This window comes from Chanodichthys erythropterus, chromosome 1, assembly GCF_024489055.1.
Source record: "Chanodichthys erythropterus isolate Z2021 chromosome 1, ASM2448905v1, whole genome shotgun sequence".
NCBI lineage: Eukaryota > Metazoa > Chordata > Actinopteri > Cypriniformes > Xenocyprididae > Chanodichthys > Chanodichthys erythropterus.
Window position 1 is genome coordinate 9363377 of NC_090221.1, and position 109924 is coordinate 9473300.

General features: G+C 37.0%; 9 protein-coding genes and 1 long non-coding RNA gene across 25 annotated transcripts; 3 read left to right on the plus strand and 7 right to left on the minus strand.

Annotated features, from left to right (window-relative positions):
- Positions 1–2906: 2906 nt before the first annotated feature.
- Positions 2907–27551, minus strand: sox3 (SRY-box transcription factor 3). Of its 6 annotated transcripts, none has more exons than XM_067387022.1 (9): positions 27443–27551; positions 24406–24468; positions 23030–23074; positions 22525–22692; positions 20016–20181; positions 12018–12070; positions 11699–11900; positions 10403–10533; positions 2907–4390 (listed from the first exon to the last, which is right to left on the minus strand). In XM_067387022.1, the coding sequence occupies exons 4-9, from the start codon at positions 22681–22683 to the stop codon at positions 3536–3538; spliced, it is 1566 nt and encodes a 521-aa protein (XP_067243123.1). In that variant the 5' UTR covers positions 22684–22692; positions 23030–23074; positions 24406–24468; positions 27443–27551; the 3' UTR covers positions 2907–3535. The 6 variants fall into 6 exon arrangements, with proteins under 6 accessions (XP_067243123.1, XP_067243122.1, XP_067243125.1 ...); XM_067387021.1 differs by having other exon boundaries at positions 23030–23078; XM_067387024.1 differs by lacking the exon at positions 24406–24468 and having other exon boundaries at positions 23030–23078; positions 27443–27523.
- p2ry4 (pyrimidinergic receptor P2Y4) lies at positions 23715–27580 on the minus strand. 3 transcript variants are annotated; one of them, XM_067387061.1, is made up of 2 exons: positions 27443–27580; positions 23715–26983 (listed from the first exon to the last, which is right to left on the minus strand). In XM_067387061.1, exon 2 carries the CDS (start codon positions 26976–26978, stop codon positions 25884–25886), a length of 1095 nt encoding a protein of 364 aa, XP_067243162.1. In that variant the 5' UTR covers positions 26979–26983; positions 27443–27580; the 3' UTR covers positions 23715–25883. The 3 variants fall into 3 exon arrangements, with proteins under 3 accessions (XP_067243162.1, XP_067243171.1, XP_067243180.1); XM_067387070.1 differs by having other exon boundaries at positions 23715–26980; positions 27443–27577; XM_067387079.1 differs by lacking the exon at positions 27443–27580 and adding an exon at positions 27172–27436 and having other exon boundaries at positions 23715–26980.
- A 2624-nt stretch (positions 27581–30204) lies between these two features.
- inppl1b (inositol polyphosphate phosphatase-like 1b) lies at positions 30205–53379 on the minus strand. 3 transcript variants are annotated; one of them, XM_067387003.1, is made up of 27 exons: positions 52090–53379; positions 49283–49346; positions 47891–48029; positions 46691–46829; positions 46411–46551; positions 46207–46294; positions 42132–42221; positions 41891–42013; positions 41684–41798; positions 41502–41602; positions 41326–41428; positions 41040–41236; positions 40012–40129; positions 39758–39854; positions 38055–38193; positions 37723–37822; positions 37498–37586; positions 37219–37300; positions 34299–34385; positions 33514–33621; positions 33267–33355; positions 33057–33144; positions 32721–32876; positions 32367–32448; positions 31468–32266; positions 31236–31351; positions 30205–31114 (listed from the first exon to the last, which is right to left on the minus strand). In XM_067387003.1, the coding sequence occupies exons 1-27, from the start codon at positions 52224–52226 to the stop codon at positions 31021–31023; spliced, it is 3681 nt and encodes a 1226-aa protein (XP_067243104.1). In that variant the 5' UTR covers positions 52227–53379; the 3' UTR covers positions 30205–31020. The 3 variants fall into 3 exon arrangements, with proteins under 3 accessions (XP_067243104.1, XP_067243096.1, XP_067243089.1); XM_067386995.1 differs by having other exon boundaries at positions 49283–49366; XM_067386988.1 differs by having other exon boundaries at positions 33036–33144; positions 49283–49366.
- A 7823-nt stretch (positions 53380–61202) lies between these two features.
- On the plus strand, positions 61203–70247 carry arr3b (arrestin 3b, retinal (X-arrestin)). Its single transcript, XM_067387051.1, has 16 exons — positions 61203–61626; positions 61812–62001; positions 63039–63072; positions 65055–65085; positions 65197–65257; positions 65389–65433; positions 65513–65706; positions 65792–65851; positions 65937–66013; positions 66101–66236; positions 66341–66425; positions 68171–68243; positions 68409–68546; positions 68684–68788; positions 69330–69379; positions 69789–70247. Exons 3-16 carry the CDS (start codon positions 63065–63067, stop codon positions 69824–69826), a joined length of 1101 nt encoding a protein of 366 aa, XP_067243152.1. The 5' UTR covers positions 61203–61626; positions 61812–62001; positions 63039–63064; the 3' UTR covers positions 69827–70247.
- Positions 70248–71299: 1052 nt separating this feature from the next.
- Positions 71300–77774, plus strand: nkrf (NFKB repressing factor). Of its 3 annotated transcripts, none has more exons than XM_067387130.1 (3): positions 71300–71440; positions 72487–72611; positions 74539–77769. In XM_067387130.1, exons 2-3 carry the CDS (start codon positions 72503–72505, stop codon positions 76746–76748), a joined length of 2319 nt encoding a protein of 772 aa, XP_067243231.1. In that variant the 5' UTR covers positions 71300–71440; positions 72487–72502; the 3' UTR covers positions 76749–77769. The 3 variants fall into 3 exon arrangements, with proteins under 3 accessions (XP_067243231.1, XP_067243222.1, XP_067243237.1); XM_067387121.1 differs by lacking the exon at positions 71300–71440 and adding an exon at positions 71450–72283 and having other exon boundaries at positions 74539–77772; XM_067387136.1 differs by lacking the exons at positions 71300–71440; positions 72487–72611 and adding an exon at positions 73655–73947 and having other exon boundaries at positions 74539–77774.
- A 239-nt stretch (positions 77775–78013) lies between these two features.
- ube2a (ubiquitin-conjugating enzyme E2A (RAD6 homolog)) lies at positions 78014–82242 on the minus strand. Of its 2 annotated transcripts, none has more exons than XM_067387150.1 (6): positions 82043–82242; positions 81750–81830; positions 81309–81334; positions 80816–80905; positions 79134–79222; positions 78014–78988 (listed from the first exon to the last, which is right to left on the minus strand). In XM_067387150.1, exons 1-6 carry the CDS (start codon positions 82084–82086, stop codon positions 78860–78862), a joined length of 459 nt encoding a protein of 152 aa, XP_067243251.1. In that variant the 5' UTR covers positions 82087–82242; the 3' UTR covers positions 78014–78859. The 2 variants fall into 2 exon arrangements, with proteins under 2 accessions (XP_067243251.1, XP_067243259.1); XM_067387158.1 differs by having other exon boundaries at positions 80816–80908; positions 81282–81334.
- Positions 82243–82428: 186 nt separating this feature from the next.
- si:rp71-46j2.7 (uncharacterized) lies at positions 82429–91472 on the minus strand. 3 transcript variants are annotated; one of them, XM_067387108.1, is made up of 16 exons: positions 91204–91472; positions 90482–90596; positions 90027–90240; positions 89600–89742; positions 87936–88092; positions 87772–87827; positions 87486–87670; positions 87287–87394; positions 87059–87199; positions 86809–86916; positions 86540–86698; positions 85266–85851; positions 85110–85173; positions 84394–84569; positions 84207–84295; positions 82429–84099 (listed from the first exon to the last, which is right to left on the minus strand). In XM_067387108.1, the coding sequence occupies exons 1-16, from the start codon at positions 91378–91380 to the stop codon at positions 84007–84009; spliced, it is 2571 nt and encodes an 856-aa protein (XP_067243209.1). In that variant the 5' UTR covers positions 91381–91472; the 3' UTR covers positions 82429–84006. The 3 variants fall into 3 exon arrangements, with proteins under 3 accessions (XP_067243209.1, XP_067243200.1, XP_067243191.1); XM_067387099.1 differs by having other exon boundaries at positions 82429–84295; positions 87074–87199; XM_067387090.1 differs by having other exon boundaries at positions 82429–84295.
- Positions 85709–89285, plus strand: LOC137020996 (uncharacterized). The gene is made up of 3 exons (XR_010895267.1): positions 85709–85952; positions 86560–86729; positions 87961–89285. It is a non-coding gene; the product is annotated as an uncharacterized lncRNA (long non-coding RNA).
- Positions 91473–96176: 4704 nt separating the features above from the next.
- Positions 96177–98616, minus strand: slc25a5 (solute carrier family 25 member 5). The gene is made up of 4 exons (XM_067387196.1): positions 98406–98616; positions 96942–97428; positions 96721–96861; positions 96177–96634 (listed from the first exon to the last, which is right to left on the minus strand). The coding sequence occupies exons 1-4, from the start codon at positions 98514–98516 to the stop codon at positions 96477–96479; spliced, it is 897 nt and encodes a 298-aa protein (XP_067243297.1). The 5' UTR covers positions 98517–98616; the 3' UTR covers positions 96177–96476.
- A 648-nt stretch (positions 98617–99264) lies between these two features.
- On the minus strand, positions 99265–104842 carry slc25a43 (solute carrier family 25 member 43). 2 transcript variants are annotated; one of them, XM_067387175.1, is made up of 5 exons: positions 104413–104842; positions 101871–102112; positions 101539–101711; positions 100496–100657; positions 99265–100235 (listed from the first exon to the last, which is right to left on the minus strand). In XM_067387175.1, the coding sequence occupies exons 1-5, from the start codon at positions 104682–104684 to the stop codon at positions 100020–100022; spliced, it is 1065 nt and encodes a 354-aa protein (XP_067243276.1). In that variant the 5' UTR covers positions 104685–104842; the 3' UTR covers positions 99265–100019. The 2 variants fall into 2 exon arrangements, with proteins under 2 accessions (XP_067243276.1, XP_067243284.1); XM_067387183.1 differs by having other exon boundaries at positions 100523–100657; positions 104413–104840.
- Positions 104843–109924: the final 5082 nt, after the last annotated feature.

The window sequence follows — 109924 nt, forward strand, 5'->3', positions numbered from 1 at the left end:
CTTTATTTTTCAAACACACCCATTTCTTCAACTGACGTATGCTACTGTAATCGGTGTATGTTTGTGAACAGCAATACTTGAGGAAAAACACCTAGAGATTTGGAATGAGGAGTTCCCAATCAGAGTTGCTGAGCAGGTTCAGTGAATGAAATTGATACAGGTTCATACTGCCACTTTTTTATTCTTAGATGGGCACATGCATTCAAGTATGTCAGGAATAATCATAACAATCAGTAAAATAGGATGGTATGAATAATATATATTTATATATATATATAAAAATCACCCACATGCAGAAAGAAAGTGAGAAAGCTCTCTGTCTTTAATGCTATCCAACGCTACACAGCGAATCCAGCATGCATGATTGAAGTAGGGTGCAATTATGTTGGTTTGGGAGAAGGGTTAAACAAACAGCTCCAGTGAGGTCATAAGCAGATGGAAGTGAGGATATGCCTGCACTTGCTGAGTGGGCACAGTGCTCCACATGACTGAGCGAGCAAGAGAGACAGAAAGAGAGAGAGAGAGGGCCCCACTCTTTGCTGGAAGGGACTTAATGCATTATGCTATCAGTACAGCTTCACTACTAGTTTACTTGATAAATTCCTTCCGTTTAACTGGCAATTGGATTTATCAAGTTAAAAAATATTGTGATCATGAATGTCAAAAAAAAAATATCCCCAGCATACTATTCATATCAGACATATCCAACAAATTCACCACTGCTTCTGGCACAGTTTCTTTAATTTAAAAAAATATCTACTTTTTTTTTTTTTTTTAAGAATTAGGAAGTGTGATTAGCTGATACGCAGTCTCAGGCACACTAGAATGACTTAAGACCCTGCCGCTGATTTCAGGGAGGTCTGTTTAATCTGTTGGCATCCATAGAGGTGCACAGGGCTAATCCAAGCACAGCAATGAGGCATGGATCAAACCTGTCAGTGAATGTGGGAAAGACAGCAGCCAGTGCATGCACTCAATGGCTCAGGGGAATAAATGCCTTGAGATTCCATGCAACTCATCCCCTGCTGTAAAAGCAGTCAGGTGCACACTTTCGAAGTGTGACAGCGTCATTCAAAAATATCGTTTCAAATGAGAAATCTCATTAGTGCAAAAAATATTATTGAAGTGATAACGTATATGATAAAGTATTCCCTATACACTCTTAAAATAAAGGTTCTTTATTGGCATCTAAGTTTCCATGAAGAACCTTTAACATCTATGGAACCTTTTCCTTTCCCAAAGGGTTCTTTATAGCGAAAGCGGGTTCTTTATATTTATACTGAAACTGTTCATTGAAAGGTTCTTTGGGGAAACAAAAATGGCATTGCTGTGAAAACCCTCTTTGGGAACCTTTATTTTTAAGAGTGAAAACATAATCTCTTGCTTGAGCATTTAAGTGAAAATGTAAATATAGCTGAGATTAAATTAAAGAGGTTTTAAATCCTTATACAGATTGTATTTATAATGCAATACTTACTGGGAGTTTTTAATGTGGAGTTCTATAAGGTTATTCAAAATGCAAATCAGTGCCTTGGTTTGGATTCAGAAAATAACGTTCTTTCAGAATGGATAATTATTGAATGTGGATGAACAAGTGATATTTAAAAAACAAGTTAAATCAAGCATTCAGAATCCTCAGATGGAAAATCCACATAGATTCTGAACACCCACTTTTTTAGCTTGATGTTATAGGAAAACTTTAGGAACTTTTTATTCTGTAGTTCCAACCGTATTGGATGATCTACAAAAATACATTTGTATTTTAATCTTCTATAGCCAACATGTATCTTTATTAGAAGAGAGTTTTTGTTGAACCAAAGATATAGTAAAGAGCCATTGAAGAATCTTTATTTTTAAGAGTGCATGTTACACAGTACATATAGGATACTATACATATTATTTATTGATGACTCAGTAGTGGTAATTACACCCTAAATTACAAAACGGCCTTGTATGTTCCTCCTTTCCTTGGTTAACTACAGCAAGAAAGATGTGGTAAAAAAACGGTCCCTTGACAAACAGACCAAAAGACAATATGGTGTGATATTCAAATCACAAAATAAGATGCTCAAATATTTAACCTCTGTCTGACCCTTCAAAAATTCGGTCACACTTGGTAACTCAAAGTTAAATAGCAAAGAAATTATCCCTGCATTAATCTCTTATTATGAACATAATTATCAGGATTTATCGGCTGTTTCATCGTCTGGTTTTGACAAATTCAAGGGATTAAAGATATTTATAGCTAACCATAATTATACTAGTAATTTTGAGGAACTGTGTGTACCTAGACGACTCAACAAGTGAATGTGCAGGAGGGAATTACACACTTTGGAAATTATATGCCTGACGGTTCACGTGAGGTAAAAAATAAGTTTGTCCCTTTTAAGCGTTTTTCATTTTGTTTATTTTTGTGTGTTCTTGCAAAGGAGAAATGTCTCATAAATAAAGTGTATCTTATGGAAATAACGAAAATAATTTCAATTTGATGGTTAGTAGTAGGCTATTTTCAGGACTAAGGCTATAATATACACCAGTTGATACTTTGGGGGGGAAATCCATAAGCATGAATTAGGCTAGTTTTAATTTATAGAATGATATTTATAGGAATCATTTACAGACCAACTGTATTTCTTAGCATTCGAAAGGCATAAAATAGTATATTCGCGTGTTGACATCTGTTTGGCAGCGAGCGTGTCTGAATTCGCATATCATTGAACCGATCGCCTCAGATTACCACATTTGGGTTTAAACGAATTTGACAAACTCTGTCACTCGTTTCCCGGTAGTCATACGATTCGAATAACCAAATTATAAGACTAAAGTAAAAAAAAAAAATTGATATGTAGTCATAAACCTTTTTTTGTAAAACAAATTTATTCATTTAGGAATAGGATGGTCTTCAGTAGAAACGTCAGTTTAAATAAAACTCTCCGTCCCACATAATGGATTAACCTGATACTGCCATAACATCACAGAAAGGAAGATTCACAAAACAAAAGTGGAACATTTCAACAAGACGTACAATGGTTCACAAGCTTTAAAAAAACAACTCACTATAAATAAAACAAACTTTGCGCTTGCGACCAGCACAGTCTTTCATTTCAATAAAACCTAGTTCAAATGAACAACAAAAAGACTACACAGATTTGGACAAAATCGACATTCTAAAAATAAGTGTAAACATTAATGAGTGAACATACTCTCTCCCTCCATTTGTTCTTTCCTTTTTTGTTGTTTTTGAAATACAGCCTCTTCACGAAGCCACGTGCCAAACTCTGACGGCAAATAAGTCAGAAGTCCAATATTCTTCTACAGACTTTGATTGCTTTACAGCTTATGATAAAAGCTCCTCTGCAATGCAATTTATTCTGAAGTCCCCGATATGTCGCCATAAAATGCTTTAAAACGGACAACTCATTGAGATTAAAAATAGTTTCTTTTTTAAAAACGAAATTGAACTTCGATTCTTTTTGCAAATCAAAATGTTCAAGTATCCGAAGTACTTAGTCTTTTTTTTTTTTTTAGGAGTCTTTCAAATGTGGGTTAGGGGTAGCGTTCCGTTCACGCCAGTCCCTGCGCTTTGATAGTGCGGATGAACGCTGTGTAACCGACTGGTCTGTAGACTGGAGTGGTCGGCGCTGTCTCCTCCGGGCGGCAGGTACATGCTTATCATATCCCTCAGGTCTCCCAAACAAGCACGCTGAGAGTGAGAGGTTATGGCTGGAGGAGGAGAGCTGGGTTCCGTCTTGCACACTGAAGCCATGGAGCCCAGACCCATTGCACTGGAAGTTTGCTGCGTGTATGCTGGTGACATGCTGTACGTGGACGCCGCGTTCATGTAGGTCTGGGCCGTGGACATCATCGGGTACTGAAGTCCCGCCATGTCGTACCGGTGCATCTGCTGAATCTGGGGGCTGTTCATGCTGGGATGCTGAGAGTAGGCCAGCTGGTCCTGCATGAGGGAGTACGCGCTGTTCGTCCAGCCGTTCATGTGCGTGTAGTCCATCCGCTGGCCCACCGAGACGGCATTGTTGACAGAGTTGGCACCGGGCGCCAAGAGTCCTCCGGGCAAGGAATACTTGTCTTTCTTCAGCAGGGTCTTGGTCTTCCTGCGGGGACGGTATTTGTAATCCGGGTGCTCCTTCATGTGCATGGCTCGTAACCGCTTGGCCTCGTCAATGAAGGGTCTCTTCTCGGCGTCAGTCAAAAGTTTCCAGTCAGCACCGAGGCGCTTGCTGATCTCAGAGTTGTGCATTTTAGGATTCTCTTGTGCCATCTTCCTCCGCTGACCGCGAGACCACACCATGAAAGCATTCATAGGCCGCTTCACCCGGTCCTGGTCGTTGGCACTGTTGTTTTTGCCGCCCGCCGCCGAGCCCGTGTTGGACTGCGGAAGGGGGCTTTTAATCTCGGTTTCCATCATGTTATACATTCAAACTACTTAAAAGTGGTGCCTTAAAAGCACTCGAAAAACAAGGCTGAAATTTAAAGAGACTCACAAAATAAAGTAGTCGGTAGTCAGTCAAAAGTTCAGAGAGCTAAAACTCTGGTCACGTCAAAAGCACCGAACTCTTTCAAATGTCTCTCCACACCAGTCTCGTGTGTGTGTCTCTCTGCTCCGCCACGGAACTCTGAAAAGTTGTGCGCTAAGCTCAGCTGTTAATAGAGGCTCGGCCATGTGATTTGGATTGACAGCATAACAATGAGCTCAGCGCCGACCAATCAGAGAGCGCATCACTCTCCGCCATCCAAGCAGCGAGCTGCCCGGGCACCACCGTGTTTCGGGATGCACTTAAGGTGGGATAAAATACATCACTGGCATCTTTGCACTTTGACAATTGAAATCACTTTGCAAATATTGTTTTAAAGCGCTTGTTATCCGCTGGAAAATGTAGTAGACAGTGTGAATTTCACACTTTCCCGGGGGAAAAAAAAGAAATGTTCGACGTTCAAATAAATGAATAAATAAAAAATAGCACGTTTAATTTATTAAATAAAAATAAAGGCAAGAATCGGGTTTGATTACTACTTAAGGGAATCAACCTGTAACATGTAAACTTTGCCTCTTACAATGGCACGACGAAGGCACTATAATAATTATTAATTAAATAATAAGAAACAAATCATTTAATTCAAAGTTTGGTTTATTTATTTTTTAGAGTGTAATGCAAGCTTGTTTTCTTTTGCCCTGCCTACTTCACCTCTAACAGAATTCTAATTAGACTGAGGGAATTAAAATTGCCATTGATTAAAAAGTTCGATTTTAACACCAAGCAAATTACGTAACTATCTAAATATTATAATAATAAATTACTGAAGTAGCCTATTTACATTATTTGTCTCTCAATTTATTCTAACTTTCATTTGACATCTCAGTAGTATAGTCTACTAGCCTATTATTTACAGGTTGAGCTGAAAATAACACCAACATTCAACAAAATAGTTTGTTTAAAAAAAAAAACGCGTCGCAGTTTTTGTCAAGTGTCTAAGACTAACAAAATTAATACAGTAACGCCCCCCTGTGGATCAATTTTGTATTGTTCTGAAGAAATAATTATTGATGTGACTATTTAGACTACACACGACTTTTTAGAACAGCCACGCCAATTTGGAGTGTATGTTAATTAGGGCTATATATTTTGTACATTACCAATTATTGCTTACTGCAATCATTCCGGGTTTTATTTGTTAGGCTGTGTGATTTACAAATGACTCGAGTAAGAGGAGAGTAAGAGGAGAGGTTTTCAGTCTCCCGGGGAGAAATTAAACCTTCGAAGGGGCCAGTAGCTTATTAGCACACCGTCCATCGACATTTAACACATTCATCGCCATTGAGACTGAACGATTACAGCACTGAATATTCATAATGGGCTTTTGACACCTCACACTAACGACTCAACCATTTAGTGAAAAGTTTCACCGTGTGTGACCGATTTGGACATGTACACCAACACGTACGTCTCGGTTATTTACTTTCCAAACTGCTCTTAACAAGTAGGCTAAAAGTGGTGTTCCTCAATGCTGTTATTCAGGCCCGATGTTAAGGATTCATGATATTGCCTATAGAGCAATTTGAAAGAGCAATCAGGTTATATTTTAGCATTGTGCCTAATTTAAATAGAAATGTAAAATTTCTAAACCAGTAAAATATTTTCAAGTTAATTTGTCACGTCAAATAAAACACTAATCGTAGTCTATATTTGTGATTAGAAGGCTATGGGGAAAAAATAAAAAAAATTCACTGACAAACTGGGGAAAACAGTGGATCATTTTTCAATCGCTTTCAGTTTCATTAGAGAGATACTAAAGTAAATGTGTCATTTGGAACATCATTAGTCACTTTACATTAATATGAATAGCAGTGCACCAGCCGTTATGACAAAAGTTCTAATTAGAGACTTATTTCACGAAACCGGTGATATATCCGAGTGGTTTCAGGAACATATCCTCTTGTAATCTGCTTATGGAAATGTCGCCTATAGGAGACAGTGGGAAAAGGAAAACTCCCAGTTACCCGGAGCTCGGTAATGATGGCTTCTGTTCTCCAAATTTCCTAATTAACGTGAGCTAAGGCCGAGGACCACCAGGAAAGCCTCCCAGTGTTCAACATCATTGAGCTCCGAGGAACAAGGCTTCCGAAAATCACTCACGTGTATGATGGCCGAGCAGGGAAATGTCCATTAGTGTAGTAGGCAATTCAAAAAAGGCAATTCATACTAAAACTGACACTGTGCTGCAGTTAAATAAAGTCCATTATATGTCAATTAACACTAAAAAAATCCAAACATCTACAATTATTATTCAAAGCAAAAGATGGAAAATTGTCAGTTCATTACTGCTTTATATGTCACATGTTAGATCTGTGAGATTTAAGGACGTTTCAACAACTTGTTCTATCGCGATAAATCCAACAATACCATAATAAATCACCACAGGACTTCTATTCTATATCACCGTGTAAAGTCTTTTTTCAAACCCGTGGATTCACTTGTTAATTAGCTCAACTTTAACAATTAAAGTGGAAGCAAATTACAGCAAAGTACAAGCAGAGCCTCAAAAAGACATTGTTTTTTTTTTTTTTTTTTTTTTTTTTTGGGAGTCTAATAAGGTTATGTTGGACAAAATAAGTGGACTTAAAACAATCCAATAAGCCTGAGCGCGACACACCCACTTTAAGATACAATAGCTCGAGCCACAATACTGAATAATTAAATGATTTTTACGGGTTGAAAAAAGAATGTTTACCATTTAGGTATAAGAATATTTTCAGCATACTATTTTTGCTTTAGAATAGGTTATAATATATAAGATATAAGGCTATATAAATTATTTTTAGAAATATTATTTTAAGAAAAAAAAAGTTTAATTTGTATAATAGTATATTCTGTCTTACAACAAGTGAAGAGCGCATTAACTGTAATACGTTAACTAGCCAAAACGATAGTACTAATATATATATTTAAAAGAAGTCTTTGTGTAATTTTTTAGATCACATATCTCCGAACCATTAAGCATTGCTCCGGAGTCCATTTAAACGTCATAACCGTATGAATTAATAACTTTTTGTTTCAACTCACTGGCTACGAATAAGGCCAGAGTTACCATGGTTAACAGAATGATTTTTCAAATGCAGGCACAATAAAGACCGTCTCATTGGGATTTGCATGATTTTTGAACCGAATATGCAAATGAAGATGCAATTTCAGCACGGTCTGTTATTCCTATTGTATTTCGTTGAATGGTTGCGTCCCCTCTGGTTCTGACACTGGTAAAATAATATTCACTGGTCAATTAAAGAAAAGAGGCTTGGATCTGACCTTCTTTCAGATGTCACTGAACTATTGGAATGATAACATGTTTTATACTTGAAACATATGAGTCCGGTCATTAAAATTAATGTGGTCATGGCTGTGAAATTTAATTATGTAGTAATAATAATAATAATAAAAACAGCGACATTTTTGTTTCTTACCTTATTTTACTTCAATCTATTACAAGCATTTTGAGTCACCAACACATAAAAACAAATCAATTTTACGCGATGCTTGTCGATGTTAAATTATACCTTTTTAACAGGGTATTTTAATCGAAATATAAGTTTTAATTCTCAACAATTTTGCAATCGAAACAAATAATGTATAAACAGCCTTATTTAATAGATATTTACAAATATGGTTTAGATTCCAGATAAATACAAGTCTTTCTTCCTCACACATTGTCTGTCCTCAGCAAGTTTGTAAAGCGCGTTAAGTACTGTTGTTCTGTCACTTGCAGAGGACAATTACCGACTATCGAATGAACAACATGTGGGACTCAAAGCCATTAACGCCTCAGCAAAATTTAGACATCACAATCAATCCAATTTTCCTCAGTTTCAAAAGAAAAGAAAATATATATTTTCATTTTTCTATTTCTCGATGAGTAAATATGCTATTAATTTCATTTAAATTCCCAATTATTTGACAGATTTTATACTGAAAATAAAAACTTCCTCAATGATATTCCATATATCCGTTTCTTTGAGTTTCTTCACCATTAAAGGCAAGTCAGATTCAGTTACCTGCAGGGAAATGTACAGGTTAACCACAGGTAATGCACTAGAGCACATTGATGTCCACATCCTGTTGTTTTACTGATTTGTCTTGGTCTCATACAGTCTGAGAAAAGATAAGCATTAAGCACAGTCACCTGAAAAAGAAGAAATTACATGTCCATCACACTCTAGATATAAAAAGCATGCATCAGTGTTGCAAAAGACATTGTACCATTTATTATACTGCAGTCCTTTTTGTCAGCAAACTGAAAACTTGACGCCTAATTTTGTTTATGTACACTTTTTGCAGTTTGAATGTCAGAAGCAATAAGGCATGACCACCTAATGTTTTTTTTTTTCAACTATCCTTTTTAAATTGTAAGTTACTTATGCATTTACAAAGAATATGATCATTTTCACAGTAAAGCACACACTATATATGAGAAGTACATTGTAACAGAAGAATCAAGGCATGTTTGAGAAGCTCTTTAGCCCATGCAGTCAGTGATAAATAGGATTTCGGATCTAATGCAGCATGAAGCTAATGTGCACACATCATCTGCTGGGACGTGCAGCACATGGTGTGAATACACAGTCCCTATTTGCTCCTCAATGACAACATTTTTCTACAATATCTTTAACTTTCAGGAGGAAAATTTTTAGCGAAACATTAATAAAACCCCATTTAGTACATGATGCGTTAAATGAAAATAGTTTTAACTACATTTATTCTGACCCAGTGAAAGCTAATTTCAATTAAAGCGCTGATTTAATTTAGCAGAAAATTACTATAAATATAGTTTTGATTAAATCACTGAGCAAATTCTAATAGCACAAGCAATTGTCTTTGAGTTTAGAGGTGTTATTAGATTTGGCTAAATGTATCTGTGAAGGAATTTCTCAGTGTGTTAAAGCAGTCACATCAGCTGCACATCAGCACTGTGATAATGTTTATAACGTTCTCTAGTTTAAGTGCCTGTCAGAAAAAAGAAAAAAAAAAAAACGATTAGGGTGTCATGTGAGCCTAGAGCTGTTTAATTATTTTAAAACAAGAAAATAAATTCAAATAATTACATTTCATTTTCAGGAACCATATATAAAAGCATTTAGTTAACTCCATGTTCTGTCAGTCAGACTTGCAGAAATGGACAAGAATTGCCATCACTGAAATGCCATCATTGGCTGCAAGGCTAATTACAAACCTCATTATTTCCCATGTATCTTTTGAATCATTTCCATGTACTACAGTTTCTCCAAAACAATAGAAACTTTCTCTTTTTTTGTTTAGCACAGAATGCTGAGTTGTCTGATTTTGCTTTGCACCAAATGTGGCAAGCAGATGGCTTTTGTTTTAAACATAATTAAGATCCCACTAATCTGGTGCCTTTTAAAAATGAAACAGTCGCTTCGTCAGGCCTTCATTAGTTAAGATAATATTGTGGAAATGCACAATTAATTTGCAGGCTATATCTTTAATTAATTAAATACACCCAATTTTGTAATATGATTAATGCTACAAAGTTGTTATCTCCAAATTATTCTAAAATTAATACGTAATGATAATATTTTATGCATTATTAGCAAGAACTGAGGTTTTGGCTGTGGCAAAATCCTGAAGAACTAATTACGCAGGGTAATTTATTAAATCTCGAGGAAAGAAACAAACAAGTATAAATTGATATATTAATCATGGGCTTCATTACGTTAATCTGCGAGTGATTTGAGGTGAAAATGACGAATCTCTGTTGAGCGCCAAGCACTCGATAATGGAGATACTGGCTATAAATTTACTCTACATAAAGGCCTCATTAAAAGAAGCATAATTTAATTAAGAGTTAGCCATCGCCCTCCAAATGCATTAATTACCTTGGGTATGATGAGATGAGTTTTGGGATTACTGATGATTTCATTACGGCCAGTGTTGCTGCTAACTGTGGCAGGGACCTGCTGTTGTTGACAGGATAATGGATTGGGTGCCTGGGGATGAATCTGTTCACCTTGGCAGAGAGAGAGACAGAGGAGACACAGAGGACTACACCGGACCCTCAAAAAGTAGGTGGACACTACATAATATTTACAATTACTAAAAAAAATAATATCATAGGTCTAGTCCACTAACATTTTTAGACTTATTAGACTCTGCTTTGACCTGGCAGGGAGGAAAGTCCATGATGGACCAAGTTATTTTGCAATCTGACCAGTATATGACTTAAAATGACCCATTTAAAGGTCATTCAAGAGCAAATGAGCATTACTTCCTTTCTCTATTTTTATCATGTATACTCGTTTGCCACTAATATGGCAGTCTGCCATAATGCACACAAACACACTCTTTCTTCCGCTCTCTCGCTACTGCTGGGGTGAGAAGGGCGCAGTAGAGCTGACAGCTCAAAGCCCTGGAAACTGACATGTCAATGGCAGATACAAGCTGTTGCGGTTGCACCGGCGGGGACACGTCGCAGACGCTAACTGCTTCCTCTTGGCGACAGCCTGACAAAGACATTCGGCTACCTTTCAGAGCTACGCACATCATGTATAAATCACATGTGGCACAGAGAGAGCACTGCTCCATATCTTTAGTGGCTTGTGTCATTGTTTTGTCAATAAAATAAAAAATTAAAAAAAATATTTTTTTCTGACAACAAATTGAGCCCGTAATCTCAACAGGTCCATTATGATACATTTAACGTATTCAAATTGAAATAAAAAATGAATAACTTGTTGGAATCTAAGTTTTAGAATCTTGCTGAATATTAGAATGTTTGAAGTCTTTAATCTGAACACTCATTACTGATGATTAAACAGGCCAATGTTTATGAATATTCTTTAGGGTGTACTATCATCCAATGATTTATTCATGATGCAGAACTGATGCAGAATGAGAATGACCGCTTTAACAAAAAACGACTTAACAGAATGACAGCCTATGACTTAATTTGACACAACAGTAAGTCTCACAGACCAGTTAAAGGTTTTTGTTTTAATAAAAAATAAATAAATAGAATCAAATCATTTTACTCTGTGTAGCCTCTGGAATGAACTGAAATGCTAGCTAACAAAATCTAACACAAACCCCCCACCCCCCTTTCCCCTGAACAAGCCCCCCCCTCTCCTCCAAATGTACTCCAGCCCACAGCTGCAGTTTTCCAGAAAGACACTCACCGTTGCACAGTCGTTCTTCTAAATCCTTCTCTCTGCATTTAAGGTCCTGCATACTGTTTAGCTGGAGAGAGCCGGTTAAGACTCTCAAACCATGCCGCTTTGAGCTGAGACGAGAGAGAGAAGGGTATGCAGTCTTCCATTCCGCAGCAGCGCTGAGCCAAGCCCTCCCTGCACTGGGAGCCATCGCATTCAGCCAAGATTGCTTCATACAAAAGTTGACAATGCCCCAGTGAAAGCCATTGTTGATATTCAACATTTTTTAAATAGCTGAGCAGAATGGACAACATGGCAGACCACAAAACTTGGTAGGGAAACTGACCTGGAGCTCCTGAAAAGCACCACAGCATATGACAGAGAAACGACTGAGAGAGTCTGAAATAAAACAAAACAAAACAGAATGTTAGTGCTCAGGGTTACTGCAAGACTGGGGGCTTGTTAAAAGGGTAAAACTAAGTTTTAATCTAAGAAATAATTGAATGATTAATCTATTATCAAAAAAAAGTTAGCTGCAGCCATAACATAACATAACATAACATAACATAACATAACATAACATAACATAACATAACGCAACATAACATAACGCAACATAACATAACGCAACATAACATAACGCAACATAACATAACGCAACATAACATAACATAACATAACGCAATATGACATAACGTGACATAACATAACATAACATAACGCAACATAACATAACATAACATAACGCAACATAACATAACGCAACATAACATAACGCAACATAACATAACGCAACATAACATAACGTGACATAACATAACATAACATAACGCAACATGACATAACATAACGCAACATGACAACATAATGCAACATAACATAACATAACATAACAAAACATAACATAACAACATAACATAACATAACGCAACATAACATAACGCAACATGACATAACATAACGTGACATAACATAACGTGACAAAACATAACGTGACATAACATAACATAACATAACATAACATAACATAACATAACATAACATAACATAACATAACATAACATAACATAACATAACGTGACAAAACATAACGTGACATAACATAACATAACATAATATAACATAACATAACATAACAACGCAACATAACATGACATAACGCAACATAACATGACATAACGCAACATAACATAACATAACAACATAACGCAACATAACATGACATAACGCAAAATAACATGACATAACGCAACATAACATAACATAACGTGACATAATATAACGTGACATAACATAACATAACATAACGTGACATAACATAACGTGACATAACATAACATAACATAACGCAACATAACATAACGCAACATAACATAACGCAACATAACATAACGCAACATAACATAACGCAACATAACGCAACGTAACAACATAACATAACATAACATAACGCAACATAACATACGCAACATAACATAACGCAACATAAAATAACGCAACATAACATAACATAACATAACGCAATAAGACATAACGTGACATAACATAACGCAACATAACATAACATAACGCAACATAACATAACGCAACATAACATAACAACGCAACATAACATGAAATAACGCAACATAACATAACGCAACATAACATAACATAACAACATAACGCAACATAACATGACATAACGCAAAATAACATGACATAACGCAACATAACATAACATAACGTGACATAATATAACGTGACATAACATAACATAACGTGACATAACATAACATAACATAACATAACATAACGCAACATAACATAACGCAACATAACATAACGCAACATAACATAACGCAACATAACGCAACGTAACAACATAACATAACATAACATAACACAACATAACATACGCAACATAACATAACGCAACATAACATAACGCAACATAACATAACATAACGCAATAAGACATAACGTGACATAACATAACGCAACATAACATACGCAACATAACATAACGCAATAAGACATAACATAACATAACATAACACAACATAACATACGCAACATAACATAACGCAACATAACATAACGCAACATAACATAACATAACGCAATAAGACATAACGCAACATAACATAACGCAACATAACATAACGCAACATAACGCAACGTAACAACATAACATAACATAACATAACGCAACATAACATACGCAACATAACATAACGCAACATAACATAACGCAACATAACATAACATAACGCAATAAGACATAACGTGACATAACATAACGCAACATAACATAACATAACGCAACATAACATAACGCAACATAGCATAACGCAACATAACATAACGCAACATAACATAACATAACATAACAACATAGCGCAACATAACGCAATATGACATAACATAACGCAACATAACAACATAACGCAACAACATAACGTGACATAACATAACGCAACATAACATAACGCAACATAACATAACAACATAACATAACGCAACATAACGCAATATGACATAACATAACATAACATAACGCAACATAACATAACGTGATATAACAACATAACATAACATAACATAACATAACATAACAACGCAACATAACATGACATAACGCAACATAACATAACGCAACATAACATAACATAACAACATAACGCAACATAACATGACATAACGCAAAATAACATGACATAACGCAACATAACATAACATAACGTGACATAATATAACGTGACATAACATAACATAACGTGACATAACATAACATAACATAACATAACATAACGCAACATAACATAACGCAACATAACATAACGCAACATAACATAACGCAACATAACATAACGCAACATAACGCAACGTAACAACATAACATAACATAACATAACACAACATAACATACGCAACATAACATAACGCAACATAACATAACGCAACATAACATAACATAACGCAATAAGACATAACGTGACATAACATAACGCAACGCAACATAACATAACATAACGCAACATAACATAACGCAACATAACATAACGCAACATAACATAACAACATAACATAACATAGCGCAACATAACGCAATATGACATAACATAACGCAACATAACAACATAACGCAACAACATAACGTGACATAACATAACATAACGTGACATAACATAACGCAACATAACATAACGCAACATAACATAACATAACATAACGCAACATAACGCAATATGACATAACATAACATAACATAACGCAACATAACATAACGTGACATAACAACATAACATAACATAACGCAACATAACATAACATAACGCAACATAACATAACGCAACATAACATAACGCAACATAACATAACGCAACATAACATAACATAAACATAACATCATAAAACACAACATAACATGGAAGGTGAATAATACCAATTTAAAGCAATGGAAACATGTTCCCAACTTGCCATATAAATGATGACCTTTCTGTACTCATCCATTACAGCCTTTAATTGTTGTTCTGATTGTCTTGATGGCTCCTGACAGTAAATGGTGTTTTATTTCCATCTTTGTCAAAATGACAGACACAGATTAATAAAGACATTTAGCAAAGCCCTCGCGACCCATCTGTCAATATGCAACCTGGGGCAAAAGAAGGCTTACATAAACACAGAGGGAATTCTTGTAGCTTAATTTGACTTCATAATTATGTCTATGTGAGGTATTCCTGATGTATTTATGTTCTCTATGCAAAGAGGCATCATTCATTTCATTAGGAAAAGATAAGAAACCACTACTACTGTGACCGCACCCTTAGCCCCATCTAAGGGCCATCATCACATTCACACCCTACTGACCACAGGCGGCTGTTAAGCACATCATTACCATACATGCCACAGGGGGCAGTTTTGTTTCACTAAGATTACATTATTACCCAATATAAAAATAGGGAATTCAACTGCTGCCACTTACATTACATATTTGTTTTCAAGTAATTATGCTATAATCAAGTAACTTCATTTGGGCCACTGTGAGGTGTGCTCCGCATTCAGTCTGTGTGATTTCCAAGGGTTTAAAGTATGGGATTAGTCACCTGGAAAACTGGCCATCTGAGCGGGAGGAGGCCACTAGAATTGCATAATTATATTGATCGGGGACAAATTACAGCCTTGACAGCAGAGGCCGGCCCAGTCTGATCTTACAGGTGTGTAGGGGAAGAGAGAGCAAGCTGCAGGGAGAAAGAGAGATCTTCCTGGAAATCTACGTCAGTGGCACTCATCTCAAACCATTAACTGCCATCAAAGAGCTAATTTTACTCTGCACATTACACCCAATCCTACTCGTCCAACCCCCTCCATGCTGAGCTGGATGGAGAAGCCTGGTGGGAAAACGACATTCAATCTGCCGGCCGTCCCATTCAGGCCAAATTGTCAAATGATGGCTTTCCACCTCTAAAGTTTCAGGAAGTGAAAGGTAGCACCGGCCCTGGGCTGAGACAAGGACTGAAAGCAGTTGAAGGAGGAACAGGGAAAGAGAATAAAATCCACCAAAATCATCCCCATGCAGCATCCCTACTCTGTGCACTACATATCAAATATACATATCAAATATCATGAATTGTTAATTCATAATAAATATAATTTTTATATTAATTCAAAAATATATATTTTTTATAAATATAATTTTGCAACCTAAATTATCCTTGCATTGTAATAAAAATGGCTCAAATTAGCTGATACTTTAAGATATTTATTGACCTGGACACAGTTACAGGATCTGCAGGGGTCATCATTTGATATTTCCTGTATTTCAATGTTTTCTTTTCCTGTATGTTGGTTGGACCACATGACTTTGATTTTGTGGAAAAAGGGTTTTCAAATATTAAATATATTAAATTAGTATTGTTAAAAAACAAAAGATCATGGCAAAATAGATCTTTAAGAATCAACTGGATTGTATTATATATATATATATATATATATATATATATATATATATATATATATATATATATATATATATATATATATATATATATATATATATATATATATATATTATATAAACATTTTGTTTTGTTTTCTGACAGTTGATACTCTGACATTTAAAAAAAAAATACAGAAATTAAAATCATAGAACAAGTGTGTTAAATTGTATATAAACTGCATTTTTATACAAAAAGCAGTCGTTGACCCAATTACATTCATTGCATTTCCAAGTTTTAGAACAAGAAGCAAATGATGATAAATCCAGACAGGCCATTTAAAGAAAAGGCAAGCATTTTACACAACAGACCATGTGCAACCAAACTGCTGAAATATGGCACAGAGCAGAAATGTGCATACAAACTCAAACGCACATGTACAAAACAAAAGCGAACTCTTTATGGCAAAGGCATACAGCGAATATGCAGAAATATTGTACTCAACATAACCCCCCTTCCCACCCCACACCCGGAAAGAGGGGCGCTCTCTGTGCTAATTAAGTGCTAATGGTTGTGGCCCTGCAGAGAATACTAATTAGGATTTCTATTCTCCTTTTGGGTGAGCATGTACTTCAACACTGCCTAATGAGGGGAGGCAGGTATGTGTGTGCTGTGTGCTGGGTTAATGGGGGGTCCACTCTCAGGTCTCAGGGCTGTGGGTTGAAGAGGGAGGCGTTTCCTGTGCCTTGGCCTCTCTGACATAGAACCACACACACACAATGAGGACTAAAGTCCAGTGAAAGGAAGAAACTCCATCAAGATTCCTGGTATATTTACAATACAAAATATTCTCCAATTTGCTTTGCGCTCTCTTTATCCCTGACTTCATCTATCCCTTTAAAATTCATACATTCAAATATTACCATCACATCTTAAAGGGTTAGTTCACCCAAAAATGTTTTAAATTACTCAACCTTATATCGTTCTACACCTGTAAGACCTTCGTTTGTCTTCGGAACACAAATTAAGATATCTTTGATAAAATCTGATGGCTCAGTGAGGCCTCTATTGCCAGCAAGATAATTAACACTTTCAATGCCCAGAAAGCTACTAAAGACGTATTTAAAACAGTTCATGTGAATATAGTGGTTCAACCTTAATGTTATGAAGTGACAAAAATACTTTTTGTGCACCATAAAAAGCTAAATAACCACTTTATTCAACAATATCTAGTGATGGGCGATTTCAAAACACTGCTTCATGAAGCTTTACGAATCTTTGTGCTCCGATCAGCAGTTCGGAGCACGTATCAAACTGCCAAAGTCACGTGATTTCACTAAACGAGGCTTCGTTACATCATAAACGTTTCTAAATTTTCATGTGACTTTGGCAGTTTAATACATGCTCCGACCCACTGATTCAAAACAAAAGATTCGTAAAGCTTCATAAAGCAGTGTTTTGAAATCGCTCATCACTAGATATTGTTGAATAAAGTTGATATTTTGTTTTCTTGGCACAAAAAGTATTCTCTTCGCTTCATAAAATTAAGATTGAACCACTGTTGTCACATGAACTGTTTAAATATGTCTTTCTGGGCATTGAAAATATTATTTATCTTGCTGCCAATGCAGGCCTCACTGAGTCATCAGGTTTTATCAAAAATATCTTAATTTGTGTTCTGAAGATGAGGGTGAGTAATTAATGACAGAATTTTTTAAAGGATAGTTACCCAAAAATTTAAAAATGTAATCATCCAAAATGATTATTTTCTTTATTCTGTGGAGCACAAACAAAGAGGTTTTGTAGAATTTTTTTAACTGTTTTAGTCCACGCGATTGAAGTTAGAGGGGACCAAAATGACACTAGACCCTACTGACTTTCGTTGTATAGGGTGACATTTTAGGGCAAATGATGCCTTCAAAGCTGACCTGAACACTACTAAAAGAACAACTAATCTCATTTCCAATGACAGGGGGATTAATAAAAAAACATTAAACTGATGATTTGTCTTCCTCTAGTCAGCAGTGACAGGAAATGTTGCAAAGGAAATGTAAAAAGTTCAGAGAGTTTTGCTCTTTGAAGTCACTTTTTTGAGATTTACATATTCTGAAGAATACTTGTCAGTAGGCATAAGTTAAATGAGGGAAGCAATATATTTTAAAATCTCAATACATTTTAACAAGGTACAGTTCCACACTCTGCTCCTCTTGTGTGAAAGAATTAATGAATGTAAGCAATTCAATGACAACTTAACTCACTTCTCAAGGCATTCAGACTGAATAACTTGAGTCCTCAGAGAGCCATGAAAGCTGTCACTTAAAAACTGCTTGCCGCTGAGAAACGATTCCAGTCAGCCAAAACTTCCTGTTTATTTACAGCCAATGACTAGATAAAAAAATAAATAAACATGCATTGTGCTGTGCAGAGAGACTGCGGAGAATCTGATGGCAGCGTAGCGTAATTGGGAATATGAGAGGATGTGCATGCGCGTAAACACGCAGATCGGGGGTGGTACTGGAATTACCTGAGAGAGATAATGGCAATGCATTAGATTAACTCTCCTTCCTTAAATGCGACACATTTAAGTAATCTTGTCCCCCGAAAACATGTCAATGCCTGAAAGGCTGCCTCAGCGCTATCAGGACCCTCTGGTCCCCCACACTGATGCAGCTGGCAAAACGCTACCGTCGACTGTCAAAACGCAGTGCGAGATCTAGTTATAATATAATTGAATTTTCATATCAGAGGAGACCAGAGTTCTTGCAGACAATAGGAGTGCTGAGTCCTCTCTGATATTGGCACAGACCCTTTGCCACGCGCATGAAATCAGTATGTTAATGTTCCCCGGGTTTTCTTTTTTTAAGGGCACTTGTGCCTCCGCAATGTACTACCGATGTGGTTTCAAAAAATTGCAACTATTGATAAGTAGGGAGCTAGAAACCCTTAGACCACCCCCTCCTGTTACCTTTCCCCATCCAAGCAAGCAAGCAAGCAAGCGCCCAGACAGCATAGCATCCCCCATCCCACACCCCTTTATTAAAATTGTAATTTATTTTTCTAAATCAGAATGACAGCTTGCTTTCTTTTCTCTGCAGCAGGCGGTGAATCAAGCCGCTTTAATTACTTTCGTAACTTCGCTGACCCCAGGACTGCGCGCCTTGTGCCGAGAAAATGGGCCGGCAACAAAGCTCTCCCGCCGCCGCGGCTACCTCCGTTCATTTAAAATGCAGGAATTTATCAAGCTCAGGATTTTCTATGATTTTGTTAACATTTCACCTCCAATCTTTTCCACATTCTCATTTGACCCTCTCGGACCACGTCAGACCGCCTGCCGCTAACAGCAAAAGCTCGGCACGTACAGAAGTGAAGTTCATTCAAGGAGAGCGAGCGCACTTGCTTTGCTGGCTGCTCTGATGTATACTTACGTGCGTGTATGTCAATTAAGAGACGTTTATCACTGTCCTCAGTAGTTTGTCGTGGCCCGGGTGGTTGCCCTCCCAGCAGAAGAACAGATCTGGGCTGCTCAGCAGGAATCAACAATGCACTTGATCTCTCAGCAGCTTCTCTTAACCAACAGAGGTCAGGGTCAACCTTCAGATGAGAAAGGATTCATTGAACTACACTTCAATGCACAAGTCACATCATAGTTTAAAAGTGTTGGCTGTTCCCGTTTACTCAGGAGTTTTTTTCTTGTTTAAAAGTTTCTCGACGTAAGCACGCTGCACCTCCACCTCCACACAAAACACAGACACACACAAGCCAGATATCTGCTCTCCCAAAACTTTCTCTGCACTAACCCTCCTGAGCTGTTTGTCTTATTAAAGGCTTTAATATGGTGTAATCCCTGCTATCACCCTCACCTCCTGACTGGCACCCCTCTGTTCCAGCCTGCCCGGCGACTGAGAAACAAGGCTAACCCGGTGGGCACGGCCGTGGGCTGACGGTCTAATAATTGAATGAATGATTATCTGTCTCATTAATAGACAATGATACAGAGTGTGCTGCCATATATCTGGAATATTAATGAGAAGCTGCAGGGGGCTTGATAAGAAGGAAATAGTGTGGCTGCTGTAATGGGGTTTAAAACAATTTGCCTAGGTTGGGGTGGCCCAGCTGATTTGGGCTGTGTTAATCCCCGGTAACCCTTACACATAGCTCCCAGCTCTATACGTGTGATCATCAGACACATGCAGCCGGGCCTCCAGCACAGCCGTAAGCTTTCAGGATCCCTGCTACACCCAGGCCGGAGCAGATTGATCAGTAACCCTCTGGATGAATAAGGTCTTGAATTTTATTAGCCATTTATCCCTCATTACAGAGTAGGCAAAGTTCTTTTTTCACAAATACTTCCAAGATTTTATACTGTTAAAATCTTATAGATTTGTTATAATGTAAAATTGAGGCACATTTAAATGTATTCATATATCAGACACTTTTAAATTAACAAATGTAAATATTTTAACAAGTATTTAATAATTTGTATATTCTAAAAATCTTTTATTTATGGAATCTTATACGGGTCAATGACGTGACGAGTAATTTTTTTGTCCAAAAGGCCTTAATAAGAATTAAAAACAAATATATGACATCCAAATTATGTAAGGTAGTACAACTAGATCTCTTTTATTGAATCCAAACGGTTTTAATTATATTTTGCTACATATAAAGGTCATTTAAAGATTTTGAAGTGTCAAAAGGTCATTCGGTTTAACCTTCAAAGGCCAATACAGTCATTTCATTTGTGATTAAAATATCTTAAAATGTAATAAATGTATTTATTTTTTATTCTGGCATGATTTTTTAACATCATATATTAACATAGTGCAAAATTATATGAAAATTATGCGTAGAAGTCGTTGCTTTGTTATGAGAAAGTATGTCTGGAAAAATGTATTTCATTGATGTCATTCAGAATAACCAATATAAAAGGACCATTCTGGATCAAGTCATGCGGTCAATATCATGTGATGCAAAGGACCACATGGCCATGAAGCAAAGTTACTAACTCTCTCTTAAGTATTTGAAAAATTCATGTTTTCACTTGCTCATACGCATGTCCCGAAACATCAGGTCATTTGGTACAACCACTGTAAAATGTGGCAAATGTTGTAATATTTTAAAAACTTGTACTAAAAATAAAATGTTTGATTGTCCTTTTGCTAGCTAGCACGATAACTAGCTAGCTAGATAGATATATTAGCATGTTAGCATTGTTTAAAAACATCGTCATTCGGTATAACCAAAAGTGTCATTCGCTAAAACTGAAATTTTGGTTAAACCGAATGACTTTTTTGTTGACAAATTTTGTCCATCTTGTAAAACATGACAAAAGCAGTGTTAATTGATTATAAAAACCACATAATCTCATTGTTAACACTTAATAAAACTTCAAAATTAATTATATCTCAATTAGTTTTCTTTTACACTTTTAAAAACCTTATTCGTCAATGACCCATATAGTATTATTAATATTATTTAGTAATAATATAGTAATATTATATAGTAGTATATATAGCCTATATATGTTATTGCTGATGGCTTTACATTTTGTGTGATATCTGAACTCACGACAGCAAGAATCTACTATATTTTTGAAAGCATAAAAACATGAAGAGGAAGAGATAATGTGAAATTCACATTTGTTTCACATTATATGGATGTTTGGCTTTAGCCTTGAACGATTGTTTAAATAACTACACAATTGCTCTAATAGATTTTCCCCCGTTTTGTCTCTAATATCAATTTAGTAATAGGATTAAGAAAAGTTTCTTGTGAAAAATTTAATGTGGCCAAAATCTGAATAGAGGCAAATTAAACATTTATACTGAAGGTCTGCTCAAACACCCATGTGAATCAATATCTACCACCTACTACATTGGAAAGCAATATTTCCCTTTTTAGCATGCAATAATTGTGTTTAGGCCAGTGAAGTACCTTATTATAGGTTTGTCGGGGAGAGAAAGCCCTGTTCCCATGGTGACTATGAAAGCCATTTGCCTCCTTTTCAGCTGGGTAATGAACTTCTTTCCTCTTTATGTCACTCTTCCTCTTCACTCTCAGCATCTCAGTCCTTGTCCACGTCCTTGAAATCATTCGTTTATTCTCGAATGTGACAAACAACAGAGCAGAGAGACCATGAAAGTAAAGTCATCATGCATCCCAGGTTGAACAGTTTGCTTACAAAAAGTATGGCTCAGTTTGAAGAAACAGAACATATGACTGGAAAGTACAACCTTAACTACCTTTTTATAACAGAGCTTTAATGCTAACATGAACATTTTTTTTTTTACATTATTTGTCACGTTTTTTGTTGTTGACTGCATTTATACATTTTATGTGGCTTTATATACAATAAGGAAACAAATGTGGGAATGTAACAATGAATAGCAATGAACTCACACAATCATTTAAAAACATGTGTATTTTGTTGTCACCATACCTTTCAGATAGACATGATTGGCTGCCTAAGGATCATAGGTCATCTCTTCCTAAAAGAAACACAAACATGAACTGCAAGCCACATGGTTTACAAGAATACAGAAAAAAAGTTAATCTCACTTGTAACAGAAAATGTATATATATATATATATATTTTTTTTTTATTGTTGTTTCATAGATTAATATGAACATCTGCCTTGTTAGAAGCATGTTTTGAAAAATGATAATGAGACCAAAGAAATCCATTCTCTTTGAAAAAAGTGTAAGATCTCTTTTACCTCAGTCAACAGCACAAATAAGACACATAAAGGTTACTTATTGCTAAAACTGATGGGGGGGAAAAAAACATGCTTCTCTGGCAGTTAATTTTTTTTTATTGCTCAATGTCTTTTATGAGTATTGTATTGCAGTGCTCCCAACCCCTGTCCTTGGGCTTTGCATAAGAATGAAAGGATGAAAACAGTTACAGAGAGGGGAGGAAAGATTAGGACTATTAGAGAGAAATTAATACTAGCCTTAGATCATTCATCCTCTTTAACAAGAACATATAACTATAGGACACTTTAGAGATTTTAGAGATATTTACTGCAAAGAAGCAGGATTACCACTTCAAAAACAAAACTTGCAATTGGCAACACTCAAACACTTGTCTGTTTGCATTTAATTGTTTTATTCACAGTGATTTACAATAGTTTTGAATTTTTGCCCCATTTTAAACAGAAACCCATAAGACCCCACACCCATCACCATTTCTTATTTATATACATGCATTGTGTACATGGACCTTGGCATATTTGATTTAATTTATTTCTGAATATTCAGAGTGTAAGAAAAAAGGGGGGCATGAACTCTCCATCTCCTCTGCATATTAAACTATTCATGACTTCAACAACCCACACAACAAAAGCAGCAGCTAACAGGTGTACTTATCAGTCAAAATCATTGGAGTGCTAAAGGATATTAAAGGGTTAGTTCACCCAAAAATGAAAATAATGTCATTTATTACTCAATGACATTATTATATTTTGAACTCGGCCCATATAGATATTGTTGAAAAGTCTTTATTTTGTTTTTTGGCACACAAAAAATATTCTTGTCGTTTTATAATATTAAGATAGAACCACTGAACTCACATGAACTGTTTCAAATATGTTTTTACCTTTATGGACCTTGAGAGTTTGAATGGCTTTGCTTTCAATAGAGGGCTCACTGATCTTAATTTGTGTTCGGAAGATTAACAAAGGTCTTACGGGTGTAGAACGACATGACGGTGAGTAAGAAATGACATTATTTTCATTTTTGGGTGAACTAACCCTTTAAGCACATGCGCGCACTCGTTAGAAACATTTGAAAACAGCTCTGGGGACCTCTACTGACCAAAAGAAAAAATGACTCATTTCCCTGAGAGCCCCAAGAGCGTCCCTCCTCCTCCTTCACAATCTTCACACAAGGAAAAAAAAAGACACATATTATTAAATAATAATGACAATATCGAAAATAAAATAGAAGGCTTTTTAATTGTTTCTAAGCATGACATATTTTCTGTCTACTGGACAATAACATTTTTAAAATAGAAAAAACTGCAATTATAACTTTTTCTTTGTGTCCTAAAATGACACACACAATCTTCTACTGTACAGTATATATGGTTGGATATAAATACACAAGAAATTTGCATTTCAATACACTATTCAAAAAAAGTTGTAAATGGTCCATTAATAAATTAAAGTGGGAACTGTTTTACAGTATAAAAAAAAGTAAACAGAAGTCAACATAAATGATTAGCTTTACAACACATTTTTAGCATGTTCTAAATAAAAGTATAATGTAAACAAGGTTTTTTTGCAAAACAAATAGTCTTTTTTGTATCAGAGAGAGGCATATAAAAAGGGAATATGCAAAGAAAACTCAGTCACTTCAATGTAAATACAAAACACATTATGTAAATACATTTTGAAATTAAACAAATACCATGATCATTTAAATGTCACAAAATACTTACAAGGATAAACATGAAATAATCAAATGCACAAAAGGTTATATCTGGAGAGAAAAAAAAAACAAAAAACTATAGACTACGCCAAAACGAATCTGATTTCCTCCATCTTTTTTCTTCATTCAGTTCTGCTTTGCAATTACTCTCAAATACACACAAACACATGTACAGCAACACAGCTGTAGATCTTCTCCACCAAAGGACAAAAACAGATGTACGAGGAATGAAGCAAGCCAAGGGGGGATATCTGAAGCTCAACTTTCAGCCTCCCCCACAACCATTCACCTTTTCACTAAAAGTATCTCAAAAAGTTTCTCAGTTTAATTCAAATAAATGACATTTTAACAGCACCTTCGTTTCCTACTGTAAGACCTTCAGATATAACAGAACACACAAAAGGCTTTGTGCTGGCATTTCTGTAGTAACAGTCAAAGGCCAGAGTCCATCTCTGGGATATAGAGTGGGTTTTGTTTTCAATGTTGACAGAACCCCAACGCTGCCAAGTTCTGTCCTTGAACAACAGCGAGAAACTTCAACATTACAACCATAGGAGTGATTTGCCATCAGTGCTTTTATAATACCAGCTGAAGTTTCTCTGAACTACATTACCAGCAATCATACTGAATTTGGAACACACTAAGAGGTCACAAAGAAAGCAAACCACATCCTTTCTCCTTTCTTTTTTTTACTTTTATCTACGCTGTAGTGTTGACAGCGAGACTGTTCTGAATTCTTCAGGATGTGTGTCTTTATAAGACATGGATTTTGACGGAGAGTCCTTAGTATTTCTAATAAAATTTGAGGCAGTATTCCAGAACCGTTTTTTAAACGATTACCCAAAACGTCCTGGTATGTGGGTCTAGAGTCTCGACTCATTGCCAACTTGGGCATCCAGGTTCTTAAAGGCCAGTCCGATGTTGTTTTCATGCACATACGCTGTAGAACGAGTGTTCGGAGTCTGTCTAGTGAAAACTCTGATAAGTTTAGAGCGGTAATGATCCCCTGCCAGGAAGTAGAGGATGGGGTCCAAACAGCTGTTCATGCTGGCAAGTGGACGAGTGATTTTGTAAGCAAAGTTGACAATATTAAGGGACTTGCAATCTGCGTCTAGAATACGGTAGGCATAGTAGAGGGAACGAGTGATGTGGAAGGGTACGAAGCAGATTGCAAACACAACCAGCACCACTATGATAAGTTTAATAGACTTCCTCCGGGATGAGCCCCGTTGACTTTGGGACAGGCCCTTTCGGGGTTGGCAAAGGGCCCGTGCCATTAGACAGTAGCAAACCATGATGACCAGAAATGGCAGAATAAACAGCACCACCATTACCACAGAGTTGTAGGTAACATAGTTGTGAAATTCATCTGGGCGGCTGGTGTCGTGACACAAAGTGTCATTGCCCCTCTGAGAAGTGTTGACGAAAATCAGCTTGGGCACCAAGCAGGCTATCACTGCCGTCCAGACAAAACCACAGACCATGTGGGCATGGCGTGGCTTCACCAAAGTCAGAGTACGAATGGGATGACAGATGCCAAGGTAGCGGTGCACACTGATGCAAGTGAGAAAAAGGATGCTGCAGTACAAGTTGGCATAGAAAAGAAACCGCACAATCTTACAGAGGAAAACGCCAAAAGGCCAATGGCTGCGGTTTGCATAGTAGTATATGAGCATAGGCAAGGAGAGCACGTAGAGTGTGTCTGACAGGGCGAGATGGAACATATACACTGTACTGGGTTTCCAGGGCCTCATCTTAGTGATGAACATCCACATTGCCACAGAGTTCAGTATCAGTCCCAGGAAACACACCAGTGAGTATGATACAGGTAGCAGAATATACTTGAAATCCTCATCGAACTGACAGGTGAAATTCACTTCCTTCGAAGACCTCGGTATCAGTGTGGTGGAAGGAAGGGACAAATTCCCTGAGACAATTTTCCTTGAGAATGAATTCATTTCTGCTAAAATAAAAAATAAATATACATTTAGAGCAGTTTTAGAAACTTAGAAGGTCTTATAAGTAAAACACGTGGCAAAACAGATTTCATTCAATGTAAAGAAATGTAAAACATCGTCACAACACAAGTTATAAAGTCAAAATAAACTACTGGAATGTGTCTCCAAAGAACTTTGGTAATTTTTAACTCACCTTCACAAGTTCAGGTCTAAAACAAAAGTCATACAGCAAAACCAACCCATCATATAGAGTTCAGCACCGAAATAATATCTTGCGAAACTATTTCCAGTCTCAGACATATTATACAGTTAATAATAAAATAGCAAAACGAAAAAAAAAGAACCTTTCGCACACAGTTCTGTACACATGCAGAGTAACGTTACATGGTATTTTAGAAATACAGAGAGAGAGAGAGAGAGAGAAAGGGGAGCACGCGGGACTGTTTCCACGCGCTAAAACTTACCGTTCACTCAGCTGAATGAGGTGACCACGTCCCTTCACACATCAAAACATGAACGTAGATGGTTAAATACCATGAAGCCTGTTTACGTATCCAGATTTATCGGATTGGGAGTGCTCGAGTTGAAATGGTCCCCCTGGAGTAGGTGAGCGCGTGAGCTGAGGGGCGGGGAATCGGTGCCAAATTGAGTTTCTTCCTGCAGCGCCTCGAAACGAATCCCCCAACGTGTAATGTTGACAGGTATTGCTTAATATCTCATCACTTTTCTTAAATACCACGAGAAACCTGCTATGGTATTAAAAGAAGTTGGTTTTATAAATCCTAGATATTTTTTAATTTCTAAGTGTAATTTGTTTCCAATGTGAATCGCTTTAAAATCCCAAAGTGAAAAAAGTACACTTCTATAATGTACTTAAAGTGCTCTATTTTCATGCACTAATTTTGTACTTAATATACTAAAAATTCTTCTTAAGTACTTCTTAAGATAGAAGAACATCTAAGTGTACTCAACTGTGCTAAATATGAACTAAAATGTGCTTTTAATATACTATCTCTGTATATGAAAAATGTATTTAGATATCACTTACAGTATTTGAACTCATAGCACATTTTAGTTCATATTTCATGGTGTCTCAAAATAGCACAGTTGAGTACACTTAGATGTTCTTAAGATGATCTTAAGAAGTACTAAAGAAGAATTTTTAGTATATTAAGTACAAAATTAGTGCATGAAAATAGAGCACTTTAAGTACATTATAAAAATGTAATTTGTTTCACCTGGGATCACCTCATTATCATCACGTGCTTATCAGTTTCTGCCATCTTTGCCCATCAAACTGACAGTAATTTAAAGTCGAAGCTCATCTTACTTGCCCTTTAAACATCATATGTTGGCTCTCGTAAATGATACTGCCAAGTTTTTATGATAAAATCCTTGAAGGTAAATTATAGGACACTAACTCCAACGCAAACATGGCGCTGTTTTCTTTCAACTCCTGTTTTTCAACTCCAGACATTTGACGCTCTTAATCTTTTAATTTCAGAATATCTTAGAACATTTTTGTTGGTTTTTATGATACTTTATTATTTCACTTCCAGCAAGCACCATGTGACATTGTTGGTTAAAACATGAGGAATTGTGTGTACGCAAGGGCGTAGATTTGGTTTCAACTTTGTGGGGGTTGAACGTTGGTATGGTTGTATTGTATTGGGGGGGTTGTAACTGATGGATTTGAATATTACCTCCCCCCCACAAACTACGCCCCTGTCTGTGTGTACATCCCACATTTTCAAAAAAATTACAGTATTGTCAGTGTCCAGTAACAGAGAAGAATTTCAGGTGTTTCCCAAGAGTTGTAGGAGAGTTTATGCATATTTGTTTAGTAGACTAAAGTTAATATTTAGTAAAAAGTTAAAACGTATTCGCATTTAACCAATGAGTGGTTGGAAGTGCACTCAGAGAGGAGATTTTATCAGACGTTAATGCTCATTTGCTGGAACTGATTCTTTAGCAACATAAAAACTACACAGATATGATGGTAAATACTAAATAATATGATCTGTTTTTAGTTAGGGCAGACCATCATGAACATGGAAGATCAAGTGTCTGGAAAGCTAAATTAACAGGGCAAAAGGTCACTGCAAGACAGTCCTTTATCTGCTAGTGATCTGTTTGAGTGCCATGCCTCTGAGTTAAAGTTCACATTGAATATTCACACAATGGCTTTATGATGTTGACTGCAGTAATAAACTGCGAAGTTTGTGGTTAAATAATCTGTGAAATAGTTTTCAAATCCATTTGACATAGATTTAGTAGGCTATTATATATTGCTGGCATTAAGGATAATAAAATCATATTAAATACAATACAGGTATACAATTTACGTTGTGTATCCTGAAATAACAAAATATATATGAGCTGTGTAAAAACTGGGGAGATTAGTTTGCGGTTTTGGTACGGTAAGACCCACTTCCTTTGCAGTGCTGACCTGATGGTTAGTCCGAGAGGGAGTTACAGGAAAGTGCATAAATAGTACAGGAATTTGAGTGGGACAATGACTCAGTAATGTGATGTAAACCGTAGGTCACCAGAAATACATCTCAGATTCACTCTTCATCTCTGGCCTACATAATAATCTAATGACTGACAGATGAAGTCAGGAAAGCTAATGCAGAATACACACCTTCTCTCAACTCACGACAAAGCAGATAGTTAGAAAGAGCCAAGATCAGTCACAAACTACTGGAGGGACAATTTTTTGAGAGAGCGGAAAGAAAGTTGTGTATTTGTGATAAGCTAAGATGTAATAACCAGACTCACTGAGATGCATTATCCGGCGGATGTGAACTCATGCTGAACTTTCTCCAACTCCTTCTCTCTGTCTGTCTATCTATCCATCTGCAGTTATGTAAGACATGTCTCTGGACCTTTTTAGGACATGTTGATGTCATTACAAACTCTCCAAACTCATTGTTTTTGTCTGAGAGGCAACTCTATCCCAAAGCATAGTCCCTAAAGATCCTGTTTCTGTACATACAACCTTCTGTACCATATTTGTTTAAGTTTAAAGATGATCAAATATTGGCACTGAATAGTAATATTTGACTTAGATTAAAAAACACCCTTTAATCACTCTTTTTCTGTGACCTTATAAAACCATCACTATTATCCAAAGATAATACATAAGTTATCAAATTACAAAGTGGGAGGTGGGAGTATTCACGTAACGTTGACATCATAAATTAGAGCGTAGCTAGTTGGCCTTAAAAGTTTTATCATTTGATAAGAATAAAAAGCAAATAAAATGACATTTACACACAAAAATTTACAGTCTGTATTAAATCTCTGTGAAAAATCAGGTTACACCTTCAATGTTCAGGAAAAATGTGAACAGATATTGTTACCTGATTTTGCAGGTAATATTTACAGTTGATCCAGCCATGAAAGACTACTCTGGAAATCATTATATTTGTTCAAGTAAGCATTAAACCTACAGTACATGAGCTTATCTCCTTAAGTAAAGGGGAGAACAGCAATTAAATCCCTGGGGTAAACAGTAAAATAGGTATTCCTCTTAAAAGGACCAGCTGACTCCTTTAGCAAACAATTGGTTTATGTTCTTTTAAAAGGTAGTATATACAGTAGCTTGGGGTCTCTTATGAATAAATACAGTAATTAGGCTCAAAACAGGGATAACGACAAGCTGTAATACATTCACCAGACAAGGTATTGAACCACAACGTAACATTTCTTAGATAAGACATGGATGAATTTGCTATTATATACACAGTATCTACGGATGAGCATCAATATGCTCAATATAGAATAAACAATAAAAGAGTCTGTGTTTTTGTGATAGATATGATTTGTTTGGATTGTTAGATGCATGTATGTGTTTATTCCGCAGGACCACAGGGACAGAATGAACACTTACGGGTAGTGTGATGAGCATTATTATGAATGGAATTTAAACTTTTGAAATTGCAAAGGAGAGTAAAAAAATATGTATTAAGAATGCAAATATTGAACTTGTCATGAGTCTCCTGATATGACACCTGATAGTCTCTCAGGCTCTTTATGTTCAGTCCCAGATCTTGGGAAGGTTCTCCAAGATTCTTCGCCGATGAGATGGGTTAGACACACCCGCTGCACACAGCTCCTCATCAGTAATACCACTGCAGGAGAAAAGAACACACTTTTGGAAACTTTTGTTCAATAAGCAGTGTTGCTGCTTAGAGTCGTTAAATAAAGCACATGGCAGTGAAGATTTTAGATTTCTCGCCACATATGCCTCACCTGAAGTAATCAAGATCATCCCAGCCACTGCGGCTGAGGTCTAGCGTGTAACGCTGCAAACCCAGAGTGCTGAGCAGTTCCCACACTGTTTCTGGGGCTCCATGTAAGACAGACACCTGCAGACACACATTACCTTTGTATTTATCAAGTTAACCCATAAGCTAATCCTAAAGTCCATGTTTACATAGTTCACTGAAAAACATAATCCATAACAGAAAAATACCTGGCTCACCTCTTTCTCCCAGCTGTAGTTTCTTTCATTAGCTAAACCATAGTCATACCCATGATGCCTTTGCTGAGAAGACATTTCATGGAATTGGTACTTTCTGTCTACTGGCTGAAAATCCACCTCACTTAGTGATTTAGCAATTTGGAGAGCTGTAAGTGAGTTGTCTCCTGAAGCTGTAGTTGGCTGCTCAATCCAGGGTACTGAGGATTCGTGGATGGGAACCCTTGTGGATACATAGGGGTATAGCTTTGGTCCATTTTGCATTGGCCGGCCTTGATGCTGTCTGTGATAGTCCTTTCTGACTTTGTCTTTGAGTGGCGTCTGTATGTCCCGAGAAAAAACAGAATGGTTCATGTAGGAGTTTGTGAGTTTTTTGACTGATAATACTGAACCCTGTGTCATATTGTTCTTTTGGGGCTGTAACTGTAAAGATGGATTTGACGAAGGAGTGTGTCTCTGATTTGGGGGTGTATTAGGAACATCTGGACCTGGGAAAAGCTGATAAGAGGATGCGGTCAACGACAGTTCATTTTGAGTATCACAAGATGGCTTATAGGCTGCTAAGGAGCCAGGAATCTCAATCTCTGTGAAGTCGGATCTCCGAGCGGACCTTTTGCCATAGCTGTGACCTCCAGTCACTCTAGGGAGCTGTATCACAGCATCTTTGGCCCGTACTAATTGTGATTCTTTGCTGGATGAGGGAATTTCTTCGACTCTCTGCAACACAGGCAGCCCTTCAAAGATGAAGTACGCAGGATTGGTGTAGCTGTTTGGAGCTGCCGTATACGAGGCTGGTGGTGCTCTACAGTGGGAAGATGAAGTGCAAGTCATCCAACAGAATATGCTAGTGGAACATAAGGAGATCTGACAAGTGTGTCAAAATTGGCTAATTTTTAACTCACTGGGTGGGGAACGCACAGGAAGAAGGGCGAGACAAATGGTCCTTCGTCATTTCCTTCTCATCCTTTTCATTACAGAGCCACTCTGTAATGTGCAGAAGATATGGTGCATGGCAAACTGTTTAAATTTTGTAGGGTATTTAGTGTGCATCAAGTTAAGAGTCATATTTCAGTGAAGGTCATGATGCATCTGGACAAGATCAGGCAGCAAGTAGCCAAAAGAGGAAGCCATGGTAGATAAAAAAAGTAAAAACAGATCCAAAGCAGAGGAGGAACTAAAGCAGGAAGAAATTTAAGGGGGAAAAATGCAGGGCATATTTGAAAAAATTATATTTTAATGCCACGTGGATAACCCACCATAGACCCTTTCCCGGATCCTTCTGCGGTCTGGTGGTACATAGACCCTGATTCGTCCACGAATAGAGCCCATCTCCTCTCCTCTGTGAGTCAAGCATGTCTCAAATGGATCCGATGATTTCCCTGTTACGGAGTGAAGAGGCACACAGCACTCCCCTGTAATGGCATAACTCCCATTACATATACAATCAATATGACCACAATGATTCAGCAGAATTAAGGAGTTCAACAAAGTGCTCTTAATTCACCAAAAATAAGAGTATGTGTTATGTAGTTGGCTATGAAGTAATGGCTTCCAAAAACCAAACCACTGACATGATGAACTTGGCCATTTACCATATGACTCAATGCCATCACATGACTTCACAGACAGCAGCAAGTGCTGATCCCGGAGATGCTCTAGATCCGAGAAAACTGGGTGGAACTGAAAAACAGGAGGGGCAAATGAGATATTTGATTTGGTGTACCAACCAAAATTGTCAAATCATTATGAAACTAAGCACAGCTTCAAATGATCATACTGAGCCTAATGATCTGTATCACAACCTTGGGAAACTGTTTTGAAGACCAGCCAAGTTTGAGAAACCCTGGCACCTCACAGCACTGTGAGTCATTCTCGGCAGAACGGCGAAGCTCTAAACAGAAGGAGGAGCATAAAGTCACAAAAAAAAAAAAAAAAAGAAATGTCACAATTATCTCATGATCTCCTGATATTTCAAAAGGAAACAGACTAGTAACAAAGCATTGCATGATTGCTAGCCTGATTGATTATTGCACAAAAGATACCTTATACCTTCAAGACAGCGGGAGTGGAACTCGATGAAAAACTTGGCCTTGCTAGCCGTTTTCACTATGGCCTCAATCGTCTCTAGCTCAATGCTGGCTCTCTCTGAACCCGAGTCTACATCAACAGAGATGGAAAAAAAGGACTGTGACATGGTTATGACACTAAGTGAAACAGTAAACAAATAGTCAATTTTAAAAATCATTTATTCACCGTCTTCTGTTCCAAATGCCATAAGAATTTTGTTAATCTCCGAAACAAATACAAATACAATGCAACCAAATACAAATTCTCAGCTGCAGCGTGTTGAGCTCTCTTGGCCACAGTAATAAAGAGATTGTAAAAGAACCAATTTCATTAAGGATTTCATTTAATAAACCCTGATGAAAGCATATACATTGAACACATCAAATATGGTAAATGCATGATGTGTGAGAACAACTGAGATTTGTTTTGAGCTCTCAGGTTTTATTAAAATATTTTTATTTGTATTTCTAAGATGGTTTGGAATGGCATAAGGGTGAGTAACCAATGACAGAAGTTTGCGTTTTGGGTCCACTAACCATTGTTTTCTAAAAGCTGAAATAGTTTTAGGGCTTTCACATATTGCTGCTGTTAAAATGAACCAGCCTTGAAACCACCCGTGGAAAAAATGTGTTCAGTGGTAAAGGGAAATGGTAGTTCCTTAATGAAATGCATGTTCAGCAACCCTTAATATAACTTCTTTAAGTTATGAAATGACCTAAAGGTCAAAAACTTAATTCTCAGAGAGACAAGCTGAAAAGACTTCATACCTGTTCTTGTAAACTGTGATATTACACCAACTTCAAAAGTTGCAAAAACAGGAGAGTGATCACTAGTGAAGATGTCGTCTGTGCAACCTGATGATCAGAAACAAACAATCAATTTTAAATATTTGTTTTATTACTATACGCATTTTGTTGTCAGTTATGCGGGTAAACACTAGGCCTGATTTTCACTCGCCAGCAGTTTTGTGGAAATCTCAACAAATGCCTGATTGTCACATGAGTGACAATCGCTTAGTGTGTATTATCAAAGACGCGATCTGAGAAAAGTGCCATTCCTTTGTCGATGCCTATGAGATATTTAGAATGCTGGACCTGCCTGCGACTCAAGAGTCCTGCAGTGTGAAATGTATTTTGACTGGAAATTACATCAGTGAGAACCTATAGTCAATCCAAGAGCAAGATACAAGGCAAGTAAAGTTCAGGAAAGAGTTGCTTTAGACTTGACTGACAGACTTCAGCATTCTGACACCACAAGCTTCATGCTTTATAACCTTATGTCCGTTTTTTTGTTGCAATCATTCTGCTTATTGTACATAAAATACAAGTAGGTATATATCAGTAGTCCCATATTTATAATTGTGACCTCTTCTTACAATGTCAAACCATTGAAACAGATGTTTACATCTACCAATGTCAAAGAGAGAGAGAGAGAGGCCTATAAATATAATTACTATAGTAATTGTTCTGTTGGAACTGCTCTGTAGAGATAGATGCCCCTTTTTTACATTTGAGCCACTGCCCCAGAGGAAGTCTCTGCACGACTCTGTATACCAGTGGCCTGTTGCACAAAGGCAGTTTCAGTTTCTACACTGGTAAGTTTAGATTAGTTTGAGCAAACTTTGTTTTTTCTGGAGTAGGTTTATTCTAGTTTAGAACTTGATCAATCAGGTGTGAGTAGTGACCTGTATCTTATGCAATAAAGCCACTCCCCCTGCATCTCTCGTTCCAAATTAAATCAGTTTACAGTGAAAACATTTTAGAGACAAAATTGCTCATCTTTTGCTGTTAATTATTTATTATATTTAAATTAAGTAAATTATAATTATGTATAATTCATATGACATTCATAATTCGTAATTAAACAAACCTGAACCAGTTAATCAATGTGTTGAGACAAGTTGGAGCTAAACTCTGCAGGACAGTGGCCCTCCAGGGTAGCATTTCCCAAAAGCTTCGTAAGCCTAAGTTGATCGTAGCTCCATTCAACTACGATCAACTTAAGATTACAATGCTTTTGGGAAACGCAGCCCAGGACAGAGTTTGGACACCCCTGCTGTATACACTGGATTAATATTGAGTTTCTGCCGATACATAGTCCTGATCTGATACTCTTCTTTGTGCTTGGTGCACTTTTGGTGCCTTAAGTATGCTAAATTAAAGTTATTAAAATCAATCCAATGTAATTAATAACTTTAATGTATTTTGCACCAAGCACTAGGAAAATACATGTATTAATTAGACCAATCTTTTTACCTTTTTATGTATCTTTAAAAAATTAGGACCAGTCAACTTTTCTAGTCTAGATACTACTTTATGCAATCGGCCACAGGACTCGGTTTTGGCAGATACTCAATATTAAATGACTCCGATAGGATAGGTGGCAAAAAAACAAACAAGGGTTCGGACCAGGCAATCGAACCAAGTGTAAAAGCACCCTTAGTCAAAGGCCCTGTTTACACCTGATATTAAAATGCATTTTGGTTTCTTGGAACACTAAATACAGGTGTAAATGGGGTCTAAAACATTTTGAGCTTGTCCACTTTCGACCACTTCCAGAGGTAGTCGAAAACGCATTCGACCAGATTACTTTCGTAGTGTAAACGCGAATGCATTCAAATGCATTCAAACAGCCACAAAAGATGCCTACTTTTCACTTACTGTTTAATGTGTAAACATTATGGGAAGCACGCTAGTCAGACTTTGTCATCTGAAGACCAAAGTTTGGTTAGAAGATGAAAAATGAACCAAAATGTTACCATTCCTGATTTCTACCATGCAGTCACTGTGTTCAGCATTGCCTTGTGGCTATCAGAGCAGAAACAAAAGTTGCTGCTCTCTGTGTTTTTCTGTCATCTGCGGTCGTGTTCATATGTAAGTTGCATGACCATATTTCATCCATTAGACAGAAAGATCTGAAAAAACCCATACATTTACACCCATAGACCCTCACCTAGAAGAAATCAGGATAGAAGTGGTTGAAAGTGGACAAAAGAGACGGATTAAAATACCAGTTGTAAACGGAAATGTGTCTCCCTCGTCTACTTGTGATGCAATCGACCAAAATGCATCTTAATACCAGGTGTAAACAGGGCCTAAGATTTTAATGGACATGCCACAAAGTCCTACCTATCGGTTCTATTCATCCAACTATCAATTGGTGTGGATATTTATGTAATGTGGAGATTTTTTATATAATGAGACGGCAAGCATACAAACCATCCTCTGAATTGTACATCAAATTCCCATCACATTGAATGCTGCCATTCAAATAGATAATTAAAACACGAATGTAAGGAAGTTATAAAATACTAAGCATTTGGAGTATGTTGGAGGCATTTGCTGAGGAGACTGAATTCACATGTTTAGAGCAGACAGACAGACAGGATATGACTCTGATTGTGGACCACAGACCAACAATCATACCCAGAGTAAACCTTTGCAGTGCAGTGTAGCTACACACATCTCATTCCAACATGCTACAAAAATAGCAGTCCAATGTTTTTTTTCTTTGCTCAAGCTAAAGTGCAAACCAACAAAGGAGTTTGTCTAGCCACTTTGAGTATTAATAAGACATTGTAATGCACTAAACAATTGCAAACATTATGGCTGCTACATTGTTCCTGTTTTTATTTGATTTGCAAAGTGCTTATGAGAATAAGAAGTGAAAGAAATACAAAAAATATACCATATGAGGTACAGGTAATGTGAGACTCTGGGTAGGACTTCCACAGAACTCTGTCACACCATGAGGGCCCATTGACTTGCACCTAAAGAAAGTTTATATAGTTTTAAATAAAGAAAGGTTTGAAATTGTAATCTTCTATGTTGTCACACATGATAATACCAATCATAACACCTGTTTTGATTCATAGGCTAAAATAGAAAGTAGATTATATAGTCCTTAATAGAAAGTCATTTCAGTAACAATAAAAGCTGACAGAATAAATGAAATAGAAAGTCTTACCCCACTGGACTTGTATTTCTGCCATAGATAACAGTCTCTAGAACCACGTTCATATCGATAGGTGGGTGGAAACAAAATCTTCTCCTCCTCTTAACAGAGAGAGCAAGAACAAAATAAAATGTCTGTTAACGCTTTTTTTGGCTCACATGTTGCTGCATAGCCTCATCTATTGATTTCATGTGTGTATGGTGTCTGTGGGTGTGGAAGAGCAGCCACTGTTCTTACTAAAGTTAAAAAAGGCCTTTCTTCTGTGCCGCTCTCTGGTCAATTGGTCTGCACACATCAGCTCCTCGAATTCTCGCTTTGAAACATGCTTCAATATGTCCTGCAAAAGAAAGGCCTCAGTCAGGGACAGCTGACCTTCAATGTATGATATAAGTGAGCACAAGGATTTACAGAACAACTAAAATGATTCAATGTGCTTAATGGGGTCTCCTTGGAGCAATGTTTAAATGGCTATAGATCACAGTTAATAAAAAGCAGTGAGCAGGAACAAGTAAAACTGGAGTGACTAATAATATCTACACAGAATTAAACTATAATATAAGCTGTGTAACCAGTGCATCCAGGTCCAGGCGGTAGTTCAGGTCTCCACACCAAAAGAGATGATTGAAACGAAGGCTAATGTCAAAAGTGCTGAGCTGCTTTTCTCCAAGAGACAAAAGTCTGAGGATGTCTTGGAAGTTGTGGTTCCTCCTAAGAAAAGAAAGAGGAACAATGCAAAACAGACACTCTCACTTACACTATCGTTCAAAAGCTTGGTGCCAGTAAGGTTTTTGAAAGAAGTCTCTTATGCTTACCAAGGCTAAATTCATTTGATCAAAATGACTATAAAAGAGTAATATTGTTAAAAAGAAAAACTCTACAGTATCAGATGATCCTTCAGAAATTGTTCTAATGTGCTAATTTTGCACTGCCAAACATTTCTTCCTATTATTATCAATGTTTAAAACAGTTTTTTGTGGAAACAGTGATACATTTTTTAGGATTCTTTGATGAACAGAAAGTTCAAAAGAACAGCGTTTATTTGAAATGGAAATCTTTAGTAACAGTGTAAGTCTTTACTGTCACTTAATGCGTCCTTGATGAATAAAAGTATTCTTTTCTTTCAAAAAAATCTTACCCCAAACTTTTGAACGGTAGGTTATAAGATGTGTCACTCGTATTGTTTTGAATGGGAGAAAGTGTAACGCGCAATATGGCGGAATAAGTCCCGCCTTCTAAATAAGAGCCAATCACCGACTGGTAAAGTCATCGCGTCACTTCAGCGGCCGTTAGAATAACCGGTTTCTATAGAAACAGTCAGACGCGCGCCTTCAAAGAGAGACGCGCATTTAGGTCTGAGCATTCGCATTAGCTTGATCCAGCCCGATAAATAGTTTTTTTTGTCATGATTCGAGCGTTTAGAAACTAAATTTATGAGCCGGTTGTTGTTAGATTTCATTGGCGATTTCAAATATCAAATTTAATCGTAAGGTTGGCGAACAGTTTTGGAGAATTTGATGTTTCCCCATTCAAAGAGATAGGGCATGATGCCCAGGATGCCCGAGAGGTGTTTCAAAGATGGCAGCCGAGTGAAATGACTTGTCTTAAAGGGACTTTGGTTACAGTAGATTATAGTAATATTTGTGTAATATTTTAGAATATTGTTTTTATTTGTTGTTTTTGTCTCCTAGCAACGAGGTGCATGTTTCCCCTTATGAAAAATAAGTTTATTCAAGTGTGCTATTAGTATACTTCTTTTAAACTAAGGTGTGTGGCAGGAAGTTTTGACACAAATCAACCCGGGTTCAAATCTGCTTTTTTGCCGAACTCCCTTTTCCCATCACATATCAAATCGGAAAGGCATTTATTTTCAATAAAAATGAAGAAAATATTCGAAAAGTGGAAATAAAGTGTCTAAAGGTGGATGGGGTAGGCTTTACTGTCCCAATAAGGCGGCACCCATTTAATAATTTTTAATGAATATAATAATTTTCTCTCTATGTTATTATTGCATAGCCTACCGTTTAATGTAGCCTACATCAACAATCAGGTGCAAATACTATCTGCCACTATTTAGAAGTATAAATAGCATCTAACTACAATTTACACTTATTGCAAAGAAAATGTTTTTACATACTGTAAATAGAATCTAAAGCTATTTAAATAGCAGCTATTACTAAGACAATAGGCCTATGCTATTTTTACTTAGTGTAAATAGAATGTAGTTTCTATTTATACTACTTAGCCGCTGCCATAAATATATGTGTGTGAATACCTGAGTGCTTTATCACTACCAGAAGTCAGATGGCAGTTCACAAAGCCCATTGAGGTGCCATTAAAGAGAAGAGAAACTCCTACTGCTCCCTTATTTCCTGTAACCACCAAGACAAAACATTTATTTATCACTTGGTTTGTTTTTCTTGGCTACAAGCAAAAGGATATAAAGGAGGTGAGAAAATAAGAGCTAGTTAGTTACTGATTGTGTTTGTTTGTTTGTTTGTTTGTTTGATTGATAAAGAAGAGTTGTACCAAGTGTGTTTCCCAGACCAGTTTTTACACTAGCAGTGTTTACTTGACTGATGCGTGCTTCATGCTCTGGTTTCACAAACACAGCCAGTCTGATATTCCAAAGGGACTGTACTGCCACCTACAGGAGAAACACAAAACACACACACAATCTCCTCTAACCTTTGTAATGCACTCAAATGTAATATAATTAAATGATTAATAGAGCTACGTGGTCACTTAAAGGGTTAGTTCACCCAAAAAAGAAAATTCTGTCATTTATTACTCACCCTCATGCCGTTCCACACCCGTAAGACCTTTGTTAATCTTCGGAACACAAATTAAGATATTTTAGTTGATATCCAATGACTCAGTGAGGCCTCCATAGCCAGCAATGACATTTCCTCTCTCGAGATCCATAAAGGTACTAAAACATATTTAAATCAGTTCATGTGAGCACAGTGGCTTATTATTAATATTATAAAGCGACGAGAATATTTTTGATGGCCGATTCCAAAACAATGATTCAGGAAGATTCGGAGCATAAATGAATCAGTGTATCGAATCTGCTGTTCGGAGCGCCAAAGTCACTTGATTTCAGCCATTGGCAGTTTGACACGCGATCTGAATCATGATTCAACACACTGATTCATTTATGTTCCGATGCTTCATGAAGCAGTGTTTTGAAATCGGCCATCACTAAATAAGTTATTATTTAGTTTTTTTGGCACACCAAAAATATTCTTGTCGCTTTATAATATTAATATTGAACCACTGTACTCACATGAACTGATTTAAATATGTTTTTAGTACCTTTATGGACCTTGAGAGAGGAAATCTCATTGCTCCCTATGGAGGCCTCACTGAGTCATCGGATTTCAACTAAAATATCTTAATTTGTGTTCCGAAGATTAACGAAGGTCTTACGGGTGTGGAACGGCATGAGGGTGATTAATAAATGACAGAATTTTCATTTTGGGGTGAAGTAACCCTTTAAGAAGAAGAAACACAGGGTTCTGGTCTATGAAGATTTAGATTTTTATATGTTAGACCTGTTTGAAGTTGATGTTGGTTGTGCTCCGAAGCGTGGCTCTGATGTGTTCAACCCACTCTCTCTCACTCTGCGGGTTGTCCTGAGTGCCCACTGCATAGATATCATGAGGCAGAGAGGCAATGGACTCATCTGGGGTGAGACCCAGACCACAGCTAGTGACCCAAGTCTGCAGTGAAGCAGGAGGTGGAGTGTCCCCTGCAGGCAAAATACAGATGCAACAATAAAATATTTTGCTGTAGCTGTTGAGGCCATAACATCTTTTATGACTAATTGTATATTGATACCCATATTCCAGGTGCCCACAAACACAGAGATGACATCAAGCTCAGACTGCTGGGAGTGAGAAGCCTTCATAATCTGCAGCAGCCGACAGAAGGCTTCACGTTTCTGAGAAAGATGCATCAGTACTTTAGATTTAGGTCATTTAAGGTAAGCCAATTCCAGTTTTTTTTTCTCTCACCTTCATGCTCTCGAACACCAGCTCTCTTGGTGGGTTGTGATGACTGTCAATGACCATCTTCAGTTTGGCAGAGCCTCTCTGAAACTTTACCAACTGCACGACTAAAACAAACGTATTAGACAGCATTTATTAATTTTGCATGGAGACTAAACTGTCATGTTTTTAAGGTAAGGTAAACTCACTCCTGTCATGTGTGACAGTCTCCACGCCAAATGAGCCAGACTTCTTGTCGAATAGCAGCACTCCTGCATCTATGTCTACTGACACCGTTTGCCTGCCATACCTGACCACCTTGACCTTGACATTCAAACACATGCACATAAATAAATGCAAACACTTTCATAATTAATATGTCAGCACTTTGAGGAAGATGACAGACATTGTGCTACCTGAAAGCTGTGGACAGGATTGGGTCGGGCATGCTTTTTGGTAGCTGTAACTGCTTCAGGAGGAGTGGCTGGTTGCAAAGATAAGTTGTGATTGGTTACAGCTTCTTGTAAAGCTTTGAGAACCTGAAAAAGACATGCTATTGTTATCATTATCATTACAAACAGAAATGCAGAAGGATGACATGTATGTGGTTTGTGTGTGTTTGTGCATGCTGTTTTTATATTTCATGTGTGTCTCTACCCTCTTCTCCAGAGAAGACAACAGGTTACAGAGGGTCGTGAGCTTCTGAAGTAGATTATCCATGTTTTCTTCAGGGCTCTTCCCTGTATTCTAATGAAGGGAGAGGTAATGAGAAAACAGGAATATATGAGGAAAAGGTGGAGAATTAATTAGTCCCAAAACTTGCTTCCTGGAAGACACTGTTGTCTTTGCACTGCAAGCTCTGTATGATGCTGTTGCTAAGGTGTGCTGTGAGGTTGCAAAGGTGTTCTGGGTGGTTGCTATATCATTGTTTACTGGCACAAGTCAAAAGAGCTCAAGGCTCTGATCCCTAATAGGGTCTAAAGGACTGAGCTGGAGCCCACTAGGGGGCCTAAGGGATCTGCAGGATGACTTAAAATAATTTAATGTCCCCCTGTAGTGAAAATCACATTTTTAAAGTTGTTTATATATCTATGTGGTGTTTTTAATATGCTTTAAGACAAACCATGTGCAAATTCATAAGTTAACATCATTGCTGAGTATTTTCTATTTAAAACTGTAGTGATCGAAAGGCAGTTTCAAAAACGCGGTTTGAAATCGCTGGTGCTTGTGATGTCACAAACTACCATGTAACCAAACATGTCAATGTGCCCACGGGCTTTAGCATATCATGAACTATGAACTATGTCTCGAAAAGCCAGGTTATCCTGGTATATTTTTCTGTTGATATGAAAAAATGGGTAGATTTAGCAATATGGCGGGTGTATGATGTATATAATGATGTTATGATGAACTATATGCTATACCTTTCTCCGTTGACATTCTAAGGTGTTTTTTGTGTACATTAGCAACACATTATTAGCAGCTGTTTGATAATTTAGTCAAGCAAAACGCTAATCATATTAATTACCATCATGTGTCCAACATTGTAAAAAGCGATACCACTGTGCAGCGTTTACCTCAGTAAGTTGACCGAGTGGATCTCTGAGCTCATGCGAGTGAGTGGAGGCAGGGCTAATTAGCATATTCATAGATTTTCACATTTTCAATTCAATTCACATTTATTTGTATAGCGCTTTTCACAATACATATCGTTTCAAAGCAGCTTTACAGAGAATGCATGTCAAAATTACAATATTAGAAGAATGCAGTTAGCAAATAATGTAATAATTTGTGCAGTTAATTTACAAATACTGTTAGCATTTAATTTTAAGGTAGAAGCAATGAGCTCCTGGGAAAATGAAATACATCAACAATAATTAGGATATATAGAAATTTGTGAATGTGCATGGTGCATCTTCTGAGATCCGCATATAGTAAATGAAGCAAGGGTGTAGTTACATTCAAGCTATTTTAAAGCATGAAGATTTTTTTTTACAGGAAAAAATGTTTAAATGTGTCATTTTCGTGATCAAAGATGAGTTTTAAAGGAATACAATTATTGACTACAGGGGGACTTTAAATTTATATTTTAAAGGGCACCTATTATGCAAAATTCACTTTTACATGGTGTTTGACCATAAATGTGTGTTGGCAGTGTTTGAGCAAAACCACCCTAGAATGAGAAAAATCCACCCAGTGTTTTTTTTACAATCTCAATAATTCATAAGCACTGTCTCAGAACGCCCTGTTCTAAGATTGTTCTCACTGTGACGTAGAATTGCGCTAAGCCCCACCCACGTGGTTTGATTGACAGTCTGGTTTTGGCATAGACCCCGCCGTCGGTGATCTGTCAACCATCCTCCATTGTTTCAACGACAGCCGGTTGTGGGATGTAATAATGAACATAGTAGTTTTCACTTTCTTCCGACATCAGAGCCACTGAAAACGCAGTGGAAAGGCGCCACTCAAAATTCCAAAATACGTTTATGTTTGCGCGAATCATTTTTTGACTGACTGTTTTGAGAACCAGGGTCAATTCAAAGCAGGTCTTGCTTCAAAGTTAATCCTCAAGTGTGGATCGTTGCCTACTGTTCGCGATCCAACGTCACCTCCAGAAGAAGTAAGTGTATTTAATGTTTTTTGAGCAAATAGTCATTTCAGTCGATGTCGGACAATTCAATAACAAATGCGTCTAAAGTTGTTGTCGTCGTAGAATGTCTGTGTATATAATTTAAACCTTGTTTGTATAGTGTGTATCTAACGTACTTAGCAAACGTTATCACAGTATTTGTGTTTGTAGTTTCAAAAAATTGCGCGAACGTTATCACAGTGTGTGTGTGTGTGTGTTGCACATCCATAATTGCAAAGGGGACGCGATTAAAACTCTATAAGTACATAAATGTATCAAATAACCATTCAGCGACGTCCTGCTCCATTCTCAATCTATGTTCTCAATTGTGTTTCTTCTGCCGGAGTCTCTTCATCATCTGGGTCTGATTCCGGTTCAAACATGTACGGCTGAATGCCATACAAAACAGCGGGTCTCTCACTCTCAGCCATTGTTTATTGCCATAGGCATGCAAGTTACGCCCTAATCCAAAGGCAGGGCGGGGATATGCAGCTCATTTATATTTAAGGTGGTACACACCAAAACAGCTCTTTTTAAAACAGGCCCCAAAAATGACATTTTCAAATGGTTATAATAAATTAACTGTGGGGTATTTTGTGCTGAAACTTCACAAATACATTCTGGGGACACCCAAGACCAATATTACATCTTGTAAAAAGGGGCATAAAAGGTGCCCTTTAAGAATAACACAATTGGTTAACATTTATCAGTATATTACTATAATATAACTTTATTGAAATGCTAATAACAATCAAGATGTACTGTAAACTGAACTATAAACTATAGTCTTTTCTCAAAACACAAAATGAATTGTGGTTAATTAATATATTAACACTCCTAGTTTCTGTTAATATAAAAAGTTTGAAAACAAGGAACTTTATCACAATTACAACGTAAATAGCCTTCGATCAAAAATTTCGAGAACCACTGGTCTAAGGGATTTTTTCCACCCATTTAAAGGTGCCCTAGATTCAAAAATTGAATTTACCTTGGCATAGTTGAATAACAAGAGTTCACACTGAGTTTCAAACTCCATTGTTTCCTCCTTATATAAATCTCATTTGTTTAAAAGACCTCCGAAGAACAGGCGAATCTCAACATAACACCGACTGTTACGCCCCCAATATTTGCATATGCCAGTCCATGATCCCAACTTTATGAAAGGCATTACACAAGGGCAGCCAGTAACGTCTGGATCTGTGCACAGCTGAATCATCAGACTAGGTAAGCAAGTAATAACAACAGCGAAAAATGGCAGATGGAGCAATAATAACTGACATGATCCATGATAACATGATATTTTTAGTGATATTTGTAAATTGTCTTTCTAAAAGTTTTGTTAGCATGTTGCTAATGTAGGCTACTGTTGATTAAAGTTACCATCGTTTATTACTGTATTCACGGAGACAAGAGCCGTCGCTATTTTCATTTTTAAACACTTGCAGTCTGTATAATTCATAAACCCAACTTCATTCTTTATAAATCTCTCCAACAGTGTGTAATGTTAGCTTTAGGCACAAAAGCACTATCAAACTCGTTCAGAATCAAATATAAACACCCAAATAAATACTATACTCATATGACCCGAAGCATGCATGCAGCATACATGACGAACATCTTGTAAAGATCCATTTGAGGGTTATATTAGCTGTGTGAACTTTGTAAATGCACTGTATTATAGAGTCGCGAGCTCAGTGGGCAGGGAGCATGAGATTTAAAGGGCCAGCAGCCCCTGAATCGGTGCATAGTTAATGATGCCCCAAAATAGGCAGTTAAAAAAAATAATTTAAAAAAATCTATGGGGTATTTTGAGCTGAAACTTCACAGACACATTCAGGGGACACCTTAGACTTATACTACATCTTGTAAAAAACGTTTACCTACGTTCACCTTTAAACATCCACCAGTAAAGATAAGTCAGTCAGACCACTTATAATAAATGTACATGTAATAAAACTTTGAATCTGTGGTTCTGCCACACAGCGTGCAGTCCTTTATAATAATGTTGCATGTAAAGCAAATGTATTAAACTAAAGACATAGGATTGACTGAAAAAAGCTGCTTATTAACCTTATGTTTGTGTAAAACCACAAAGGGATGTACCTGCATTGTGGGGAAGGTGAGATGGCCGCTTGGATGATCAAACACTTTCGCCAAAGTCTCCAAACTAGACAGCGTCTGGTCAATCTCGCTGTGATAAACAAATCAGGGATAACTTTTTGCCAGGACATGTAACAGTCATTATTCAAATGTTTTTCAAATAATTGCAGCAGTGCATGAAAGGACGTGATGTTAGAGAAACGGCACCTGTGCAGACTGACGCATGCGCGGCCGAGGATACACTGAAAGTGTTGCAGTCCTGACGCACCCCCTTTCACATTCTCCAGGTCTTTACACACATTACCATGAAGATACTCATCTAGTAATGTGACGATCTCACAGCCTAAACTGCAGAGGTAAACATTGGTACAATGAGCTGTAAGTGCCGATAGTGTTTTCACACATTAATAAACAAGCACAGACCGTGTTATATGATGTGATCCAAAAGTTTAATATTGATCCATAGGTCATGTGTGAATGAATGTACCTATTTGGGCTGAGCTCCTGAAGCCTCTGCAGCAGTAAATGAGGGGCTGCTGAACTGGAAGGTAAAGGGTGGCTTGTAGGGGACATTGCACGTGGTGGAGGGGTGGCAAATGTTGAACCTGGCTTCTCATCATCTCCATCTTCAATGAGAAGACATCTGTATGTAAGCTTAAAAATTTGAATGTTGACTTGTGCATGTGGGTACCCGTGTCACAGCGCCCTCACACAAAATTTAAAGGGATAGTTCACCCAAAAATGAAAATTCTGTCTTGATTTACTCACCCTGAAGTCGTTCCAAACCTGTATTAGTTTAATTCTTCTATTGAACACAAAAAAAGATATTTTAAAGTATGTTGGTAACCGGACAGTTAATGGCACCCATTGACTTCCATAGTATTTTTTTTTCCCTCTTCGTATGGGTGCTGTCAACTGTCTGGTTACCAACATACTCAACAGAAGAAAGAAACTCATAGAGGTTTGGAATAACTTGAGGGTGTGTAAATACTGACAAAATTTTCATTTTTGGGTGAACTATCCCTTTAATATACACTTTGCTAACAGGGCTGCAGATGAAATGGTCGCAAATGCGACAAGAAATAAAAATGTTTGACAGCAAGTTTAAATCTAGACAATAAAACTTTGTATGTCAGTCAGTTTCATCAAATATCATCCGTGCATCACAGTATTTTCTGCAACAACAACAACAAACACAGCGTAAGTCATGATTTCCGATTCGTAAACAAATGACAGCTTCTTTTTAATTAACCTATCAAAAAAGATTTACAAAGCAGCCTCGAACTCGCGGTTTGAATTAGATTGTGAGTAATTCAGAACCGGACTGTTACTGAGTTCACAACAGACCTTATTCAGAACAGCGCCATGACAGGTATGAAAGCGATGCTGTGAGGGATTGTTGTTGGATGTTCGTGTGACAATATAATTAAAGACAAATATTCAAAGCAAAGTTTTATTATTATAATCAGTATATTAAAATATACTTCATACTAAAATGTCCTTTCATCACAGCACAAGGCAGTGAGTGTTGTTAAAGCATTTCAGACAAAAATGAAAATTCATTTACCCAAGCATTTACCCAAATGCTTAAGTAGGAAGATGTGCATTCAATGAACTGAAACGCTTATAATCAAACATATATTCATCAAGCAGTTATTTGTGCATTATGCTTTATGTCTCATCTTACCTGAGCTCTCATCGTTGGGCTCTGATTCACGCATAACAGGGTAAAGCAAAGGGGCCACCAGACCTTTGCGTGGGTTTTGATACCCCAAAACTAAATCACCAAGAGTACGGAAACAATTCACCTGCACTCCCTGCGTGGCCTGAAACAAAAACACACACAACCCAACACATAAAGGCAAACAGATTAAAAATATACAGCAGGACAGCATAAGGAATTGAATTACAAAATTTCACAGTTCTAGGGAGGTTGGAAAGGAAACATTGGTGTATTTAAAGATTAACAGGAAAAATCATACCATCAAAAGCAAATTGTGTAAACTTTTTAAAATATTTTACTTTTATACTTTTTTGATCACAACCTTTTTATTTATATTTCAGAATTGACTACCCTTTTATTAAACTACAAATATTTGGAATTCTGACAGACCTATTAAACTTGCACAGCAAAAAAAATAATTTGAGACTCTATCTCCTGAGTAAACTAAAAAAGGAAGGCAGAAAATGCAGAACTGCTAGGTTTGCCACAACAAGAATTTGTTCTAGGTAGGGTAACTCCCGAAACATTTCAGTTTTTCCGCTTTATGGACCAAAGATACAATTACATTACGATGCCCTCATTCTAGCGTCTGCCAAACTACATACCACAAACAGCCACTAGCCAGCTTCCCACTGTGCAAACAAGGGCACACACACACATACTTAAACCATCAGGCATCATGACAAATAAAATAACCCGCTCTTTAAATGGCTTTTTTTAGAAGCTTGTATTTTCAAAGTATGGTCGATGAAACCATTTTGGCAAAAACGTTCAATTATTTCCCCTAAAATCTCTGTATAGCAGCATGTTTTCCTTCCAAGAGTGCAGCTCTTGAAAAGCGATTTAAAGAAATCAGACACTGGGAGGGGAGAATATTCAGAAAATGACTCTGTTTTACAATAGAAAGCAACACTTGTGTTATTGTATTAATTATGTGCTTCAGATAGGAAACGCTTCAGAAAAGTCACCTTTAAAAACACAAACCCTTTTCGAAGAGTGTTTCTATATGAAACACACTAACATGCCTTATCCATAAGTTAGTAAAAAGACCCACAATGCATCTAGCACTGCTGCATGCCCAGAAACAATTATGTCACACATATTGTAATCTCCACACAGACAGACAAACCCATTCCAGTCATTCCCCACTGGATCTGAAGCGTGGGTGCAGGAGGAATCTGTGTGAAACATTTTATTGACAGCAAGTGCCACTGAGGTCATTTTGAAACCTCGCAGCTGCATGCTTCAGACAGCAGACAAGACTGCTTCTTTTTTTTTTCTTCTTTATAAGAAGTGAAAGTAACAATGAATGTCAAGTAATTTGCATTTGAAATTGAAGATTCATTATATTCTCACCTGCACAGCCAATAATCCATCTGCATCAGGGAGGATTCGGTATGTATGAACATGTCGCTGGAACCTATGTACAAAACAGACAGACTGTTGAATCAAAGACAATACAGTAAAATAAATATTCTGTAAGCCATAGTTTACCCAAAAAAGAACATTCTGCGATGTCTATCAAAATGTGACTGTCTTCCCCTTATATGGAGCACAAAAGGAAACATCAGGCAGGATGCCACAATGAAAGTGAATGGTAATCATGACTGCTGAGCTAGATTTTCAGTGATTTAACAACTTAAACTACAGTATGTTTCTCACACAAAGCTATCGTATGGATTCATAAGACTTGAAAATTAGTACACAAGTAATGTACCACACAGCAAAATCCCCAGAGTTAAATCAACTCTTCTCAGAGTACATATGTAAATAAATAGTGTTAAAGTAACACTGAAGCAGAGTTAAAGTTAATGAGATAATTAAGCAATTAATAAGGCTGTGACTTAAGTCGTGTGTAGTTCTTGTGTTTTTTCTTATTTCTTCAGTGATTCTGCTTGTTAACAGCAGGTGTTCATCACTAATGCGCAATCATTATTTCATTAATTGCTTAATTATCTCATTAAATTTAACTCTGCTTCAGTGTTATTTTAACACTTTTTAGAGAGGGACCATATGTACTCTGAGCAGAGTTGATTTAACTCTGGGGATTTTGCTGTGCACATTTATAATGATTGAGTGTTGAGTGATGAGTGTTTAGCGGAAGAATGAAAGTCATATAAGTTTGGAACAACCTGGACTCATCCAGGGTGAGTAAATGATGACAGGATTTTCATTTTGAAGGGTGAACTAATCTTCTGCAGAGTTGAAAAATAAAACTAAGGATAATATTTTCTGCAATTATTCATCTGTGGCCACATAAATAGAGATACTTCACACACAAAAAATGAAAAGTCTGTCATTTACTCACCCTTGTGTCATTCCAAACCTTTTGTGGAACATAAAATAAGATATTTTGAGAAATGTCAGTGTTTAGTTTTGTTTTTTTGTCCTTACAATGGAAGACAAAGGCAACCAAATCTGTTCTTTTGTGTTCCACAGAAGAAGAAAATGACATGGGGATGAGTAAATGATGACAAAATTTAAACTTTGGGGTGAACTATCCCTTTAAAGCACTTCTTCATCTAACTTCTCTTATATCTTATTAAGCTCTTATCTTCAGTAAAACTCTCACAGAAATATCTTATCAAAGAAATATGTAAATTGTAACAGCTTTAAATCAACATTTTCAGTGACAATTCAGTCAAGTCATCTTTTACTGATGGAAATTCAGCTACGGTACAAATAGTGTGGTACACATAAATAGGTCATTGTGTGGCTTAATGAAACAAAAGTATGCACATTGGACCATGGTTACCATTGGGCAGGGTTATAAATTCTGAAAGTAGGGTAAAACCTCATTAATACCATGGAAGACCACAGTAAAATAAAATTCAGCCTGTGGTCATCAGTATGTGTTATAACAAACAAGATTATATTTCTGTGCTCATCAGAGGTTAGATAAACCAGAATTTGTGCTCATTTGCATTTGGCCACATAACCAGACACACATATCCTGAGCCCAATGAAACACAATTAGAAAGCTCATTGTTTCCAGGTAATCTAAAACAAGAGAAGAAAGCACAGAGAGGAAGTGAGATGTGTCTGTGTGAGTAGATGTTTTGCATGTGAGCTGTTTCAGGGAGAAGAGATGAGGTTGAGAGCAAGGGGAAAAAATCAGCCAGAGCCAGACAATAAGCAAAAAGGAGAATAAATGAGAGAGAATGAAAGAAAGAAAGTAGGGAGAGCAGTGGAAGCTGGAGGGCTCAGCCTTCAGGAATGTGTCTGGCTATGGGCCGCAATGGAGAAAGAGCAGTGCGGTCACTGGAGCCTGTTCCCTCCTACAGGGGCCAGAGACAGGAGGAAAACTGAGGCCTGAACAAAGCTGACCAAGTGGGGCTAAAGGGGCTGCTGTAGACTGAGTCTCATCTCCTGGAGCTCATATGCACTGAGATAGACAGCACTAAACTATCTGAAAGGTAGCCCTAGTCACAGTCCTGCCAAAGATCTGCTGAAACCTGATGGGGAAGGCAGACGCGTGGCTGTAAAAGCCATCTCATAAGCACAGACTATAGAAAAGGGCTACAAAAGCTCATTGACTTCTTGAAAATACCTGGTAACTATTGCGATTTATGTGAAAATGCCAGTGTGCATCACCCGGAAGTACTGTGGATAGACAATTGGGTGTGGTGCCAAACTCATTCTGGGTAAAGTCATCAAATTGCTAGGAAATGTGTGACTAATAACAACAATATGTGCTTTACAATCAGCTCAAAATATCGTCCGACTGGGTTGAATCATAGTCTGAAGCTAAAGAAAACTTGAAAATTATTTTCACTTATTTTGATAAATGAATTTTACATTTATTTTGATTTGTTATCACAACATTTTCTTTTGTCAAATCAACTTCAATAATTAATGTGGTTCAGATAACATAATATTTTGAGTTCCTGTTGATTAAACCAATCGCCTTCATTGTATTAACTCAAATTTTTAATTCCAGTGAACTCAAAATTTTAAGGCAACCTGGCAACTTACTTTTTTAAGTTCAACCAACAATTCTTTTTTACACTGTGCCTATCATACACTATATGATTTTCTGTCAACTCCGATGGCCCAAAATCTGCAAACTGGCTCTGACTTTTGGCAACTAGTGTCGACTCGTCAGACTGCAAATCTAGGCAAAAGTTGTGTAGTGTATTCCAGCATTAAGGTGTTGTACTTACAGAAGACACAAGGCATAGGCTCCAGGCACAGATTCGCTGTCCCTCACCAAGAAGCTGCCATCTCTCCCAGCATGGGCCAGCAGCTCTTCGGCTTGCACGCGGCTGATGTCCCGATGGTACCATGCCGCTGCTGTCATGGTGCTTTCAAAAGTATCCTAGCAGAGTCTAACTTCCAAAAAACAGGTGTGAATCTGAGCGGTTGAATACAAGTTAGATGGAAGATCTCATGCTGTTGATCGCCAGTGATGCTAAAACCAGAGGTCCACACTGTCATCCCCTCTCTGTCAGAAACTGAGCATGCAAAGTCAGATCCAGCAGCGTTACAGCCTCAAAAAGCCTTCTTGTTTACACTGTCTAATACATTTGCCCTCCCATGAGCAGGATGCGTATTTGGCCAGAGGGCAGATCCAGGACTGGCCTCCTCCTCTTGTGAGTTGTTCTGACTCCACTTGTGAGAGCTCATGACAGAGCGCCCATACACATGCTGCCCACCCGCTGACAAAAGCTCCCTATTGTCTGGCAGCGAACATCATCTGTGCAAATGCTTCCAAGAAGAGGAACCAAAAGTGAAGAAAAGCACCAGCTCCAGATCATGTAGACATAAAAAAAAAAGTCAGTGGAGTAGTACCACCACAAATTCAAATACTTTTCCACTCGGTTGGTTTCGCCTTATAAGGGCAAGGCAACACCCCTCTAAAGAACTTCAGCTGATGTCTGCAGACTCCCATAGAGGACAGTTAACTACACCCAGAGGTTGGCCAACAAGCTTTAGGGTAAGAACCAGACCTGGACTCCATACGTAAAAATGATTGTGAAGGGAAAACCACATGAGGGTCGTCACATAGACGTAAAATCGGACCCTCTGCAAATGGAAGGAAGTGCTTCACAGCTCCAGATGGCAGGGGAGGAAGAAAGAGCAGAGAAAAAAAAGAAAACACTAACCTGAATTCCTCTAAGTGACCTCATGTCATCGGTGGTGCATGAACCTGAACACAGCGCTTTAGGAACTTTCAGTCTCTCTCATTCTGACTTTCTATCCCTCCCAGTGATCTTAAGAAAAACATCCTGTCCCATTCACAGTCATATTGTAACTAAATCAAGGTCACATGCTTTGAATCGGTCTCTACAGCTCTCTCCCGGTCATATGCTCGCAGCTTCAGATGATCTAGGTTACTGTGCTATGCTTCCAGTTGTTTTTCTCTCACTCCTTGTTGGCTTTCCAGCTCTCTTTCTCTATTCCTCTAGCCTTTCTCTCCGTCTCCCTCTCTGCAGGAAGTGAAGAACACAAGCTCCACCATATGGATACGATCATCCCCCTTTCTCTGCGTCTCTTGTTTTGTTCTTCTCCTCCTCCTGCCCTCTTTTTCTCTGCTCTTTCTGTTTCCAGCTGTTTGACTAACACCATCCCTCACTACTCAGCAAAAAACAGTCTGAAAACCTCTCAACCACAAATAGAGCACTCCACCCCCAAAACTCTATTTGTTGTGAGTGGGCTATAAAAAGTCATTGTTTTTCCACTATTAAGTAGCTATGATGGAAGTAAAGCGGTCCCAAGAAGTTTCTACTGCACCCTTCATCCGTAATGTTGTCTGTTCAGTGTTGTGACAATAGATCACACAAGGTCATATGAGGGTACAGGTTATTGAACATATAGGAGCATTCAGAGGTGCCAACAGCACCTCCGTTGTGAAGCACTGATGAAGACAAATGATCTCGGAATGTAAATAATCTCTATTTTTATCCCCATGAATATGTAAACCTGAAAAGTTGCAAACTTTTCCCCCTCTGCTCTTGTTGTGGCTTTATGGTTCTGATTTACATTAAAATTTTGCATTTAAAGGCTGTTCGCAACCTGCTGTAGTTTCATAACTTAATGATTTTATTCATTGCAAATTGATTGGATAGTGAAAAGTGTTATGTACCAGAATGGAGCCATTGAATGCATTGAGTTTGTACAACGTCTTCTAAATGGCTGTTCGTTTAGGGATAACATTATCAAATAGCCTAGTACATGATGTCATCAGAAAAAGAAAAGTCACTTCAGAGGATGAGCAATTTAGTTAAAGATTATGAGGAGAAATTTGATTTATATCTTGCCTTTGATGTAGGGATGAGCACAGGGCTGGACTGGGACAAAAAAAATTAACCTTGGCATGGTCCAGACGGCCCACCACTACGATCCAGAATCGGACACCGCACATACACTGTTGTTCAAAATACACACACACACCCAAAAATATAATAAAGAGACAAAATACATAAACATGGCTTTTAAGTTTTTCAGGTGGGTCTAACAGTAGTATTTGTGTAAGAAATACTACAGAAATTAAAGTAATAAAACGTAAAATAACACTTGTTATACTTAATTGTAAAAATTAAATACAGATTAATGCTTACAATTAAAGTTACAAAAGTTATTCAGTGAAAAGCTCTTTTGTTCTTTGATTAACACAACAGACAGCAGCAGGAATGTTAGGCTGCTGTCACTTTAAGAGTTTATGTACGAATCCAATATACTGTTACACAACATGCGATTCCTTTCTCAACTGTTAACATTCCAAAACTGACAGTGTTTACCTGAATATTCGCCAGGACGTGCATTTTGACATTGTGTGTATTTGGCCATTTAATTGCAATAAGCCAAGAAAAAGAACTCAGTTTGGTACTCGCAAGCTGTTTGAGAGGCGGCTTTATGTGCGCACCACTTACATACATTATACACTTATATACATTTGGTGTGACTGCAAAACCTGCAGGAATGAGTAAAATTATGCACAGTACCTGCAACCACATGCCAAAATTCGTGCCCTGTAACAACGCTATTTAGCCAGAATGAATGAGAAGAGCGAAGAGAGGAGGCGGGTGTGTGTCAAACTGTCTAAGAAAAGAAAGAGCAAGAATTCACAGCTAGTATTAGTGTATTGATACAGCAGAAAATGAGTACTGGAAATGGTTCAGATATTTGAGTATCCATACATATCGAACAATGATATCAATATTGATCATCGATACATATTGACAGCACTAACAAGCACACATTTATGCATACATATATGTTATATTACACAAACAAATGTGCTGCTGTTCCTCTTGAGTTTCATTTGCAAGAAAGAGAAGACATTTTTCCAAAGCAAATACAAAAACAAACTTTTTTTCCCTTTGGAATAACGTATGTGCGCTGATGAACTGTTCATAGTAAGACAACTGTGGAAAGTGCATTTGAATGTGCAAGAAAGTAAACCAGGTCATTTTGAATTCATGTTAACTTTACTGTGAATATTTTGCATCCCCTATGCTTATAGGCCCCATTCACGTGGCAAAAAAAACCCCTGCTTAAAGGTACACTTTGTGATGTTTTTTTCCGCTAGAGGTCGCTAGAAGCCTATTCAAAACAAAGGCGTAGTTTGATGACGCCAAGTTTTAGAGCGGAAACTTGGGACATGTGGTCTCCATCTTAATGGACGGTGCAAAAGAATAGGGATTGGAGTCTGGAAGAACTCATGTTCGTGGATGCGATTATTAACGTTACTGTAGTATGAAGCAGAGCAGGACCGAGTGTTGCGGGAGCTGAACGAGGAGCTGGAGCGATTGATCAACACACGCCTCGCGAGCAGCGGGACTTTTATTATGACACAGGCGCCGCTTCCGTTTTTCCGGTCATGAGTTTACGGGAGCTTTACTTGTAGACAGAACCAGCGGCAGATGGTAAACAGTAATTATGTTCCATAAATAAGTAACACAATCCACCATAAAACGTGCAAGAAGTAAATAAGGAACTGCTTGAAGCGAGCTAGTGGTTTGATGGACGCTAGACACTACTTCCGCATTTGTCCACGGCACTGTTGTCATGTGGTTTCTACGTCAGTAAAGGTGGTAACAAAGGGTAACTAACGTCATTGACAGGCGACTGCACTGCCCCGTGTCACTGTTTAGAATGGGAATTTTCTCATGATTTACAAGTAGTTGAAAACATTAGAGATATTGTTAGTAATCAGCTGGACAAAATATATAACACTAGCCTAGTGGTTTTTGGATATTTTACTGCAAAAATTTTACATATTGTACCTTTAATGAGTACTTTTATCTGATTTTTCCTGTTAAAATATCAAAAAAAAAAAAACTATTAAAGCTGAATAAACTTATGTTACATAAAACTTAAAGACTTGTTTTCACTGACTACCTACAAAAAGTCTTGCTGCACCAGCAGATTTTTTTCACTTTTTTACTTGCTTATACTTAAGTGAAGAAATCTGCCAATACGGTGAAACTAAGTATGCTTGTATTAAAGATACATTGTCTGAAAACAAGTTTTAATATCTTATGTTGCTTCTCAAGTAAAATGATCTTGTTTGAAGAATTTTTTTATGTTTTAAAATAAAAAAGACGAATTAAAAACTTATGAAGAAGTCATGTTTTTAGTGTACACCTATATTAATATCTGTCTGTGATCCAAAATACATTAGATATTTGATCATGGACATATATAACCGAGGGTCATGTAGTTGGACCTGTCGGTTTTCTGTGTTCTTTTCTGAAGGTACATTCCATCCAATTACCCCCTGGGTCATGTTTACAAAACACACAATGGATTACTGTCCATCTCTAACTGAGGCTAAGCCATCTAAGACATGCTCTTAGCGTCCAGCATTTCATAAAATCACTGAAACTGTTTCTTGTGGGAAAGTTCACCTGAGGGAAAACTGGCTTTTGTTAACACCGAACACGGGCAAAGAACTGTTTCCAGAGTTTTTCTTGGCAAACTTGCATTATTTAGATGGATCATGACCCAAACCGCACACTAAAACTCCCCAATCCTAGCAAAGCTCGAGCTTAATTTTAATCACATTGACTTTTCACTGCATTGGCTGCTAATTCAGTGTGAGCCATTAAGACTAGCAAAGATCAGACTAGCAAAGAGCATTACGTGCTTATTTCAAAGTATTATGAGAAACAAACAGGTGATGGAAGAGGATTTGCTCTCTCTAAAGATAGATCCCTGGTGTTTAAATAGAAATGTATGGCTATTTAAATTGCTGTTTAATTTGAAAACCCTAGTAGTACAATATACAGTAACCCTAGTAGTCTAGTTTGAACCTGAGTTTTAAAAAGTGAGTAGTGCGTATTATTTTGAGAGAAACTCAAGAGACTAGTTTCGGGTATCTAAAACAGTGTTTGTGTCTTTTCTCTGTCTTACACTGTGAGGAGATAAGAAAAAGTCTAAGACATTAGGAAAGAGGATTATGTGTACAAGCCAAGCACATGAGCATTAACAAGCAGTCCTTTAAAGATAAACCATTTTGTTCTTTTTTACTTTAAAAAAAACCCACCCGCTAAAATTAAATTTTCTCAAATCAAACATGATCAAAAATCTTCTTGAGTTTTAAATAACAGGCTGCATGTCTGTAGTTCTCAGATAAGTTATATTAGTCATATGGGGAGTGAGTGCTTGTGACTACAGGAAATGAAACCAAGATGTTTATAGTTCTTAGTTGAAAACTGAATTTGGTTAGGAAATATGGTTGAGATGTGACCCTTAAAATATTTGTGGCTTGGAGATAGCAAAGTCATGTGTTGTCATAGACCACCTGTTTTGAATATAAATTAGTCTGTACCAAAAAACATATGAAAGCCCCAGTAAACAATTATCATTTTACAAAAAAAAAAAAACTAAAAAGTAATATATGCACCCTTTTCCTATGTAAAGTCTTTCTGAAATGGTTTACAGGTAACATCAAACTGAACTAAAAAAGGTAACATCATACTGAATTTTGAAAAATATATATATCCATTTGAGGTATAATCAGTAAGTCTATTAAAAACAGCTTACACTTGAAGTGTTTCAGAACCTAATTTGCTTATGCTGATGTGAAACAAATGTTTTGGAGAGTGTATGTAGTGAATGGGAAGTGCTTGGTGCTTGTGACCTCTCAGTCAAGATCTGCCTGTTCAGGCCAGCAGGGTTAGCGACACGAGCAGCCGTGTTTAAGGAGATCACACTGACTGATGCCCTGTTGAACACAAAAACTATCAAAGTCAGCATCTGTTTTTTTTTTGTTTGTTTGTTTGTTTGTTTTTCTTTCTTTTTTTTCTCTCATGTGCAGAACAGTGTCTATTAGGGTTAGCTCCGATTCCTTTTGTCACATGACACCCTGGAAAATAAAATAAATTAGGTCAAAATTTGTTTGTTTTTTGAGCTGTATGTACACATTATAACCCTCATCATCAAAGTGAAAATAACATTTTAAAACATTCTGGAGGATTATTAAAAATTAATTAGTGAAATACCTGGTTTGGTAAAGTGATCATATGAGCCCCTTAAAGGCTATTTACACAACACCATTTTCAACAAAAAATGGAAAAAATTTTATGCGTTTTGGAAAACGGGTTTAAAAGTTGAAGTTTTTGAAAATGATACCGATATCATCTCAGTGTAAAGTGCAAAAAACGAGAAACTGTGAAAACACTGACGTCATGCACATGCCTATTACATGTTTTGTCTATCCACCTTATTTTTCAATGTGGAAATAAGGTGTTTTTTGCGAAAGTGGAAGACTTCCGATTTCTTAAGCCAGGCACACATTTAACGACTAGCTAAAACATTCTATGACTGTGCTCAACATACAGCGATTGTTTCCTGCGACTGAAGCCGATTTATATACTTACACATGGAATTTGAACACCGTTTGTAATCGCAGACTGAACGCAACTGGATCTGACTGGACGCGTTTGGGCGCGATCAGTCATAAGTATCAATTTACATTCATAATCAGCCTTACAATCGTTATAAATAACGAGAAGAGTATCAAAGTGCAGTAAACTATAAAAATAATCTGGATAGGCATGCGCGAGGCGAGTGCTCAGTAAAAGAATGTGTATACGCGCAGGTGCGTAGTCTTACTTTACAAAGTAACATCACTAACTACTTGTCTGGTATACGTAATACAGCATTTTTAGTCATTTTCGTGGATCTGTGTGAACGGGGATAGTTTTGATAACGTTGTCATTTGTACAAAGAAAGAACTTTTCCATTTTTGCTACATCCTTGTCGTATAAGCGTACCCTTAGATTAGGCCTATACCATTATAAACTTGCTCAGGTGCAACCAATCAACTTCCATCAACTCTAGTGATTTTGATTACTTCAGAATAAAACCAACTGTTTCTTGAAGATTCCACTGTTCGTAGTGCATGGCACTGCAAAGAATTCACCATGGTTGGGAAAGTGCTTTCAAAAGGCATCTGGGATAAAGTTGTAAAAAAGCATAAGTTAGGAGAAGGCTACAAAAACATATCAAAGGCTTTAGCTATCCCTCTGAGTTCTGTTCAGAGCATCACACATAGCCTAGATCAGGCCGTCCATCCAAACTGGAGGACCGAACCAGGGGAGGACGTTGATCAGAGAAGCTACAAAAAGGCCAAAGGTCACTCTGAAGGACTTAGAAGGCTTTATGGCTAGGACTGGTCAGTCTGTGCATGTGACAACTATCTCAAAAGCTTTACACAAAGCTGCCAAAAAGAAGCCTTTCCTGAAAAAGCGCCAGACTTATTTGCGTTATGCTTAAACACACTTTGAAGTCTCTGATGCCATAGGGCAAAAGGTGTTATGGTCTTGTTGGGGATAAACAGTTTAGGACCCTTGAAACCAGATATGTTGAATAAAGACCCGGAGTCAAAGTTTAAAAAAAATAATAAATTGAAGAAAAATTTAATGAAGAATAGTTTGCAGTTTCATCAGCAGAAGCCAGCTTCAAGTCTCACAAGGAGTTCGTAGGCCGCTCTGCGTACATTCATATTTCCACAACAATTATACTCTAACAGAGTCCACTAACTACGTCATTACTTCAGGTTGGATGATTCTGATTGGCTAAGGAAAATAGACAAGATTAGAAATTTTCCACACATGGACAGATAGTAAGAAGCATATCTCCCTTCGTCACGGTGATGACGAGGGGGACCCTAGATTTAGGTACCGGATGTCCTTTTGGGGTCATGATGTGGCGTCTGCTGGTCTCGAGCAGAATGCCAGTTGTCCAGTACAAAGGGACCTGCACAAAACACTTAGCGCACATACACAGATACACATGATTCACAGCTTCTTCAAGGCTGAAGTTGATCTGAGCTCTGCTCTGAGCAGGAAACTTTCCCCAAAACATACTGATAACATGTTCTTTTCTCTCAGTGAGATGTACAGAGGAAAATAGATCCTTTAACATACATTGAAGAAGTCATTCAAATAATTTAACAGAAATATAAATGTTGATTTATAACTTAAAAGATATATATTGAAGCAGCAGTGGATTCCAGAATCCACCAAAACTGACATTTTTGAACTGAACTCCAAGCGATATGTTTTGCGAAACAGAAACATACCATCTAAAACACACCATCCCTACTGTGAAGAATGGTTGTGGCAGCATTGTTGTGGAGGTGTTTCTCTTCAACACAGACTAGGCAATTGGTCTGGATTGATGGGAAAATGGATCCTGCCAAGTATATCCAAATTCATGAGGAAAACCTGCGTCCTTCTGCCAGACAGCTAAAGATGGGCAGGTCATTCACTTTCCAATACAACAATGATCCTAAACATACTGCCAAAAGAACAATTCAATGGCTTATGGATAGAAAGGTGTATGATGGTGTTGACATGCCAACTTTAGACCATCTGTTACAGCAGGTGTGAGGTGTGGTAAGAAGCGGGTCCCAGTCTGATCCTTTTTTTTCATCCTCAGAAAAAGGATTACATCGGTCACTATTTCCATAAATAACAATATGTTCACAAATGGGTTTCTGTTCATCACTTTAATTACAAAACAATGAAGCCTTTGGGAAAGAGTTGGGACCATAGTGACATATTTTCAGCTGTGTTTTGGGTACACCATTTAAAACAACTATAGCGCCACCTAGTGGCATGGAAGAAATAGATGTATATTTTTATATTTTTTATATATTGTATATTTTTATTTATTGAATTATTTTTTGGAGTGAAAAACTACTGATTGTGTAGTGCTGTATTTTTTTTTTTTTTTTTTTTTTGTCTATAAGAGAGCATTTTTGCAGTTGCATTTTGACATTTCTGATCTTTGCTATTTGTTAAGCCATCTAAAAACAATTACAGTTGTCAAATATCAAATGCATTTCTCACTGTCAATTTCAGATTATTATCTCAAAGAAATGTTGAGTGTAGCGTATTGGTTGGCTTAGGTCAAATACTGTAGTAACAGACAGTCAGCTGTTTGTATATGCCGCAGCTACAAACCCCCCTGAGGGTACAATAACAATGTCCCTCTAACTGCTTTTGAAGAAGCCGATGTTCTAAAATAGTCTCACACCCACCTCGTTCTCTCAAAACCCAAGAGGACCAATGCCAAGAGAACCATTTAAAGGTTTAAAGCAGAAGTTTTAAAGCTGAGTGTACTTTGATGCCTGTTCATGCTCATCTTCTAAAAATGAAATTACTGTATGTTATGAAGCTTTAGGAGCGCTGTAGGAGCAGTTGTTATTGTTATTCTGGCTTCGTGACTTGGAAACTGAAGCCACGGTGAGTACATGCCCTAAATAGACACATGCTATGTCATAGGTGGAGCTCTATGATGAGAGATAGAACCGTAGTAGTATTACATTTCTGTCGTCCAACCAAATGACCCTGAGGCTGACACTCTCATTCATACTGTAGCTAATCCATAAGTCCAATTCTGTGTTTATTTTTATATACATTGTTACCAGAAAAAGATGAGGACTAATGAACTAATAGGATTAGGAGCAAAATGAGCATTTTATAAGGTGGGCTGTGTAAGCCAAAGAGAGGGAGGAGAGTTTGCACTATAAAGGCGGATAAGACGATCTGAGAAACACACTAGCAAACGTGCAACAATCAAGAACAAAGCAGAGGACACCCTCAGGAACTTGCACACAGGTAAGAAGATCTGGACTGTCATTACACTAAAACAAATGCACATATAGACTTTGAGGTGCAAGTGACAAAGCATAAGATAGCTGGTTTGGATTCAGTTTATATGAGATTGTGGTTGAGTTTTTTTTGTCTGCTGGATATGTGCACTTTTTGTCTAATTCTTGCTTTAGAAAGATTGATATGTGGCATAATATGTGCTTAAATACAAAGATAATTAGACAGTAACATGTAGACCTGAGGAGCATTGGTTGTTTTCATGGTCAGTGGTTTGCTTTCCAGTTATTCCTGCACCTAATCCTGATGGTAACTGGCATAAACTGATGAAACAAGGTTGTCTATATCAAGAATATCTACAACTGATCATGAGAATGATACGAATCATCTAAATCTGACATTAATTTGCTTCTTGATTGTACTTGAGAAAAGACTGCGATTGTTATGTTCATTGTGTTTAATTTCTCTAGAATGTATGACAAAAAGATTAATATTAATTTTATATTAGGCCTATTACTATGGTACCACACAAACAAATAATTTTAACTCAACATGTACACATTAGAAATATAGTCTGACTTTTAAACAAGAGCATGACAGCTGAGCTGCTCCTGCTTAGGTTTTTATATTATTTAAAATATTTATATTCAAATATTTCCAAAGGCCATACAGTCCCACATTTTAAATAGTAATTTAATTATTATTGCAATACCTTAAAAATATATCACAGATATTTTGCTGGCTCTTCCCAGGTTTGAAATAGTTGGCTTCATTCACACTGAAACGCATTAAAAACAGATAAGAGCTAATCCTGAGTGCGGCTTCTGTGGAGGATTATGAAGCAGTCTATCGTTATGCTAATCTCCTCTTCCCTGATTAGCCCTAGTGGATTGAAATCTCAGCAGGACAACATATAAACATGAATAGTTTTCCAAACACTGTACTCAATTCAGGGCAGGATGTTAGTTCTTTTAAATGTTGCTAAACCAAACGACCGCCCTCTGCTGGCACATTTTACACACTAACCATTTCACTTCTCATTTCAGAAAGCTTCAACTGACTTTCCATAGCCATGGCAAAGTAAGTTTGTGCATATTAACATTTTACAAATATTTTAAATATGAGGCATAAAGACAATTAAAACATCATACACACAATTGAAAAGCATTTAAGATCATAATTTCTCCATATTCTACAGACTATTCAATATGTTTTTTTATATTTATGACACCTCTCTAGATTAAGCAACGTTCGTGTAATTCTCCTACACCCTGTTCACAAGTAGTATTAAATCTGTAGAAGTCTTTCTGGTTTTCAATCCTGGTGGATTACCAGATTATAAGAAATCCCTTTTAAAATGGATTGACAGGATTACCACAAGAGTAACAGTGCAAAGCTTAGCATATGCAGATGACTAATCACCTCATGCAGACTAACAAGTCATATTGTACAAAAGCAACAAATATTGAGATCTGTTTAAAATGGAGTACATTGGTTTTTTAAGAGACCAACACATTCATTTCAGCAATATGTAATGGTCAACATTGCTGGATTTTCCCTATTTATTATTTTACTGCAAGTTGTATCATAAACTACCTCTAAATCAGTAGACTCAAAGCAGTTAGATGCGTTCCTGGGTCATATTTTGCTGATCCTGGAATAAAGGTGCGTTCACGTGGCCTTGTAATTCCTGTAGTTACGGGTTTCTAGCTTGTAAAAAGCGTTCACGTCCTCGTAGAGCTCGTAATTACAGCTTGTAAGCTGGGAGGCCGCTGTACCACCTGACCACTTAGGCGTTGATAGTGGTGCCAAGGAAACGCAAAATTCCCAGTCCAAGGACCAAAAGGACGTTGAACAGCTCCGAATATAACGTCACGTGTTGTTATCTCAAGATTCCGGTTAATACGAGGTGACGTGAATGCAGCATTACTTTCCTGTCCAAAAATTGAATCATAACCCTATCCCTACCCAGAAGTTATCCCTGCAATCAGAGGGAAATGACACTGATGTAGGAGCACCTAACCCTGGTTGTAAGCCTAAACTTGACATAAACTGTGAACTTAAAGGTGCTAAAGAGGATCTTTTCATCGACTGAGAAACCAAAGACTGTTAGTTTTTGAAATGAGCGCATGCGTAAGAACAGCCCCCCTCCTTCACAGCTCATTTCGAGGGAACGCCTCCCAAAACTCGTGCACGAGTATTGGAACACGAGTGTTTACTACTGGCATGCGCTGTGTCGTGTTAGTGGATTCATTATGTCGGACTCACCGCAGGTAACTCATAATCTGCAGTTGTTACTCCTGTCTCCTGACAAAAACACTGCATGCAGCGCCTGCGGAGTGTGGAAAGTTACTGGAGCGCGCAGCCGCGCACGTCTCTCACGAACGTCACGGCAGTGATTGACAAGCCAGAGGGCCAATCGTTTACGCGATGATTGCGTAAACGTTTGGCTGATGTTTTTAAGGCCCTACCTCGTGCACAGATGATGTATATTAATATTATTACTTTCAGTGCACCTAATAAATAGTCTTTTATCAGTTAGTAAAGACAGTTTCAAGTAATATTGCAAAAATGTATAAAACAAAACATCCTCTTTAGCACCTTTAACATGACAGCGGGACAGGCTGGTTTGAGTAGTAACACACACAAACAAAAGAATTGCCTTGAATTTAGATTGAAGACTACTTTTCAAACTATCGCACCACTGAGACCACATATTGAAATTAGCGTGTTGATAATTACCATTATTATTATTATATGCATTTAAAGGTGAAATGTGTCATTTTTGTGCCAACACTGGAATCAGACAAGAGTCAAAATTGCAAAAATATTTATTGTTATCAAACAGGTTTCTCAAACACTCCCGTCTGCCATTGGTCAGACTCACGCCAAAACTCACGCTATTGGCTGAGCTGCGTCTTTTGAGACAAACATAGATGTTGCTGTGTCTCAGCCAAAAACAATGTTTCTTTTACATTAGAAATTACACACATCCCCTTTAAAAGACTAAACTGAGCTTCTATCAATGCTTATAATATAAAAACTGTATGTTGTTTCTACAGGGTTTATAAGAAGACTAGTGGCAATGGTTCGGTATGGTTCCTTTTATACTGCTTGCACCTCACATTATGTCCTTTGCTTCATATGTACGTGTCTTTTAAGACACAAGAACATGATAATCATCTCAGTCATGATTTATTACAGCTTTGCCTTTATTTGGGGAGAAGAGACTTTGTGGACCATGTGGAAAGGGTTGATTCAATTGGTACGTTCCACTTTACACTGAAAAATGTATCATTCAACAAGATTGTGAGAAGTTGTCTCTTTTTTAATTAAATGTATATATGTATAACACTGCATGTTTCTATTTTTTAAAAAACTTAATTTCCCTCTCAGATGGGGTGCTCAAGATTGATCCTTCAGAACTTAATGGAAGGAAAGGTATGATTCTAATATAATAAATTGTCCATAATTTAATTCATTTAGACACTTTATCTAATTATTACATTTTATTTTTCAGTGTGGGTACAGCTTGCATGTGCCTTCCGCTATGGAAGAGAGGATCTGGATGTGATTGGAGTTTCCTTCAGGAAAGACATCTGGATGAAGCGCATTCAGATGCATCCCTTTGAGGGAACCAAGCCCCCAAATACACCAATGCAGGAAGCGCTTTTGAAGAAAGCTGGAGATCAAGGACATCCTTTCACTTTTGATGTAAATCCACACTTATGCAACTGCTTAAGAATTGAGAAAACAATCAAGGATTTCCTTCATTTGTGTCTCTCCTGTTGTGTCTCAGATTCCAGTACGTCTTCCATGCTCAGTGTCCCTTCAGCCAGCAACAGAGGATGCTGGGAAGGTACAATAGCAGAAATACATGCACACACACACAAATGCAATCACAAACAGATAACTATGTCTCTTTAATATGTTTACTTTTACAGCCTTGCGGGGTTGACTATGAAATCAAAGCCTATATTGCACATGAAGCAGGCGACATAGATGAGAAAGTTGAAAAGAAGTATGTACTGCTCCATTTTAACATAAAGATACTATCGAAAGAAATTAATAAATTTTCACGCTGATTCCGGTATATCTACCAATATAGGGACACTTGCCGTTTGATTATCCGCAAAATCCAGTATGCACCAAATGAGCTATCAGCCGGACCCAAAACCGATATCAACAAACAGTTCATCACGGCAGACAAACCAATTCACATGGAAGCCTCCATGGAGAAGGAGGTACAGTGTGTTTAAATGCCTGTTAAGTAGATAAATTTAAGAAATTGTGATTTTTTTTTTTCATCATATGCAGTTTTGTGTCTCTTGTTTTCTCATCCTTTTAGCTCTACTATCATGGTGATCCTATTCCTATCAAAGTCAAAGTGAACAATGAGACCAGTAAAGTAGTGAAGAAAATCAAAATCAGTAGTAAGTATTTTTATAATTCATATTAATAAACAAAACAGCCAGTCTTCATCCATTTAAGCTACTTAAAGGTTTAGTTCACCCAAAAATGAAAATTATCCCATGATTCAGCCAAACACAATCGGAGTTATATTTAAAAATATTCTGGCTCTTCCCAGCTTTATAATGTATGGAAGAGGATTAGGGCCAAGCAATAATAAAAAATAAAACCATCTTGATATTAAAGTTGTTAAATTTCGAGAAAATAGTCTAAATAAAATGTTTAGAATAAACTCGTTATATTAAGAGAAAAAAACTCGTTAAATTTCAAGAAAAAAGTTTAGATAAAATGTTGAGAATAAACTCGTTAAATTACGAGAAAAAAACTCGTTAAATTTCGAGAAATAATCGAGATAAAATGTTGAGAATAAACTCGTTAAATTACGAGAAAAAACTCGTTAAATTTCAAGAAAAAAGTTGAGATAAAATGTTGAGAATAAACTCGTTAAATTACGAGAAAAAAACTCATTAAATTTCGAGAAATAATTAAGATAAAATGTTGAGAATAAACTCGTTAAATTACGAGTAAAAACTCGTTAAATTTCGAGAAAAAAGTCGAGATAAAATGTTGAATAAACTCATTAAATTATGAGGAAAAAAAGTTGTTAAATTATGAGAACAAATTCGTTAAATTACGAATTTGTTCTCATAATTTAAAGACTTTTTTCTCATAATTTAACGACTTTTTTTCTCATAATTTAATGAATTTGTTCTCATAATCTAATGAGTTTTTTCTCGTAATTTAATTACTTTATTCTCAACATTTTATCTCAATTTTTTTTCTCGAAATTTAATGAGCTTTTTCTCGTAATTTAACGAGTTTATTCTCAACATTTTATTTTGACTTTTTTCTCGAAATTTAACTACTTTAATCTCGAGATGGTTTTATTTTTTTTATTATTGCTTGGCCCTAATCGTCTTCCCTAATAATGGGAGTGAATGGAACCATTTTTTTTTGAAGCCCAAAAAAGTGCATCCATCATAAAAGTAATACATACGGCTAATACCATACGGTTAAAGGCCTTCTGAAGCAAAGCGATACATTTTTGCAAGAAAAATTTCCATATTTATAACTTTATAAACTATAATCACTGGTTTCCGGTAACGGAATTCGCAAGTCGAATTCTGACCCAACGTAGGACGTAAGAGTAGCGTAAGCTTAGGTGGGAGAAGACACCTCTCGCAGTTCAAACAAACAAGGCTGAGCAACAAAATCAAGCTCCTCCAACATTTCTCTTTAAAACTCTCGTTTTAGATATCTAATTCTTGACCGGTGTTTTGCTCTATCTATCCTTTGAATCCGAGTTTGTCAATATATATGTCAATATCATATGTCGGGTTGGTAACTCTTTCGCTGGAACCAGAAGGACCCAGTTCAGAAGAAACTTCAGAAGGCCTTTATTATGGATATGGATTACTTTTATGATGGATGGATGTGCTTTTTTGGGCTTCAAAAAAAATGGTACCATTCACTCCCATTGTAAAGCTTGGAAGAGCCAGGATATTTTTTTAATATAGCCTAAGTCTGATTGTGTTTGGTTGAAAGAAGAAAGTCATATACACATAGGATGGCATGAGGCTGAGTAAATTATGGGATCATTTTCATTTTTGGGTGAACTAACCCTTTAAGAATGACACATTATTGTTTTTAAGTAGAAGTGTATGTATTTCCCACAATGAAAAATAAACTTTAGCTCATTGTGTTTCAGTTGACCAAATTACAGATGTACTGCTTTACTCAGCGGACAAATACAACAAATGTGTCCTGAGTGAAGAATTCGGGTAAGTGCAAAGACCTCCACATCACATTTGTGAATCTGTCTGAGAATTTTTTTAAATCTTTCTGTGTTTTAGTTTTATACATACATCTTTCATATGCTCAAAATACAGATAAAATTGTTTTTAATTGTCTTTGAGATCTGAATTGATTGAGATCTTTTGTAACAGGGACCAAATTAATGCAAACTCCACCTTTGAGAAGGAATACAGAGTCACTCCTCTGCTGGCCAATAACAAAGAGAAACGTGGTCTTGCACTGGATGGCAAACTGAAAGATGAAGATACCAACTTGGCTTCTTCAACAATGTCAGTTAATCTGCATTACAAAAGCATTAGACAGATTTTGTTCATAGTCCAAATAACAGCTCTGTATTTTTATACATTGTCATACATTATAAATGACAGATAAACAAGGTGACTCATCTACATCTCTCTCTCTGCAGTCTGCAACCTGACATGGATAAGCAAATACAAGGCATCATTGTCTCCTACAAAATTAAGGTTACTCTTGTAATGGGAGGTGGTCTCTTGGGAAGCCTCACATTAAGGTTTGGATCTTCATTTTTCTTTCATCCCAATGTCATTGGACTCTCAGTGGAGAGTCACAGTGGAGAGTTTTTAACCTTCTTCTTTCTCTGCTGACTTCTCTGTTCTACCATTATGGTACATATTCAAGCACAACAGTCTGCTTAAAGGCATTGTTCACCCAAAAATGAAAAATATCCCATGATTTACTCGCCCTCAACCATCCTAAGTTTCAGACAAACACAAACAGTGTTAAACTTAAAAATATCCTGGCTCTTCCAAGCTTAATATATGTAGTCACTCCTGATTTTAGTCCAAAAAAGTGCATCCATCCATCATTAAAGTAATCCACACAGCTCCAGGGGGTTAATAAAGGCCTTCTGAAGTGAAGTGATGGGTTTTTGTGATAAAAATATCCATATTTAAATCTTTATAAACTAAAATAACTAGCTTCCTTTTTTTTATTAAACAACAATGAAAATAAATTCAGCGGTACATGGTGTGTTGTGTTTTAGCTTTGTGAGCAGTGAGAGTAATGAAGTCATGTTTATCTTCTGTACACAGTGATATTACAGCTGAACTCCCCCTGGTTCTAATGTCACCCAAACCAGCAGGTGAGATTTCTGTTCTTCATTATCTAAAATGAGTGTGTGGGGGGTATATACAGCCCAGTTATAGGATAGTTCTGTATATGTGACTATAACTTTTTCAAAATTTCCAATAGTAAACATCTTACCCTGTTTATATAGTGACACTGATATGAAACATACTAAAGAGCACAATTTTCTTGTCTTCTAACTGCATCCTTGTGCATTCTCAAATTGAGCAGAAGTGTAAGTATCAACGTAAACTTGTTTCTAATGTTGAGACAGAATATTGAACTTCTATGTGCTTTTTGTTTTAAATCAAAAATGGTCTTTTATATATATATATATATATATATATATATATATATATATATATATATATATATATATATATATATATAAAGCCATTGTTAAAGTAATGTCATTTTTAATCCAGGACTGACATCAACCTCGAATAGAATCTACAGCCAGTGACGGTGAGGAACTAGTCAGGAGGAGAGACACTAAGGAATAGATGCAGATACCAAACAACTTAATTTCATGAGCTATAGACCATAATTGTTTCAAATACCTGTGTAAAAGGAATTCTCTGTATAATGTTGAACGTGGGCTAAAGGCCTTGTATACTAAGATAAACTCAATGACAATGAAATCAAGCATTGGTCTGATGCTTTTAAATTGTCATGTTTATTTTCTCTGCCTTTATCATGGGAACTCAGTGTAATAGTGTTTTAGTTTCTTTTTGTAAGTGATTAGTGTTATAAAATATCAGGGAGTAACATTTACTTTAATTATAATATTATAATTGTATATTTTAATTTATTTTTGTTGTTGTTTGTTTTGTTTTTCTGGCTGTGGTGATGATGGAAATTAATAAACATTGGACTGTTATTTGGACCACTCCCAAGTCTTTCCTCATCCTTCATCATGTATAAAGCAGTTTATTTTTTGCACACACACACACACACACATATATATATATATATATATATATATATATATATATATATATATATATATATATATATATATATATAAGTGGATCAAAACCTTTCATCAAAGTTGTCCTAAAACCTTCTTCTTAGGACAATTTTGATTAACTTTATTGATCCACTTCAAATGTTGACTACAATATGTAAAGCCAATGTGACCCTGGATCACAAAACCAGTCATAAGGGTCCATTTAAATTTTATATTTGTACATGAAAGCTGAGTAAATAAGCTTTCCACTGATGTATGGATGTTTGTTAGGTAAGACAATATTTGGCCAAGATACAATTATTTGAAAATATGGAATCTGAGGGTACAAAAAAGAAATAAATATTGAGAAAATCGCCTTTAAAGTTGTCCAAATGAAGTCCTTAGCAATGCATAGCCACTCACAAAAATATATTTTTGATATATTTACGGTAGGAAATTTACAAAATATCTTCATGGAACATGATCTTTATTAATATCCTTATGATTTTAGGCATAAAAGAAAAATTTATCATTTTGACCCATACAATGTTTTGTTGGCTATTGCTACAAATATACCCATGCAACTTATGACTGTGTGTGTGTGTGTGTGTGTGTGTGTGTGAGTACATAATATAGAGAGTAAGAGTGCTTGTTACATGTACTTACTCTAATTAAAAGCAACTAACCCTATTCCTAACCTATCCCTATTCCTATTGTAAATACATGTTGTAAATTATTATTACTCAGTACTTCAATGTATAATTACATTATAACAAGCATTTATTAATATTAGTGATTGCTAATCGTTAATGCATTAACTAATGTTAACTAATGGGACCTTATTATAAAGTCTTGCCATTATATAGGCCTATAGTAGTAGTAGAAGAAAGAGAAGAAATTTATTTAGCCTAAATATAAAAACCTGACTTCAGATCAAGTGCTATCAAATGTGCCTTGAGCAGTGTGAATGATTGAATGAATGATTGAATGAGCTTCTCTCTTCCTGAGTGGATTAGCTTTAGCACTTCCAGCTTAAGCTGCTGTTTAGTTTGAGCGTCTAAATGAACCTGAAAGCGTAGCGGCTTTACAAACTCAAACACACGCAAACAGAGCTGCTGTAGGACAGAGGTAAGCTTCACATAATGTACATCGACGTGTAGTTCACAGTAAATGCGCATAAGCAGCATGACAAAGCTGAAGAATGGTGTGAGAGAATGAAAATGCTACTGCGTCACTTCCAAAGAGCCTACTGGTTTGCTTTAATAAACACATTTAAGGCGAATGCTTGACGAACACTGTAGATTAAAGAGTTGCTATTTAAAATACAAATAGCCTACATTGTGAGAAATATGGCTAAAGTTGTTTTGAATCCGAAGGACAGACTGTTGCGAGGTCTGTAACGTTAATCATGATGTCAAATGTCATAGTAAAAGAATTGGGCAAGTACATATAAGATCGTATTGATTTGTTAAATTTATGTTACGCAAACCAAAAAATTATCTGACTGTAAGCATTGGCTAGTTTACATATTCTGTTCTGCATCGTGTGTGTATCATAATATTATTGGGCCGTGTGACGTTCCCAGCATCGGTGAGTGTTGCCAAGTGTTGCTACTTTAACGCTGTTGCCGTAGGCCCCAGGTTGAAGCGAACAGCCTCCCTTGCAGACCTGGCAACCCTGCCCAGCATGCGCTGTGCGCACTACGTTGTTTCCGGTTAGCTGCTCGCTATCATTAGACACCGGGATGATCAGACACCATTCAACGGGCCCGCGTGTTTCAAGTAAACCCGCTGGTCTGCGCAATTGGACCTGTAATATCGATGATTACCGTCAGCAGTCTGAGAGTGACAAGCAGTGGTCGGCCAGACGTCAGTTCATATTGAAACACGTTGCGGAGTACGAGGAAAATGCTCTTGATAAGCTACTGGCCCTGTCGATGGTGTGGGTTAACCATGTTTTCCTGGGATGCAGGTGGGATATATTGAATATATCGTGAGAATTGGGCTGTTTGACTTTTTTTTCCACAGGAGTTTGAGTGCATACTTAGTGTAAGCCATGGCCAAGTTAATTTTATGCTATATTTAATGCCTTATTTATACAGACCACCGTAATTGTAAAGTTATGCTTTAGTAATGCCAACCATAACCATATCTGTTCTTTTTTTGGGGGGACAGGTATGGCTCCCAGCTAATGCACAAGGTGCTTGAGATGGCAGAAGGGATTGATGTTGGTGAAATGCCCTCATTTGAACTAGTCCTGAATGCTGAATCAAAAAAGAGACCATATTCATCTGATGGAAGTAAGTCTATTGGTGCCTTCAATCTATCTGTCTGTCTGGCACACATGCAAACATTTTTGTAATAAAATTATTCTGCATTTGAAAAGTTGTTTTGTGGATGTTTTGCATCAATTAAAAAATATATATATTTTAATCTGTATTTAAAGCTGCAGTCCGTAACTTCTTTTTTGGTTAAAAAGTATCCAAAATCAATTATTGGGCAAGTACATAACCAATCAGTGTTCAAAACTATCTACTTACCTTAGCCTGATTTGCAACGTTAAGCTTGTAATTATTTTTTTGTAATAATCAGGGGTGCGTTTCCCGAAAAACAACATAACTCGCTAGTACAATGCATCGTTGAACAAATCAACTAGCTAGTCACGACTGTTTCCCGATTGTCGCAAACATGTCGTTCAGCCACGTTGATTAATGATGTCACACAGGTGGTGGAGTAATAACTTCTTTAAATGAATCTGTTTAAGATCGAATTAATGCTAGATTTTTTGCTATAAATTACGGACATGGCATCTGAGTACTAATTCTCATTTTTCTCAGTTATTTTGCTTTATTTTTAGATTCAGTCATAGGCTCGATCTTACGTATTTACACACGTACGCACATTCGCACTTTTCAAAAACGGTGCTTGAAATCTCTGGACAAACTAAAAAATGTAAATTACATTTGGATATATTCGAAATAAAAGATATACATTCTACTTAATGTCAGCTTGCTTATTTTGTTCAAGGATTTATTAAGTCCACATGCCTTTAAAACAAGAAACTATGCTTCTAATAACAGCTTGAGAGCTGTCGTTCCAACCACACAAGTTTGCCATGCAGTTTGCGAATGTCGGGAATTTTCGGGAAACACCTAATCCCTGAACTATGTTAGTAACGACGGAACTTGCGATGTTAGTCGGCTAATGGAGCTTTTGGGAAACGCACCCCTGAGTGGTACTGGTAGGTTTCCGTAGGAAATACGAGTTTGCTGATGTTTGTCTTTGTGTCATTACGTTACGTCTGTAAACAGAAAAAAGGAGTCCTGGCTAGTGGGCTATATCTCGTGTGTGGATGCTGCTGGTGGCGGATCATTTGTAGCCTCTTCTTACAGCAGCTGGAATGTATTTAAACTTGAGATGGAGGCTTGTAATCCATAAAGTTCAAAACGACAATCATCATCGACAACTGTGGTAAAAAGTAAAAGACTGTGGAGAGCCTTCAGTAAAAAAGGAAAAGCGGCCTGGCCCTTGCAAAAACAAGAATAAATGTCGTCAGGGCTTTTGAAAAGTGGCGTTACCTCTGTGATTAAAAGGGTTTAAAAGGGATGCAGACATGGCCATTTTTCTGCTGGACAGGTAAGACATTTCAATGGTTAATTGGGTAATAAGGCAACAGTAGCACACTTTTTTGCTTAATCCATACAGTTATGTATAACTCTAATACACACTACGTAGACCTAGTCATGCAGTGTTGATGTTTTAACATTAACAATCGAGAACAAAGTATAACAATAATAATTTGCATCATTGATTGCGCGATTTATTGTAAAACTTGTAAAAGTTGGTCAGAACAAAAGTGGATGACATGTTACTACTTCAGATGACATTTTCTGGTGAAACTTCTTATTTTAGACATACATACATACAGGATGTAGTATCTGTAATTACTATGTACAGTGAAGATCCACACCTGTGCGTTGATTGAGAGCCCACACATCTCTACACCTCAAAACATTAGGTTAATCCGCGCTGAGGAGCCGTGCCGATGCACACCCCACGTAAAGAAGATAATTCTGCAAATCACTGAAATTGCAGGTTTCAAACAGAATTGGCGACAAAGAGGCAAAACTTACGGACTGCAGTTTTAAACAAAACATCACTATGCATTTCATATTTGCATGTAAATAGATATTTTAATATATATATATATATATTTTCATATCCTAGGTGAAGAGCCCACAAGGAAGATGCCTGTTTCAAAATTCACTTCCAGACCTCGATTTGAGCCAGTACACTTTGTGAGTGGTGGGAGCAGTGGAATTGGAGAAACTGACGAAAAAGAAAATGAGAAGGAGCGCAGGAGGGGCGAGATGAATGAAGTAAGACTGAGGGAACAAGATCATCAGCCATATAATGGTAACCATGGCAATGGCTCTTCTTCCTCCTCTGGCTCCCTTGAGATGGGGAGGTGCGGTAATGATTCTTGGCCTGAGCACAGAAGCAAAGACGTGGCCGTGGGCGGCACAAGTGGGCTTGGCTATGGCAGCAGAGGGTCCTCCGTGAACTTCATGTGCAAAGTGCAGCAGGAGTACACTGCTAAATATGAGGCTCATAATGCCAAACAGTCGGAAACATTCTCGCAGGCAGGCCGAGTTAAGGAATACGGAGGTGCTGGGCAGTCTGGAGCCTGGGATAGTGGGCAGTGTGGACTGGGATTTGGACATCAGGATAGGCCGACCTCCAGCAAGGCTTTCAGCAGGGCGTACGATGGTCCAAGCAGAGGCGGCTCTGGCCTTCTCCCTACACCCTCTCGGCCGACTTCTATACCCGCAGCAATAATTGACGAAAAACAGAGGCTTATTGCCAGAGTATCATCTGCTGTTGCCATCACCCTTAGAGATCCTGCGTTCATGAGTGGACCTGACGGCCCAAATTACAATTTCATACTTAGCCGCAGCATTCAGGCCTGCAAGACGAACCCAGAGTACATCTATGTCAATTTAAGAGATATTCCACCCGCAGACCTTCCTAAGAACAGAAAAGTGCCCACTGAAGGATATGCTTGTGAACTGAGATTTCAGTGTGTGTACCTTGCCACGGGGTACTCTGGGAGCAAAAACGGTGCCAGAGACCGAGCGTCAGAACTGGCTGTCAAGCTGTTCATGAGGCCGGTGGAAGTCCGTGTCTTACAACGGCAGTACAAGCGTACTTGCGTCAATGACATGGTGGTGTGCCAAGTTAACACTCCAAACCCAACCCTCCCCCCACCTCTTCGCAACCCAGAGGACAAGCCGTCCCCTAGTACCAAGGGCCAGTATGAGCCTGACCAAAGCAAACACTGGACAGAATTCGTCATCATGGAAAATGCACACGATGCCATCTGTATACTAAACAACTCGGCTGCGTTCAACCGGATGAAAGTTGATTACACTTTTGACCCGGTTCCCAACAACAATTTATGGCTCTGTAGTGTGTACTTGCAGGGTGAGCTGGTGGCACAAGCCAGAGGGACCAAGAAGAGCTCGAAACACGCAGCGGCAGAGGAGGCGGTGAGGAAGTTGCGTATGAACCAGACTGCTCGCCAACAAGAGCAGCAGCATTTTTCTGGAGGGAACCTCACTTCAGGCCAGCCCGGTGGTCGATACACCTTGCAAAGCAGCAAGAAACCACTGCTGCATGAATTGGTCATTCTTGAAAACTCTGATAATGCTATTTGCATAATAAATGACACTGCTCAATTCAATAAAGTGCTTGCTGACTACAAATTCACAGTTCTGCCGGACCATAGCTGGCAGTGTGAAGTTTACCTAGATGGTAAGTATGTGGCTACAGGTGTTGGGCCAAAAAAAACGGTAAAACATATTGCAGCAGAGGAAGCCCTTGCCACACTTCGACGCACACAGGCTGTGGTGAAATCCAACCTCAGGAAGGAGGGCCATGTGGACGCTATTTCCCGAAATCAAATCATGGCTCGTTCTAGCGAGGAATCCATGCAACAGGAGATCAAGGAAGACAATATTGGTAACCAGCTACTCCGTAAGATGGGTTGGACGGGTGGTGGTTTGGGTAGAGAAGGAGAGGGCATTGCTGAGCCCATCAGAGTCAAAGAGCAATTTAGCAGGGAAGGACTCGGTATGGACATGGACAGGCAAGGTAATCAGCTGACTAAGCGTGATATTGAGAAAATCATTCAGAATTATGCGAGTTCAGACCGTCAAGATGATCTGCGCTTCTCTACGGAGCTCAACAATGAAGAGCGCCGGCACATCCACCAGATATCCCACAAGTACGGGCTGCGCAGCAAATCATACGGACAGGGCCGACAACGCTTTCTTGTGGTTAGCCGCAGAGTCCAGAAGGAACAGCTGATTGGTCAGCTTTTGCAGGAAGGGCAGGTGGGACGATATGAACTGGTGAAACCTCAGCCTTCACAATGACTGGGTTCAACAGGCCTTTGAAAATCCAACAGATGACTATTAATAAAAGCCAGAGTTTTACTTGTTACAGTTCCTGTTAATTTGTTTCCGAAGAGTGTAATAAAAAAATTTAAAAAAAAAAAGATGGAAGGTGGACTGAAGCCTAGAAAACCTGTCAGTTCTGTGTCTACAATGTGTACCCTTTTCTTCCCTTTACCAGTTTGTCCAATTATGTCCAGATTTGCTGTAGGTTAGGTCATAAGATGAACTAACTAAACTTTGTCATATCATATATCCTATGAATGATATTTATTGACATGGATATTAGAAGTGGGGCCTTTTGGCAGCACATGACATTCCATTTTCTCCATTTTATTAAGCTTTTAAAATGGACAATATATCATTCACTCGGTCTTTCATCTGTTGTGTATGGAAGAGGATTAGGGCCAAGTAATAATAAAAAAATAAAACCATCTCGAGATTAAAGTTGTTAAATTTCGAGAAAAAAGTCGAGAATAAACTCGTTAAATTACGAGAAAAAAGTTATTAAATTACGAAAACAAAATCGTTAAATTGAGGAAAATGTCGTTAAATTTCAAGAAAAAAGTCGAGATTAAATGTTGAGAATAAAGTAATTAAATTATGAGAAAAAAGCCGTTAAATTACGAGAACAAATTTAACCAATTTTTTTCTCGTAATTTAATGACTTTATTCTCAACATTTTATCTCTACTTTTTTCTTGACATTTAATGACTTTTTTCTTGTAATTTAATGTGTTTATTCTCAACATTTTATTTAGACTTTAATCTCGAGATGGTTTTTTTTATTGTTGCTTGGCCCTAATCCTCTTCCGTAGTTGTAAGATAAACACTTGAAATATAAAAATATCCTTGAAGTAATTACAAAACATATATTTTTGTCATTTTCTGGTTGTTGATTGTAAAATTAAATATTTATCTCCAAATAATAATGCCTGAGCAGCAATCCCTGTGATTTGATATTGCAAATTCTGTCAACCAGCCTGCTTTTGACACATTAAATTTAGTCTGAACTAGAAAATGCACTATGACCATTTAATAAAACGTAATTGCTTATTTTTCAAGAAGAAAAAAAAAAAGTTTATTTTACTGTTTATTTACAAGAAGTGAGAAAATGTACAGTTTCTTACATGGGTTACTAGTGCAAATCAACACTCTTGGTAAATTAGAAAAATGAAGATTTGAATTAGCTTAAATGGACACTGCATGACAGCATCACATCAGAATGGTTGGAGGAGAAATTCAGTGTGTGAGAAATAAACGGCACTTAAATGGAACTTAAAAAAAAAAAAAAAAATATGCAACTGGGGTGCAACAGACACAAAATCGTGAAAAAAAGTGTTGTGTTCTGAATCCCAGGTCTGTGACACGGGGTTTTGTGGGTAAGACAGATCACGGTGTACTTTCAAACAATTACTGCTGACAAACTAGAACACAGTGTCAATAGGCAACACCTTAAACATCATGAACTGTTGAATTAAAAGAACATAAATCACTTTACAACATTACAATTTTTAAACTTGTTTTAAAATCAGGTTTTCCAAGTGCAGTTATAAAGGCATGTTTCTGAAACTTGTAAGCTTTCCATACAAGACAATATATCAACCATCTTTAATGTCCTTGCCGTTTAATTTGGAACTCTGAACAGCACATTAAGCGGCATTCGGTATGACACTTTTGCAGAGACAACAAAATCTCTACATTTAAACAAGGATAATAAAACTTTGATTCATACTGAGAACAGCAACCAACATCTTAATAACCAAAATGAAATCAGCCCACAGTGTAGGAGCAACTTATAAAACCAAAGAAATAAGATGACAAAAATGAGGGCAGGCCAAATAAAAACAAGTAACCCTGGCAACAATATTTTGTTAAATTAAGGTTTATCCTCACCCAAGATAAGGTTCTGCATGAAGAGGGAGACCACAACACAACAGCACTCTAATCTTGCAACAGCTACAGAACAGACAATTCTACCGAGTAAGTGGAGAATGATTCAAAACATGAAGTGTTTTATTTTATTCTTTGCAAGGTGGTTTTCCTCTCATTGGCTGAGGCGGACTATTGTTCGTATGGGAACTGTAAGGAGGGTCAACAGTCACGCCAGCTCTGTTCAACAATGGCCGACACACGTTTCTCATACTCTCTCTTGTTTTCCTGATACAGCTGAGCTGCCTGGCTGTTGGCAGGGCTGTTTGGGTTCGGCTCATCCAGTAAAGACTGAGGAGAAAGGCATGTTAACAACATGAATTATGTCCTCACATTTTTAATGCTACCATCAAAACAGCAGAAAGAAAAGTTGCAAGGAAAAAAAAAAACATGTTAAAAAAAATTAGTCTGTGAAAAAAAAAGTGCAGACATATACCTGTATTGAGGTTAAAATTGAAGAAACATCATATGTTGGACTCCAGCGATTCTGAAGAATGTCCAAACATATACTACCATCTGCATAAACTGAACGAAAGAAAGACAATTCGATTTTATGGTCCATTGACACATATTTAGTTCTGGCATGTGATATATGTGCACACTTATACTTAAAGGGTTAGTTCACCCAAAAATGATAATTCTGTCATTCATTACTCACCCTCATGTCTAAAGAAATTTGTTCGTCTTTAGAACACAAATTAAGATATTTTCGATTAAATCCGATGGCTCAGTCAGGCCTCCATTGAAAGCAAGATAATTAACACTTTCAATGCCCAGAAAGCTATTAAAGATTTAAAACAGTTCATGTGACTACAGTGGTTCAACCTTAAAGGTGCTATGTAAAAATTACAGCTAGTGGTTGAAATGGGTACTGCAGTCCAAATTCAAAATATTGTTTGCCCTCCCCCTCCTCCTCAGACTCCACGCTCTCGCAGGTTGCCAGTTTGAAGACACGCAACAGGAGCGAGCTCAGTTGACATTGGTAGGCGAGGAGACTTAAGATAATTCGATTATTTATTGATTTATGATGGGTTGATATCGCGTTTTAATATGCTCCCGTTTACAGAGATTTGTAGATAGATGCTGAGTCTTTTTAGGTCAGGTAGAATTTCTGACCCAGTTTGTTCGCTGGCTTCCATGGCTACAATTCGCTGTATGCGTTTTCCAACATCTGGCAACCCAGGGTGGCAAAATACTTGTAAATTGTAAATTTACAAGTAAATTATAAATTGGCAACGTGCATCTTGCACAGACCAAAACAAAAACAAATTCCGACACAGAACGCAAATTTCAAAGTAAAATAACCGGCTGAAGCAATGGTTTTCAGAGAAACGAGTATGTGAACTCAGCATGTTTAATAAATATCTGCAAACATATTATGGTATTTTTATGCTTTAGTACAGTCAAAAACTTACATAGAGCACCTTTAATGTTACGAAGCAATGAGAATACTTTTTGTGAGGCAAAAAAAAAAAAAAAGCGACTTTATTCAACAATATCTAGTAATGGGTGATTTCAAAACACTGCTTCATGAAGTTACGAAGCTTTACGAATCTTTTGTTTCGAATTAGTGGTTCGCAGCGTTTATTGAAGTGCCAAAATCCCGAGATTTTAGTAAACGAGGCTTCATAATGTCATAAATGTTTCAAAATTTCAATGGTTCACCACTGGGGGGCGTGACTTTGGCAGTTTGATACGCACTCCGCACCACTGATTCGAAACAAAAGATTCGTAAAGCTTCGAAGCTTCATGAAGCAGTGTTTTGAAATCACTAGATATTGTTGAATAAAGTCGTTATTTTGTTTTTTTGGTGCGCAAAAAGTATTCTCGTCACTTCATAACATTTACCACTGTAGTCACATGAACTGTTTTAAATACGTCTTTAGAAGCTTTCTGGGCATCCTAAAGTGTTAATCATCTTGCTGGCAATGCAGGCCTCACTGAGCCATCGGATTTCATCAAAAATATCTTAATTTTTGTTATGAAGATGAACGACATGAGGGTGAGTAATTAATCACAGAATTTTCATTTTTGGGTGAACTAAACCTTTAAGTAATCTAAAGTGCAAGGATTTTATAAATACAAAAAAAAAAAAATCACAGAGTTTGTAAAACTTACCATTAGGGTGAAACATTTTGGAGACAAACCGAACTGTTGGTGGTTTGTTTGGATATTCTTCTGTAAATTCTATTGTGAGTTTGAAAGTACCTATGACAAGCAGAAAAAGAAAATATGAAGCAAAGCCATTTGCCAGATATAAACAAAAGAATCATACCATGCCAAATAGTTACAAAGTGTCATGTATAAGCGGTTGTCAGCAGTATTTAGAACCCAAAGCTCAATACTTACTCAGCTGTCAATGTAGTTTGTTTTAAGAAAGAAATTACTTTAATTTAGTAAGGAAAGGACATTAAATGTATCAAGAGTGACAGTAAAGACATGTATAACGTTACAGAATTATTCATCAAAGAACAATCACAAAATATCACATTTTTTACAAAAATAAGCAGTTTTCAACATTGATAAGAAATGTTTTTGAGCACCAAATCAACAGAATGATTTCTGAAGAAGCGTGACACTGAGGACTGAAGCTTGTGTTTTCTTGACTTACCATCTTCAAATGGTGTTCCTTCAGGGCTGTAGGTACAAGAAATGGGTCAACATGTCAGGTTACACATAACACTTGGCATGACAGCAAGAAATAAAGCCAAAATCACTAGCCAATGTACAAGAGCCCTGCGCATTCTCTAATCCAAAAATAACAACGCTCAACAGTCTACGGATATGACATTATAACCCGTTTCCTTCACCACAAGACAAGACAACACAACACAACACACAGCTCTATTCAGGACACCGTCACTTAAATATCAAATAACCAGCACCTCTTATGGGGGACCACCGGCCATCTGGCCTATTTAAAACTGCTTATATTACCGCTAACAAGCTGAACATCATCTCAAAGACCTCGAATAGGTTGAGATAAACAAGTGTCAGAGTGTTCTGTTGATTGTTTATCGCGGTCCAAACAAAAAAAGCAAATTATACAAACCCAAAAATGACAGCATTCCAGACCATGATGTTGTTTTCCGACGGGGCTCCGCTAACTCCGGCTGGAGGATCCTCCTGGAGACTGAAAAACAAGTTATCCAGGGAAGTTACATTACATATAATATACCTAGATTACGACAACACCACATACCGCACATACGACATCCAAAATACATTATCCGAGTGTCGTTAATAAATGGCTTTTAATGGGGAAAAAGTCGCCATGTTAAAGACTGAGAGCAGCCGGTGTCCATAAAGCAACCAAGGGCCTTTAGCATTTTCTCTATCGCTTACCGTTTAAAATCTCTCATCAGACGCCGTCTTGCTGGGGTTGACATGGCTTAATTTGATAGCCGAGAAGTAAACATAAGGTATCGACGTTGTTACTTTGAATTAGTTTCAATTATTTTAGTTTAGCGGACGTCGGTTTGGTCGATTCGGTTAAATAACGACGTTAGCCGTTCGCTTGCTTGGATCCTCCTGCCTGTTTTCTCTACTAAGCCCGTCTCTCTGGGACTGGACCATACCAACATGAAGCGGGGGAGAAGCAATTGCTCGATAAAATAAAAGTGAGCTCATTCACAGACATATAAACCTATTCGTGGTTTTAAAAAAAAAATCAGTAAAATATTTTAAGAGTACTGACATTAATAATTAGAGTGTTTTTGTTAATAATAAGCAGAGATATGGTGAAAGACTTTTACAGAAAACCCTCCGAACTCGAGCAGTTGGATCGGACTAACAGTTACGTCATAGGTTTGACAGTAGCAAACAATATTGTAACTTGCAGGCGATTACAGAATAAGTGACGGAAAGGTTAACTGTTAATTTTTTTTTTTTTGCTTATATTACAATTTAAAGGTGCCCTCGAATGAAAAATTGAATTTATCTTGGCATAGTTGAATAACAAGAGTTCAGTACCTGGAAATGACATACAGTGAGTCTCAAACTCCATTGTTTCCTCCTTCTTATATAAATCTCATTTGTTTAAAAGACCTCTAAAGAACTGTTACATAACAGTCGGGGTGTACGCCCCCAATATTTGCATATGCCAGCCCATGTTCCCAACAATATGAAAGGCATTAGACAAGGGCAGCCAGTAACATCTGGATCTGCACAGGTGAATCAACAGACTAGGTAAGCAAGCAATAACAACAGCGAAAAATGGCAGATGGAGCAATAATAACGGACATGATCCATGATTACATGATATTTTTAGTGATATTTGTAAATCGTCTTTCTAAATGTTTTGTTAGCGTGTTGCTAATGTACTGTTAAATGCGGTTAACATCGTTTCTTACTGTATTCACGGAGATAAGAGCTGTCGCTATTTTCTTTTTTAAACACCTGCAGTCTGTATAATTCATAAACAACTTCATTCTTTATAAATCTCTCCAACAGTGTGTAATGTTAGCTTTAGCCACGGAACATAGCCTCAAACTCACTCAGAAACTATGTAAACAATATAACAGTTTACAATACTCACATAATCCGACGCATGCATGACGGACACTTTGTAAAGATCCATTTGAGGGTTATATTAGCTGTGTAAACTTTGTTAAGGCACTGTTTAAGGCAAGCGCGAGCTCTGTGGGCGGAGAGCACAGGATTTAAAGGGGCCGCAGCATAAATCGGCGCATTTATAATGATGCCCCAAAATAGGCAGTTAAAAAAACTAATAAAAAAAATCTATGGGGTATTTTGAGCTGAAACTTCACAGACACATTCAGGAGACACCTTAGACTTATATTACATCTTTTAAAAACATAATCTAGGGCACCTTTAATAAGGTGCAAGAAATTAAACGACTCGCAATTAGTAGTAAAATATTTTTATTGGCAATATTATTCAAATACATTCCTCACAGAAACTGTATTAAGTCTAGTTGTAAAATCATAAACAGTATCATAATGACTTTATCTGTTTTGTCCTGAGTAAGCTGTGCGGTTATAAAATAGGAAAACAGTTCTTCACAGTGTACAATTTTAAGGAACAAAACAAATAGTTAACTTACACAGTGATTATGTTTAAAATTTACACCCAATATATTGTGATATTTTTAGATTAACCATAATCACAATAGTTTAAGTAATCAGAGGTTAACATTTTTTTGAATAAAAATTCAATAGTGTTCATGCTGCTCATGACCTCTCTGAGGTATATCAGAATGCATCTTTGAAGAATATTATAAAATATAAAATAATGTACATTTAAAAACATTAGACACATTATTAAAATAATAAATTATCCTGTTTCTGTTATGAACCACAATCCTTCACAGTTAGATTAGCTATTGAACTGAAGGCAGGCTCTCCAGGCAGGAACTCCTTTAGAACAAACAAAAGCAGCTTCTACGGACACACACAAAGAATATGAATGTGAATCTGGATAACTTTTGAATATATTTCAAAATTTTAACTAAATAAGTTGAATAATAATAATCAATTAGAGTTCTCACATAAATCAGTTTCTTGTTCTCTTCTGTGTCCTGAAAAATCTTAAACACAGTTTCCACATCAGTCTTCTTGAGGATTAGAGAGTTTGAATCTAAAACCACAACAACAATAACAAGGATGAAGAAATTATTTAAAATGTGAGGTGGGGGGGGGGGGGGTCATCACAACATTGGAACATATTGTACATACATTTTGAATTTATAAGCTGCAAAGCCTTTTCCTTGGTCTCTTGTTTCTCCTCACTGTCACGTGGCGGCTGGCAGGGCACGTTTCCATCTGGCCATAACTTCTCTCGGAAATTATCAATGTAGGATGCAATCTGATCTTCGGTAGGATGCATCCTTTTTAAAAAGTTGTTTATTTTCCTGCATGGGATGAAAGTTTATGCTTATCACATCGACAACTCAACAACCTTGGTACGCTCTAAAAAATGCTGGGTTAAAAATGACCCAAGGTGGGTTGAAAATGGACAAACCCAGCGATTGGGTTATTTTAACCTAGTGGTTGGGTTAAATGTTTGCCCAACCTGCTGGTTGGTTTTATTTAACTAAACTTTTGTTTAAAAATAACTGTATTCCTTGCTTAAATTTAACCCAAAATATGCTGAAAATTAACATTTATTAATATGTTTAATGAATGAAAATCAAACAATAAACATTAAATTGCTTAATAATAAATGTTCACCTTTTGATTATTGTTGCCTCTAGTAATTATGTGTCTGATTTTTAATTTCCAACCTATTTTAGGTTCATTTTAAGCCAGCCATATAGTAATTTTTAAACAATAGTTGGGTTAAATAAAACTGCCCAGCAGTTAAAAACCCAGTCGCTGGGTTTGTCCATTTTCAACCCATCTTGGGTTGTTTAGAGTGTTTTTTAATAAATGTGATATGAAATAGTACTTACTTTTTTACCAAAGGCTGGACTGGTTTTAGAATGGCATCAACAATATTAATGAAGACCGAGTTACCTGAAAAGGGTAAAGACAAACGTTAATGGGCAAAGAAAATCAGTTTATAGTTTCAGTTCTTGGCCATCATAAAACAAGAAGTTACATCATACCAGTTATTTCCTTCAATAAATCAAATATGGCTTTGGTGGCCTCAACCTGCTCCCAATTGGTCTGGGGTTCCTTTTTCTGAGTCTGATTTGTCATCTCATCCTTGAACTGTCCCGTTTTCTCTTTTATTTTAAACTTTTGCAATCCATTTGACTTTTTGAGAGGTAACTTATCTTTTTTGTTGGTTTTGCCTCCAGACTGGGCACTTCTAAAGCCGTCGGCCGAGTCAGACTGCAAGCCTTCAGTATGGCTCACTACTGATCTTGAGATATCACTGGAGTGTCCTGTGGGAATTACTAATTTTGACCTATTAACAAAGATATCCAAGCTCTCAGCAAGACTCTCCTGCCCATCAGAAACCACATCAGGATCATCAGAGATCTGATCATTGTCTTGTATATCTGGTTCTCTACTTCTGATGGGCTCAGTCTCTTCATGGGGGGTACAAAACTGTACATTTGTAGCTTTTGGCCCTTCCCCCTTTGGCTCCTCATCTGTGTCAATGCAGGCTGGCTGTGCTGTCGGTCCACCGTGATGTGTTGAGGCTCCTGCTTCATCAAGTTTATCATCTCCTCTGCTGTTATGGGACTGGAGGAGAAAAAAAAATTAGTAACATTATTACCAGAGGGTGGCAGTACTCTCAATAATTTACACTGAGCTCTGGTCATTGAAGCTAATTCAAACTAAAGGTATATGTATACTGTAAATCAACAAACCTTAGCTATATTTGGACAAGATATCAAATCTTGGAGTATGAATATTGATCCAAATACATGATAAAATACACTACCGTTCAAAAGTTTGAGGTTGGTAAGGCTTTTTAATGTTTTTGAAAGTATGTGCTTAACAGAGCTGCATTTATTTGATCAAACGTACCGTAAAAACAGTAATGTCATGAAATATAATTACGATTTAAAATAGTATATTTTTCCTGTAAAGTCAAAGCTGAATTTTCAGCATCATTACTTCAGTCTTCAGTGTCACATGATCCTTCAGAAATCATTCTAATATGCTGATTTGATGCTCAAGAAACATTCATTATTATTATCATTATTGTCTTTTAATAATAATAAGTTCAAAAGAACAGCATTTTTTATATTGAATTTTTTTGTTGATTAATTTAATGCATCCTTTCTAAATAAAAGTATTAATTTCATTTTTTTTTTTTTTTAATTTTAAAGCTTACTGAGCCCAAATGTTTGAACAGAAGTATTATTTCTTCATCGGTTTCATCATCAGATTGTCTTTAAGCTATGGACATAAAATCAATTCTTACCTCTTCCTCATCTTGGCTAGGAGTGAGGAATATTGCAAGACCATTCAGAAGACTCCAGACACCTCCCTCATGTTCCTTATCACTCATCAGCCGTGCAAAAGGGCCCAAGAACTGGAATACAGGCTGAGAGTGACCAAGCTGTGCATCAGAAACCAGCTCCTGAAGGGAAATAAGGGGTAAACATTTCTAGGTATTTACCACTGGCATTCAACTGGAAACTCCCAAGACTGTCCAGAAACATTCTAGACAGAGTGTATGACTGCAGTTACCTGTAAAAAGTGCTCAAAGGCTGATCTCACTTCCTCTTCATACGAGTCATCAAGTTCCTTTTTTGTGTTCTCTACTATTGCAGATATAGAGGGTAAGGTGGAAGTATCCTTAAAAAAAAAAAAAAAAAAAAAGCTTTTGAAAATCGAGTAACTATATTAATTAAGAATAATTGATAATAAAAATCAGATATTAATGGCTATACAAAATAATATAGGTTTCAATATAAACATTGCTTTGAAGATTCCTCACCATTTCCTCTCTCACCTGCCAGAGGCTATGAAAATGAAGTATATCTGACTGGGTCTTTTTCACATCCCAGTGGAGATTCTCAGGGTTATTTCTCTCCTCCAAGTGAACCGTAAAACACAGCTCTTCATTTTCCTGCTGAACCTAAGACAGTGTTCTTATCAATATTATGAAATTATTAAACTCAATTTAGATTGCACATCGTTTAGCTTTCTTTTAAATATGCCTCACATTTGTAACACGGACTGCCCATTTCCCCACCCGCCACATCTCATAGGAAAGCTTAAACTCCATCATATCCTCTTCGACAGTTCTTGGGTTAACATCCATTTCACTGTCCTTTTAAAAGAAAGCACAGACAGCATCAGTTGCTTGCACCGAAAACATTGTAAATCAATTCAATATTAACATTTGCAAGTATATTCCATACATAATCAGAGTCCAAGCAGCTTCCGATGGAGCCCTCTCTGCTGCTTAAACCATCATCTTCAATAACAGCAGATCTACGTGCTAATAAATTCCTCTGTAAAAGCTCCTTCTTATGTTTTTTCCTTTGGGCTTTCTTTGACTTGACCTTATCAACAAATTTGGAAAATTGTTCTTTGATTCTACTGCCTACTTAGAAAAAAGAAATCAAATTACACTTTATTATATTATTTATGTACACATACTGCTCTTCAATCAAATTACCGAGATGAAAGAGAAAGATACGTCACCCTTCTTCTTTCCTTTTATGTATTCAGACTGGCCTTCCTCAGCTTCACCTGTCAATCTGTGGAATTTCAATCCACAAGTTTGAAAGCAGAAAGAGGCCCCCAAATGAGATTTATAGGATAAATAATATAAATATTCTTAGACTAAATGTATTAAGATGACTTACTCCTCTGCTTCTTCACTTCCCACAGGGGATGGTGCGACTTCCCTATCTGAGGTTAGGTCTCCTGTTGAGCCTTTAGGAGTTACTCTATCCAACTGCAAAACCACCATCTGATTCAGGTTGTCTGGATTACAGAGGGATGTCACAAGCACATCAAGTGCTAGACATGGACAGCAAGAGTAACAAAGTGATCAGTGTATTAGCATAAAATACACAATACAATTAGCACAAAACAAAAATCACAACTTTCTATTCATCAAAGAATCCTGAAAAATATATATCAGAGTTTTCACAAAAATATTCACCTGTTTTTAACATTAATAATAATAATGAATGTTTCTTGAGCACCAAATCAGCATATCAGAATGATTTCTGAAGGATCATGTGACACTGAAGACTGGAATAATGATACTGAAAATTCAGCTTTGCCATCACCGGAATAAATTACATTTTACACTTATTTTAAACTGTAATAATATTTCACAATATTATTGTTTTACTGTATTTTTGATCAAATAAATGCAGCCTTGGTGAGCAGAAGAAGTCGTCTCTTTCAAATGCATAAAAAATCTAACTGACCCCAATCTTTTCAAGAGTGTTTGTTAAGAAAAGACAGTAAAGGATTACTATTCATATGTCACCATTGCTGAGTATTTTAAAACTGCAGTGAAAAAAGACCCGTGGTTTAAAATCGCTGATGTCTGTGACGTCACAAACTACCTTGTAACCAATCACGTCAATGTGCTGGTGAGCTTTAGTATATCATTAACAGCAAACTAGCAAGGAGTCTCAAGAGAAGACAGGTTATGTCTGTATATTTTTCTGTTGATATGAAAAATCGTGTAGATTTAGCAGCATGGTGAGTGAATGATGTATAATATGTTATGCCTTTCTCAACTGACATTCTGAGTTGTTCAAAGTGTTTGTAAGGATACTGATTGTTAGAAGGCAGCTGTCTGACTTTGAAATGGCGAACAAGAACATAGTTTGTGTAACATTAACAACACATTATTAGCTGTTTGATAACAACTGTCAAGCAAATGGCTAATCATATTAATTACCGTTATGTGTCTAAGGTTGTAAAAAGCGATACCACTGTGCAGCATTTACCTCAGTAAGCTGATTGAGTAGATCTCTGAGCTGGTGTGAATGGAGGCGGGACTAATTTGCATATTCATTAATTTGCATGTACTAAATAAGGCAAGGGTGTAGAGTTGTTCAAGCTAATTTAAGGCATGAAGATTTTTTTTTCACATTAAAAAATTTTTATAATGTGTCATTTTGGACAAAGATGAGTTTTAAGGGATAAAATGATTGACTACAGGGGGACTTTAACTCTATAAAACATTTCATTTTAAAATGATTTTAAATATGATATTGGAGGCAGTTAATGAGAGAAAAAAAAAATTCACTCTTTGTTGTCACAATCACTGAGAAAAAGTGAAGAGATTAGTTTCTTTTCATGCCCTTCAGTGATTTAGGCACAAAAAATGTGGATAAACCAGTGTTTGTAGAAGCAGTGAAGACATGCTGTGACAAGTGAGAAAGTAATAACCTAGACTTAAAAATGCACGACACAAATGTTGATGCCAGATATCTGATTGGAATGTTGTGATCGTTGGAAAGATCATTAGAAAGTATTTAGTTCAAAGGTCAGTAGGACTAACCTTTTGTAGCCACAATCTCAGTTAGGACACACTGGTAGAGTTTTGCTTCCCAGAGGTACTCAGGGAAAAGTTTTCGCACCAGAGCTTCAGAGAAAGTTCTGAGGACTGCCATTTCCTCTGAACGTGAACTGAACACTGGAGAACTGAAAGAGAAACAGGCCAGTTTTCATTTTACTAGCAATATTCCTGGAACTGCATCAGGTGATTCATCATAGGTTAAAAGTCTATCAGATTTAGTAGAAATTCATAGCTAAAACATGAGCTCAAGTATCACAAGACCCAGTTCTGCTTATGGTCTCTAAAAAGGACTAAGCATGAAATAGAAAAGGAAGAACGTTCACGTAAACATAATACAGTAGTGTCACTCACCACAGCAAAATATTATGCAAAATTCTTAGTATATCAGGCTACAAACAAACATGCTCACCCGTCTGACTGTTTTGCATTATGCAGGTGCTGAGTGAAGATTTTAATACAACCAACACTGGTAACAGACAGATCGACGTTCATTGCCTTGCAAATAATTCTCTCCACAACAAAGTTATACTCCTTCTGTAGTGCCCTATAAAGCGGCTGACTGTCGCCAAGTTCTGGGACAGTGTACCATGGCTGAACCAGGTGAGTATAGGCACATTTAAACACTAAAAAAGAAAAAGAAAATGTAATCATGACATGCACAACTGCAGTGATCTCACTCTAATGACATATGACTCTAAAAGAGAGTCTTATTAGGATATTTATTATATTTTCTGATCCTACATTTCTGTTGTGTCATCTTTAGAACAAATAGGTTCAAGAAAAAAAAAAACAAATCTCAGTCATTATTATTTTCAGACATGCTAGTTAGGCATAATGCTTGTGAACAATAAAATTATTATTTACCCCGGATGAGTGACCTCTGTACATTTGGATATTGTGTTGTCTGAGATGGAATTTGTCCGGTTCTGGTGGTGGCATCAATCTCATCAATGACACCAACATTGTGACCTTTCTTTGACTGAAAGAGGAGGATTAAGGTGCAAAGGATTAAACTGATGATGTCTGATATAAGAGTCATGAATACAGAAATGAGGTCAGCAAGAGCTTTGGGTTTTTGCTTTCTGGAAGAGCCATACAGAAATAAGGAACAAAAATTAATCTGGAAGTGAGAATCGGAACAAGTCTCAACCAAAGCATGCAATAATTCTGCTATATAGCCTACTATAGTGATGATCTTTCCATGTTCATCCCACAGTTCTGCCTAAAAGTGCATGTATTTACAATAACATTATAGATATATCTTCTATTGCACTGCTGGAAAAATCAAACATAGGCTAGAAGCTTTGTTTTGGGACAAAGCATGTTACTAGCTGGTCTACAAAGAAGTCTTTATCTGGTGACAATCTTGGACCAGCTGGTCGTTTCATTTAAAGGTAGCCAAGCTGTTTTTTTGAACATGATATCTGGTTAACCTGCTAATGACCACCTTAGAAACACAGTTACCAACTACGTTAGATTTCCCAGCAGGACAGTGTCAACCAATCCATGCACTTGTTCAAAGTATTAATAATAATAATAACAGTTCGGCAGAATTATTCTTAATGTTCTCAAATCACATATGTTACCTGTGGTGCTGTTTCCTCAAGTGCATCATCCGTCTGAGTGCTCGTTTCGCGGTCTTGCTTTTTGAAAGAGAAATTTAAAAAGGATAAAAAACAAATAAAAGTCCATATTTGTCCAAACTCTGAGAAGTACCAAACAAGTACAAATATAATGGCGAGAAAGCATCGCCAAGTGTACATTTTAAAAAGGTCCAAGAAATTCCTTCACATTAATGTTGTGCATTCGTCCTTTTAAACGCTACACTTTATCTCTCCTTTCTGCTTTCATCCAGACAGACGAGTCTGCATAGAGAACCGGAAGGTAAGTGTTTGTGGTTTGATGAACTTGCCATTGTAATGTCACATGTGATTGGTGCACTTGAAGATGTCGTAGTATTTTGCCCTCCCTGGAATGTCTGCTTAATCTTTTCTATAATTTGATCTCTGTATGTAATAACTGTATGGTTACAGTAGACTTTATGGACGAATCTGTGTTTGTAAACCAACCTTTAAGTGAACGAATCGTTCGCTTTCACTTTTCATTTCATTACCCCAGTAAAGCAGGCACCATGCGACATTATATATCAAGCATACAGTGAAACTAAGTAGCCTATATTAACTCAACTGTCTTCACCGCTGGGTGGCGCACGTTGCACACTTCATTGATCCCTATGAGGGGAGTGTGTTTAATGTGTTTGGATGATGTGACAAAAATGTTATATAACATTACTACATTTATTACGTATAATATTAGATTAAATGTATTATTATTATTACAGTTGACACTCTAGCTGTTAAATATAATGATTTTGTATAGTTCGACACTTCATGAACGAATCGTTGACTTCTGCTCGTGGACGAACAGAACATAAACGAGGCATACAAAATGAACGATGAATGTAAGGAAGTTGTTACAGCTCTTAATTTATATAGGCTGTTGTCTATTTCAGTAGTTTGATCATACCAGTTGTTTAAGGTCCAGCTATAACATTTCAGTTTGAATACAGTTCATATAATGTGTCATTTGCAAGGTATATGCCAATAAACATTTTTAGATCATGCACTCCGGACAAATTTCAGGTAAAGTGAATCTGTTAAAGTGGTCCGTCCCTGATTTATCAAAAACGACCCTGTATCTTAGTTAAAAAAACGATTTATTAACACATATTATCAAACAAACATATTCAACAACATATTTAACAAACCCCACAACATAGCCTAGGCTATGTGTAAAATTGATCAGTTCACTCAAAGCATGTGTAAAATTCAAAACAATTGATTATACATGTTGTGTTGACATTAAATTGGATGAAATCTGAATATCAGAATAATCAGGAATCAGAATATTGATGACAACATATTAAAAATGTGACTATAACACATGCAACAACAAGGCTAACAAGAATTTAATAAGAGGAACATTTAAAATGGTAGCCATATTGTAAAAAAAAAAAAAAAAAATTACAAAAATGAAAACTGTCAATGCTTTGAACTTTAAATGCATCTAAATGTTGCTCCTCTCATCCTTTCTTCACTCCACAGATTGAACATAAAGCCTCGCCTTCATTCCTTTCTGCTGTTTCTTTCCATCTCTGACTTGAATTTCCTGAAGGCACATTAATTTCTGTTTTCTAAAAGAGTATAGCCTATTATCTCTCTGGTGTTGTTCGATCATTTTAGACCATAAACATTTTTTTAGAGATTTTAAAAATCGCTACTTCGTCGGAATCGTACAAAACAATATTACTTTTATGGCAGTCACTGTGTGACCACAAAAAATATTGTGGACTTGATTTGAAAAAGCTAAATGGTCATGGTAAAAAATGACCACCATAGGAAATTAATGGGAAATACGAAAAATATAGAATTTTTTTTGTGTACAATCTACAAATCATCCATGATACAAAAAAAGAAAAGTGCACAGCAATGAAGGGGTGACACTCTAAAATATCAAGAGTACAAAATAGACATATTCCTCCAGACACAAATAATATCGCTAAACTCAATGCAGTAAAAACACAGACAAGGGGTCTAAATCATCAAGAGTACAAAACAGACAAACACACACACACACACACACAATACAGTATTATACACACAAATGAACTGGTGTGGCTGTAACCATATGGCAAAATTGAGCCAGAAGACTCAAATAAGAGGTTGAAATAGGGTTGATTAACCTCTAATAAAGCATTACTGTTAATTTTTTGTTACATTTTTGTTGAATTTTGATGTTAACAAAATGTCTTTCTCTGTGTTCAGGTCTGGCTGTAGTAAAAATTCATGCAAAAACTGTCACATCAAACCAATATGCAAATGCAAATCCACAACTTAATAAAAATATGTGTTTATGTCGAAAAACAACTAGAGAATTTATAAGCCTTTTTATAGAGCTTTTTATAAGCTTTTTTATAGGAAACTAGTGGTTAAACCATGGCATTACAGATGTTTCTTTTTTTTTTTTACTCCCACCAGTTCGCACTAATCTGCCTTCAAAAATTGGATTTTAAAGGCCTTGCCCCTATCTTAATATGAAATACTGCTTTTTAATTGAAAAGTAATTTTAAAAAATATATTATTTTTTAAAAAATTTATATAAAATTGCATAAATATGAATTAGCACCATGAAATTCTCTCAAAATAAAAAAAATAAAAAATATTAAACAAAAATACATTACATTGATTTCACTGAAAATAAAAATACATTTCAGGTTTTTTTTTTTAACCCTAAACAACACAAGTTTTACCCAAAAATGAACAATGCCAGAGGTTTTAACATGTCAGCTACAAAAAAAAAAAAAAAAAAAAAAAAAACAGTGAATTGCAATTTATTTAATGAATTTGAGTATAAATACTGAAGCTTAAAGGTTGCCTACTTTACCTGAATCCCACTAACACATTCAGACATTAGGCCAAAGTGGGCCAGCAATTTTAAACACCTTACAAGAAAACTAACACATTTTTAAACATTTTATTTGCATTGTATTTGTAGAAACAAACAAAACGAGAACTAATATTTGTTAACATTTAGTAAGGAACCTTATAAGTCGGAAATGAAAATCTTATGTCAAGGGGTTTTTCTACCATTCACCCAGAGGGATTCCTCCTTAGAGGTGTGGCCATACCCACCGGCAGTGTCACTTTAATCAAAGACCATTATTTATTATGCTCTGAGTGTAAACCCATTGAGCACAGTACAGTCAAGCTTAAACGGTCCATTTTACCTCCATTCACCCTACCATGCCGACATTTCTGCCATTTCTGCTATATATATACATATATATATATATATATTCCAAATTCATCACACAACTCTGCCACCTACTGGTAATCTTTTAGCCTGCAAAAGGGTCTACTGAACGAATCAAAAGCCTCGTCACTACTAGCTAGTTAAGTACCACCACTTTCCTTTTTAGCAGTATCAGCAATCCAGTTAGCACTGCAGAAGAGAAATGAATTCTTGGACAGGTTCATTCAGGCAGCTGGCATATGATTAAACCTCTATAGTCACATGGTGGAGTAGAGCCTGCTGCCACTGCCAGCCAGAGATTAAACCCGTAAAAATAGAACCATACGACCGAATCTGTACAAGTCATGTGACCTGCGTGTAGAGCCTGCTGCCAGCCAGCGCGAGTTTGAACCGCCTTCCCAGGAATTACGTCACGTCCAACAAGAGTGAACATGCACTCTTGTGTAATCGGCTCATCCTGTTAACGCATATAACGCGATCGATTATGGAAATTGTCATGTTCCACTAAACTTAACATTTCTCACATAACAGTGCCAGGACAGGCGGTAAATTCATTTTTTTTTTTTTTAAATCCTTGATACTTGCATAGATAATGAAAATTAAATGATTTCCAAAAGATTAGTTCCTATGTATAGTTGTGATAGTGTAGAATGTGAAGTAATCAAAAGGGCTTCCTTTAAGTATATGAAAATGAACAGTCCTAAACACACAGTTTAATCTTGATTATCGAACAGCCAAGAGAAAGCGTTCAAAAACTTGTTGCACGCAATCACTAGGCCAAGAGTGTATTATCACCACCATCCACTATTTATCCCTGCTGAACATCCTGTAATACCACACTCAACTCTCCATGCTTCAAGTGAAGGTGATACAAGGTCGGATTAGTGTGCTAATTTATGACTAGCTTGTTGTCCGCTAAGAGGTCACCAAGGTTAAGCGTAAGAGCGTACATGAGCCACCTTTTCCAAGAGGATCACACCGGAGAGCCATTAGCCTCACAGCTGGTTCATTCTTGTTTGTAAAACATTAGGTCAACTGCAACATCAAGACCTTCTGACCCTATTAAGCTTCAGTAATTTCCCCCTTTCAACTAGTTTCATGTGATTCTGGCTTTAAAGTTAACTTGATTTGCAGATATTTTTGAATAACCAAAACTTCAAAAATCACCTCAAATGTAAAGATGCAGATAAACAGCCCATTCAAAGTTATACATTTTGACATTTAAATTCCATAATACAGCAACATGTAGGCATCAAATAAATCATGAGTTTTGAAGGAATGAATTATGAGTGACTCAAATGTCCCCTCAGCTGTCCTTGGCTCAGGCTCAAGCACAACTCTGGAGGGTCAACAGGGTATGAGGTTGCATCTTAAGAAATAAGATACTGCCTGACATCCAGGAACATGTCTAAAAGGCATGTGTGAAGTCTAGCCTTTGAATAAACACTTGGACACTTCTGTGTGACAACTTTGTGGTAGTGTTTAAAGGTGCTGCAAGATATTTATTTTAATACCATTACGACACTGAAAGCCTTGAGAAGTCACACTGATCTGACAAGTCAAGGGTCTGCAGAAAGGCCTGTGAATCACTGCTAGTTCAGTTTGCTGACATATTTTTAAAGGGTGGGGACAGTGTTAGATTGAATTTAGGGCGAAAACAGTCCAAATGGCTGAATCATTTACAACACCTGTAACGCAAAAGAAAAATGGAGGGAAAAAAAAAAAAAAAAAAAAAGACAAGTTATGGTTTAGGTTCATTCTGTGGGTCTTTATTGATGCAATGTCTAAAAACACACCGGCTGGAAAACGGGTAGATTTTAGTACCCGGCATTCTTTCTTTCTGGGAATGACAGTATGGCGAGGGGAACAAAAGGAGAAAAATAAGATGAACGGGGCAAAAGAAAACCGCAGAAACAATTTCCCCCAGTACAACTAGTACTGACATACTAGTTGGTCCCTATAAATAAGGCGGAATTTGAGAGTCCTTCCAAATGTACAAGATATGTTACAGTTAAACATCTCACATTGAATGGTGGACAGGAAACATTTAAATGACCTTCTTCAGCTCATCATACAAGACCAGCACAAAAGCACCACCCATGCCTCTGAGAACATTGGACCAGGCTCCCTTGAAGAAAGCCTTGCCACCCTCATCACGCGCAATCTTCTTCCAGCAGTCAATTGTGCCACTGTACATGATGTCAGCTGCAACAGAAAAAAAAAAAATTAATCTACTGCTTGAACTTGTCAACATACACTTGAAAGGCCTTAAAAGTAAAGCAGCAACTGACCTCCTTTGCGTCCAGACTGCATCATCATACGACGACGGACTGTGTCGAAGGGGTAGGATGTAAGACCAGCAACAGCAGTCACAGTCTGAGCGATCATCCAGCTGACAACAATGTGGGTGTTTTTGGGATCTGGCAGCATACCTGAAGACAAAAGAGAAGATGTAACGAATGCAGCAAAAGCACACATTGAAGATGATACCATAAACGCAATGTGGACTCACCCTTGGCTGTGTCGTAGATACCGAAGTAGGCGGCTCTGTAAATGATGATACCCTGCACAGATACGTTGAAGCCCTGGTACAATCCTTTGAGACCATCAGACCTGAAGATCTTTACCAAGCAGTTACCCAGGCCAGAGAACTCTCTCCCTGCTCCAGCCTTGCCGACATCAGCAGCCAGACGGGTTCTTGCGAAGTCGAGGGGGTACACAAAGCAGAGGGATGTGGCACCGGCAGCACCACCTGAGGCCAGGTTGCCAGCGAAGTACCTCCAGAACTGGGTGCGCTTGTCCACGCCATCAAGGAAGACCTTCTTGTACTTGTCCTTGAAAGCAAAGTTGAGGGCCTGGGTGGGGAAGTATCTGATGACGTTGGCCAAGTTTCCTCTCCAGAACGACAGGAAGCCCTGCTCCTTGGGAATACGCACCACACAGTCCATAATGCCCTTGTACTGCTTATCCACTGTAATCTGTTTGCTAGCATGTTGCACCTGTAAACACAGAAGTCAATGGATGCACACAATGAAAGACATTTCACTGAAACACAGTGATTTAATGAAGTTAAGCCTCTGAGATTACAAATGTCCCAAACTGAAGCAACTAAAAAAAAAAAAGGAATTGAGCGGAAAATGGTTTAAAATAGCGATGGCTTAACAGAAAACTGAAGAGGAAACACACGTGATTATGCGAAACTAAAGACGCCGACAACGCGCAAAATACGGGATATCTTCCGGTAAGTTGGTTTCTGTAAAAATGGACTGGAATTGATCAAAACACACTTAAATGTGTGTAAAAATGTACGAGCAAGAAATATTTAAGATTAAATCAATATATGCGTGTATGATACGCCCATAGAACAACGTGTCCTCTTCAACAATAGCGGAGTTAGCTTACAAGCTAGCAATAAAGGCCTAGCTATTCACAGGCCTCCCCTTCTCGCGACCTTGGCAAGACGAGCGAGGATGCTGGTTTACCGTGTTTCACGGAAGTGTTTTAAAAGAAAAGTACTTTTCTTCAAAACCTTAGTAAAGCAAAAAGCTCATTAAGCTCTGTTAAAGTCTAGTCGTTTGAATGCTAATTGGCTGTCGATTGAGGCATTTCTCAGGTCGTTCTCTCGAGGAGGGCTGCTAAAGGTTACAAGCACTTAAGGCCTAGCCGATCCTATAACGAAATATTTGACGACCAGATCAGTTTTAAGTAGCTTAAAATGTACTAAAAAACATCAGTTATTCACTCAAAGAGAGATTAAGGTTCTCCAAGACGTTTACTATTATGATAGGCTAATCTCCATTCAATATTCAATTACGTTAAAATCTTAAACGTTTTATTTTAACCATCAACTCTTCGAGGATTAACGTTACACCGTGCTGGTTGTATTCACATTTTCGCCCATTATAAAATGTCGTTTTTAAAAAAAAAAAAAGTAGGATTATATAATAGTAGACAATATTACAACGTATATATATACCTGAAGCAGTAGCTTGACTCTCTCGATGGGGGCCACGGCGGTTTTAGAGATGGCAGCGGCAATACCACCGGCCAAGAAGTCCTTGGCGAAAGAGATGGCGGTCTCGTTCATTGTTGGGTGTTCTTGGAGAGGTGTCGCTTGAAGAGGTAACGTATATCCCGCTCTGCCGCAGGACTAGCGTGGAATGCCGGCTGATTCGAAATGGCCGATTGAAAAGTTGAAGCGACGTTTTTAAAAGGTTCGTCTCGCGAGAGAAAAACGTACCCGCCGCTTCTCAGATTTGATTGGACTGTAGACCAAACGTCACAGATTCCACAAGGCGGGACCATCACGTGATGACGAAGATGAATGGCTCGTAGTTAGTAAGGTAACCTTAAGCCTTCTCAAGGTGGACAGTGTAAATGACAACAGGAAGTTTTTAAAACAGAGAAAAATGTGTTTCCTAGTAGCCAACAATTCATGACTAATAATATGTAAAAAAGCACACTCTTTTTTGCCCTGTTTTTGATACACACTGACAGTACAGTATATAACAAGATCAGGATTGTCCAGTTTTTCCTTTCAGCTGTCAAGCCAAGAAGCAGTTCTCCAAGGTGACATAGCATGCATGTTTGCTACTAGCTATATCGCTGCCTGCCTTCAGTTAATGATCTCCAAGGGCATGTGTGTGAGAGGAAAAAGGCCAACATGTCAGTGCAAAGTCCTTCACATGACTTTTGACTGTGGCGAAGCGAGTGATCCATTTGGGAACATGTGACCACACAAGGCAATACAAAATCAATACTATCTGAATCACTGGCATTTCTACTAATGCAATTCACTTTTGTTTGTATAATATAAAAATCAACAGATAATGAAATAAGGACTAAGATGTTTATTGCTTATACTTCATAATTTTTTACAGTGCTTTAAGATTTTATCTTAACATGTGCAACATTTAAAAATATCCAAAATTTCATGCCACATATACACTTTTATTAAACAGATCCTGTCCTTATTACAGCTGAATCAGAGTCGTTAATTACTGGGTTACTGAATGTCCAGATCATTAGAATGCAGATTCAAAATCGTCATATATAATCAAAGTAAGCCAATGCCAAAACTGCACCACAATATGACCTTAAAAGCATGTGGTTCATAAATAAGAGACAACCTTTAAAAAGGCCAAAGAGCTCAAATCCAGTAAAAGACTAATACTTTGTTTGACAAAGGCATTGCTGTATACTGTTGAAATGATGTTCAACATATTTTCCTGAGAAGTGATTAGACAGCTCTTAAAAACACCATTTCAGTGGAGAGTAAAGCTAAAAGCAATACATGTCAATGATGAAATGAAAGGGCACCTTTAATAATACCTCAAAGACACCCTACTTTCCTTTAAGGGCCTGTCTGATATGTTTGAGGTACTGTAGAATGTAAGAAATGGACTGTGCTTCATGTACGTATGTGCAGAATCCTTAAAATACCATATCGGAAGTTAAATACAATAAGACGTAATATAATTCGCAAAGTACCAGTTTGAATAATACACTGTGCATTTCTGCAGTACATACACTTAATATCAATGCACTGTTCTCGCAGAGTATTGTTTATTCCTGATAACTTCTAGAATAGTTACCAGCGGTTTCCTATGGATGAACTCTGTGCTTTGTGCAATTTTCTGTTTCTCAGGTAGCGCTTAAACTCCTGCAGTTCATATGGGCCCAGGCTTTGGTCCACGCCTGGTGTAAGTTTGTAGCTTAGTGGAGAAATGATATAGCCATTCCGGTAAAGGCAGACTTGCTTACACATCTCAAAGCAACTGAAGAGCAGACCAAAATACGGGACAATCTGTAATGAACAAAATAAAACATAATATCATTAAAAAGGAAGTGGAAATCCATTCCAAAAACATCCACTGAAAACATATTAGCATACTATTTCATGCAGAGTCTGCTAAAGAGACTCATGTTACAATTTGTTGTATTAATTTCATTGAGAGCAAGGAGCAATATGTTTGCGTAATACAACCCCTTCAGTGTTTATTTTAAATTTGTATGACCATTTACACAGAAATCATACAGTGCTTGGGTTATTTTTATCCATCTCACCACGTAAGCACATAAAACAGACGTCACCTTCACTGTGTTTGCTGTAAGGCCACTCCAAAGAGCCATGACACCCTTGTTCTTGATGACCTGTCTGAAGCAGTCTATCATTCCATTAAAATGGACATCAACTCCTCCACAATGGGGCAAAAGAAGACTCTGGGCCTAAAATAATGATTGGAGAAATAATCCTGATCATTATGAAATACTTGGATATGAGAATACTGACATTATTGTTTAAAGAAAAAAATATATTGTCTAGTGTAGATGATCAAATAAGATTTTTTATTTTTTTCATTTTTAATTCAATTTATGTATATTTGTGTTGAACAGATTGCCCTACTATAACACATTTTCCTACATTTACCTACCCCTAAACCCTCTTGATGTGTTTTCTGTACTGTGTTGATTGTGTCAATAGATACTTTTTTTAAGCACCAAACTGTCTCAGAATATTTAGCAGCTTCAGTCATTTATTTGTGACAATGCAATTTAACTTGCAAAAGAGAAAAAAGCAGAACTTTTCATTTCTAGTTTGGCTGTTTGTAGAGCAAAACAAAACATATAGGAACCAGATCAGATGTACCACTATGTGTGTTGTGTGTGTGTGAAAGGTCAGCTAACTTTAGACAATTTATCTTTGGCATAGGCAGACACTGGACACTATGTACATTCTCAGCTGCCGCAAGGCCTTGTGTCCTTCATAATGGTGTCCAGCATTGTTCTGTGTGACCTGTTGCACAGACTATTTCAAGTTATATATACAGTAGTCAACATTTGAAGTGGATCAAAAAAGTTGTCCTAAGAATTAAGTTGTCCTAAGAAGAAGGTTTTGATCCACTTCAAATGTTGACTACTGTATATATAAACATTTATATTAAAAAAAAATATATATATTTACTTAATATATATAAACCTAAAAATAAGTTTAATTCTTAAAATAATCAACTTTTTACAACTTTAGGTATACACAGTCTGTGACACTGGTAACATTGTGCCCCCTTGTGGCGAGACATAGACACCCATCACCTGCATTCCATTCTCACCTGCATCTTCTTTTTAACAGTTTCAAAGGGGAAGGAGAGAGTCTGTGCAACTCCTGCCGCAAGACAGCCATTGATGAAGTTCTGCAAAGACGTGAAGCGAACATGCCGCTCCTGCCACAGCTTATCCAAATTGACATACACCGCATAGCAGCCAATAGAGAAGGGAACAGCGCCTATTCCACAGTAATCCAAACATAAACTTTTTAAGCAGAATTGTAATACTATTATTCATTAGAAGGTTATGAGCTTGTTTTTTTTTTGTTGTTCTTTTATCAGATTTAGCGTAATTTAATGATTTTGAGGTTTTAAACAGGATCTGAACTAATACATACCTAACACTGTGAGGGAAAACCCCCTGTAGAGAGCTTGAAGTCCTTCATTTCTGTAGATGCTGGAGAGAGAATGCAGCAACCCTCTGTAAGTTGGTTCTTGGCAATTCTGAGCAATAAGTCTGGTTTCAACCACCTCCAATGGATATGTTGCTAGAGCAGCAGATATGCCTGCCAGCCCACCGGCTACTATGGCTCTCCATTGTGAGATATCACCCAGTTCATCAATGTGAAGGTGGACGATACTGCCAAAAACAGAATAGTAAGCATTTTTGATAAGAGTACTAGTCATATCTACCAGACACATCTAACTGATATATTCTCATGATCTTAAAGACCTACTGATCTAAAGGCTAATGCTTTTAGTTAAATGCTTGAACTTAATACAGTTCAAGAAAAGTACATAAACATACAGCACAATGTACCTTGTTAATTTGTAGCAATGTTCTGCTTATATTTTACAAGTGTTTTAATGATATTTTGAATTACTCATTGGCCCGGTTTCACAGACAGGGCTTAGCCTAAACCAGGAATAGGGCTTAGTTCGAAAAACATAAACATAAACAAAAAAAATAGCACTGACATATTTTAATATGTCAGTATAAGTTGCTTTCAGTTAAAACAGCTCAAACATGCATTTTAGTCTAGGACTAGCTTAAGCCTTGTCTGAAACCAGGGGATTGTGCTTTAAAGTTGAAGAAAATGTACGCAATCTTAACAGATAAAAGGTACTGCTAATTTTCTGCCAGTACATTTTGTGGTACAGTGCTTTTTTATAAAGTTTATGAATTACTAAAAGGTTTATCTGAATTTTACAAATATAATTATAATAGTTGAGTATATATGTATATACACACACACACACACACACACACAGTACTATGAAAAAGCCTTAAGCACGTTAGTATATTAGTATTTTCACAACAACAAAAAAAGATTTTGTTTTAAGCCAGTTATTTATATCTTTTGCTGTAGAGTGTCAGTAGGAAATATTAGTTTACATTTCCAAACATTCCTTTTGCAATTAATTATAATAATCCAGTGAAATTTTTGTATGCACAAGGAGTTTGACAATAGTTTGTATGATCTGATAAAGTCCATTTGGGACTAAATGAAGAAAAAGAAAAGAAAAAAAAAAAATGAAACAGACTAAATCCAGATGAACTGCGGCAAAGTCTCCAAGATGCTTGAATAAACCGACCTGCAAAGCTACAGTACTGAGTTTTACAGAGTTGTGTAACAATGCTATAAAGTGAGGATGCTTTCAAAAATAATGATTTTATCAATTAACTTCTATTAACTAAATCAAATATTTAGTGTGAGCACCCTTTAAAACAGATGTCTTAGGTACACTTGCACAGTTTTTCAGATAGCTTTGCAGGTCAGTTTCTTCAAGAATCTTGGAGACGTTGCTGCAGTTCATCTGGATTTAGTCTGTCTCAGTTTTTTCTGTTTCTTCATGTTGTCCCAGATGGACTTGATGATGATCAGATCATACAGCTGTTGTCAGACTCCTTGTGCATGCAAAAGTCTAATTGGATTATTACAATTAACAGTAAAAGAAATGTTTGGAAATGTAAACTGACATTTCCTACTGAAACAACAGCAAAATATATAAATAACTGGCTTAAAAGCCTTTTTTGTGTGATAATATTACCGTGCATAATACTTTTATACAGTACTCTACATATGCATACATACATAGAGAGAGGGGCTAGTGTTCATTATTACATAATTATTATATAGATAATGTTAACAGCAGTACTAAACATACTAGAAAATTATATTCTTTACTAAAAAAATGTATTATTAACTAGCATAAACTTGCATTCGAGATGCACACACGGAACAATGTGTTCAAAACAGGTCGGAATACACCCTCCACTCTTTTTCCTGGAATACTGGAACACTATGTACGGGTCTTTCCGGCGTCTGGTTAACCCATGCAGCATGAACACGTGACATTAAGTACTTTCGTTTATGGACAGGCACAGACTGAGCTGAACGCTGATAAGCGTTGCCAAGTGCATAGTTTATTATATCCATGGAAACACTACAGCTGAAATTGACACTGCACTCGTTTTATGAATGCATTTCGCAGAATTAAAGCCACACCCGCTGTATCCCTCTGGCAGGATGACACCACATCAACGCGCTGGTTTTCTGAGCTACGTGATTGGTCAGGACATGAAGGCGTGATGTGTGACATCACGATGAACTAACGTAAACCCCCGCTACAGAAGTAAGCTAAGCTAATGAAAAAAGGTTAAATAATTTCTTTAAACGATCTGTCGTAAATGTATCTCCTTAAGTACATTTAAACGAGCCCTATCTTGTTAGAATATAATTAATTTATAATTCAATTCTTTCCACTCTTCTACTTTCAAACGCTATCAAGCTAACACGTCAACTTCCGGTTCTCTTTGTTTACCATCACAGCTGATCGAAACGTCTATCATATCTTAAGAAACGTACATCGGTCGTAAATGCTAATTATCAAGTATTCATTATTAACAATTAAAGCATTAAAATGTCTAATACTTACTTTTTGTAAGTTGCTAGATGTATGGCACTGTAGGGGAACAACCGCAGACAGGAAACCATATTACCCTTCCAAAATGCTCGAAGTCCCTCATTCTGACAAATCAAAACAAAGCTGTGCAGAAATCCTCGTTTACAGTGAAATGTTCCTATTTGACTCAAAATCTTTACAACTTCCAGAGGTGACGTTACAGTTTTGCTAAAAATCCCGGCAAAGCCGACGCACAGTAAACTTTGAGAACTTGTCAGTCGGTCGTCCTTTTTGACTATGGCCATACTTCATAAGAAAAGCGATTTTCTTCTCCAGCCGTTGAAGGAAAAATAACAAACGTGTAAAAATGAGCACTAACTGTGTTTGTTTATCATACAGCCATCCAGCTGCAGCTCAACTTGTGGTTCAGCGGACAGTCACATTGGTGGATATTTTGGGGAAGGCGGGGTGTAGTTTGTGTGCAAACGCAAGTTTGGTTGCATGCTAAATCAATCCTAGCTGTCAAAAAGCTATAGATGGAAAGAAATGACACAAACAATGTCGTATGTCCCAGACAGCCATAAACACAGTTAATGTGCTTTCCTTTTTCATTTTAGGCTTATGCAAATCTGATGGAAAAAAAGGATGGATGGACCATTAGAGCAGATAGAAAGGCCATTATTTAAAACGAAGACAGCTAAATATATTAAATAAAAATGGCCGAGTTTATCGGGGTGACTCTAGTTGTGAATATATTTTTTTATATTTTAAACCACAGATGCAGAAAATCCCACAATAATTATGTAGACTATGAAATTTGCATAGTGTTTGGAGGCTGTTTACGTGGATAAAATATGGAAATCCTGTACATTTTGAACTGAAACTCCATAATGTTTTGTTTTTCTCAAAAGACCTCTCACACACGATGAATCTCTATTATGTGGTTATTATCTGAATAATATAAAAATTGTATAAATATAGCTAAATTAATGTTTATTATGAACAATATTTTGCAGGATAAATCTGGATTTGTGATTGGTGTAGTGTGGCAGTAGAAAAGTACCAGTAAGTGACCAGCAGATGGCAGTCTTGGCCCAAAATCATGGATTGAAGCTATGTTGAATTGAAGTTGAATAATTACTCTAAACAAAATAACGTTTGTAGCTATGTACATAAAATATACAGTTTAAATAATTATATTAAATAAAATATAATACAGATGAAAGTCTTAACAATAGTCCACAGTAGTAGTTTTTGGTTCAGTGTTTTTAAATTCTTCCTACAATTATCACATTATACTTATAACATGTATTTTGAATTGGGTAAAATGCGGTTTCTTTTATATTTTAGGCATATTTAATACATTCTAAAATAGAAATATACAGCTCAAACTTTCTATAGAATCATATGCATCATTCTTCATATAGAACGCAGTCACTGCTATATACTAGCATACATACAGAAAGTACACAAACATTTGGGGTCAGTAAGATTTTTTTATTATTATTTTTAAAGAAATTAATACTTTTATTAACAAGGTGCATTAAAAAAATCACAGTTTCTACAAAAATATAAAGTAGCACAACTGTTTTTAACATTGATAATAAGAAATGTTTCTTGAGCACCAAATCAATGATTTCTGAAGGATCATGTGACACTGAAGACTAGAGTAATGATGCTGAAAATTCTGCTTTACCATCACAGTAATAATAATAATTTATTTATATATATATATATATATATATATATATATATATATATATATATAAATTACTATATATATATAGTAATATCTTAAAGTATTACTGTTTTTTTTCTATTTTTGAAATAAATAAATGCAGCTTTTATGAACATTTTAAAAACATTAAAAAATGTATGCTACAGCCCCCTTTTTGAACGATAATGTAACTATTTCAATATACAAATATACATACAATTTAATTTAATGTGAATTTTCCTTGTATACAAAAGTTAATTTTCATAAATATATTGCTTTTTAATAAGTTAAATAGATTCTTTCCATTAATAAATAGACAAAAAAAAAAAAAAAATCAGTCAAACAAGATCCATAGTCAGACAGCCAGCAGATGGCAGTCTTTACACACAACCACAGTTAGTTTAAGAATACATTTACAAAAGGAAAAAAAAAATAAATAAATTGTGAACCTCTGTTACAATGAAATGATGCATGTGAAGTATTAATATTAGTAAAGGAATGCATATAAGGAAGATATATTTATTCAGATTATTTAAGTTGTACTCCAATGCATTAATAACATTGAAATATTATTAGCTGAGCAATTCACAATATATAAAAGATAAAAGTAGAAGTATTGTTTTACTACACAAGCACTGAAGGTGAATGTATCTACTGCCAATTGCAACAGTATCAGTTAAGTGGGGAACCCATCTTGTTCACAAATCTTATGGCTTTTTATCACTTTGAAGTCAGGTTTTATCTTCAAAGCAGACACTAGTTTTGTGGGTATATAAATCTTAATGCACCAAACTGTTGAGTTACGTAAACAACTTCTCCATGCCAGTCATACCCTTCACGACAACAAACACGATAAAGGATGCCACATTGTAGCATCTTGGCCTATGTATGAAAATGAGCACGAGTCCCCCTAATTTCCCAGCAGGGTCTTGTAGTTCCTTTCCTGTTAGGGCTAGTGTTTGTTTTCAGCCTGTATCCCCCTGCGATGTGCGCCTCCCTCCCCTGCTGAGTCGACAACCTCAGCTGCCTGTGAAGAGCCCACCTCCTGTCTGTAGAAGGGCCACTTGGCTTTTTCACAAAGGCTACTGGAATAACAGTGCCCCGAGAAGGAAATGACAGTCTGTTCAAAAGACCACAGCATTGTGCGGGGGGCTGGTGCAGTATGGAAGATGTTTTATCATTGCATATTGGTTCGATATCAATTCAGTTTCACAAAGCACCACTCAAGTTAACCGAGGTTTATGTTGTACTTCTATGCCATATTTGGTGAACTGTAAACATCCTTCTCAGGGAGTTACTATATTTACACTTTCAATATTTACAGTCATGTTGACTGTCATTGTGATCTGGCCGCACTGAGAATGAGTGAATTTTCAGCCCTCAGAAGCAGTAAAAGTCCCGGCACTTCCTTTGTACGTGACAAGAAGGACCCCTTTGATCTTTCAGTCATATGTATGCGGCTCCAATGACGAGATAATGGAGTGATACTTATGAAAGATCTGGTGTGAAGTGTGCGCATGTGCTGGATCTTATCAATTAGTGGACGAGCCACTTGACAAGACGGACACATTGTGTGCTACCGAGAGAAAGTATCTTCTCGGGCCTCTTTAATGTGTCTCTCAATCATGTTCTCACCTTTGTTTATTCACTTTTACCCATTCTAGCCCGCCTCCTCTGTGATCTGCATCTACTATAGTGGATAGGGCACTGACTTCCTCTTGAATTCACACAGTGGCCTTCCTGACTCCCACACTGGCTGTGTGTCCTGAACTTATTAAGCCGGGAACTTTCAGAGCTCCTTTGTCTTGCTCTTCTCTATACTTAAGGGGGCTGCGAGCGGAGGGGAAAGCTATTGTCATTCACTGTATGCCATGCGCAAGTCTGCCCTTGATCCCTGGCTTTGAAATGGACTGCTGGAGGAAGAGAGAGAGAGTGAGAGGCTCACTTTCTCACCCTCTTTAATCTATATTATATATGATATATGACAAATGAATGTTCTTGGCAATATTTAAATAATGTAAAGCCATTTTAAACTATTTAGGGTTCTCCACAATCCTTTTTGTAACTCCTCGCCCCACATGATCTAATCTGTTGTGAATGTAATGCATCAAAAGAGGGCGCTCTTTGTCAGTCAGTGCTGGAATGGAAACAGGCCCCCTCTAGCAAACTGGTGCCAAGCCAGAGACAAGAGCAATAAAGTTCTCACCTCATTATCAAGAACACAGCCACATCACAGCCTGCTGCCAGGTGGGGCGGGAGGAGGGGGGAAAGATAGAGGGATTGTGGAGATAATCTGGAAGAAAAGGGCTGATCTGACACCCTTCAATTGGGAAGACTGCAGAAAGTAGAACTCAAACTCCACAGAAAGGGAATATTCTTTAATGAAATGTATGGACTGTATGGATTGTGCCATAAGTTTTGTAATGTTTAAGTATAATAAACACTATATAATATATATTATAATCATATGTCATACAGTCTAACTGCATCGGATTGATATAGGAAACTGCATGGGGTTCATTAGTTGAAAATTTTAAACGAATAACTAATTCAAAAGAAAACATAATATATAAATAAATATTAAAATATTATATTTGTTTACCTGCAACCAACATCAGAGAACCAAGAACAGGCAAAATGACTGATTTGTTAAATATTAACTTTAAAAGTCAGAACAAATATTTCATGTCAAAAGGGTTTGGCTGACAAAAACGTTTGGGAATCCCTGATATAGGCTATTTAGGTCATGAAGAATAATTACTATAAGCACTGAGAAGCTTTCAGGAGAGCCATTTAGTCTTGCAAAGTACTAGATAGACCTGGGCTCCTAGCAGCTGGTGTTCTCCTATCTTCACATGTACAACCAATAAATCAATATCAAATCTAGCAGGAAGCCAGATGGCCTCCCTCCAGACCTTCGACATAGTGGGTCACAGACCTCTTAAAGCCAGCATGGCTACTGTAAGCCAGACCAATAGAGAAGAGCCTTTGAAGGCATAGACATTCAACAAGGAGGCTATGAATGACTAAAGGGGACAAATAAGCTGTTACGACTCGGGTCAGATCAGTGTTTGTGTTTCTCTGAACATCAAAGGTCCGAGACTGTTTGATATGCAGCCCCCACACCTTGATCCAGAGCCGGGACAGGTAATGGGGTGGAGTAGTCCATTGAGTAACAAGGAGGGGGGGCTTGTAGAGTCCTCCTCTTAGGTCTTGCTGTAGGGCACTCGACTCAGACAAAGAATCTTTTAGGGCCTCCGACTCCCTACGGAGCAGTCGGCCCCATGAAACTATGAGCATCTTCTGCTCTCACCAGGACCTGGTTATATGGGCCTATCTGTGGTCCTAATGGGAATTATGCATGCAGTGCCTGGTACTGATTCAGATAAATCATAAATCAACCACTTTTTTAAATCATTTTTTCATTTTTGATCACATGGTAATAGTATGGTACTTTGTAATACTCAATATTTTGGTACAACATGGTACTTCCAAGACCACAATGTAACAAAAAGTTACATACTTTTTGTTACTTTTTTTGTCTAAATCTGAACATACACTACTGTTCAAAAGTTTAGTGTCAGTAAGATATTTTTATATTATTTTATATTATTATTTTACTATATAATAATGCTTTTATTCAGCAATGATGCAATGAATTGATCAAGTGACAGTAAAGACAAACATTAATGACAGTAAAATTTTGCTAAATATTTCTATTTCAAATAAATGCTGTTCTTTTAAACTTGTTATTTGAAAAAAATGTTTCCACAAAAAAAACAGAAAAACAGAGCAGCACAAAAAAATTTTCAACATTGATAATAATAA

Excerpts from the sequence above, each read along its gene's own strand:
- p2ry4 (XM_067387061.1), bottom strand. The coding sequence starts at position 26,978 with ATGAATTCATTCTCAAGGAAAATTGTCTCAGGGAATTTGTCCCTTCCT.
- arr3b (XM_067387051.1), top strand. Across the intron at positions 65,707-65,791 it reads GACATCCTTTCACTTTTGAT|ATTCCAGTACGTCTTCCATG; the intron begins GTAAATCCACAC and ends GTTGTGTCTCAG. Across the intron at positions 68,244-68,408 it reads GTCCTGAGTGAAGAATTCGG|GGACCAAATTAATGCAAACT; the intron begins GTAAGTGCAAAG and ends CTTTTGTAACAG.
- sox3 (XM_067387022.1), bottom strand. The coding sequence starts at position 22,683 with ATGATTTCAAGGACGTGGACAAGGACTGAGATGCTGAGAGTGAAGAGG. Across the intron at positions 11,901-12,017 it reads GTGCTTTTCAGGAGCTCCAG|CAATCTTGGCTGAATGCGAT; the intron begins GTCAGTTTCCCT and ends TTTTGTATGAAG. Across the intron at positions 10,534-11,698 it reads AGAAGAACGACTGTGCAACG|GTGAACAGATTCATCCCCAG; the intron begins GTGAGTGTCTTT and ends CTCTCTGCCAAG.
- ube2a (XM_067387158.1), bottom strand. The coding sequence starts at position 82,086 with ATGTCAACCCCAGCAAGACGGCGTCTGATGAGAGATTTTAAACG. Across the intron at positions 80,909-81,281 it reads AAGAAAACACAAGCTTCAGT|TAGGTACTTTCAAACTCACA; the intron begins CCTCAGTGTCAC and ends TTCTGCTTGTCA. Across the intron at positions 78,989-79,133 it reads CAATTTTAACCTCAATACAG|TCTTTACTGGATGAGCCGAA; the intron begins GTATATGTCTGC and ends CTTTCTCCTCAG.
- inppl1b (XM_067386988.1), bottom strand. The coding sequence starts at position 52,212 with ATGGTACCATCGGGACATCAGCCGCGTGCAAGCCGAAGAGCTGCTGGC. Across the intron at positions 46,552-46,690 it reads CAGGAGCTCAGCCCAAATAG|TTTAGGCTGTGAGATCGTCA; the intron begins GTACATTCATTC and ends TTACCTCTGCAG. Across the intron at positions 32,267-32,366 it reads TCCTGTGCGTTCCCCACCCA|AGCACCACCAGCCTCGTATA; the intron begins GTGAGTTAAAAA and ends TTCCCACTGTAG.
- si:rp71-46j2.7 (XM_067387090.1), bottom strand. The coding sequence starts at position 91,380 with ATGTACACTTGGCGATGCTTTCTCGCCATTATATTTGTACTTGTTTGG. Across the intron at positions 85,174-85,265 it reads TTTATTGAAGGAAATAACTG|GTAACTCGGTCTTCATTAAT; the intron begins GTATGATGTAAC and ends TACCCTTTTCAG. Across the intron at positions 84,296-84,393 it reads GCAGCTTATAAATTCAAAAT|ATTCAAACTCTCTAATCCTC; the intron begins GTATGTACAATA and ends TTGTGGTTTTAG.
- nkrf (XM_067387121.1), top strand. The coding sequence starts at position 72,057 with ATGATCAGACACCATTCAACGGGCCCGCGTGTTTCAAGTAAACCCGCT. Across the intron at positions 72,284-72,486 it reads CATGTTTTCCTGGGATGCAG|GTATGGCTCCCAGCTAATGC; the intron begins GTGGGATATATT and ends TTGGGGGGACAG. Across the intron at positions 72,612-74,538 it reads ACCATATTCATCTGATGGAA|GTGAAGAGCCCACAAGGAAG; the intron begins GTAAGTCTATTG and ends TTCATATCCTAG.
- slc25a43 (XM_067387175.1), bottom strand. The coding sequence starts at position 104,684 with ATGGCCATAGTCAAAAAGGACGACCGACTGACAAGTTCTCAAAGTTTA. Across the intron at positions 101,712-101,870 it reads GTTTTCCCTCACAGTGTTAG|GCGCTGTTCCCTTCTCTATT; the intron begins GTATGTATTAGT and ends ACTGTGGAATAG. Across the intron at positions 100,658-101,538 it reads CTGTTAAAAAGAAGATGCAG|GCCCAGAGTCTTCTTTTGCC; the intron begins GTGAGAATGGAA and ends TCATTATTTTAG.
- slc25a5 (XM_067387196.1), bottom strand. The coding sequence starts at position 98,516 with ATGAACGAGACCGCCATCTCTTTCGCCAAGGACTTCTTGGCCGGTGGT. Across the intron at positions 97,429-98,405 it reads GAGTCAAGCTACTGCTTCAG|GTGCAACATGCTAGCAAACA; the intron begins GTATATATATAC and ends CTGTGTTTACAG. Across the intron at positions 96,862-96,941 it reads TATCTACGACACAGCCAAGG|GTATGCTGCCAGATCCCAAA; the intron begins GTGAGTCCACAT and ends TTTTGTCTTCAG.